This window comes from Taudactylus pleione, unplaced genomic scaffold (genome assembly GCF_031769625.1).
Source record: "Taudactylus pleione unplaced genomic scaffold, aTauple2 ptg001041l, whole genome shotgun sequence".
Lineage (NCBI taxonomy): Eukaryota > Metazoa > Chordata > Amphibia > Anura > Myobatrachidae > Taudactylus > Taudactylus pleione.
Window position 1 is genome coordinate 696,016 of NW_028285442.1, and position 136,179 is coordinate 832,194.

Consider the following 136,179-nt stretch of genomic DNA (forward strand, 5'->3'; position numbering starts at 1 on the left):
TTCAGAGAAAGCTGTGGAACAATATATGCACAGTTGCAGCTGACTAGTATATGTTGGCGTGCTTGGTCACAGCCATTTATTTACTGAGCATCTAATGTACACCTCCCTCCACCACACAATTACCAGAACTGTGGGTTTCCCATCACCTTGAACCCCGCTGTTCCGAACATCCCCCAGCAGCTGTGTGCATCTGTAGAATTAACCATTCCATTGCCGCTGACACTTGGTCTTCTGCCTCGGGCATATTAAGAGTGGAGGTGACCGTGTGCAGTCTCTCCATCAGGGCCCCCTCCTCTCTATCCGGCACTGAACGGCAACGCATTTGTGAGCACTAGTAGACTCTACTGCGCATGTGCAGGTCTTCTGGGAAATGTTGCAGCATTAATTTTTTGGGCATTATTTTAATGCACATGCTCAAAACACCGGCAAAATAGCCGCGGCTCCATTTTTCCAATGATTTGCGCATTGCTGGCGCTGTCGACATTGGACTCCGGAGAGGTAAGTATTGAAGAAATGGTGCAGGGTATACGGTGTGGGCCCCCCTGAACCCAGGGACCCGTGTGCACCGCACACCCTGCACCCATTATAGATACACTGCTGCAAAGATAGCGATTAGGAAAACGTTCAAGAGCATAGTCTCCAGTTACCTTCATTTACAAAGCACTTTTATGTATAGAATACAACTTTTTATTTTTGGTTTGGTGGAATTAGTGTTTTTATACAAAAAAAAAACTTCTTTCTCATTAGGGTTGCCACCCTTCTAGACATACATTGCCCTAATTTCTGTATTATCCATTTCATGGTGCTAATAACTTGGCAATTGGCTGGTTGAAAATGTTCTGGATCTATAGCCTCATGTCAGGAATCATAGCTCTGTACAGTATTACTGGATGGCTTGGGTACAAAAAAATTAGACTCCTTCTGCTCTGCTTACTGGGGGATAGAGTGGAGAAAAGGTAGGTTTGTGATGGGTATCCTAATGTGTATTTCTATTATAATTAAGACAGTTGTAGTGTCAAATTGTCTTCTCTCTATTTTAGGTGAAGGGTCCAGGAATAGGTCTTCTTGGCCATTCTAAAGGAGGAGACTTGGTGCTTTCTATGGCCTCTTTCCTTAAAGGCATAACCGCCACAGCTGTCATAAATGGCTCTGTTGCCAATATATTCACAGCCCTTCACTATAAGGACATTACACTTCATCCTCTTGGCAGGGATGTGAACAATCTGAAATTCATAATGCCAGGGGTGGCCAATATCAGAGAGACATTAAAGAATCCATTGGAGGAAGCTAACCGTAAAAGCCTCATTCCCGTTGGGAGAGCAGATTGCAAGTTCCTATTTGTTGTGGGAGAAGATGACAGGAACTGGAGGAGTGACTTCCATGCTGAGACTGCTTGCAGGCTTTTGGAAGAACAAGGGAAAGAAAAGCCAGAGCTTGTGTATTACGCCAAGGCTGGTCATTACATTGAGCCACCGTATTTCCCACTGTGTACAGCCTCAATGCACAAGCTTGCCGGTATGCCAGTGGTGTGGGGAGGAGAACCAAAATTCCATGCTAGGGCACAAGTGGATTCCTGGCAGAAGATACAGGATTTCTTTCACAAGCACTTAAACCATCAAAGTATCCTAGCTAATAAACTGTAGTACTGCCGTATGTAATTATCTATTTATTCCCTGTGTTGTGGGGAGACAAATCTTTATAAAGTATGCAGGAAATTCCTGTACACCTGACATTCATTTTTAAATGACTATAATTAGATGTTTGTGTTCTACGATCCAATGTCTGATTTTAGCTCTTTAAAGTGCTTAGAGAAGATTTACAATGACTTCTGATTGTATATTGATATAAATATATGTGCGTTTGTCATTAATCTCCATGTTGTAGTGATTATATCTAATATTCAACCTGTAATCAGAGACTATCAGGCGATGTTATGTAACAGCCATGAAGGCATCACAGATTTGGTGCAAAGTAATAAAGTAGCTAGCTGATTACAATACATGCAATTAGTCCCTGATACTGGAACAAGAGCAAAACCACCAACGTTTGTGGTATGTATTATCCCTGATGGAGTGTGTGTCACAAGTTTCTTATGTGTCCTATAACATGGGAGCCCATGGAGAGTTGAACGTAATCCCTCCCACATTGCAGGCACGAAGAAAAATTTGGTGATTCACCCGTTATGTACGTGTCTATATGACTGCCCTGCCCCTAGCCATACTCTTGGTTTTATATTATCAGTATACACTTGCACCAAGATACTGATCCTATGTACAAGTGATCCGTGCACACATCTCTGCATAGCCTGCTATTTTATCAACATAGCCCCTTCAGCTGCAAATTTGGATGCGACTGAGTTTGGTATAACTCTGAATCACTCCTAGTTGCGTATTCTCAGCTCAGAAGCACGTACAGTGCAAAAAATGTGAGATCTATCTGCAAAACTGACTTGCATTTATTTCTGCTTCAGCCCCAGACAGTGTGCATAATACAGCACAGCCTTTAAAAGTTTGCTGAGATAATTAAATACACTTGGGGTAATTTCTGAAACAATGTTGTATGGGAAATAGGTGCTGTAACCTATAGCAACCAACCAGACAATTACTTTCATTACACTACTACAGGGACGGGGAACCTCAGGTCCGAAGGGTCTGGCCCTTGGAGCTTTTTTCTGCTAGCCTCATCTGGAAAGGCACCCTGCAACCAGAATTTATGCAGCAGTGCCTCCTGGTGCGTCCTTAGGACGCTTGAGACAGTCACACCGCTGCCCTTACAGCTCCCCAGAGCATCCTCAGGATGCTCCGGGCATTGCTTTAATCACCGACGATTATGGCCCCACCCCGTGTGACGTCACACACAGGGGGTGTGGCTTGCACCGGGCCCGCAAATAATGTTATATTAAAATGGCCCTCGGGAAAAAAAAGGTTCTCCACCACCTTTTCGAATAATTCCACCTCTATGGTAGAATTTTTTTTATAATCTCTGAGTATTGGCTCTACATTGTGTCCTGTTTGTCATAAGGTGAAGTAAAGCCAACTAGAGCTAAAATATTCAAAGGCAATAACCTGCTCATCCATTCCAAGTGTACTCTATAAACAGACACATGGCTTCGGAAACCAGGCGCTAATTGTTTTTCTTCACTGGTCCATCTAAATTTATATTGCAGATGCTTGAAAAGAACAACAAACTGACACAGTGGCTTAACTACCATAGGTGCAGGGGGTGTGGCTGCTATGAGGCCCGGACCGACCCTGGGCCCGCCCGCCCTCCCTAAGGTGCCAGGCCTCGGTCTGCGCCCCCCCTCCCCTCCCACCCTGCTCTCTCCTCATTCCCCTCTTCTCGATCCTCAACTTACCTGCTCTGTGGTCGCGTTCCCCCCCTCCCCGTGGTCACGTCCTCACGGTCGGCTCCGGCTCACCTCATTATTTGATACTGTCAGCATCAATCAGCGAGGAGAGATGGAGCCAACAGGGAGAGTAGGTGTGCCGGGACATATTGAATATGCCGGTGGACAGGATACAAAATCCCGACGCCGGCATAATGCCAACGACGATATCTGGAAGAGGATCGGGATACCGACGTCGGCATCCCGACCCCCACCGTCCCTAAGGTAAGAAGACGGGTAAGTATGATACTTAGCCCGGGGATGGGGAGGGTTAGGTTTAGGCACCCCTTGGGGGAGATTAGGGTTAGGCACCCCCCCCTTCCCCCGGGAGGGTCAGGCTACGGGGAGAGGGGTTAGGCACCATCGGGGCTAGATTAGGGTTAGACATCCCCCCGGGGAGGGTTAGGTTTAGGGTGCGGAAAGGGGGGGTTAGGGTCAGGCACCTCCTGGGGCGGTTAGGGTTAGGCACCACCAAGGGAGGGTTAGGGTACTTACCACCCCTGTTAGGATTTCACTCGATCGGGCTTCCGGAATCGAGATTTGAACCGGCGGCTTTTCAGCCGTCGGCATATCATGCCCAACCCGGTGTGCCTGCCCTGCGCAGCACGACCACGGAACAGGTAAGTCAAGAAGAGGAGAGTGAGGAGGGTGCAACCATAATAAACATCTAATTTGCATATTCCAAACTAGTAGCAAAAAATAAAACTCTAGAATACTGTGCAGCACATTAGCATGTTGAAAAGAACACCAAGGGGTTTATTCAACTAGCCGCATTAACCAGCAATTCAACTTGACTCAGCAGGCCGCAATTTTATTCCTATTCAATTAGCCCCGCAAATTTGACCGCGGTAATTTTCAATAAAATTTACCACAGCTTTATTTTCGCAGCCCCTGAGTAGGTGAAACGTTTCTGAAAATCCAATCTTTTTAAGAATAAATATTTTTATTTTGCCCACTAATAGACATCTGTACTATTATCCAATATTTTGTTGCACTTTTTTTTCCCCCACACACTTAACGCAGCTGTTAACAGACAAATTTAACGAAAGTGCTTTTTCCAATTGAATTGGTTGAGACGGGAGCACACATAAATGCGAAAATCAGAATTATAGCGTAATAGGTGCGTTAATTCCATGGTAAAACATATTTTAACGCAGATAATTGAATATGCCTCTATGCCTTGAGATTTAATTGAAGATACCGTATGACCTGTACTGTACCTAAAAATAATAAATATTTTTGTATGTGCCATTATCATGTGGCCTAATATTGGGCAATTATATGCCCCAGATTTTATGTTATTATTTTTAGGGATGAGTTTGTGGCGCAGTGCTCCCTGGGTTGGAATGGCTGGACTGCTTTGGGGTGGTACACTAGAACACTCTATTTAGCACTTTATTAACACCTCTACTAATACTACTTTATTTAGCATTTTAATTACACTCTTCACCTGTGTATCACCCTTTAACACATAGCTTTTGATTTATTAATATTATTATTAACACTTACTAACACCTTAGTCTTTCACTGGTGTGCTGCCCTGGGGTGGCTGGCCTTCGCTGGCTTTTTGGGGTTCCACGCCCCGGACTTTGACTTAGAAGTAGGAACCTCCAGTATCAGAGATGCCATGACGTGGCCTGGAGGCTTAAACATATTTTTGCAAACATATGCAACTGAGATCTCTGAATTATCTACCACCATGTAGTTTTTCAAGTCTTATTGCTGATATCATTCCGAGTGCTGGGGATAACCTTTGCTATTTGTTGTATAGACTAACCCCTCCCTTTCATGCACATGAGTGAAATTACTATGGTGATTGAGCAGCTACCAATATGCATTGATATGTCGTTTACCGTCTGATTGAACGATATATCGCATAGTGTGTACCCAGCATAATGGACAATATGTAATCCTTACTAATTTGAGTTGTGTAACATGGTGCAGAAATAAGGACTCAAGACAGGCAGGTACTCGGTAAAGCAGTGTCTTTAATAGCAGCAGACACTGCATTTTAGCATGCATAGGCTTAGGCCTGGGAACACAAGTACATACAGAAAAATAAGTAAACAAACAAAAGTAAATGTCCCAGCACTTCCAGTGGTTAGTGGTCAGTTTGCTGCAATGGCCTGCAGCCACAATCTGCCATGCTCCCCCAGCATAGCCAACCATCAGTCCCTGGCACTATAGAACTTTGGTCTACTAAACTGTCCCCTTGCCTGCATCAGTGCACAGAGCATCAGGCGGATGAGCGTTTTAAACTCTTCCAGTTCTCCAGTGATGATTCCAGCTGGGTTTGCGCAACTATGAAAACCTGGAGTTCAAAATCTCCCTTGCTGCTGCAAACTGGACAGGCTTCACTATAGCCTCCCTTGGAGGAAGCTGATCCCACAGAAATGTGGGCAATTCAGGTAAGAGACAACACCTCTCACCACAGTTGTATAATTAAAACAAACAAATAAGCGGCTATAATAAAGGATAATCTGAAATAAACAAAGGAGGAAAGAAATGTAAAATTGATGCTTCAACAAATGTATTTATATTTTGGATTACTATAACAACATGCTATTACTCTTCTGGTCATGTATAAAAATGGTTGGCAGGTCCCCTACATGACTTATAAGACGTAATTTCGGGGAGTTTGGGAGGCGTGAGTGTTGGACATGTTTGTCAAGGGTTACAGTGTTCAGCTTCCAGTCATGGCCGTTAGGACATCAAGGCTAAACAACACAGATAAGGCTTTCTAATTCAGATGACGGACTATATCAGTATAAGGCATGACAGGCAGGTGCAATTTGACAAGAACTTCACATAAATGATTACTATGATTAGTTTAAAATGCCGAAATCCATTATTATACCTAAAAAGAAAAATGTGACTATTTCAATTAAAGGTTAAAATCAGGCAATGGTCAAATAAACGGGTTGGATACAGGATGCCGACGGTCAGAATCCCAATGTCGGCATCACAACAGGGTTAGGATACTGACACCTGTCAGTCGGTATCCTAACCCTCCCGCTTTCACTACCCCTAACCCTCCCTGTCTGGTGCCTAAACCTGACCTCCCCCCTAGATCCTAAACCTAACCTCCCCCTCCTCGCACCCTAAACCTAACCTCCCCTACAGCTTCCATCCTAACTCTGCTACTTACCTTCGGGATGCTGGCACTGGGATTCTGACAAGTGTCAGGATTCCGGTGCAAACATTTTTGCGCGCCGGAATCCTCACGGTCGGTATTATGACTGACTCGCTAATAAACATTGTACAAATGTGGAAAATACCGTAAGAAATCTACAGACTTCAATACAAGTTTCTCATGGTGCAAAAATCTCATGGGTCTATAATGACAGCAAAGCAAATGTTCTGAGTGGTCACTTCTATACCATGGTAAACATAATAAACACGTTATCCTAGTAGGGTCAGACAGGACACATTTGCACCCCTTCACAGAAGCTGGTTCACTTCACCTCATTTACATTATGGATAAATGTAATCGGTTCCGAAATGCAGCCAACAGTGAGATCCCAGCGAGTCTAGTCAATGTTTTAAAGAGGTAATCATTTAAAAGGCCAAACCAACCTGGTTTGGCCTTTAAATTATTGCCCTTTTAAAACATCGGCAAGACTCACCAATGCCTGCATCATGCAGGCTGTTACATTTACCCCTATATGGTCCACACTTCTGCTCTGCCCTCCCAGTGCCTGTCAACAGACATCACCAAAAGGTGGGGCCAAAGCCTGAAGGAGATGCCTAGTGCTTATGCAACCAATTGTTTAGGTAGCTCTGAGGGTGTATACTGGATTTGGGCTGATAGAGGGTGTTCCTTGCTAAGCGTTGACTAGCAGGGCTGCCATGAGAAATGTAGGGCAAGGCCATGACAAAAGGGTGGTCAGGTCACAGTGTGAATTTTGGACTCCTCCACTTTGGCATCACCCCTTCATAGGGCCTCCGAGGACAACACAAATAAATGTACTTACTTTCTCATACACATTGCAAGAACATGATCTGTCTTCCAGGTTGAGAAAGCATTTTTGTTTCTCAGGATACTACGCTTTCAGTTAGGATGATCGTATACGGGAATATATAAGCATCTTATTTCATTTTTCAAAGTGCAAATAAACATATAGATAGGATCTGAGCTGTATAAAAAAAACACAGTGGGGTCCACAATGAGAGAACAAATGTTCCAAAGTTACACCAGATAATATAAATGTTACATTTACTAAAACACAATTACACGACCAAAATATAACAAATGCATACACAATATGTTGTTAGAGGACTGCAGAATTTTTTAAGGTGAGAGGATTACAAGGAAGGGATCTTCCATATAGTGTTCAAATATACTTAATAGTGTAAACAGAGTTATATACTAATTAGAGAGTCCCACCAAGGATTTAAGTAGATTGCAGTTTACCAATACTACTTGTAATCTAGGATTTACGAGTCCCTTGTTTAAAGGCCCCCATACACGATGCGATATAGCAGCCGATCCGATGGATTGGTACGATATCGCTGCTATATCGTACCGTGTGTGAGCATGATATCGACCAGTGTGTGCTCCCGTGGGATCGTACATCGCACCTCCAGAACCTCGCACTTCTATGGGGGTATGAGGGAAAACTTGCTATGACAGCAGGTGCAATGTGCTATTCCCAAACAGCAATTCAATTCCTCCCTATATCTTTTAATTTCTGGATCTCACCATAATTTACTTGTTCTCATGCTCCTATGGTCTCCCCACATACCCAAATTATGCCATCAGACTAATCCACATGCCCCTTATATGCCATCTGATTCCTCCAGGCTCCAGGTGCCCCTTATTTGTAATCAAACCCCTCCAGATGCCCCTTATATATACCTTCAGACCCTTCCAGATGTCCCTTATATGCCATCTGATCCCTCCAGGCGACCCTTATATACCTTCAGACCCTTCCAGCTGTCCCTTATATGACAACAAACCCCTCCAGATGCCCCTTATATGCCATCAGCCTCATCCAGATGCAAGCAGAAACCTGCGTTAAGTGTTCCCTCTGGGCTAATCATGGGCTGATTGCGGGCTCCTTCCTGGGAGCAGATGTCACGCGGTACAGCCAGCAGCTAATTGAATCTGTCCCCAATGCTACAATAAGAAGACAGTAAGTCTATTTGCTCAGGTTCTAAAATGAAATATTATCACTCCTGTCATCTAGTATTTTTATACATCATACATAAATTGTAAGCCTGCGAGTAGGGCCCTCTTACCTCTTGTCTGTCTGTTATTACCCACTCATGTTTTATTACTCTTTTATTCCCAATTGTAAAGCAGAACATGCTGACGCTTTTAAGTAAGTGTTAATAAACAATAAAAAAAATTTACTGTTTCTAAAAATGCCTTTTAATATCAGATTAACTTGGATTTTATTATAACATTTTAAGCAGTTTAGATATAAAAACTGCAATAGGTCAGTCACTGTGGTGGAACTTAAATATTGCAAATGCTCAATTACTGTTATTCATATTTTTGAATTAATCCGTAGTTCTGCCAATGCTGGAGGAGGGGGCTGGCTTTTTTGGTAGAGCGCAGAGCGGAGGTCCTGAACATGTGATCCAAAGGACTTTGAGATCCCATTTTACATTTCTATGGTCTCCTTTAATTTTCTCTTTTTTTTGTATGTAAAGTTTTATGTACAAGAACACTTTCATTCCACTTCTGCAAGTAACTCTTACTATGCGTCAGAGCCGTAGCTAGAATTTTTGGTGCCTTGTGCCAGAGAGAGCATTGCCCCCCCCCCGCCCCCGCCATTTTTTTTATATAGGGACATAAGGTAATGCACCTGTAAAAGGGCCAGGGAAGCTATAGGGGAGGCCAGGAGATACTGGGGATAGAAGAGGAAGCTACAAGTGAGAATGATAATATATAGGAAAATTGACAGGCCCAAACAGCGCCCCCTGCCCTGCGGTGCCCTGTGCCATGGCCCTGCTATGCATTTATAGAGCAGTCACTGGCAGCGTAATGACCTTCTGTGTCCTTAATTCACATCCCACTAGTGCTAACAGTGACAGGTCCGCGTACTGTGATTATTACATAGCACTGGCTGAGTGTGCTCCGAGTCCTGGAGAAGCAGCAGCAGCCGCCTGATCAGCACCATGCTGCAGCTACACTCTCTGCTCTCCGGGAACACGTACTCCTGTGTATGGCGGTGCAGCCGCCCCATGTCCGCCATCTCCTTGCAGCTCTCCCCGGACCGCTGCCTCTTCGATGCCCCCCTGAGGCTCCGGGCGTCTGGTCTGATCCCAGGGCAGGACGTCACCCTCCAGACCGCTCTGACCGATGAAGGAGGGGAGATCTTCTCTTCCCTCGCCCGCTACAGAGCTGGGAGCAGCGGGGAGCTGGATCTTACCCGCAGCCCCGCTCTGGAGGGCGGGAGCTTCACCGGCATAGAGCCCGAGGGGCCCCTGTGGTCTCTGGAGCCCCGGACTCCCCTTAGGAGGCTAATAAAGAAGAACGTGCAGACGCCTTTCCAGCTGCGCTTCTCCCTGCACCAGGCCCACGGGGCGCCCGGGCCTCTCCTAGCGACAGCCGCCCAGGAGAGGAGCTTCATGGGGGAAGGGGTTACCCGGGTCCCTGTGCGGGAGGGCAGAGTGCGGGGCAGCCTGTTCCTCCCACCCGGTGAGTATGAGATGGGCCTGTCACTGTCTATCACATATTTACAAGTTGTAGTCACACAACTGACAGCTTGGGAGTATTTCCATGTTGATATTATAGTCTGCAGCTATAAATGTTACTTACTATAAATACATGGCATTATATGTAACCGCAGCCTGTAGGATTGAAGTAATTCATATATCATAAATACGTCAAGACCTAAGATGCTACACTCATATTAATAAAGGGGGATTATAGTAATAATCATTTTATTTATATAGTGCTCTTTCTCCAGTAGGACTCGTTGGGGTAGATGTATGATAGCGGCACGTAACATGCTGCTATACCGCTGCCTGCTTCGCCTCTTTACCGAGGCGAAGCAGGAAGCACTATCGATGAGATGTAAGAACATCTCATCGGCCGGAGAGGGGGAGCGTTAACTCCCCCCTCCGGCACTGCCCGCTAGAGACAGCAGCGCATCAGCCTAGTGCTGATGCACTGTGTCTCTGTCCCGGCCGGCTTCACTGAGCATGCGCGGGATCTCGCAAGTATCGCTAAGACACCCGGCTTACCTTCGTTCGGAATGCCGGGTGCCGGGATTTTGTAGTGGAGCTAATGATATGCGTCAGGATTTTGACTCCTATCTTTAGTCCCATGTCGGGATGTCCGTGTCGGAATATCATCTGGCGGCATAACGCCCACCGGTATCCTGACTGCATCCCCCCAAAAAGTTGTTGTTCCTGCTTCTCCAAATGTATGAGTAGGCAGGCCATGCATTCTGCTTCTCTCAATAACGCCGCCGCCATAGCTAAAGCGTTATCGGCAGTTACTAAGTGATGAAAAGATGAGCTTTAATCGCTTGCACCAATAACACATCGCCCATCCTCAGATGGTGCTATGGTGACTTAACAGCCCCGCCAATGGACCGGCCTCGCGCATGCACCGCTGGCTCTAAATGAGATCTTACGGTTTTTGATCTCATGCAGCTTAGCTGCCGGGGGTCATTCTGTATCGCGTCAGCACTAGGCTGATGTGATACAACTGGACAGAGATGGCTGGAGAAGCAAGATACCGTAACCACTCACTGGCGACTAATATATTTCAGCGCTAAGACATCCTGCATTGCTACATTAAGCAGTGATGCAGGATGGCTGTTCTCACTGAGAAAAGGGGCATGGTAGTACATTCACCCCAAATATCACCCCTATGTCACTATAAATTCATCTTTTTATCTTACAGCACAGCCCTTTCTCTTGTCTAATATCCCCTCAGTCTTCTAATCCCTGCTCCCTCTTTGCCACCCTCAACTTGCCTTTCTGCCCACCCGCACCTCCTCCCCCTTCCGCCCTCACAGCCCATGATTTTGCCACCTACATCAGATAAAATCAACACTATTCAACAAAGTATTTCCTCTTGCCAAATCCCGCACACGGCAGCCACTTCCTCCAGTCCATTCTTGGGAGCATATTTACTAAAGTGAGAGTTTTTAGAAGTAGAGATGTTGCCCATAGGAACCAATCAGATTCTAGCTACTATCTTCTAGAAGGTGCTTGTTAACTGTTAAGTAGAATCTGGTTGGTTGCTATGGGCAACATCTCCACTTCTAAAAACTCTCACTTTAGTATATATACCCCCTAGTGTATTCTCTCCAGTACCCAAATATGAAGTCTCTGCACTCATCTCAACATTTCACACTGCAATACATCCTGTCCCCTTGACCCTATTACCTACAAACGTCTTCACTCTTGCACTGCATGCTCACCTTTCAACTTGTCTCTCTCTACTGGCACATTTCGAACCAATCCTAGTGCTCGAGTCTCTCCTGGCCAATGGTAATAGGTGATGAAATGAACTTGTGGCACACTGTCTTAAGCTGGGTACACGGCATTGCGACCAGCGACTTCCCCTCCGACATATTGGGCGGTACACACTAGACGATCCGGTGCCTGACTGCCAGATATGTAGGCCCCTGCCGCATCCTGCGGCATGGGGTCGTCGGCCGCATTGTCAAGTTGAGCTGCATGTACAGCCGGCCTGAAGATGCGGCTGACGACCCCATGGGAGCATGCATCACACGACACAGTGCGTGCAAACTAGACGATTTTGAGGATTTGTCACTCCGATCCGTCAGAATCGGAGTCAGCAAATCGCTCAAAAAATTGTCTAGAGTGTACCCAGGTTACACAGAATGGGCCTCATGCGATGGAAACCTACCTGCACATGCCATGTGATTGTTTCAAGATAGAAAAGTACACATCTGTTCTGTTCTCCCACAGACGCTTGGCAAAAGTGAATGACACACAGAATCTCTCATTTTTCCATTCCCTTCCCTTACTGACAGTGACAGTAACTACTAATGTAGTCCATTCGGGAGACATGCATCTAATGTTATAGATTACTATGATGAGAGAATGATTTAGATTAATAAAGCTGATGTGTATATGATGTATGGAATATAGGGGACAGTGTGATGTGATTACTTGGAGCAATGGGCACTAAATCATACAAGATCATAGATGTTGTATACCACACATAAGATATGCCATTCTTGTTTTAATACGTAGGTCACTTGTTATTTGTTACTGGATTTAAATCCTTGTTCCCCCATACCAGTGTATAATTCATAGAACAGGTATAAACATGGGATGTTTATTGTCATGATATCAGACAGCCTTCCTCAATGACAACATTTCCAAAGGCTCATCAGAACTAGTTTGTGAGACAGGTGCGTTTTGTATTATACAGTGTAACACCCCTGGGCAATGTGTTGTATTATACAGTGTAACACCCCTGGGCAATGTGTTGTATTATACAGTGTAATACTCCTGGGCAATGTGTTGTATTATACAATGTAATACTCCTGGGCAATGTGTTGTATTGTACAGTGTAACACCCCTGGGCAATGCGTCGGTGGTTTCATTTGTAACAAGTGTGATTTATACCCTTCAGGGACTGGACCATTTCCTGGAGTTATTGAAATCCAAGGGACTGGCGGGGGCCTCCTTGAATACAAATCTAGCTTGCTGGCTAGTAAAGGATTTGCCACCCTGGCATTGGCTTACTATAACTATGAAGATCTCCCAAAAGAAATGAAAGATTTTCACTTGGAGTACTTTGAAGAAGCAGTGAACTACATGTTGCAGCATCCCCAGGTGAGCCACGTGGCAGGTCCTGTACATATTCCTATCCACTAGGCGACCTGAAAGACTGAACGTCTAGCGTTCAGACCTTCAGGTCGCCGAGGTGCGGTGCCCGCACTGAACGTCATTCAGTGAGGAGCCCAACCTCCTAGCTGAGCATGCCGAACCTGACAAGCGTCATCAGGTTGACGGGCATGTTCAGTAGATAGTCGGGGTCGGCAAGGACCCAGCGTGCACGCGCATCGTTGGTCCCTGCCAGCTATCCATTAACTGACTTTGTGAACAATGCGACCAAAACCTCCTTGGTTTGGTCTGATTGTTCACAAAGTTGGGTAATGGATAGGCCCCTTAACACTGTTATATGTCTCCATTATGCATTCTTCATAGGACTGTCATCCTAGTAGTATGCACTATAGAAATGCTCATAGCAAGTACTCGTCACTTACTATGAAGAGGAAGATCAGGTGCTCGGATACTTAGCAGCTACCCAGGAGCACATACTGTTCTAACACAACACAGAATTCCAGCATATTCAACATGCGGCCTCAGCTGCTGTGGAACTATACATTACAGGATGCAATAATTGCAAAACTGTGCAGAGCATGCTGGGATGTGTGCAGTAGTTTCCATAGCAGCTAGGGCACCTCTGCTCTAAAGGCATTTGTTGGTCTTCTACCTGGGAGTAACATCCATGGGGAAGACCGTTACTGACATCCATTAGCATAAATAGCCTGGTATAGCAACTCAGAAGAGCCTGTCAAATTAATTCCCAAGTATTCCAAACTTAACTGCATTTACTAGAAATCAAAGTTATGTTTTAGAAGCTTTACCATGTGCTCTGGCTGGGTCATGTTTGAGATTTTGTACTAATCACCAATCCATTTGTATTTCTGGGCCTGATTCAGCAAGAATCGCAATTGTAAAGCTGCACGCAGGCTATAGATATGATGTATGCACACAGGCAGCTTTGCAGTGTGATCCTTGCAATAATGCAAATGCAGCAGGAGGTGTATGAGCACCTGCTGCATTTGCAATCCCAGCACTGCAACGGAGATCGCAGGCTGGGATCACCATCGTGACCATCGGTGGTCGATGGTCATGATGGTGGATGGCCAGCCAACTGCGCAAGCTACAGCTTACTCAGGCTGGCCGGCTTGCGAGCCCAGCAGACTGCGTACGTCCCGATAATCTGCGGAATTAGCCCCTCTGATATAAGTAAACCAGTTGGAGTCTCAGATTGTTTTCTCTCTATTTTAGGTGAAGGGTCCAGGAATAGGTCTTCTTGGCCATTCTAAAGGTGGAGACTTGGTGCTCTCTATGACCTCTTTCCTTAAAGGCATAACCGCCACAGCTGTCGTAAATGGCTCTGTTGCCAATATAGGCACAGCCCTTCACTATAAGGACATTACACTTCATCCCGTTGGCGTGGATGTGAAAAAGATAAAATACCCAAAGCCAGGGGTGGCCGATATCAGAGATATATTACACAATCCATTGGAGGAAGCTAACCGTAAAAGCCTCATTCCCGTTGGGAGAGCAGATTGCAAGTTCCTATTTGTTGTGGGAGAAGATGACAGGAACTGGAGGAGTGACTTCCATGCTGAGACTGCTTGCAGGCTTTTGGAAGAACACGGGAAAGAAAAGCCAGAGCTTGTGTATTATGCCAAGGCTGGTCATTACATTGAGCCACCGTATTTCCCACTGTGTACAGCCTCAATGCACAGGCTTGTTGGTATGCCAGTGGTGTGGGGAGGAGAACCAAAATTCCATGCTAGGGCACAAGTGGATTCCTGGCAGAAGATACAGGATTTCTTTCACAAGCACTTAAACCATCAAAGTATCCCAGCTAATAAACTGTAGTACTGCCGTATGTAGATATCTATTTATTCCCTGTGTTGTGGGGAGGCAAATCTTTATAAAGTATGCAGGAAATTCCTGTACACCTAATATTCATTTTTAAATTACTATAATTAGATGTTTATGTTCTACGATCCATCATCTTATTTTTAGCTCTTTAAGGTACTTGCAGCAGATTTACAATGACTTCTGATTGTATATTAATATAAATATATGTACATTTGTCATTTGATCCAAGTTGCAGTGATTATTTATTTTAGTCATCCTGGATTCGGAGACATTCCGTCTATGTTATGTAACAGCCATGAAGGCTTGGGGCCTGATTCTGCATGGATTGCAATTGCAACCGCGTACGCAGATCGATCGACGGTGCGTACTGCGTATACACCGGAATGCACGAGCGCAGGTTAGGACAGCGATCACGCACACACACAGCCATCGCAGAGTGAGTGACGGGACGTCAGCGTTTGGGTGTGGTGACGGGGGGTGGTCGGGGAAACGCAGGCGTGCTTGTCCATTTGAACGCTGTTGCATGGGTGTGCATAAATTAGCCACTGCGACGGCATATGCAGCTTGTGTACTCTCTGCGTGCGGCGAGACTTGCAGTTTCTGAGACAGGTCAGAGCTGCTGTAATTGTGCATAAGGGTCCGATGTTACTTGGATACCGATGTGTACGCAGGACTGCGAGGTATTACGGATGTGAGAAAGCGGTAGTGGGCGTCTCTATGCTGGCAGAGCGGTTGCAGACATTAGCATATTTTCGCAGCAGAACTGCATGCTATTACGCAGCCGCGATCGCACACAATAGCGATCCTTGGTGCGTAGATCTGGTGCAAAGTAAGCAGCTAGCTTGCTGATTACAATATATATTAGTTCCTGATATTGGAACAGGATCAAATCTGCCAACGTTTGTGGTCCGTATTAGCCCTACTTAATTGTGTCACAGGTTTCTTATGTATCTGCTGTGATCCTATACGCTGCGGCTCTGCGAAAATATACACATTTTCCAGCCTCTGGGATTTGTATTGAGACTCCCACTAGCAGCGTCTCAATGACGCAGCCATCGGACCCACAGCGGTCAATCATCAGACTTCTGAGTAAATCCTATGGCCGTGCAGAATGGCCGACGGAACTAGGAGGCTGGAGCCTTAGCTGCTTACGGATCGCAGAACAGTCGCAACGCGCCTGTGTTTGAGTCCCCGCCCTCCCCCACTGTTAACACCTACAATCGGCCTCTGACTGTATAATCCTTTTGTGTATAAATCCTATCTGCTACCGCCATCTAAACTGCGCAGTGCGACATTGACCTATGTGCAGTAGAAAAACGTCAGCCATTTGCAAAGGCATAACGTCTGTCTCTGAATCAGCCCTTAATCCCAGAAAGCGATCAAACGTTTGAAATCTATAACCTGATCATCCATCCTCTGTTACCAGAACATATAGCTTTAGGAACCAGGGGCTGATTGTTTTTCTTTATTGACTAAGTAAAAGCCATATTGTAGGAGCTTAAAAATAACTACAGACTGAACCACATAAAGATTGGACTCTTTGTTTTATCGCTCTATGATGTTTAATGTTGTTTTCTACATTAATACTTCTGACTTGATGATTCGTATGACCAGCATTGGTTCTTTAGGTATAGAGGTATAGAGTCCTCTCCTGTGTGATGATGGTTGCTCAGATGCCCTCCGGATCCAATAGTATAGGTAACCAGTACAAACAAACGGCGGCACTCCCAGACTTTTCAGGTGCAATAACTTTGTATTGAAAGAAATCACATTTGTGACACCAATGTTTCGGGACACCCACGTCCCTTTGTCAAGGTATATGACAAAGGGACTTGCGTGTCCCGAAACAAGCGGAAAGAGAGACACACACACACCATATACTGAGTCGGTTGTACAGGGTCACACACCGCAGGCTGATGAATTGGCTTATAATAGTGTTGTCACACACATCTTGTGCACAACTACACTGACAACAGAGACATGATATTCATACAATGTTTGCCAAATGGTTACTATTATGCTAATAGCCACATAGACAATTTTATTTATTTAAGTTAAAAAAAATTTAAATATAAATGAGCTCCTAAAACACAGGAAAAACAGAAGTAAATGAGTGATCAATAATATGCTTCAAAACAAGTGTTTTGTTGTAATAATATAACATACCCTGACTCTTCAGGTCCTGTATAAAAATGGTTGTCAGGCCCTAGTTGGCAATATTGTGGCTAGAGGAGGTAATCAGGGAGGTGAGAGGTGTGCGTCTTTGACATGTGTGTCAGGGATTACAGCTATAAACCGTGTGCAGCTTACTGATGTCTCACAAGATTTGTCAGATATGGCCGTTGAATGGACATCAATTAGAGCAGTGATTCCCAACCTCGGTCCTCAAGGCACACTAACAGTCCTGGTTTTAGTGATATCCATGTTTCAGCACAGGTGGTTAAATCAAAATAACTGAGGTACTAATTGAGTCACCTGTGCTCAAGTATGGTTATACTTAAAACATGGACTGTTAGTGTGCCTTGAGGACCGTGGTTGGGAACTCCTGAACTAGAGGAACCTGGAAGCAGAGCAAGGCTAGACGGCACAGGTAAGTAATTCATAATCAGGTGACAAATATCAATATAAAGAAATGATTTGCCCGATTCCGACTGATCGGAACAGCAAATCGTTGAAATTGTACAGTGTGTACCCACTATGCCGGGCGGTGCACGCTCCCGTGGGGTCGTAAACCGCATCGTCATGTCTGCCCTACATACAGCTCAACCTAATGTTGCAGCTTACAACTCCATGCAGCCAGGTGCGGCAGGAGCTAAAGTGTCGGGCACCTGATCGTCTAATGGGAACTGACCGACCGCAGGGCTGGCGCTATGTTTCTCAGCACCCAGCGCCATCATGTGCTGCACATCAGATGAGAAGATGTGCTGTACAGTATTGTGTAAGAGTAGCAGTGTGTACACACAACCACACAATATGTTGGACAATTATTCCTTTGAAGCCGTCATGTGAAATGATTAATTGCTTATGGTCCTGGGGCACTGTAATCATGTGATTAGAATGATTATTGTGTGAGCTTGAAATCGTGTGTTCTGGGATCATATCAGTGTTAGTGAAATTGGAAGGACTGTCGCATTGTTTGTAAAATCGCTCAGGTGTGTACCCAGCCTTGGGCTAAAAACACATGGTCAGCATTATGAGTGTCGACATGGTAAATGTCATCATTATGAACATGTTGATGTGTTCAATGTCGACATTGTGATTGTTGACAAAATATACCTCACCGCATTTAAGAACTGACCCAAATCTCATTTGTTTTCCAGATAAGGTGATAAATTTGGGTATTCTGCTTCTTTAAGGGGCCATTAAAATATATCCATAAAAATAAACTATCTATTATGCACAATAGGTACGGTGCCATCTCTTTTATATAACTCGAAATGTTGTCCTCCTGAGCAGGGGAAGCCAGAGCGTATGCATACACTGGGTCTCATTCAGACCCGCTCGCGAGCGCAGGACGTTCGCAAGCGGGTCGATGGTACCCGACTGTGCACGACGGAGGCTGCTCCGTCGTGCGCTAGCGCGAGACCCGGTGAGCGACGGGGTAGCCGTCTCGCACCAAAGGGGGCGTGCTGTCGATGGTGAGTGACAGCACGCCCCCTTTGGTGGGCGTGCCGGGGCGTGGCTGCCCAGACGGAGGCGTTCCCATGGGAACGCCTACCGTCTGGGTCCGGCCCCACTTACATCACTAGTGATGTCAGTGGGAGTGATTTTGGCTCTGATAGAGATAAAATCACTCAAGGGCTTGCGGCAGCGAGACCCTACCGCAGGGTCTCGTCGCAAGCCCAATGGTCGCGATGGTCTTGACCATCGGTTTGCACCCACCATCAGTCACATCGTGAATCACATGGTTTCTCTGCACTGATGGTGGGTGCAAACCGATGGTTTTCAATGCTTGAACTGCAGTGCAGAGCTACTAGGCTGTCAACCAGTAGCCCTGTGCCATGGCTGGCTCTAATCCAGTAGCTCAAAGTAATTAACGTCAGAGCTGCCATCAGAAATTGTGGGGCCCAGTACTGACAAAATAGGCATCCCCCGGGGTATGGGGCAGAGGTGGGCAGTTGATCTAGGGGGGCAAAGGGCAGGGTAGGCCGATTGGACTGGGGGAGGGGAGGAAGGGCAGCTAAGGCTGGCTGGCTGGACTAGGGAGGCTGGACTGGAGGTGGCAGGGCAGGGAAGACAGGCTGGATTGGGAGGGGGGGCGGCTTGAAGGCTGGCTGGACCGGGGGTGGCAGGGCAGAGAAGACAGACTGGCTGTCTGGATTGGGGAGGGGGGGGGGCGCAGGGAAGGCTGGCTGGACTGGGGGTGGCAGGACCGTGAAGGCAGGCTGGCTGGCTGGACTTGGGGAGGGACAGTGCAGGGAAGGCTGGCTGGACTAGAGGGGGGGCTGGGGCACAAGGCAGAGTCTACATATCTGGTTTCTTCTGCCGGCAGCATTTCCGAAGAGAGGGAGGCCCAGGTGGCATAGGTGCGGAATGCCCCAGGCGGCAACCAGGGAGATGAAAGAGCATCAGCAGCAATTGAAATATGGCGCCGACTGTGAGCCAACCACAGATCGCGGAACGGCAGCCAATCAGGAGCGGCCGCTCCTGATTGGCTGCTGTTCTGCAAGCTGTGAATGGCTCGTGACCGGCTCCATAATTCAAATGCCGCTGATGCTCTTTATTCTCCCTGGTTGCTGCCTGGTGCATTCCGCACTGCTGTCAACCTGCCACCTGGGCCCGGTACTGAAGTCCCGCCAGTCCCCCCCGAAGGTGGCCCTGATTACAGCACTACTATACTAAGTGACAGGCTGAATACAGCAGTCAGTGTGTGCGTGGTGTACTGAGATGGGTGGGGCGGGGCCATGGGCTGCTGGCCTACCTCACTGATTTCACATGTCAGACACTAGCTGAACTCAGCTGTCAGTCAGCTCTCTCACCTCGCCCACTCTCTCTAGTCTATCAGGGGTATTCAATTTGGACCGATGATGTCATTTTCACCGATTTCAATTATCCCCGTATTAAATTTCAAAGACTTTTCTTTGAAAAAAACGGGGATAACTGTTCACCATGTTTTAGATGACGAAAAAAAGTGCAGAATTGGGGTTTAGGGTTGCAGGCTTAAAAAAAATAGCCTGCACCCCTGGGAATGACATTTAAAATAGACTGTGTCAAAAAAAGTAAAAAAAAAAAATAGGGACACCCCAAAAAAATTATTTAAAAATTTGGGATGAAAAGGACAAAAAGTGTTTAAAAATAGGGAAATAGGTTCAGGGCTATTCTGCAGATATGCGGCAGGTGTATTCTAGAATAGATTATTAGCGGCAGGTGCATTTTTGCAGAATTTTTAAAAAAGTACCCATTTTCATGTACCCCAAATTTAATGGGACCACTTAAAAAAACGAAAAAAATAACCTAAGTGCTCTTCTGCATCACTTCTTCAATATTGGGAAAAAAACACCTGCCATAGCTATTTAAAACCCCAACTTACTTTTGCAGGCTAAAATGGGGGTACCCATAGTGATCCCCCATATCTGGACAGCTTTAGGGGGGTCCTACAATTTATTCCAGATAAATCCCGTTTTTTTGCGCCAATCCTGTTTCGCTGGCTCCCGTTTTCGTAACATTTTAATTGAATACGAGGATAAAGCGGGAGCGCACCCGATACATTATCCCCAGAAAGCTCCGAGGTGGAGCGAAAAGTCCAGTACGGACTTTTCGCTACAAATTGAATACGGCTGTATATGTTTCTGTGGGAGTGTGGGCATCTTCGGAGGAGGAGTCGCTGAGTCAGACTTTCCCTCGAGCAGTCCTGTGTGTCAGCTCTGCTAGTTGTCTGTCATCATGTCACGTCAATGGGAGGCTGCATTATAGTAACAAAAAAAAAAAGCTCAGTATATTGTATTAAAGGCTCAAGGATAATGTGTGTGCATGCAATTGTAACAAGCAGCACTGCCACTGCAGCAGCTACAGCCACTTAGCCCAGCCCCCAGCCAGTACCGTACTAGTGCTAGCCGGCAGTATTAGGTCTAGAACGAGGTGCTGTAAAGGACCTGTGACATCACAACCACGTGACCTGTGGCAAAAGGGGGATGGGCAAGGTTCAGAACAGGGGCCAAGAAGTGCCCCCTCTCGGGCTCGCTTCGCTCTCGCTATGCTTTGAGCTTGTTTATATTCCCCCTCTATGCCCACGTGGATAGTAACAGTGGTAGCGGTCGGCCCTGCTTCAGTGGTTACGTGGTTGTGACTTCAGAGGTCCTTTCTCCAACTTGGATCTAGCAACAACCGAGCCGCCAACAGCTTAGCAGTCAGAGCATGCCATTGATGATTCATTTCAAACCACCTATGGTATGTTACCAGATATTGCCATACCTCTGATGATAGCCTTGCTTTTCCTCAACGATGGCAACCATCGATGGAGGCTGTACCGATGGCCATCCCTACCGGTGACTATACAGAAAGTGCTGCACAGGAGTGGGGGAAAAAGTAGCTACAGACAGATGGGAGGGGGAAAAGAACCCGTGCCCTGATGAATGATGAATCCAAAATAACAGTTTATTATTTTATAATAATAAAAGTGGAAACGCTACAACCTGATGCAAAGAACTTTGACCTCTTAAGACCATGCACGTGCATTGAAAACTACTTACAATAAATAAATAAAATAAAAATTTCAAACAGAACAATGTAACTATACAAAACTGAAAATCATGTAATGCATAAAATAATATATTGTTCTACTTATGCTGCATTGTGTGGGAGACACAAATGATTATACACATTCCTACCCAAAGCATTACAAGCAGCAAAGTGTAGTTGTCATACCAATAGGGGAAACCTTCAACCACATCAGTCTCTCAGGAGTCAGGACAGTTGTATGCGCTCTGTGATCGGCTAAATTGGGCTCTTTGCTGGTCACATGACTGCACTCCTCAGCTGATCAGATGATTACCAGTCACAGTGTAGAGACAGGAGAATGCTCTGCCTTGTAACCCGATGGGCTGCAGGGCTCTGGAAAGCGCCCTATAGTTATACAGTCAGCCGGCCAGTGTCGGTGTCTGTGTGCCCCCAGGCTAGCCTTGCAGATGAGAAGCTGCAGATCACAGTACAGGGGCTCAGACCCAGGGAGGCAGTGACAGTGAGGGCTGTAGTGGTGGAGGAGCAGAACTGCTGCCTGTATGACTCCTGTGCACACTATGAGGCTGATAACTCGGGCACAGTGCATCTGCACAGGGAGGCTTCACTTGGGGGTGACTATACAGGGGTGCTGCCCATGGGCCTACTCTGGAGCCTGGCGCCCTCTGTCATGGAGAAGCCCTACCAGAGACTAGAAAAGAGAAGTGTGCACAAGTCCCCCATGGTAATTGAGGTGTTGGCTCACAAGGGGCACATGAGTCCTAGAGCTATACCAAGGGAGGTAGCAGCTAAAACTAAAATTGAGAGATGGTTCTGTGCCCCTGGTGTGCGAAGGATCAGACTGAGAGAAGGAGCAGTCAGAGGCAGCCTGTTTCTACCTCCAGGTAATGTTATGTCCTCCTGCAATGCATTTCTTTGTATACATAGATATAGCAGAGACAGGCAGCGGCACTCAGCAGGCTTCAATAAAATACTTTAAACACGTTCCATCATATCAACGTTTTGGGTTTATTGCAACCCATCATCAGGATACATCACTCTACTTGACGTAACATATATATATATATATATATATATATATAAATATGTGCAGCAAATAGTGACTAGTTTACATTGTAGTTAAAAGCAGCAAATAGTCCTAGTTTTTTTGTTTTGTTTTTAAGAGACATAGCTCGAAGCATGTGGCTGGGAAGGCATGAGGCTGGAGAGACACTGGGGATGAATGAGGTGAAGTTGTAGAGACAGCGGTAGGCATGAGGCTAGAGCAGGGATGGGGAACCTCAGGCCCGGGGGCCGTATAAGGCCCCTGGAATCATTTAGTCTGACCCTCTGAGCTTTATTCTGCTAGCCTCATCTGGATAGCAGGGTTCCTAGAATGGCACCCTACGGCCAGAATGTATGCAGCAGTGCTAACTGGAGTTTCTTTAGGATGCTTCAGACGGTTACAGCTCCCTGGAACATCCTCAGGATGCTCCAGGCATTGCTGTAATCACTGCACTGGCATTTGTGGCCCCGTCCCCGTGTGACATCACATAGAGGGTGTGTGGCCTGCACCGGGCCCGCAAATAATGTTGCATATATCAAAATGGCCCTCGGCAGAAAAAAGGTTCTCCACCCCTGGGCTAAAGAGACACAGAGGTAGGCATGAGGCTGGAGAGACAGCATGTGGCTGGGAAGGCGTGAGGCTAGAGAGACACTGGGGACGTGGAGGCATGAGGCTGGGAAGGCATGATGCTAGAGAGACACAGTCGGAGGTATGCTGTATAGAACATTAAGGGATAGGGGGCTGTATGGCGGCCACAATTTTCAGAGACCCGTCTAATGAGTGGTCAAAAATACTATATATATGGACTTGAGGAAATGTAAAGCAGAGTGACTATTTTACATTGTAGTTAAAGGTAACAAAGTGATATATTCTTTTTCATTGCTGCTGAAATAGGATTTTTTCATGTATAGCAGTTATGTGATTCATAAAAACAAATCTTGTGTCAACTTTTTTCCATTATATCACTAATACTTATAATTATTTTGTCTAATAATTAAATTGTTTCTACTTTTTTTTGCTTACCTTCACAAAAACATAAATTCTTAGCAATTGCTAAAAAGGGTTCACCTTCATAATTAAAGCGTAGAACACTATTGGCTCCCAGGAAGCATCCCGCTGTTGACACTCCATTGCTTTCAATACATTTAAGTGTAAAAAGTAAAATTTTCATACACAATCTGCTGTGTCTTATTTATTATGATTGATCTTCATTTGGCAGTATGTTTTTATGTCCTCCAGGTAGCGCTGTTGTTGTTTATTAAAGTTTATTATCAAAACATGGCAATAAAAATCATGAATTACAAGTTTAAAATAAATATTTGTACAGACACCATGCTTTTTACAGAAGTAAAAAATGTCTGACATAACTGGTAATTGAAAAAAAGGGAAGGAGATGAGTTTTATATCAGAAAAATAGTCAGTCTTGGTCATAAAAAAATAAAATAAAAGTATGTATGGGCTGCTATTGTTTGACTTATAGCCCAAAAGACATATATTGCACAAATGTATTTTATCTTCTTTAACTAGAAACTGAGGCTGCTTATGTTGGGACATTGTACAGTAAATAGAGAAGTGGCAGGTTGTGCATCCTAGTTGGGAGAAGACTCCAGAGATGGAATTTGATAGGGGCATAGTCAATTAGGTACAAGTTTACAAAAAAATCTTGCACCTTGTCACCTCTTGCTCTGGAATCCTTATGGACCCCCCCCATAATGACTGACTAAGCAATTGGGAGTTTCAATTAGCTTAATTACTCACTTTCTGCTTAGCTTTACTTCTCCGGTGTCATAGACAGTTTCCATGAACCGGCCTACCACACTACACCACCACTATCCCTGCACTCACTCCCCGCACACACTACCTACACTACACTGTCCCTTACCATGCACACACTATCTCCACTACACCACCACTAACCCTGCACCCACTCCCCGCACACACTACCTACACTATCCCTAACCATGCACACACTACCCCCACTACACTATCTAGCATTCCCGCTAGGCTGTTTCCACGGGGTGCAACACCCTGCCCTCCAGCGCAGCGCCCCGCTGAAACAGCCTGCGAGTTCTGACCTCTGACACTGCGGCCCGCGGGTGGGGACACCGGCAAAGCAGTGGTCAGCACCGGTGAATGGACGCCGGGCGCATGCGTCCGGCATCCATTCACAATGACCGCGGCGCTTGGGGGCTACCCGGCATGTCCATAAGTGCCGGGCACGCCCCCAAGAGTGACGAAAAGGGGACGTGTCATAAAGACACGCCCCCCTTTTGGGGGCAGATGTGCTCTAGGTCTGGCGCCTTGCCTGCCGCCGGACCTAGAGTGAACACTAACTATCCCTAACCATGCACATACTACCAACACTACCCCTAACCTTCCGCCTGCTTCCTGCACACACTACCGCTGCTAACCCTGTACCCGCTCCCCCACACAGAATCGCTAGCCGTTCGCAGGCCAAGTTAAAAAAAATTCCCCTCCCATGGGATTTTGGTCGGAACAAGTCCAGGAACCATTTTTTTTTTTTTTATTGGATACCATGGGTAACGGGAGCACGCATACTCGCAGTAATCCAAAATTGGTTTGGAGGTAATTTTTTGCATACAAAACCTTGCGCTCAGTTGGATATGCCCCTTAATGTGGAGTTTGTTCAGTCTAGGAGAAAAGGAGTCTATTGCTCTGTATTATAATATGCCCTGGTAAGCTTACAAACAGTGCTGCATCAGCAATCCTAATACTGAAGTAAACGGCAGAAACCAAAGGTTAGGTGCAATTTTAGGCAGTATAGAGTAGTTGATATTATAAGTGAGGGAAGGAAAAGCACATGAGGGAAGAGGGCCCTGCTTGTTAGATCTTACATTCTAAAAGGGAGGTTCAGACAGATAAGGGTGACAAAGATGGGAGCAGTCAGGAAGGAAGGAGCATGGGGCAATAGGTTTGGATTAAAGCTGGAAGGCTCTGATGAAGAATTGGGTTTTGAGAGTCCATTTGAAGTTTAGTAGAGAGGTGGAGAGTCTGATAGGGAGAGCGTTCCAGAGGTAGGGAGCAGTCCTGGCAAAGTCTTAAAGGTGGGAGTGGCAGGAAGTAATCATTTTGCAGGAGAGGCGGCACTCATTTGTGGAGCAAAGTGTGTGGGCCGCAGTATGAAGGGAGATAAAGTCAGAGATGTAAATTGGAGAGGATTGGGTGAGGGCTTTTTAAACAAGTGTAAGAATCTTGAATTGGGTTCTGAAGGGGAAGTCGAGGAAGAAGTAGATCGTTCGAGAGGAAGATAAGCCATAGCATTGAGGACAAATTGGAGTGGAGTGAGGTGGGAGTCGGGAGGCCAGGTAGGAGGTTATATTAGTCCAATCTGGAGATGACCAGTGAGTGGATGAAGTCGTCGTTGTCTCCAGGGTGAGAAAGGGTCTGATCCTGGATATTTCTGAGATGGAAATGGCAGGTCTGTGAGAGGTACTGAATGTGTGGTTTGAAGAAGAGGGAGGATTCAAGGATAACTCCAAGACAGAACATTTGTAGGCTAGAGGAGATGGTGGTTCTGTCAATTGATAAAGAAATTGTGGGATTTGAGGTTATTCAGGAGGGTGGAAAGATGATCAGCTCAGTCTTAGACATATTAAGTTTTAGAAAGCGCTGGGACATCCAGGAAGAAATAGCAGAGAGACAGATGGAGATATGAGTGCGGAGCAAGGTCAGAGGAGGAAAGGTTCTGAGTGTCATCAGCATAGAGATGATATTGGAGGCCAAAAGAGCAGATGAGCTCACCTAAAGAGGACGTACAGAGGGAGAATAGGAGGGCTCCAAGAACAGAACCGTGGGCAATACCTACCATTAGTGGAAGTGCAGGGGAATTGGGAGTCATAAAAGGAGAGAAGTAGAAGGGCAGCCAGGAGAGGACAGTACCACACAGACCAAAGGAGTGATGGATCTGCAGGAGGTAGTTACAATAATATGGGAACCTTATTGATAATAGGTCTATAGTAGTATTTTTGGAGTCATTTGCAAAGTTTGTATTTCGTACAATAACTGGCTGAGGGGGGGGGGGCAAACCTTGACTGAATGTGTTCTTTTTGTCATGGAGCTGGTATGGTATCTTTTCCATGTGTGCAATGATATAGGTGAATGCTTGAGAGCACACTAACTTGCCTCCAGGACCTAGCTATTAGACGTTTAGCTGTGGTAAAAGATATGGCTGGCTTACCTGTATCCTGGATTTGGTAGCACAGTAGACCGAAAATGTCCAGTAAGCACTAGTTATAAATTATCTAAATTACATTAAAAGAGTATATAAACACAATCAGCTGCTGCACAATTGATAAGACCGTGTAGTCTGATGACAAACAATTAAACGATATTAAAAAAAAAAAACTTTCTCAAGCAGCGCTCACTATGACATAAAAAATACTACACTCTCCAGATCTTTATCAACACAGTTTAATTATTTTACATCCAAAAATACCCTGATGATGAAGTCCAAAATTTTTGATGGGTTACATTCAGGGCCGGATTATAGGCGGGGCGGACGGGGCGGTCGTCCAGGGGGCCCCCACATTGCCACAAACATTAACTGCCACTTATACCGTCTCTGGCCACCTCCCGACAGCAGTGAGACAGCACACTCTGAGCAGTCACTGATGGGCAGGTCCGTGGCTGATGATGAAGCCCCGCCCACTCACTGACATAAAGCCGCGATTCGCCGGTGTATCAGGGGGCGGAGCCTAATGCCGTGAATTGCCCGCCCCCTTCAGAAGCCGAATCATGCGGCAGCAGGTAGTGTGTGTGGCAGTGCACGCTCTCTGTCCCTAGCTCCATCTCTCTCCCTCCCTCTACCTCTCTGTCCGTTTCTCTCTTCCCTCCCTCTCTCTCTTTCTGTATATCTCCCTCATGACTTCTATCTCTCTATCTCCCTCCCTTTCTCTCTCTAAGATGGAGACTATCATTTTCTTTTTTTATTGAAATTTACAGAAAATGTCATTTAGTAGTTACAGAAAAATCAATACAAAGCTTTATAATAAAAACTTCAACATAACAAAGGTAATTAACTGGGCATGTTTTCCCTTACTCAAAATAAAATAGTAGTATAGGAAAGTAGAGAAGAGGAAAACCACTGGTAGAAGTGAGAAAAGATAAAAGAAAGAAATGAGAAGTAGAGAGGAGGGAAAAGGAGGGGCATCATATCCCTGCCCTGAGGAAATGATATGTATAAAGCCCAATGCAGAGAAAATGTTATGTTCTGGGGGACTGTGAGCTAGTGATGGGCACTGAGCACACCTGACGGTGCACAGTTCTATAATTATATTCTGCTATAACACCTCTGCAACGTGGGACACTGATATTTACTTCCATTGCCTGAACTATATCCACACTCCTCCTGTCTACTAATACCTCTTTTCCACCAAAAACCCAGGTCCGACCTGGGTTTTTGGACATGGTTCCAACCCTGGTCAGACCCATTTACACTGCACCTTTGATCTGGGTTACTCCCAGGTCAGCCCTGTTCACACTGAACTCAGGTCTGCCCTGCTAAACCTGTGAGGTCATAAAAAGTGGGAGGTGAATGCTCCACAACCACCAATCCGCTCATTTTAGGCATGATCCAGGTCAGGTAACCCGGGTTGCACCGTTTACACTACACCATTTCCTGGGTCCAACCCTGGTAGCTACCTGGGTTGGATTGCAGGGTCACTTGACCCAGGTTATTTTTCAGGGACCCTTTTACACTGAGCTGCGACCCGGGTAGACCCAGCAAAAACCCAGGTTTTTGCTCTGGTGTAAAAGGGGTATAAGTAACTTTATGCTTTATCTCTCTCCCCTTCCCTCTCTTTCTCTCACTCTCTCTCCATTTCTCACCGCTCCCTCCATCCCTGCCTCTCTCCCCCTGTCCCCTCATTCTCTGTTTCTCTTTCTCTCTATTTTTCTCTCCCTCACTCCCACCCTCTCCCTTTTTCCTCTCTCTCTCTCCCTACCCCCTTTTCTCTCTCTCTCTAATGCCCCACTCAAAATTCTGCATTTGCCCCGGCAGTGTACTAGATCATGTCCGCTATGCTGCCAGGAGTCGGTTCCCAGCAGTGTCACGGAAATGATGTAGTATGCTACCACCTTGCCGGTCAGTGGAGAGTCCGGAGACAAGGTAAGGGGCATAGTAGTTGCTGCATTGGGCCATGGTAATTTTATTGATAGGACCCCACAACTTAGTTGCCCCGGGGCCCCCACAAGCCTTAATCCGGCCCTGGTTACATTTAAAACCCTGGCACCTGCTGCCTGTACTTATCACATGTCTGCACATGGGAGCATAACTTTTAAGTTAATTGCCATAGCTTGTATTTGTCTTTAATATACGGGGAGATATTCTTTCTATGTGGTGGATATTTTAAACTGTTTCATTTGTTTTCTTTTTCTTTCCTCATTGTCAGCAAATGATGATCTTTGGAAAGTCTGAACGTACGTTATTTTGACCTTACTAGTTTTGATCACTATTTTGTCTATATGGTTATGTATTCATCATTGCATTGTTAGGTGAGGGCCCCTTTCCTGGAGTGATTGACATGTTTGGGGATGATGGTGGCTTGGTGGAACATCGGTCCAGTCTGCTAGCCAGTCGTGGTTTCGCATCTCTCGCACTACCATATGTCGCCTTTGAAGACCTTCCACCTGCAATGACTGAATTTCATCTGGAGTATTTTGAGGAAGCTGCTAACTTTTTGACTCGGCACCCTAAAGTAAGAATGTGTAGGACTAATATGTTATCTTCTCCTATTAAATTAGTCACCATTTATTTTATTATGCTACTTTAATAAATGTTGCTGTTAAAACTGTTGTTTTAGTATAATTTACAGTAATGCTACTTGGATGTCAGATAATTTTGGTAATTAGTTGAGGCAGCTCACCTCAGCACACTGTTCTTTATCTACTAATAATGTTTTCATCACCATTTACATTGAATACCAGCATTCTTCATTAAGGAAGAGAATGGAAAGGAGAGAATGAGACTCTGTTGGGGGGATGTAATAGCTTTCCATTGAAATGAATAGGAATGTCCTGATTGGTCAGAGCACGGTAGCTCCCATGCTCTCAATGAGAGCTCACCTATTAATTTCAAAGACAGTGTCCATGACTCCCAAAGGGAGAAGAAATATGTCATTAAACATTTGTTTTGCCAAGTTCATGGTATGCCCACATGGACAGAAGAGGACCCTTCCCAATGGAGTAATGATTAGTGGGTAAACAAGGGGTTTAGGTTTTTTTTTTTTTGTTTGTGTGCGTTTCTACTTCAGGGTCCTTACGTTCCACAGGGCATTTACCTTAGGGTATAGGCAGGCTGGGCAACCAGACCGGGCACCACACAGTTAACTTCTTGAGCCTCCCAGGATGCAGCAGGCTCCCCTCCTATACCCCGCCCCCCGGACAAGGCACCGTCAGTTTTGTCGGTGCCCGGCCGGAGTCGGGTGGTCCACACAAAGGGGAGGCAATCGGGAAGCCGACTGCCTAAATACCGGCAGCCGGCTTCCCGACTGTCTTATCCCGGCAAGGGTGAAATGCCGGGCGTCTAGATGTAGACGCCCGCATTTCCCCGACGCCGGGAGACCGGCGCCCGGCATCACGATCGCAGTGATGCCGGGCGCGGCGAGCGGACAGCCGCGGGGGGGGGGGGAGGGTTAGGTTTAGGGCTCCTGGGGGGGACTTAGGGTTAGGCTAGGGGAAGGGAGGCTTAGGCACCCCCGGGGGGGACTTAGGGTTAGGCACCCCCGGGGGGGACTTAGGGTTAGGCACCCCCCCGGGTTACTTAGGTTTAGGCAGCGGGGAAGGGGGTGGTTAGGGTTAGGCACTTGGGGGGGAAGTTAGGGTTTGGCACCCCTAAGGAGGGTTAGGGTTAGGGGGGTTAGGTTAGTGGATACTTACCTATCCACGATCAGGATTTCCAGCGCTGTCGGGCTTCCGCTGCGTCGCACTCTGCTCCTGTCGGCCTGCCGGTGACGGGAATCGAACCGCCGACCATGCGGCTGCCGGTATTTGATACCAATTCCCACACAAAGGGGGGCTGAAGATTTTATGAGCAGTGATGCGGACTGTCCGATGGACGTCCGCATCACCGCCCCACTGGCGCCGAGATCACAGTACTGGGGATCTTGGCGGGCCTCCGGGGATTTCTTTACAACTAGCAGGGACCCTGGAGGATCCCTGACTGTGGCCAGATGTACGGGGGAATGGTAAGTAAACGGCGGATATCCGCGGTGGGTGTCCGCCTTTCACAGTATACATCACCCAGGGATGGGGCTTCCGGGGGTGCTGGCCTGCAGGTGGAGCCAGGCACTGAGTCCTGCTCTCGCCCTGACCTCCAGGGACAGCGGACCGGAGCAGCAGCACTACCGCTTCCGCATCCCTGGGGTTAATTGCAGGCCGGGGGAGAAGCTTTCCCTGTTGAAAGCGCGCTCTATGCTTGGCCCCACCCCCTGTCTCCGCTCCAACGGCCATTTTAGCACACAGGCTTCAAATCAGCGGTGGAGCCGGGTCCCCCTCCTGCATTCCTCTCCCTCTGAGTGAGAGGTGCAGGTAATAGCGCAGTCCCACCAGGTCCTGTGCCTGGGTAGTTGACGGATAGCGCTCATAGACACTGTCTTTGTGAATTTATACTAGTACTGCTGCCATATGTTGGGGTTCACACAGCAGCCGATGGTACCGGGTCCTTCTCAGGGGGGCCCAGGTCAGATGGTAGTGGAATAGAGTCAGCCGTTACCTGCGCCTCAGGTGTCCCCTGCCCTAGTTGGGGGGACATTTTCCCTAAGGCTGTTAATTTCCTCACGGATCCTCAGGAATCCATGTTTAGGTCCGCGAAGAAGCCATTATTGTCATCCCAGTGTCAGTACGACGATGATGACGTTACCTCAGATGATGGGGAAATCCTAGATGTGTCTGACGCTGAGGCTCCCGCCAAGGAGACGGAGACTAAGTCATCTATATATATATATCCCGGGCCTAACATGGGCGGTCCGGGAGATCATGGTGATTGAGGACAAGACTTCTGCCAATACCGAGCTTACGCATGCTTATTTCCAGAGTGTTAAAAACACTAATGCGGTGCTTCCTTTATCTGGTCAGTTAGTTCATCACCTAGAGGAAGCGTGGAAGGCTCCTGTTAAAAGGTTTCAGCTGCAAAAGCGTTTGGCTTATGCATACCCTTTTGCGGACAATTATTTTTCTAAATGGGAGTCTCCTCCTCAGGTGGATTCTCATGTGACACGGTTAGTGAAGAGTGCGACCCTGCCTATGCTGTCCATGTCTTCTCTTAAGGATCCTACGGACCGCAAGGTGGAGATATGTCTTAAATCCATTTATTCTCTCGCTGGAGGGGTCGCCAGACCTGCAATGGCATTGTGCGTCTGTGGCTAGGGCCATGGAAAAATGGGCTGATGCCTTGGAAGCTTTGCTATCTTCTGGGGCTACCAGCGAGCAGATCATACTGATAGGCAACCTCAGGGATTCGGCTACTTAAGTAAATGAGGCAGCGTTGGATGTCAGTTTGCTTACTTCCTGTATTTCTACGGCAGCGGTGTCTGTGCGTCGTTCCTTTTGGCTTCAGTCTTGGAGAGCAGATGCGGATTCCAAGAAGGGCCTGGAATGTCTTCCGTACAATGGACAAGTACTGTTTGGGCCGGCTCTAGATAAGATTGTGGACATGCTGGCAGCGGCAAAATCTGCGTGTTTGCCTTCAGCTCCGTCCGCCTCTGGGTCAGGGACGTCGTCCTTTCAGTCCTATCGGCCTCAGGGTAAGTCAAAAGCCCAATTCTTTCCGAGGTCATCAGGAAACAAGAAGTCCTCTAAGCCTAGGAAGCAGGCTTGGAGCACCAGACGTCCGACTACCAAGCCTGACGACAAGCCTACAGCCTGACGGGACAGGCCTCTTCTTGAGGGATTCTTCAGTTCGCCCATTGTTGGCGTTAGACCACCTTGGACACTTGGGTAAGGGTAGTGGTCTCTCATGGGTATGCCCTCTCCTTTCGGAGAAGGCCTCCCCATCAATTTTTTTCCACGGACCTTCATTCAAATCCAGAGAAGGCTCTGGAAATTCACAAGATTGTACGATCCAGGCTCCAGGAGGGGGTTATTGTACCGGTCCCGCTACCCCAGAGGGGGACGGGTTATTACACCAATCTCTTCCTGGTGCAAAAACCGAATGGATCGTACAGGCCTATCCTCCACCTGAAGTCCCTAAAAAAAAAATATCTGAGAGTGCCTCAGGATGGAGGATGGAGACCCTGCGTTCCATTATCTTGGCTATGGAACCTGGGGACTTTATGGTGTCTCTGAACATCCAAGATGCCTACCTGCATGTCCCAATAGCGGTCTCTCATCAGCGCTTTCTCAGATTTGCAGTAGCAAGTCGGCAGCATCAGTTTCAGGCTTTACCGTTTGGCCTTTCTACAGCCCCAAGGGTGTTTACCAAGGTCATGGTGGCACACCTGTGCCTGCAGGGGGTCCGCCTCCATCCTTACCTGGACGATCTGCTACTTCTGGCAGGGTCTCCAGAGGTACTTCACCAGCACCTGCAACTAACTATAGCGGTGTTGCAGAATCACGGATGGCTGTTGGAAGAAGTCGTCTCTAATGCCGTCTCAGAGGATGCTTCATCTCTGAGCTCTGCTGGACACTCAGCAACAGCGGATCTTTCTGACGGGGAAAAGATCTGTGTTGCAGGCAAGGATTCGCACTTGTCTGCGGGATCGCAGAATCTCTATCCATTCTGCAATTAGGTTACTGGGGTCCATGGTGTCGACGTTCGACATGGTGGAATATGCTCAGTTTCACTGAAGACCTCTACAGAGACTGATCCTATCCAACTGGGATGGGATACCTCTTCGGCTGAAGGTCCAGACGTTGGTGCTGTCTCCAGAGGTAGGTCTATCATTGACCTGGTGGTTTCAGAAGTCTCATCTCCTCATGGGACGCCCCTTCTGGATATCGGATTTGATTCTCCTGACGACGTATGCCTGTCTCAGGGGGTGGGGCGCTATGTCGGGTCCACACATGTTTCAGGGCAGGTGGACCTCAGTGGAGTCTGCTCTTCCAATCAAACTCTTAGAACTTTGGGCAGTTTTTCGTTCCTTACAACAAGCGAGACTGTTTCTACAGGGTCATCCGTACAGACTCAGTCAGACAATGCCATGACAGTGGCTTACATAAATCATCAAGGAGGAACTTGAAGTCAGGCAGCTCTAAGAGAGGTGTCTCGCATTCTGACTTGGGTGGAAGGCAATCTACCGGCCATCTCGGCAGTGTTTATTCCAGGAGTGTTCAACTGGGAAGTGGACATCCTCAGCCATCACAACGTGCATCCAGAGGAATGGTCTCTTCACCGGGAAGTATTTCAGCTCCTAGTGGACAGGTGCGGCCTTCCGGAAATAGACCTCATGGCATCCAGACACAACCGCAAGCTGCGGGTGTACGGTTCCCGAACAAGAAAAGCAGAAGCTCTCCTTGTAGATGCTCTGTCAGTACTATGGACCTTGAAGTTTGCGTACCTGTTTCCTCTGTTCTCCCTGCTTCCTCGCGTGTTGCGAAAGTTCAAGCAGGATGGGGCATGATTCTACTGGTGGCTCCGGCTTGGCCCAGACGTCACTGATACTCAGATCTACGGAGTCTTTCCATAGACACTCCGTGGCTACTCCCTCAGCGTCCGGACCTGTTGTCTCAGGCTCCATGTCTTTACCCGCATCTGCGTCGGTTGTCCTTGACGGCGTGGCTCTTGAGACATCCTTCTTGAGGTCGAAGGGTTTTTCAAGCTCGGTGGTTAATACCATGCCCAGGGCTAGGAAGCCGGCTTTGGCCAGGATTTACCACAGGGTCTGGCACGCCTATTTTGTGTGGTGCCGACCTAAGAATATGATCCTATGGTGTTTCATGTTTCTAGAGTCCTCGCCTTTCTTCAGGCGGGCTTGGATAAGGGTCTGCGCCTTGCTTCTTTGAAGGTGCATCTGTCTGCCTTGTCGGTGTGGTTTCAGTGTCGCATTGCTTGGATAAGGGTTTACGCCTTGCTTCTTTGAAGGTGCAGGTGTCTGCCTTGTCGGTGTGGTTTCAGCGTCGCATTGCTCCTCTGGCTGATGTCTGCACCTTTATGCAAGGGGTTCTTCGCATTCAGCCTCCCTTTGTCCCTCCGGTGGCACCTTAGGATACTGTGGTGGTGCTGAAGGCTCTTCAGGGTCCCCCATTTGAACCACTGGGCTCAGTGGACCTCAAATGGCTTACAGCTAAGGTCGTTTTTCTTTTGGCTATTGCATCTGCCAGAAGAGTATAAGATTTGGGGGCTCTTTCTTGTCGTCCCCCTTATTTGATTTTTCATCAGGATAGGGCGGTTCTTCGGACTCGCCCTGGTTTTCTCCCTAAGGTGGTATCCAGTTTCCACATTAATGAGGAGATCATTGTTCTGGCCTTTCACTCTCCTGGTTTGTCGGTGGGTGAGTCCACTTTGGATGTGGTTCGCACTCTTCGCATTTATGTGGAGCGCACCTGATCTTTCCGGAAATCAGATTGTTTGTTTGTATTTGTACGGTTTTCGCAAAAAAGGTTGGCCGGCCAATACGATTCCTGAGGCCTATGTACATGAGGGCATTCCTGTTCTGCCCTCTGTCACTGCTCATTCTACGAGGTCCGTCGGTCCCTCGTGGGGAGCTCGGAGTGGCGCCTCGGCTGTTCAGCTGTGTAAGGCGGCCACCTGGTCTACGGTTCAGACCTTTGTGAGGTATTATGCTTTCAATACCTTCGCCTCTCAGGATGCTTCCTTCGGGTTGCGGATTCTTCTTTCTGCACAGGAGCGTCCCCGCCCTTGAAGGGTACTGCTTTGGTACATCCCAAAGGTAAATGCCCTGCGGACCCTATGGACCCTGAAGTAGAACACAAGAGATATGGTAAGAACTTACCTTTGTTATCTCTGTTTCTACGAGGTCCTTAGTGTCCACAGGGTGCCCGCCCTGTGCTTCGGAAGGGTCTTGATCTGGTCGCCAGTTTTCTGTCTCTTTTCTGTGAGTGTGGAATCTTGTGTGTACCGGACTTTCTCCTTTCTATTTTCTCCTCCTCCGGCCTCTGGCAGGTAACGTAACTAACGGTGACTTTGCCGTGGGGCGGGGTATAGGCAGGGAAGGGAGCCTGCTGCATCCTGGGAGGCTCAAGAAGTTAACTGTGTGGTGCCCGGTCTGGTTGCCCAGCCTGCCTATACCCCAAGGTAAATGCCCTGTGGACCCTAAGGACCTAGTAGAAACAGATAACAAAGGTAAGTTCTTACCACATCTCTTGTTTTTTGGTAATATTGTCTTAACAGGTGCTAGCAGTCCGTGTCTGCCAGTGTATGTTGGCACTTGGAGAATGACAGCCCTTAAAATTAAGCATGATAGGGCTAGCTGGGACCTGTAGTGTTCCAGTAAAGATAATTATTAAAACTATTTATTTAACCACATATTGTCAACCTCGCACCCTTCACCCAGGAGATGTGGGGAATTACCTTCGTGTTATGAGCACAGGGCTGGTTGTCCCTAAGGGGAGGCTGCATTGTTTTTTTAGTATTCTAGTCATGGTCCCTAAAACACGCAGAAATGTCAGTGATGTGTGGCTCCAAAACCCCACTGCAGGTTAGCAAGTCACATCGCGGGGTATTATATCCCATGACTTGTAAGCCAAAGTCTCCTTTTGGGCACAATCATGTTTAAGGTCGTTTGTATTGTACAATACAAGCTACCATAAACATGATTGTGCCTAAAAGATCTTTGATCTAAATAGGGGCCACAACCAATTCAAAGCTAAATCTTGAGTTTTTCCCATAAGTGCTAATAGCAGTAGCAGTGAGAGCAGCCTTAGTGGACCCCTGTGACTTGCTGGTTCTTTATTGGACTTCATTTCTCTCCTTGGAAGTATTTGCAGCACTTAAGGAAACCTGTGCACTTTATTCCAGCCCATCTATTTGCAACATTGGATGTTAAAGGGACTACAGTGGATCCACGTTATCCTCGTATGGGTAACACCTTGCTGCTCATTTTACTCTTTATGTTGGTTGATTACGAGCTAGCATGGGAGTGATTTTGTCAATATATTACAATTGCATATTGTGATTCTTAAGTGATTTTTATTGCCCATGAGCATGTATACATATAAGCACCTAATAAATGTGCCGTGTTTTCATCTCAATATATATATTTTTTACAATATTGTTTTCATAGCGCTGGTATTTTATTTGTGTATTTCGTTAATAGATGTGCTTTACTTCTGCAGAGGCTTTATCCTATAATAGATATTTCTGCTTTGCGCAAGTAATATTTCTACACTGGTCTGCTGCAAAACTCATCCCTGTTCTATTGTGCTATTATTTACATTTAGGAATATTTGACAGTAATGACAACGTTCTGCCTCTAGAGCAAGCTGTCACGTTATTTTCCTTGCAGAATTATGCCTCTGTGAAAGGCTGTTTTGCTTTTTAGAATGGAGACCTCATAGGTCAGATCAGTTCTCATGAGATCTTAAATATTGAAACCCGTCACCTTTCTAAATCCATATTTGTTTGTTTCCATTCTCTGCATAGGTGCGTGGACCTGGAGTTGGTGTAATCGGGACTGGGAAAGGGGCAGATCTGGCTCTTTCCATGATTACTATTTTGCCCCAGGTGGTTGCTGCCGTTAGTATCTCCGGCTGCTGCGCCAACACCGCTGCCAATTTGAACTACAAAGATTTCACCATCCCAGGTCTGAGATACAACATGAGCCGTGTCCGAGTTTCGGAAAAGGGAGTGTTCGATGTCTCTGATGCTCTTGATGATCCCCTGGATCCAGCTAACAGCCAGTGCCTCATCCCAATAGAGAGAGCCCAAGGTTCATTCCTGTTTATTGTAGGAGAAAATGACCTAAACTGGAAGAGTTCTGTCTACGCAAAAGCAGCCATACATCGCTTGCAGGAACACGGAAAGACGCAATTTAGTCTGCTGTCCTACCCTGGAGCTGGGCATAGGATAGACCCACCATGCACTCCTTTCTGTCCGGCTGCGGTTGATAGGGTTCTGGGAGTGCCTATTTTAGGAGGTGGAGAAATGAAAGCTCACTGTCAGGCTCAGGAAGATTCCTGGCAGAAAATACAAGATTTCTTTTACTTGCACTTAACATAAGATGCACAATGAACGGAGATGCCTATTGCTGTCAGTAGGGAGAAGTACCTCTATGAGGTAGCACTGTTTCTTAGTTCCAAGCTTTGGAGTTTGATGTGATATTATTATGGGTGCTATGTGCACTGTGCCATACATTCTCACACTGTGGCCTAAAAGTTCTATTAAGTAAAATGAATACATTTTACATAATTAAGTTTCGAATTAGTGAATGACCACTTATGCAGTATTTGGTTACAATGCAAGTGTGTTGAGTTTTTAACAGTTTGTACGGGTTCAGTATTTTGTCGACATGATCATAATGTTGACATGCTTAGCATGTTAACATTTATATCATGTCGAAACTGTCACGGTGGTGGAGCAATCACTTACCTAAGCCTCCACCCTAGCGCCTAATGCTTCCCTTCAGCAGCCAAATCCTAACCTCCTAGTGCCTAATCCTTCCCTTTCAGCATTCAAACCCTAACCTCCCCTAGTGCCTAATCCTATCCTCCAGCAGCCAAATCCTAACCTCCTCCTAGTGCCTAATCCTTCCCTCCACCAGCCAAACCCTTACCCTCCACCCTAGCGCCTAACCTTCCCTTTCAGCATTCAAACCCTAACCTCCCGTTAGTGCCTAACCCTCTCCTCCAGCAGCCAAACCCTAACCCTCCCCCTAGTTTCAAACCCTAACCCTTCACTCCCACAGGTTAGTACTAATGTTGGCATTTAACATATCTGATGCTCACAATTTGATCATATCGACATATCAACAATGTTGACATCACCACAACATTGTGGTGTCTACATGACACCTGTCGACATCGTGACTGCCGACATCGTGACTGCATCCTGTTTATATGGTGGGATTGCTGAGTATATATAACAGCACCATGAACAGCTTGGGTCTGTGAGAGTACTGCATGTGGCACACGTCCATGTTTTCTGGTCCATAAAAACTAAAATATACTGTATAGATTTTTCTTTTTTCCCCAAGTGTCAGTAAAAATATCTGAAGCAAGGAATAAATGTATAATAAATATGTATCCCAGCACTTTAACACACTTGATCTAATTTCTGTAATTAGCAACACATTTAATATTCACAGAATGTTAGAAAATCTACATTGATGCAATCCTAGAAGCCTTCAAAACGTGTCAGTAATGTAGTTTCCCTAATCATTCCCAATTGGCCTACAAACCTCTACAGGCATATTGGTTATTCCTTCTAACCGCTATGATGGAGCCAAAGCGGCATATTTTAATTTATGTCAAAACCAGGATGATTTAGCGTTTAAAAATAAATTTGCTGCTTTAAATCTTACAGCAAAAAAAGGCTATTTGATATTTTGCCATTTTAACTCCATGGCTTGTGATGCTCATCGTCTTATTGCCGACCGGACTGCAAGAATCTCTGATTGCTCTCACAAGGCCACATCAATCATGTTGTAGGACATTTACCTATGAAGATCAAACATCCTCAGCCTTATACAAGACACTGATGAAGTTATTGTAATTACAGTATGGTGTGACTTTTTTTGGATGGTTTATTATATTCTGTATTTAATGCATTATTGTATTTGCACCACTTCAAGCAAAGTGATAAAAAAAAAAGTATCTTGGCTAAATAAAATCATGATGCCGGGTATCTCAATTTACTGGGTTATCTCCAAAGGTGACGATTAGTTAACTGTGATATGGCTGTTGCCAGTGGTGGAACTAAGGGCCTGATTCATAGCTGTATGCTAATGCCACCACTGCTGCCAATGTGTACGTTGCTGCCAATGTGTAAAATATACAAATGTTGCAGCCACTGGGCGATGTATTGAGACGCCAACCTGCAGCTTTGCAAATCCAAGCGTCTGTGTAACATGTCGCACCATCGGCATAGAAAGACGGAGCTTCGGTCGCAGATCATTCAGTTGTTGCAGTCCTAAGTAAGTCTATGGTCCTGCAGAATCATGGGAACTGAGATGTCTGAGCCACATTTCTTGAATATGGGATCTCAGTAGCAGGATGCGACACGACCCTGAAACTATGGCAACACGCCTGCGTTCTTTGCCGCCACTCCCAGGTACACCCCCAAATACTACTTCACTCTCAATCACACTGCGAGGAAATTGTCGCTGCAAGCGTCTACGCTAATGAACCTTGTCCAGTGTATGAGCGAATTGACGATTGTTGTTCAACTGCAAAAGCATCAGCATAGCGTACAACACTGAAGCAGGCCCTAAGGCCACTGCAAGGGGAGCAGCCGCTACAGGGCCTGTCTGTAAGAGGAGCCTGACAATTACAGGTCACCCTTCTGAGGCCCCTGCTCTATTCTCAGTCCAGGCTTTGAAGCATCATCAGACTGGGCCATGCTCAGGAGAGGCTCCTGTTCTCTCAGGCAAGCACAGCGTGAAGAAAAGAGCTTCAAGAAAAGAGGGATGCTAGCGAGGTGGTACCAACCAATCAGCTCCTAACTGCCACTTTACAGGCTGTGTTTGAAAAATGACAGGAACTGATTGATTGGTATTTTATCTCCACCCACTTTATCTCTCTCCAAGCTTTGATAAATTTCCCCCTATTGGTCTGCATAACCACTTTTCCCTCATTCACAATCCAACTCAGATGGGGCTGTGAGTGGGCATATGGAGCTGAATCTTCACCCACCAGCATCATCATTACCCCAAAGAGAGGCCTAGGTACTTTGTACCTGTACCTCACCTTCTCAGCTCGCCTTGACAAGTACTGCATGCGGCATGCCACCTCTGATTGGCTGTTATTTACTCCAATGAGGAACAGCAGTGCTCAAGCTCCTCCTACTCCTGACTGGACTGTGATATTAGATACACCCCAACATGGAATGGGATAGAGGTACCGTACATGAATTAGTAGTTTGAACTGAATGAACTAAACAAGTCAACAAAATGTGCATTGTACAAACCTGGACCCATCTTATTCAGAGACACTGAGCTAAATTAGATGAGCTTTCAATCCTTGTAAAATACTTAGAATATCATGACCGCCCTGCTATTACTTTAATGAAAAATCAATTCAAATGGATATATTACTAGTGGATATATTACTTGTGCTCAAAACTAACAACTGGAATGACAACAGAGCTAACATTCTTTCCTGGGCTGAGACTCCACATACTGCCTTTTTCTCTCTATAATCTGGTCAAAGTACCAGTCTTAAACAATAAGCAGGTTCACCTAGCCTTACCCCGTTAGTCTGTCTCATTCCCTCCTCACTCTCTGAAAGCAGAGTTTAATCTGTACAGTACATGATTGGCTAAAAATAGTGCCCGTGTATTGCTCTGGCATGGTGTGGAGGGCACTGCTCATATAATGCAATGGTGGTATATTATGCAACCAATATAGTTTACCCCTGGTGCAAACCTATGCAGGGTCATTTAAAAAACCAGAATAATAAACCCTTTTCACCGTGAGTGGCTCTAATCAGAGCCAATTTTAATTAAAAGCCCTGAAAATACTGTTTATCGCTGCAATTCGTGTCAATATGCAGGGCCACTCTTCCTTACAAAAAAAAAAATAGTATTTGCAGCGTTCTCCACAGTGGGGCGCCGTGTTCCCCTCAGCCAGGGACAAATCCAGGATTAGAGGGGTGGTGCACAAAATACACCATGATAAGGTTAATTTAACCGATTTGCTGCTGAGGATTTTCTCACTCTTATGCTGAGGCCATTTTCTGACATTGGTGCTCGTCACATTCCAACATCAATATTACTATTTTTTATGTGGTACACAAATTGCACCTTTTTATTTTACCATTAGTCTTTTTACTCATTTTAACACGTTACATTTTTTTTTTAACCCAAATGGGGAACCAATAGCAAACATGATTTTTTTCCATCTTATAAGCACCACAAAGAAATACTTTGGGGTATATTTACTAAAGTGAGTTTTCAAAAATGGAGATGTTGCCCATAGCAACCAATCAGATTCTACTTAGCATTTAACTAGCACCTTCTAGAAGATAATAGCTAGAATTTGATTTGTTGCTATGGACATTTCCACGTCTAAAAACTTTCGTAAATATACCACAAATAATAGCTAGAATCTGGTTGCTATGGCCTACATTTCCACATCTAAAAACTTTTGTAAATATACCCCTCTGTGGTTCTTGTTTCACCTGTCCAGAATAGCAAAATGCAGGATTCTACAGTATGGGGCATATTCAATAGCGTGCAAGAATAGCAAAAAACCCGCACCTGCAAGGTTTTTCCTGCAGGTGTGGGTTTTTTGCTAATTTATTAGGTGCATGTTTTTTTTTAAAACACGCGCCGGGAGGTTTTTTTTCTCGCACCTCCTAAGCAAGCGCGATTTTTACTAAAATCGATGATTTTAGGAGAAAACACCGGCACTTGCTCTGACACCCCCACAGCATCCCCCCTAAAGACTAATTAAGCAACTGGAAGTATCCAAATAGCTTAATTAGTCCTTAATTACTTAACTCCTGCTGCACTGTCTTCTTCATCCTGCATCGGGAGACGGCTCTTCTGCAGCAGCGGTGAGTACATCAATGTGTGTGGTGTATGTAAGTGTGTATGAGTGTGTGTGTGTGTCCCTCTGTCAGTGCAGTGTGCCCCCCTGTAATGGGCGCTGGGGGAACTACATCTCCCAGCAGCCCTTGCCCCTCCCACCAGCCCCTGGGACTCCCAGCAGCCCCCTTTCCAGTAAGAAGAGAGAGGGGAGGCCACTGATAGCCGATGAGAGGTCTGGAGAGCCCCTGTCAGGTAAGTGATGTTTGCTTGTTTTTTTTAAATACGCAGTGCGAGGTTTTCACAGCTGAAAAATTTTTGGATTTGAATACCGCGGGTATCGGGAGCACACATACCCGCGGTATTTCTAAATTGGGCGCGAGGTTTTAACCTTGCTAAACCTCGCGCCCAATTGAATATGCCCCTATGTGTAGGTTTTGAAAAAAAAACTGCACTTGAATTGAAAATTATTTTCTTTCAATTTTCACTATCGCTGTTTGAGTGCTTCCTATGTGTAGGAAGAATATAGTAGCCCAGCAAAGCCAACCATTTTAAATACTAGACAACCTACTGCATTAAATGAGGTACTTATTTTTTATTTGGCACAAGATGGGAATATAAGGGCTTTAGATTCCCCACTCTATGGAAATTTTTTTTTTTTTTAATGTACTGTTTCCGATCACCGGATAATAATTACTAAGGGGACACATCATTTGAAAGAAGAGACTCCACTCTTTCAAGAAAGGATGTCCCCATGTGTGTGTGGGCCAGTATGGGGGATATGGGGCACAATGTGCTCTTCCCCCATCTATGGAAAACTTTTTTCCCCATAACACTAGGTGATATTGCCTGGTAACCAGACAATAGCTGCTGAGGGGGCCACATCATTTGAAATAGGGGCTCTCCTTTTTCATATGTGAGTGACCCCACATATAAAGGAGAAATTATGGGTATGATAGGGCATGTAGCACCCTCCCACCCATATATGGAAATCTTTTATTTTCTATAGCGCAGGGTAATATTGTCTGGTTGCTCACAGGTGATCACCAGACAATAGCTACTAGGGGCACATCATTTGAAAGAGCGGACTACCCTCTTTCAAATATGTGTGCCCACAAAGTTGCCAGTGTCATTATGGGGGTGCCCTCCCCCGCATATACAGAGATCGCACGTTTTCCATATCACAGTGGAGAGCCCTGGAGGCAGCCCAGCATCTCCATGGATGCTGATCTCGCCCCCGGAGTGATGAAAGGGGGTGTGTTGCAAGGCCACGCCCCTTCATTGTGAGACCACGTCCCCTTTTTGGGTGCATGGCAGTCTCGATCCTGAACCTTCCAAAGTTGGGAGGTATGTAATGTGCAGTGTATCAACTTAAAGACTGCACATTACACCTCCTCCATGCAGTGCAGGGGCTGTGCAGCCTATTACTATAAAGCTGCACAGCCCTAACAGTCTGCGGCCGCCACTCCTTTGAACTGTTTGGGAGAGGCGAGCCACCCCCTTGCCCCCCGTTCCGACGACCATATATGGGTGAATGGCCACTATGTAACCTATAAAGGCACACACCTGTGGGGACAACCACATTTGAAAAAGAGAGGAGTGCCCTAATGCTGTGCCCCATAGCAGATATTGGGCCTGATTCCGAATTGGAACCAAAGCAAAAAAAGCAAGTACATGCGTTTCTGGAACAAACCATGCTGCAATACAAGGGGTGACAATACATTTATTATGTTTTGCATGCACAGTAAATACCAGCTGGACAGCTTCATGTTTACATTGCAATTTAGATTTGAGTTAGATCATACACTGCTTTCGTCGAATGAAATCAGCCACAATATGGAGTTCCCATCCCCAAACAAATGGACGGTTTCACGCCAACTACGACAGGGCCGATTTGAAACGAAGAAAGGCCTTTCTCTGGATACCAACGATGGATGGGGACTACCTCAGGGAAGCCAGAGGATATGCACATAACTAAGGGAACAGGAGGCTCAACGCTGCCGCCCAAACCGTAAGTCAAGACTTGTCACGCGCAATGACACACCAGCATTTCAGTATTTAAAGGGCGTAAACCTGACTGCACAGATAACCTTGAGGAAGAGCTAAACTTCTCGAAACGCGTCGGAGTTCTGTGTGCAGCCCAACCCGGGTAGCTTGCAGGGTTTATTACGGGAACAACCTGTGTAAACAGGTAACCGGGGACATCTGACCCAGGTTCTGTTTACAGCATGGGGGCTTCCTGGCACTTGGAGATGATGGCAGGCCAGTTCCACTAAACCCCTGAATAACCAGGTCTGCCCTGGTTTGTAACCTTATTCCGAATACTGGGTCAGACCCGGGACATTAGTGTAAAATGGGTATAAGTGTAATTACATATAAAGTATTATAAGAGTTAAATTATAACAGAAGGAAACCAGTAGGGTTACAGTCAACCTGAAATCTCTACTACTGTAAAACTATTTTGAAGAAACTGCACTTTGGCCTCTCTCCAAATTAAAACACCTGTATTCTCCATATCCTGGACACTAAAACTGCTTACATTTGATGGCAGAGTTCCATTCTGGCTGAGACCCCATACAGACGGCCCGGGTCGAAGGTCGCCATCGGTATCATGTGATGAGCCGACACTTGGAGATGATCTCATTTCAAAGCGCTGGCTCTTCCTATGCAGAGAACCCTTCTCATGACCAGGATTGAAATGCCGGGCCGCTCGACCCGGCCCATTCACACTGCACAGTAGCCCAAGTTGCTGCACGTTCACATGCAAAAACACGGGTTATTGGAGCTAGTGTAAAAGGGGTATTACTAAACACCCTATGCCTCCTGGACACTCCTCCCCAACAGGACCTCTGTGACCTGGTCATGAGTATGTCTACCTACCTACCCTAACCCCGACCCTAATGCCCTAACCGAATACTATAAAACTGTCCCCTAATACTAATACCTAAACAACCCTAACCCCCTAATAACCTTAACTGCCTCTAATCCAATCCACAAACACCATAACAAAACTAATGCAGAAACAAACCTAATAATCTAACCCAAAAGGGGCAAACTAGATTGGCCAAATGGTTCTTATCTGCCATCAAATTCTATGTTTCTTGTTCCCATCCAGCACAAATATGCTGATCTCTGAGTGTGCAGCGATCAACCGCAAAACGGGGGACTCATGATCAATCCCCTCTGCCCTGCTCCACTGACATGAACATTGTATAATAAGACAAGTAACCACGAGTTATAGTAAATGCCCAAGAAGGACCTGTCATGTTCCTCTCACACTGAGGAGTCTGAGCAAGGCAAACTTAACAAGATTCAAATGTCAAGATGACACCAGCTAAATTATAAGGTGCAAATTAGGATCTGAAAGCCTGAGGTGCAGAAATTTCTACAGATGGTCCAACATGTTGGATTTCTCAGATTTACCAATCCCGACCAAAACACGATTGGATCAGCAAATCGGGGATTTTTAATATGAAGAATTTCAGATTCCCTGACAGCAATTCCAGTCCAATTGGGGAAATGGCTGGGAGAATAATGGGAGCCTTAAGATGTAGGGCTAAATTTACTCTGCAAGTCACTGCATTTTTAGTGGTCACGGCTGTTGGGTTTTTAGAGGCAATAATATCAAATACAACACATCTAGTTTCATATTATTTATTGTCCCTTTAAATCTAGCGGTCGAAACTGGGAGTATTCAATCAACAGGAAAACTAGTTATTTTGACATCGGATTGCCTTAGAATGGAAGGCACTCAAACACTATGTTAGAGAGAGCAGATGTCGAACATTTTGCAAACCTTTTCAGAGAGCAGACCCTTTGGGCTTTGTCTAGACATGAAGAGCATGGAAGATGAAAGCCATATCTATTCCTCTTAAGATCATTTGACCAGGCAGTTTAGTTTTTCTTAGTGGACAACAAAAATAGGACAAAATTCTATTGGGGTTCTTCAGTGCACTCCAAATATGTTACAGAACTGCCTCACTGCAGGTGAATGGCAATGATTTTGGATTGCCAACATATTTGGAGTTTGCAATGCCCACAAAGTTTAATCAATGCTTGAGACCCTGTACTAGCTACATATACGGGGCTATAATCAGAATTTGAGGGATATGGATCAAGCCTCCTAATGAGTGAAGTTGCCCTTAGCAACCAATAATCTACATATTTTGTACTTGATAAAGGTTATCCGGGCACATTGGTTGCTATGGGCAACTGCCACTTTTAAGGAGGTTTGATACATCTCCACTTTTGTGGTCTCAGACAAGCTTTATTCACAAATAGTGTGATACAGATAGATATTAGAGCATGAGCTCTTCGCTTTAAAACCTATCCCCTGTCAGTGGCATTTCAATAAACTTTGTATTGTAAACTAGCAATAGTTGGCAGTAGTTTCCCTAGAAATTTGCTGGTTGCAGATTCCAGAAAATTTGCATTTTGTTTCAGGCATCCTCAGAAGTAACAGCGAAAATGGCCAGAGTAACAGGAAAGTCAAATTCTGCAAGTTCTACAGATTACTCCATGGAGACTTCGTATAACACAACCAAAAAAAAAATGATTCAAACGTGAGAAAACATATGAACATACCGGTAAGTTTATTGACAATACATATTTACAAAGAAAAAAAGATAAATGATAAAGCACTGTAACAGCAACAACTAACGTTTGGGTCCATTCACTTAGCCTGCCGCATGAGATCATGCGGCATTGAGTTGCTAGTGTTTCTGTACCGCTGCAACCCTCTCAACTAATTGAATTTGCCCCATTGTCTGCAAATATCAGCTTTTTTGCCTTTTTGAACAATGTGTGGAAATAGTGCAGCTAGTCAGCCAGCACATAGCTTTTCTAATGTATATACCCAATATAATAAATCTATTACTGAATAATGCTGACAAGTCTTATATTTATATCAGCCAAGCATCCTTGGCCTACTGAAGTAAAGGTATTGCGGCCTGTGCTCCCCAGTTATTCATATTACATTTACAGCTGAGCAATAATTAACAGTAAAAAGGTGCGTACACACACAACGATTTTTTGAACGATTTAACTATAACGACGTCATTATCGTTCAAAAAATCGTTCAGTGTAAAACGATAAACGATTATCGTTCATGCGCGTTCACGTTTGTCGATTGTAGTTTGTAGTTCAGTCAGACTGGCCAACTGAACGATTTTCAATAGAAGTTGCAACATTTTTACTTCAACACACAGAAAATCGTTTAACAAAGTAGTTGGTTTTACTTTACATATTAAACGATTTTCGTTCACTTTTTCAAGGGAAAAACCAAACGAAAATCGCTCAACGAAAATCGTTCATTACTTACTTGTGTGTACGCACCTTTACACATTGCTGGTGCATTTACATTAGAAGCATGAATCTGACTTTTTAATTAAACAAACACTTTAAATGCAAACTAATCACATATGTACTTCTATAGTTGTATTTTTGTCTGTTCTTCTTTAGACAAATATTATTGCTCTGTGAAAACTAATGGTTCAGTTACTTCTTTATCCAAGTTAACCTCATAAGAACATTGTGACAATAAAATGCTCTACACAAACTTATTCTACCATCTCATGTTGGCAGGTGTAAATTATGTAGAGGACTAAAAGCACTACCATAGACCACTGTAATCATCCACAAACTGAAATAGGTAATGTTTTAAAAGGACATAACCATGCCATTTAGAAGATAATTTACTAATACTGGCAGTTTATTTTGCACGAAAATATAGAAAACATTGATTGCCAAATCACACATCAGTTCTAATCACAAATCAAGCCATTTCTGAGTTTCTTGGAGAGATGATCGAAACTGCTGCAGGTCACTGTGAAAGGCCCGCTGCTCCTCCAGGAACAGATTCCTGTGCTCCTCAGCCTCCTTCCACTTCTCTCTGACAGACTGACAAAAGAATTGCATCATTTCAGTCACAGTCGCAGATTGTGAAATAGTTTAGCAAAATTACCTACCAGCATTTTTTCTAATCTGCAAGCAGAGGCTCAGTGTCATGATGCTAACAACTGCTTGGGAAAGCGATCATACATATCCTTATACAGATGTGGTCTCCTGAGGTGCCAGCAACATTTGTTAAAAAGCTTGTTGTGTAGACATAAAAAAGCCTGGATAGAGAATATTCAAATTATGTGCCTTAATAGGCCAGCAATATCATTTATATTATTATTCAACCAGACAAAAGAGCGCTTGACATAAAAAATATTAACAATTTATGTAACAATAGAAAAAAGCAATGGAATTGAATTAACTAAAAGTAAATGACACACATACATAAAATACAAGCTGGTACTGGATATTAATGATAGCTCATATCTGTACATAGGAGATCAACCCCTGCAGAAGGTGTCTCCTGTATCGATATGTAATGTGTAACCATCGGTTATATGAATTCCAAATAATAGTCTCTGTCCTCCGGATAGGAAATGATGGTATCGCCGATATTTGCACGGCTTAAAGTGTACACACCTCAAATGTTTCTTATGTAGTGTTTGTTACTAAGTATCCACACATCAGATTCTAATCAGTCAAGCTGTAACAGGTTATCAATTAGCCTGCTTGAAATGTTCCATGACACTGGTTCAGTGATAATCACTTTCACCCCGGTGGTTAGTGACACCGTCCAGGCACAGAGATTTGAGACTGGCTCTCATGAGATAGTCAATAATTGACTATCACCCGATGAAGGCACGCTGAAAAACCAGCCTGCAGAAAAAGAAGAAGCCTTGACACCCTGACACCCCAGCGTTCACACCAAGAGACATAAACCTTCAAATATGATAGTGTTTTGAAGTGACTTCCTTTCGAGCCTGAAGCATAGTAGGAATCACAAGCAAAGGAATTCCTTTTCATCTTACAATAGCCCTTTTTAACATCCACGCCGTTAAACGAAGCTGTCTTAAGTCCTGATAGATAAGCGGACCCAGTAGAATATCCTCTTGCAGAGGAAGAGGCCATGGGTCGTCTATCAGTAGAAGATGTAGGTTGGAATACCACACCGGTCTGGGCTAATCTGGAGCCACCAATAGCACCCTGGCCTTTTCTCTTTTGATCCTCTGAAGAAGACGAGGAAGAAGTATGATCGGAGGAAACAGGTAAACAAACTGAAAACTGCCAAGGAGTTGTTAGAGTATCCACTGCCAACGCCTGTGGTCCTCTCATTCGCGAGCAGTAAAGCGGCAGTTGATGGATTAACCTTGACGCCATGAGGTCTACCCAAGGAAGACCCCACCGCTGAAGCAGTTGCTGAAACACTTGAGGGTTGAGCGGATGAAAGTCCTGTCGGCTGAGGTAGTCTGTCTCGCAGTTTTATACTCCTGGAATGAAAATAGCTGTCCAGAGAATAATGCGGCGTACTTCCCTAATGGCAGCTTGACTTCTGGTGCCGCCCTGTCTGTTTATGTACACCACAAATGTGGCATTGCTAACAGGTGAGAGGAATTCATCCACCAAAGGAGAGATGTTTGAGTCCTGGGTGACAATTGTACTCACTGATGAAGAACAAGATGAAGGAAAAAATTAGACCCCGACCACTGTGTTGTAGGAGAAGACTGAGTAATCCATATGTCTAGTAACAATTTAGTTACTGAAGGAGCTTTGAGAAGATCTTGCAAATAAGGGATGATAGAAATACCCCGAGTCCGTAGCAAGGCCCTCATTACGGCCCTGACCTTCGTAACAACTCTAGGTGTTGAGGAAAGACCGAAAGGTAAGGCCTGAAATTGAAAATGAGTCTCGTACCTCAAACCGAAGGAATGCCTGATAAGGAGGCCAAATGGGAAAGTGGAGGTATGCATCCCTTATCTGTAAAGACTCGAGAAATTCGTCCTTCTCGAGCCCTTACAAAAACAGATTGAAGGGACTCCATCTTGAACCCGAAGGCCTGCAGATCTGGATTGAGATTCTTCAGGTTCAAATAGGTCTCACCGTCCCGTCCGGCTCGGGAACTACAAACAAGCTGGAGTAAAAACCTTGCCCCCGCTGGTGGATTGGAACATGTACCACCACTTGAGAGAACAGAAGCCTGCCTATAGCTTCCTGCATCACAACCCGTTTGTCTGCTCACCTTGGTAAACCAGTTGTGAAAATCGAGGCGGAGGTTACAGTTGGAAATCTAGCTTCAACCCCTTAATAACAATGTCCCGGGTCCAGGCGTCCTGACAAGATTGGATCCAAACTTCTTTGAATTCCTGAAGGCGAGCTCCCACCCTGGGATCCACCAGGTGAGAGGAGAGAGCGGCATGCAGCTGAAGACTTATCCTGTTGAGACGAGGATGCAGTGGCTCTACCTCTGCCTCTGGAACCACGGGAGATAACAGGTGCTCCTCTGGAGCGACCTCTGAATCACCCTGGAACACGTAAGGACCGAAAGGATGGTCCTGCAAAAGGTTTCCTAGAATGGGGGAGCCGTAGATGGGAGATAAGTGGACTTACCGTCTGTGACCTGATATCCACTTATCTAGTTCAGATCTGAACTAGAACTTCTCCTGTGAAATGGAAGAGCCTCCACAGCTCTTTGTTTACTCCGCATCAGCCTGCCATTGTCGTATCTAAAGTGCTCTACGGGCTGAGATAACCAAAGCCAAGGATTTTGAAGAAAGATTACATATGTCCTTTGAAGCGTCCCCTAGGAAGCTGCTGACTGTGCAATTTGTTCCACTAAAGGAATCAGATCCTCCGCCGAGACCCCAGACCTAAGGCACTCAGAAAGTTGTATAGCCCAGGCTTCAACAGCCTTGTTGACCTAGCATCTTATTAGTGCGGGACGAAGGGACACTGTAAATAGACTTTATTGTATTTTCTAACTTCCTATTGTAAGATTCCTTGAAGGAAACTGCTCCTTGAACCGGGAGCACCGTCTTCTTAGACAGACGGGACATCGATGGTTCCACTGAAGGTTGAGTCTCACATAATTCCCTACTATCTGAAGGAAAGGGATATAGGTTAAAAGTTTGAGACACTTTGAACATCTTATCTGGGTGTTTCCACGCAGAGGTAAGGATTTCTTCCAATACCTCAGACTCTGGAAAGGTGACAGCCTGTCTTTGTGTTTTATTAAAGATAGAGGGCGTAGTAGAATCCTTAACATGTAGCACCTGGCGGATTGCAACAATCAACGCCTTTACACCCTGAGAAAAAGGTTCCGTCTCCTCAGGTTTGAACCTCACCTTCTTTTTGTCCTCTTCCGACTCCCACCTAAGGGGATTCGTAATCAGTCTTTTAGCGAGAACTAGAGAGGACGAGGCCGTGGAGGGGGCCTGGTCTGACATAACATTAGTGACCCCTTCTACAGATCTGGCTAAAGAACGTGCCCAATCTTTTCAGAGATGGCCGACGTCTGAAATCTGGCAACCTCTCTCTCTCTCTGCGAGTAGCTTCCAGCTCTGCAGACAGATGAGACATAACTGAAGTAAATTGATCAGCTCAAATAGGTTATCTTAGCATTGCTCAACAGATACTGTCTTTTAAGTAGCGGGCACTGTACCGATTACACCACTGGAGCACATTGTTGGTGAAGCAGCAATCTGAGGCTCTGAAGCACATTTTTCACACAGCAGGGAAGTAGATGACTGCCCCTGTGTAAATATCTCTGCACAATTTTTGCAGGAAAGTTTTTAGAGCAGCTTTAGACTCTTTTTATAAGTTATGTACTGACACACACACCCACAGAGTGAAGGGACAGTGAGAAAACACAGAGAATGTATACAAGGAGAGGAAACCATAATATAAGGGCATCTAGGGAGTATTTCTTTCACCCAGCCCAAGCAGCACTGATAGTGATCAGCGCAGTGTAACACAATATAATGTGTTAATCGCTGTGTAAACAGTGTAATTCCTCAATTGCCTGACTGCACTATTCACAATCTGGCAGTCAGGACAGTCTCTCCTCTGTTCTCAGCGTGACAAGCAGCAGCATGTAATATTAAAATGGCCGTCAGCCTCCTTTGGGAATGCTGGTGTCGCTGGAAGGTAAGAGTAGAACAGAGTGTTAGGCTCCACCACCCCCCGCTATGGCGCCCATTTACAGCGCTGAGCAGGCTGCTTTGTAAACTCCCCGCCTGTAAGTATTCCTGGCAACCCTGCTACTCAGGGTGCCAGGATGCTCTAACCTTATTGGCTGCCAAGCGCTGCCGGCGGCGGGAAGGCTGGCTGGGGACCGCGACATGCGCCGCATGCAGCACATCTAGACAGTGGTCTCTGCAGCTAAAGACTCCAGTGCACATCGGCAGCTCCATCGTAGCAGACAGGCAGGGAGCTGCCTGTCTGTGTCCTCATATTGCTGATCGAGGATCTTTTGTCTTATTAGCGAGCCCTTAAGGAGTGAACCAGCTCCCTGGGCAGAAAATTAAGACTGACCTGTAGGGGTGTATAGAGGGGGAGGAGCTATCTACCTTTCTAAATTCTTAAAGTGCCAGCTGCCGGTTAACCCACATCTATACCCACTGTACTTAGACTCCAGTGTCCCCTAGTGGATGAAGGAGAAAAGAAATTCCAGAAGAGATGAGAGAGAAAGTTATTGAAATATATTAGTCTGGAAAAGCTTGCTAAGCCATTTCTAAAGCTCTGGGACTCCAGCGAACTCAAATGAGACCAAATGCTGGCCAACATCGCTGGGAGTCAGCGCTGTCAACTGCAAGCCCATTGGGGACTACCCAGGTGCACCACAGTGACAGCAGCAGCGGATCATTCCGCCCCCAAGTCTACGGTGCCAAACAGTTCCCAGTGGCTAACTATCTGTCACAGGAGACTGGGGGGGGGGGGGGGGGGCAGGCAGATCGTAAGCTAGCCAATGGGACACTACTGTGTGACGTAATGTGAAAAAGACACTACTGTGTGACGTAACGTGAAAAATTAGGTGGCTACGCCCCTTCCTAGCAAGACCACACCTAATTTTTTTTGCGCGTGCCTTCAGCACGCTCTCTCCCTGCTTCACCCAAGGATTGCGGCACACATGCTCTTTTGTCAAAATGTGTAGTTACGGCTCTGCTTTGGTGTGCACAGATGTGTCATCTGCGTTGAGCACCCCTGTCCTAAAAAAGTCCTACAGTGAACACTATCTAATCTACAATTGCTAAACAATGGCTTGGGAAAATGCCTTCCCCTTTCTTTGTGTATGACCTACACCAGTGAAGTGCCAGCTTTACCTATAGATATCTTTCCAATCTGACTGGTGGGAAGGAAAATCTGGTCCATTTTCCAGCATCTAGGAGCAAATTTCTATTGTTATTTGTCCCATACATTCCCAGATTTTCTGTCCCACCACACGAATTGGACAGATATATCTATAGGTGTGTACACAGCTTAACAGAACCGACACCATACCAAATGTTTGACTCCACTGCAGGATGTGCTCTGTTGTATGTATTTTAATAGATAATGATGTGTACTTGTCTGTTCTAATATTAATTATATATGTAAGAGCTAGCGTTGCCGCTAGGCTGTTTCAGCGGGGCGCCGCGCCCTGCCCTATTTCTGAAGGGCAGAAAGCACCCTGCCCTCCAGCGCGGTACCCCGCTGAGACAGCCTGTGGGTTCTCTCTCCACCTGCGGGTCGCCGTCTCCCGTGGGTGGTCAAAACGGTTGCGCAGCGGTCACTGCCAGTGAATGGATGCCGGGCGCATGCGCCCGGCATCCATTCACAGTAACCGCAGCGCTTGGGGGCTGCCTGGCATGTCCGTAAGTGCCGGGCACGCCCCCAGGAGTGATGAACAGGGGACGCATCATAAAAACATGCCCCCTTTTCTTTGGTCATGCCCCCTTTTCGGGCGTGCACGCCTTCGGCGTGCGCAAAAGTGCCCTATGTCTAGGTCCGGCGCCCTGCCTGCTGCCGGACATAGAGTGAACATTAAGAGCATAGACTAAGGAGTGGGAGGGGTCAGGAATAGTAAGGGGAGGAGTCTGTGCCAGAAGCTGACACAAGGTGGGCCTGTGTGCTCTTCAAATGCCAGGGCCTATTTTTAGTCCCAGTCCAGCCCTGTCCACAGGATCATTCGGATCCAGGATAGCAGCGGATCATTCTGCCCCCAAGTCTACGGTGCCAAACAGTTCCCACTGGCTAACCATCTGTCATAGGAGACTGGGGGGGGGGGGGGGGCAGTCAGATCGTAAGCTAACCAATGGGACACTACTGTGTGACGTAACGTGAAAAATTAGGTGGCTACGCCCCTTCCTAGCAAGACCACACCTGAATTTTTTTGCACGTGCCTTCAGCACGCTCTCTCCCTGCTTCACCTATGGATTGCGGCACACATGCTCTTTTGTCAAAATGTGTAGTTATGGCTCTGCTTTGGTGTGAACAGATGTCATCTGCGTTGAGCACCCCTGTCCTAAAAAAGTCCTACAGTGAACACTATCTAATCTACAACTGCTAAACTATGGCTTGGGAAAATGCCTTCCATTTGGTCTTACATTTTAAGAGTTCTACAGGTGGAGCTAATCATTTTAATTGTGATACTAAGGAGATCTGTAAAAACACGCACTGTTAGGGTTCACCGAGGATGAGAGTTGGGAAATATTGACATGGATGTAAACCCCTAGGGTAGTGTATACAGCACAGCTAACATGCAAGGTCTATTTTTTTGAAGAATTTTGAAAATGTAAATGGTAGATTTCAGGATCATTCTGATTAGACCGATCCCTTCTTTTGGATATATTAAGTGTGATAGACCCAAGCTTGCTGCACAGCAAATGCCTTTCCTATACACAGGCGAGGTCAGGGGGTTTTGTTTCCTAATTATCTTATTTTTAAAGGCGCCACAATTTCAGCAGAAAAATATACCAAGTAACTGTAACACATGACATATCAATGATAGTCACTGTAAGTGGACATCCCTTAGTAATAATACATAGCAATAAAGTGACAAAAAGTAGGAAGCAGACAAGGGGCAAGTATTGGGTAACTGATGGGCGAGCAGAATTGGATAGGAGATTTAAATGCTTACTACTCTGCATAGCCTTGACTTTATCGATGCTTGACTCCAGAGCATGTGCAGTGCAAAAAACACATCTACACAGCATGAGAGCAAAAACTCGCAAGATACTCTGCAGACAGACATATCTAGAACTCTCAGACCCAAAGTGTGTACAGAAAAGTTTCTTCATATATTGCAATGATGGACGAATAACTCTTATCGGAGAAACCTAGTCAGACCATGTCCTACATTATAGAGGCTGAACATGTGGCTTATGGGTGTGTATAGATAGGAGGTACATAATGATACGAATTCTAATTTTGGGTTCAGTGGGGTTTATGTATCAAGCAGTGAAAAGTGTGGAGAAGTGGACCAATTGAGAAGTTGCCTATAGCAACCAATCAGCTCTCCTATTATTTTTTAGGCTGTACTTGATAAATGCTGCTTCAAAGCTGATTGGTTGCTATGGGCAACTTCTCCACTGATCTACTTATTTACGCTTTTCAGGACTTGATACACAAACTCCATTGTTCTTGGTTACAACATTTTTCTTTATAAAACGTGTGTAATACATACCTGCACAAGATTTTTGTGTTCCATGGTAACAAGGCTGCAATGTTTCAGTTCTTTTAATAGATTTTCTGTGAAAACCTTGAACGAAAAGGCATTGACATGTTATATACAATTACAACTTGCATGCGGCTTTTGTTTATATGAAAGTCTTGTGCACATAGAAATTAATAACTGCTCCTGGGGTCAGAAAAACAGGCGTCTTACCGATTAAATGCCGTTACATGGGCGTGCATAAATTAGTCAGTGCGATCTACACAGTATGAGAGCGCTCTGCGTGTCAGGAGAGCTGCAGTATTTGTGGCTGGTCAGACCTGCCACGTGAGCAAGATGGCTTCTCAATGTTACCAATATTCACGCAGGTAAGTGACGTATGCAAATGAGAAAGCAGCAGTGGGCGTCCCTATGCTCGGGTGATATTTGGAACGATTAGCATATTATCGCAGTTGTATAGCGTCCATCTCTGAATGAGACCCTTGGAGGAGTAGCAATGTAATACTCTTTTTAAACAGCTAAAACCAAATCAGTTATTCGTTTAAGAAAAGATGACTATTGGGGCACTTACAGATTCATTGAAAATATACAATTTTTAAAAGATACTATAAACATTATAGAACCATATCTCATAATGAGGCAGAAATAATTCATTTCTAATAAAAGGTATTGTATTGGCACAGACAGCGCTGATAGGAAAGCAGCTCCCCTGTCCTGATATCAGAGACATTGCAGTGTGAATTGCAGCTACTAATGAGAAGAAAGTGATAACTGGTATAATGTAAAAGTGGTGCGAGCTTCAGTGCCAGTCCCTGTGTGCCATCTGCGCTAACAGCACACAGAAGCAGAGAGAGGGCACATGTATCGCCTGAGAGTGGAGGGGGTGGGGATTGGTCCAAAAATTATAATGTAAATAGCGAATTGGAAGTAACATTTGATTGTAGTGATATTATAAAGCAGAGCACATATGGGGGGGGGGGTGGGGGGGTAAGCCACCAGCTTTATAGATGCTCTAAAATGCTTCTCTCGACTGGCTCAGGTAGTTTAACAACAGAAACTGGTTTTAGGTTACACAATCCAGTATTAAGAACTCCTTTAGTTACTCAATGTAGCTAAAGTACATAGGTTTTCTTATCTATATTTTTTTTTCTATACTAATATTTGTAGGTGTCGGATACGGCTGCCATCCAGCAATGGTTGGAAAGGAGAAATATAATATAAGGAAAAGTAGTAAGTGGATAGATTACATCCCTAATGTAGTCCCCATTGTCCTAGTACAGAAAGGTCGGGCATCCATGTATATGCAACACATCACCTTTAAAAGGGTCCATTTCATTTTTATCCAATCTGAAGATCAAAGCCCAAATGCCTCATACAGTAGGAGTTTCCTTACCTTGGTCTCTTCCCTCACTTTGCTGGTCTCTTCTGCAGCAGCAATGATATTGTCACCTGTCACTGAAAGGGAAGACCGTACATAATCATACACACTATCTTCTGGACCAATTTACTGGCAAAGGAAATTACTTCTACGAAAAGCAAATTATTGCATTATGTAATAAGACTTTCTACAGAATTCAAATCTCTATATTACTAGTTAGCAAATTATTAAACATTTCCTTGGTTTGTTGAATCAACAAATGAAGTTATTGCCTTGTAAAAAGATCAAGTATTAATTTCCAATTAACTTCATAATTGAGCAAATCCTATAAGTTATTGAAGTACTTGGCTCGCATTTCTCTACTGTACACATGAGCCATACACACAGCAAACTAGGCTGAAACAGACAAAACATGTACCTTGTAGCTCCTGATAGAGAATGGGCTATACAGGCACCAGGGGGATCAATGATCCCACTACCTGCGTCATTACCAGGGGAGTGCGCTTGTGACTTGCTGGTAGGCAGAGTAAGCAAACTCTTACAAAACGGTCATCTGAAGCAGCCTATGATAGTTAGGATGTCATTTCACAGCAGCCTGAATGACTTTCTATTTACCCAGCATGAAAAACTCCAAATAAACTTTAAAAATGTACATATGCATAGAAATAAAATTCTGTGTAGACCTTATAAATGGTAGTGAGTAATGAGAAAAAAAACACTATTTTAATAGGCCAATTCCGCCATTCACACTGCATTTTTAGCAGACTAAACTGTTCTCAAAAGAAGATTGTCTAATTCATGCATTTAGTATTTCCAAATTACAGGATTAGGAGAGCGAGCGAGAGTCCGTGACTGCGGCAGGGGAGAGTTCAAGACAAAATTAGTGACTATTTTTAACATACTGATAATATACTGTTTATCTAATATACTAATAATGCGGTTTTTAGTATATAGACGCTAGTTATCTAAATTAAAAAGTGCTCAGAATTGAAACATTAAGATGTAACCAAAATAGAATTTAGATGAGAACTACACTATTCCCATGCTGTGTACTTTCCTTAGTTGCGATAAATTTCCCTCTTCGTTCCGATATAGGGCCTGATTCCGAATAGGGAATAGAGTAAGAGCAAGTACCTGCATCTAGGTAAAACCATGCTGCAGTGCAGGTGGGGCAGATTTAAAATGTGCAGATTTAGATTTGGGAAAGGTGTCCAAACTGAAATGTAAATTGCAGTGTAAAAATAAAGCTGTCCAGTATTTTGTGGGCTACATACAAAAGCAGCCAGTATTTACACTACATGCAAAACGTACAGTCAGGTGCATAAATATTGGGACATTGACAGAATTTTCATATTTTGGCCTCTATTCACCACCACAATGGCTTTGAAATGAAACAAACAAGATGTGCTTTAACTGCAGACTTTCAGATTTAATTTGAGGGTAATTACATCCAAATCAGGTGAACGGTGTAGGAATTACAACGGTTTCTATATGTGCCTCCCACTTTTTAAGGGGCCAAAAGTAATGGGACAAACTAAACAATCCTAAATCTAACTTTCACTTTTTAATACTTTGTTGCAAATCCTTTGCAGGCAATTACAGCCTGAAGTCTGGAACGCATAGACATCACCAGACGCTGGGTTTCATCCCTGGTGATGCTCTGCCAGGCCTCTACTGCAAATGTCTTCAGTTCCTGTTTGTTCTTGGGGCATTTTCCCTTCAGTTTTGTCTTCATCAAGTGAAATGCATGCTCAATTGGATTCAGGTCAGGGGATTGACTTGGCCATTGCATAACATTCCACTTTTTAGCCTTAAAAAACTTTGGTTGCTTTTGCAGTATGCTTCAGGTCATTGTCCATCTGCACTGTGAAGCGCCGTCCAATGAGTTCTGAAGCATTTGACTGAATATGAGCATATAATATTGCCCGAAACACTTCAGAATTCATTCTGCTGCTTTTGTCAGCAGTCACGTCATCAATAAATACAAGGGAACCAGTTCCATTTGGCAGCCATACATGCCCACGCCATGACACTACCACCACCATGCTTCACTGATGAGGTGGTATGTTTTGAATCATGAGCAGTTCCTTTCCTTCTCCATACTCTTCTCTTCCCATCACTCTGGTACAAGTTGATCTTTGTCTCATCTGTCCATAGGATGTTGTTCCAGAACAGTAATGGCTTTTTTAGATGTTGTTTGGCAAACTCTAATCTGGTCTTCCTGTTTTTGTGGCTCACCAATGGTTTACATCTTGTGGTGAACCCTCTATATTTACTCTTGTGAAGTCTTCTCTTGACTGTTGACTTTGACACATATACACCTACCTCCTGGAGAGTGTTCTTGATTTGGCCAACTGTTGTGAAGGGGGTTTTCTTCACCAGGGAAATAATTCTTCTGTCATCCACCACAGTTGTTTTCCGTGGTGTTCTGGGTCTTTTGGTGTTGCTGAGCTCTCTGATGCGTTCTTTCTTTTTAAGAATGTTCCAAACAGTTGATTTGGCCACACCTAATATTTTTGCTATCTCTCTGATGGGTTTGTTTTGAATTTTCAGCCTAATGATGGCTTGCTTCACTGATAGTGACAGCTCTTTGGATCTCATATTGAGAGTCGACAGCAACTGATTCCAAATGCAAATGTCACACCTAGAATCAACTCCAGACCTTTTACCTGCTTAATTGATAATGAAATAATGAGGGTATAGCCCACACCTGTCCATGAAATAGCTTTTGAGCTGATAGTCCCATTACTTTTGGCCCCTTAAAAAGTGGGAGGCACATATAGAAACCGTTGTAATTCCTACACCGTTCACCTGATTTGGATGTAATTACCCTCAAATTAAATCTGAAAGTCTGCAGTTAAAGCACATCTTGTTTGTTTCATTTCAAAGCCATTGTGGTGGTGAATAGAGGCCAAAATATGAAAATTCTGTCAATGTCCCAATATTTATGCACCTGACTGTATTTGTACCCCTTGCATTGCAACATGGATTGTCCAGGTGCAAAGTTACTTGCTATATCTTACTTAGGCCCAAAGTGTACTGGGTACTTAGGATTAGGTTTTATTTTGTTGCAAAGAAACTAGTGTAAAGTCATAGATTAAGCCTAACGATGCATGGTGCTGGTCACTACTATCTGACCTCATTTCCTATTCAACTTAGATTGTGGACTTTCCTCAACGCTAATTTGTCTTCAATTTTGAATCCTAGTACAGTAATGGTGTACTTGGTATTTAGGATCAGTGTTTTTTTGTGCTACAAATTCCAAGGCGTGATACATGGGGTTATTTGGCCTGATTTTAGGATAGGTGTATATGTGGGCAGATCTGCAGGCCCACCCTTCTTACAATTACAAAGGCAAGCAATATGTTGGGATTGCGGAGCAGGTCACATATTACAGTTTGCTTTTAGTGAAGAAAATATTTTAGAGAATAATATCCACAACATGTATCATTTCACATACAAAACACTAGGGCAATTATTTGCTCAGTCAGTACACTGGATTCATAGAACTCAAGAAGATAAAAAAGGTCCCATGGAGAGGAGGCAATATTGAAGATATCCTAACTAAGGAAGAAACAAAAATCATCTTCAATTTAGGGACACTTCACTAAAAAGGTTTCAATATAGACCTGGAACTTGCTCCATTTTTTAAATAAATATTTAAATAGATTTGCCCAATTTCTCTTATAAATCAATTCCTCTTAAACATAACCCTCAAAGGAAAAGCTCCACAGGCTGATCAATTCAGAATATCCCTTAGCCCTTCTTAAACAAATTACTACTTTATACATATTCAAGTAGTTTTTATGTACCAATTACATTAAATAATCTTTTTTACAAAATCTTTTTTTAGATCATCATAGGGAATCGATTTTAGCATTGTACCATGCATACACTTATTTTTATATATATATATATATATATATATATATATATATATATATATAATGATTTAGGTGAATTGTGATTATTTACCTTCAACACTATACTAATATCACTTCTTTAGAAGCTTGATTTCCGATAGTAGGAGGATTATCACAGGAATGTACATCATACTTCAAACTAAGTCCTGGCATGAAGAGCTAGCATTGTTTATTTATATAGGATCTATTTAAGCCAAACCTTTTTTTTTAGAACTAGTATGCCCTTGTTTCATGGTGTATGTCTGTATTTGATCCTAATATTTGATATAATATATATATATATATATATACACACACACACACAGTGTATGTGTGTTTGTGTGTATATATTATATACACACACACACACACACACACACACGCATACATACATATACACACACATACATACAGTGCCAGTCAAAAGTTTGGACACACCTTCTCATTCAATTGTTTTTGTTTATTTAAATTATTTTCAACATAGTAGATTAATATTGAAGACACCAAAACTATGAAAGAACACATATGGAGTTGTGTTGTAAACAAAAAAGTGTAAAACAAATCAAAATATGTTTTAGATTTTAGATTCCTCAAAGTAGCCCCCTTTTGCTTGGATGACAGATTTGCACACTCTTAGCATTCTCTCAATCAGCTTCATGAGGTAGTTTGCTGGAATGGTTTTGAATTAACTGGTGTGCCTTGTCAAGAGTCAATCTGTGGAATTACTTGCCTTCTTAATGTGTCTGAGACCATCAGTTGTGTTGTGTAGAGGTAGGGTTAGTACACAGTGGACACCACTATTTGATTACTGTTGTAATCCATATTATGGCACCAACCACTCAACTCAGTAAAGAGAAACGACAGTCCATCATTACTTTAAGACATGAAGGTCAGTCGATACGGAAAATTTGAAGAACTTTGAATGTATCCTCAAGTGCAGTTGCAAAAACCATCAAACGCTATTATGAAACTGGCTCTCATGAGGACCGCCACAGGAAAGGAAGACCAAGAGTTACATCTGCTGCAGAGGACAAGTTCATTAGAGTTACCAGCCTCAGAAACTGCTATTTAACAGCACCTCAGATTAGAGACCACATAAAGTCTTCACAGAGTTCAAGTAGCAGACAAATCTCACCATCAACTATTCAGAGGAGACTGTGAATCAGGGCTTTATGGTCGTAATGCTGCGAAGAAGCCACTACTGAGGATGAACAACAAGAGGAAGATAATTGTTTGGGCCAAGAAACACAAGGAATGGACATTAGACCAGTGGAAATCTGTACTTTGGTCTGATGAGTCCAAATTTGAGATTTTTGGTTCCAACCGCTGTGACTTTGTGAGACGCAGAGGTGAGCGGATGGTTTCTGCATGTGTTGTTCCCACTGTGAAGCATGGAGAAGGAGGTGTGATGGTGTGGGGGTGCTTTGCTGGTGACACTATTAGTGATTTATTCAAAATTCAAGGCACACTTAACCAGCATGGCAACCACAGCATTCAGCAGCGCCATGTCATCCCATCTGGTTTGCGCTTACTGTGACCATCATTTGTTTTTCAACAAGACAATGACCCCAAACACACCTCCAGGCTATGTAAGGTCTACTTGACCAAGAAGGAAAGTGAATGAGTGCTGCGTCAGATGACCTGGCCTCCACAATCACCCGACCTAAACCCAATTGAGCTGGTTTGGGATGAGTTGGACCGCAGAGTGAAGGAAAAGCAGCCAACAAGTGCTCAGCACCTCTGGGAACTCCTTCAGGACTGTTGGAAAACCATTCCAGGAGATACCTCATGGTGCTGACTGAGAGAACGCCAAGAGTGTGCAAAGCTGTCATCCAAGCAAAAGGGGGCGACTTTGAGGAATCTAAAATATAAAAAACATATTGATTTGTTTTACACTTTTGTTTACAACATAATTCCATGTGTTCTTTCATAGTTTTGATGTCTTCAGTATTAATCTACTATGTTGAAAATAATTTAAATAAACAACAACAATTGAATGAGAATAATATATATATATATATATATATATATATATATATATATATATTTGCGCACACATACTCCGGAGGCTGAACTGAGGGCGAAGTGAATGTACTAGCATCATAAGGGCAGTAAGGATACTCCACAGCACTATTAGAAGGGAACTAGGCTGATTAATCGATCATCTGTTTATCCAAAAGAAGCCACGCTAGGATAAACGCGTAGATCAGATTTATTGATTGGATCCCGCACAGAACGTGAATTACACAGCCGGATGGGAGAGTCTGCCGAAAGACACTGAAGCCACCTGGGACCCGAGCTGAGGAGTGAATGCAACATACCCCATCAGCGGTGACCGCCAAGGACTGACAGCAGTAAGGTAAGAAATTATACTGCTGAACGGGTAGCGTACCCTCCTATACTGCACGCTGTTTCCCACGTATACCAGGAGGGTCAACTGAAAAAAACTGAGCATAAGCTATATTGACTGTATGAAGCACCTTATCAATATTGAACACTGCACCTTATTTACATCAGTTACATAAGCTAGTTCTCAGGGAGAGAGTCACTGTTACTAACAAGTTGACTTACAAGACTATATGCTGCACCTTATCCATACTGCATGTGGCACTTTAGGTTTACCATTCAGAGATGCTTATGCAAGAAGCCTAAGGGGGAAGTAAAACGCTAGGGCGTATTCTCTATACTCTCCAAAACCTGAACTGAAATAACACTTTATATTTTATAATTTATGTTGTATTGTGTGTGTATACCGGTATTAGTTTGCACAACTCAACAGATCACACATAGGAAGTATTTGTTTGTTTATATATTGATAGTTGTGTACACCCTTATTTTAAATAAATTCTACAATATTTAATAAACAAATTTGTAATATATATATATATATAAACAAATCGCTCCTGCAGCATTCCTCTCAGAGCCAGTAAAGATAAAAAAGCCAGTGCCTTCCTCACATGAGCCTCCTCAGGGGATCACGATGCATAGAACAACAATCAGGTGGCACTCATGACAATGATATGGCAGGAGACCAGGTAACGCCAACGTTACAATATAAACATTTTCCTCAGGGCAACTCACTTGAGGAAAATGTTTATATTAAACATTGAAACGTTGGCGTTAACTGGTCTCCTGCCATATCATTGACATGAGTGTCACCTGATATATATATATATCTCAACATATATATATATATATATATATACACACACATATACACACACACACACATTCATATATATATTTATTATAGAGAAGGTGTGCGCTGATATGTCTCTTTTTTATAAAGTCATATACCACCGACGGGTTGGGATGCCTCTGGTTAGAATACTGACAGTGGCATCCTGACAGTCGGAATCCAGACACCCATAAGGGCAGAAGGAAAGTCTAACCCTTAGCCCTCCCCGGTGCCTAAACCTAACCTCCCCCTAACGCCCGATACTTACCTTCGGGATGTTGGTGATCGGTATTCTGGTGCCGGGATCCCGACACCTTTGATTTGGGCCGTCGGAATCCCGCACGCCGGGATTCTGACTACATCCCGCCACAGACAGTACATAAAGAGAATGGAGTTTTAGAATATACATCTTTTTCCTTTTTGAGAGTGATCAATCGCTTATGTGCTCTGTCTATTAATCTTAAATTTTACTTGCCTGGGTCAATGTTTCTACTTTCTAAAATCATCATATGTTTATCCGCACGCCGCTTTAGTTCTTTAATCTCTTCTTTTGCGGCATCCCATTGTTGACCAATCTCGTTTACTTGACTCTGTTAAATGAAAGCAATGATAGTATTATATGAAAAAAACTTGTACTTTGTAATCTAATATACATACAGCACAAGCTAGATTTTAGGAGTGAATGGAGGAAAAATAACCCAAAAACAACACATTACATTCACACATACACACGTAGTCAGTCTTGCCTAAAATACACGTGGCCACATCTCCTGGGGGGGCACCGTGTGCGATTGTTTCCCCGACACAACCAGAGGAGAAAGCTGTGGTATAATCAGCGGCAGCAGCCTCCCTGGTCCCATTGCAGAACAGCACAAAGCAGTGTATGCTGGACTGAGGAGACAGGCTGCAGCTGCCAATGACCGGTAAGGAGGTGCAGGGGGGTGGACTCTGGTCCCCGCTGGGCCCCTCCATCAGGCCCGGGCAATTAATAGTAAAGTTCATTAGGGGGAGGGGAGGAGTTCTAAGAATTTTATTACGTAACAATTAAATGTATTTTAATTTTCCTTAACTAGATATAACATTTAGGAAAATATGAATGTATGGGTGACATGACCAGAAGAAGTGCACTTCTCTCAGTTGGACACCATCTTCTACACATCTTAATATGACAATTCAGCACATCAGACAATTGGGCTGTCATGACCGGATCCCTGATTGTGTATGCCCAGTGCTCTTCCTCAATGGGACACTATCTTGAACATTTGTACATTATGACTGGTCACCATTTTACCTATGTCGACAATATATGCTTACATTCTGTGCCAACATAGATAAAATGTCATGAAATAAGTTGACCTAATAACCATGTCTGCTTCATATCAGTGTCGACCTTTTGGGTGTCTACATTTGGCCATGGTGACATAATGACATTTTGGTGTCAACGTTATTATGTTCTATATTTTCATTGTTGACAATAGGACATCATACCCTGTAGATGTGTTGGCTCAGTGACCGATACCATTATTCCAGCTCACCTGTTATATGGTGGTTTACACTTCAGTGAGAATAGGGAGGGGGTTTCAATGACTGGCTACCATGCTCTCTTTCCTGCCAAACACTTACTTTCCTCCATACACCACTTCAACATTCCTATTGATAACCCACACCTTTCACCACCTCCAGGTGACCTTTCCCAGTGGAATAAATCGCCCACACATGAAAATGGTCACTCTGACCTCATATTTAGTTCACACTACTCTCTAGCTTACTCTCACTTTAAGATCACCACTTGCTATAAAAGCCTGGTACCACTGTCTTCTCAGCTTTAAAATATAACATCTATGCATAAATGTCAGTATACTTGTCCTTAGTGACTTCTGACACTGTGAAACTCTTGCTTTCCATTATATCTTCAACTATTTGCCTCTTTGTTATATACCAAGAACATTCTCACATCCACTGTACAGGAATCAGTGTATACATTAATTCTCATTAGTCACAATCTATACAATCTTTCCCAGGGATGGTAGCAAGCATAGGGGCAACACTAGGGTACTCCTAGATATAAGCCCAATTTAACCAGGGCTAAAGCCATGACATCTGTTAATATGTTTTTTAGGCACATACTTAAGCACTTTACTCTTCACATAGACAAAGACCAATGACCACCAGTCCTAACCTTATTGTTAAGCATCTTGAGGGATGGACATTTTCACAGAAATGGCAACATGCCATAGAAGCCAATATCTATAAATGATTGTCGGGAGAATATGCTTAAAGCAGCTAATATTAAAATAAAATAAGAGTTATGGTAAGAACTTACCTTTGTTAACTCTCTTTCTTCGAAGTCCACAGGGAGACCTTGGGGTGTAGGTGATGGGAACCAATCCGGGCACCACGCAGTTAAAGCTTTCAGCTTCCAGGATACATTGAAACCATTCTCCCTATACCCCGCCCCCGAGCCAGTTTTTTACCTCAGTTGGTCAAAAGCCAAAGGCCGGAGGAGGATAAGAGAAGGAAAACTGGAACACTCAAGAAACACTCACAGAGAAGGAGACAGGAAACCGGTGACCAGTACAATAGCCCATATGAAGCCATGTGAGTCAGGACGGGTGGACCCTATGGACTTCAAAGAAACAGTTAACAAAGGTAAGTTCTTACCATAACTCTTATTTTCTTCTTCAGGGTCCATAGGCTCCCCAGGGAGACCTTGGGGATGTCCCAAAGCAGTCCTTTTAAGGGTGGGGACTCTCCTGCGCTGAGAGGAGAATCCGGTGACCAAAGGAAGCATTCTGAGAGGCGAAGGTATCAAATGCATAGAACCTTAGAAAGGTCTGGAGAAAAGACCATGTGGCCGCCTTACAAAGCTGAGCAGCCGAGGTGCCACAGCGAGCTGCCCAAGAAGGACCCATAGACAGAGTAGAATGAGCCTTAGCAGAAGTCAGAACAGGCAGGCCTACCTGCGCGTAAGCTTCTGTGATAGTCATACGAAGCCATCTAGCCAATGTTTGTTTATTGGCTGGCCATCCCTGCTTGTGAAATCCATAGAGCACAAACAAGGAGTCTGATTTTTGAAGAAAACTGGTACAGTCCACATAAATCCTGAGGGCGTGGACCACATCCAATGAGGCCTCACCTGCCGAGAGGTCTGGTGATAGAAAAGCCGGTACTATAAAATTTACTGATTAATATGTAAACTAGAAACAACCTTAGGAAGGACGAAGCACCACCCTGTCCTGGTGAAATATCAGAAAGGGAGGATGACAGGAGAGCGCTCCTGGCAGATGCAATAGCCAGAAGAAAAAGAGTCTTAGCTGTCAACCACTTAAATTCCACTGAATCTAGTAGTTCTAATGGAGGACCCTGGAGGGCCCGAAGAACTACTGCCAAATCCCAAGGAGCCACTGGGGAGACAAAGGGAGGTTGAATCCAGAGGACACCCTGGAGGAAGGCGTGTATATCCGGAGCAATTTTTACGTTGGATCCACACTGACAGTGCAGTGACATGCACTTTCAGCGAGGTCAGACGTAGGCCGAAGTCCAATCCAGCTTGAAGGAATGCCAGGATTCTGGAAATTCCAAACACCTGAGGGTCGTAACCTCTTGTATGACACCACTGGAAATATGTATGCCACACTCTATGATAGATCCTGGCAGAGGCAGGCTTACGCGCTCTAAGCATTGTGTTGATGACTGAGCTAGAGAATGCTTTGGACCTTAGGAGGGATGTCTCAAGAGCCACATCGTCAAAGACAGACGATCCAGGTCTGGGTAAAGGCAAGGACCCTGAGACAACAGGTCCGGACGTTGAGGCAGCAGGAAAGGAGTGTCGATTGAGAGACTCCGAAGATCTGAGTACCAATGATGTCTGGGCCAAGCTGGAGCCACCAGCAGGACAGTGCCTCAGTCTTGCTTGAACTTCCGAAGAACTCGAGGAAGCAGGGAGACAGGAGGAAATAGGTATGCGAACCGGAAGGTCCATTTAACTGACAGAGCATCCACCAGGCTTGCTTCCACATCTCTTGTTCTGGACCTGTACATTGGTAACTTGTGATTGTGTCGGGAGGCCATGAGGTCCACCTCTGGGAGACCCCATTTGTCCACTAGGAGTTGAAACACCTCTTGGTGAAGACACCATTCCCCTTTATGCACGTCGTGACGGCTGAGGAAGTCCGATTCCCAATTGAGAACTCCCGGAATGAACACTGCCGAAATGGCCGGGAGATGAGATTCTGCCCATGTCAGAATGCATGACACTTCTGACACTGCTGCCCGATTTAGAGTGCCTCCCTGATGGTTGCTGTAAGCCACTGTGGTGGCGTTGTCGGACTGAACCTGCATGGGCTTTCCATGAAGAATGTGCTTTGCCAGTTCCAATATGTTGATGGGCAAGGATGCCTCTACCGCTGTCCTCCGGCCCTGAAAGGAGTGTGGACTGGTCACTGTGCCCCATCCCCGGAGACTGGTGTCCGTTGTTAGGAGTATACAGTCCGGGATCCAAAAGGGGCGACCCCTGGTTAGATGAGACGTCAATAGCTACCAAAACAGAGATAGCACACCTCCGGAGAGTACCATTGTCTGAGCCCTGATCCGGTGGGGTAACCCATTCCACCTGGAGAGGATCAGCCCCTGCAGGGGCCTGGAATGGAACTCAGCATATTCCACCATGTCGAATGTGGACACCATGGATCCCAGAACCTGCATTTCCGGTTGGACTGACACCCGGCGACTGAGGAGACATCTACGTACTCGCAGCTGCAGCGTGGAGATCTTTTCTGGAGTCAGAAAAATTTTTTGCTGGTGAGAATCGAGAAGGGCTCCCAAATGAACCATCCTCTGTGAGGGAATTAGGGAGGACTTTTTCCAATTGATTAACCACCTGTGCGCCTGTAGACAAGCAACTGTCAGTTGCAGGTAGTGGGAAAGCACTTCTGGAGAAATCATCAGGAGGAGGTCGTCCATATATGGTAGGAGCCAGATACCCTGATTACGCAGATGGGCTGCCATGACAGCCATAATTTTGGGAAATACCCTTGGAGCCATGGATTTTCCAAAGGGCAGCGCGCAAAACTGGAAGCGTCGTTGCAGTATAGCAAACCGCAGATAACACTGGTGAGAAGGCGTTATGGGAACATGTAGGTATGAATCCTGAATGTCCAGCGATACAATATAATCATCAGGTTCCATAGCCAGTATGATGGATCGTAAGGTTTACATCCTGAACCTGGGCACCCTGAGGAACTTATTCAGAGATTTGAGGTTGAGGATAGGCCAATGAGACCCATTCGGTTTCTGGACCAAAAAGAGAGTAGCATGACAACCAGTCCCTCGTTGAGATAGTGGAACTGGTACAATTACCCCTGCTTGCAGCAAGGACTGTATGGCTTTCTGGATCTGCAAGGCCTTGGTCTTGTCTGAAAAATGGCCTGTGTAGAAAAACTGATGGGGAGGCCTTCGAAGGAATGAGAGGGCGTACCCTTGAGAGACCACTTCTCTTACCCAAACATCCTTGGTGGTTTGACACCAGCACTGGGTGAACTGAAGAAGTCGGCCTCCCACTGTGGGGTCCCCCAGAGGGAGGCCCGCCCAGTCAGGCTGCGGGTTTATCCTCCTGTTTGGAGGCCGGGCATCTTGTGCTCCAGGCCTGTTTTGTAGGCTTGGCAGTTTTCTTGGCAGCGGACTGCCTAGTAAAGGACTGCCCTTTGCTTTTTCCTTGAGGATGAAAGGACCTAAAAGGAGGAGCTTCGAGACTTTGCAGGAGCAGATGCTGAGGGCAGAAATGCAGATTTTGATTTGGCTAACGTGTCAACAATCTTGTCCAGGTCTGGACAAAACAAAATCTCCCCATTATAGGGTAAGGCCTCCAGGCCTTTCTTAGAATCGACATCTGCGCTCCAATAGCGTAACCAGAGGGAATGGTGAGCTGCCGCGGCCGAGACCCTGGACGTCAGTAAACTAGCATCCAGAGCGGCCTCACTGATATATGCAGCTGCATCCCTAATATGGCTGACAAGTGACTCCTGATCCTCTGGAACTTCCAAGGAGTCCTCAAGTGCATCTGTCCAACTCTCTATAGCCTTAGCTACCCAGGAGATAGCCATGGACGGGCGGGCAACAGTTCCTCAAAACAAGAGATATGGTAAGAACTTACCTTTGTTATCTCTGTTTCTACGAAGTCCATAGGGTCCACAGGGTTGACCTTGGGGTATAGCTGGATCTGGATCCACGGGCACCACGCAGTTAAAACTTTCACTGCTCCCAGGATGCACTTGGGTCCGTCCTCCTCTATACCCCGCCCCCAAGCCACAGGCACCTCAGTTGGTAAGCAGCCAAGGCCGGAGGAGGAGACTAAACAGAGAGAAGGAATATTGGAACACACAAGAAACCATACTCTCAGAAATGGGAGACAGAAAAACCGGTAACCAGCCACACAGCCCATTTGAATCCAGGTGCGTCAGGGCGGGCGCCCTGTGGACCCTATGGACTTCGTAGAAACAGAGATAACAAAGGTAAGTTCTTACCATATCTCTTGTTTTCTACTTCAGGGTCCACAGGGTTGACCTTGGGGATGTCCCAAAGCAGTTCAACTAAGGGCGGGGACGCTCCTGAGCAGAAAGGAGAATCCTGCGCCCGAAGGATGCATCCTGAGAGGCAAAGGTGTCAAACGCATAAAACCTCAAAAATGTCTGAATTGAAGACCAAGTGGCTGCCTTGCACAGCTGAACAGCGGAGGCACCACGTCTAGCAGCCCAAGAAGGACCCACGGACCGAGTGGAATGAGCCTTAACAGAGGCTGGAACAGGTAAACGTTCCTGTATATAAGCCTCCCTAATAACAGAACAAAGCCAACGTGCTAACGTTTGTTTGTTGGCAGGCCAACCCCTCTTATGAAAACCAAAGAGGACAAACAAGGAATTGGACTTTCTTACGGAAGCCGTCCGATCAACATAAACTCAGAGCACGGACAACATCCAACGAAGCCTCACCAGCTGTAAGATCAGGAGATTGAAAAGCTGGTACCACAAGTTCCTGATTGATGTGGAACTTAGAGACTACTTTAGGCAAAAACTCAGGACGAGTACGAAGCACTGCCCTATCCTGGTGAAAAATTAGGAAGGGGGGACTACAGGAAAGTGCCCCCAACTCGGATACCCTCCTGGCCGAAGAAATTGCCAGGAGAAACACAGTTTTCAGTGTTAACCACTTGAGGTCAACGGACTCAAGAGGCTCAAAGGGAGGTCCCTGCAGGACCCGAAGAACCACCGCCAAGTCCCATGGAGCCACTGGAGGCACAAAGGGAGGTTGAATTCTAAGAACACCTTGGAAAAAGGTATGAACATCAGGCAGTGTAGCGATCAGACGTTGGAACCATACAGACAGAGCAGATACATGAACCTTCAGGGAAGCAAGACGTAAGCCCAGTTCAAGACCTGACTGCAGAAATGCCAAAATCCTAGAAACCCTGAACACCTGAGGATCAAAGTTTCTGGACTCACACCACTGAAAGTAAGTGTGCCACACTCTGTGGTAAATCCGTGCAGAGGCAGGCTTACGCGCCCTCAGCATGGTACTGATGACAGAGTTAGAAAAACCCCGGGACCTTAAGACTGCTGTCTCAAGAGCCACGCCGTCAAAGACAGCCGACCCAGATCCGGGTAAAGGCAGGGCCCCTGAGACAGCAGGTCCCGACGCTGAGGTAGAAGGTACGGCACGTCGATGAACAAGCTCCTGAGATCGGAGTACCAAGGACGTCTGGGCAACGCTGGAGCCACCAGCAGAAACGTGCCTCCGTCCTGCTTGATCTTTCTTAGTACCCGAGGCAGCAGGGAGATCGGAGGAAACAGGTACGCTAGGTGAAACGTCCACTTCGCCGACAGCGCATCCACCAGACTTGCGCCTGCGTCCCTTGCCCTTGAGCCGTACACGGGCAACTTGTAGTTGTGACGGGAGGCCATCAGGTCCAACTCCGGCAGTCCCCATCTGTCCAGGAGAAGTTGAAACACCTCTGGGTGGAGCGACCATTCCCCGGGATGCACGTCGTGACGGCTGAGGAAGTCTGTCTCCCAATTGAGGACTCCCGGGATGAAGACTGCCGAAATTGCCGGAAGATGGCACTCCGCCCAAGCCAGGATCTGAGACACCTCCAACATCGCCGCTCGACTGCGAGTTCCTCCCTGGTGATTGATGTACGCCACCGTGGTGGCATTGTCGGATTGCACCTGAACCGCCCTTCCGTGAAGAGTGGTGCCTGAGGACAGAAGAGTTTTGTACACGGCCCGCAGCTCCAGAACGTTTATGGTAAGGACTGCTTCCTCCGCCGACCAACGGCCCTGAAGAGACAACGAGCCGGTCACTGCCCCGCAACCCCGGAGACTGGCATCTGTCGTAAGCAGAGCCCAGTCCGGGATCCAAAAGGGGCGACCCTCGATGAGATGAGCTGGCCGAAGCCACCACGCCAGAGACCGGCGCACTTCCGGGGACAAAACCAGCATCTGGGATCGGATCTGGTGAGGTAACCCGTTCCACTCCGATAGAATCTGCCCCTGCAGGGGCCTGGAATGGAACTGGGCGAATTCCACCATGTCGAATGCCGACACCCTGTGACTGCTCAGACAACTGTGTATCCTCAGTTGTAGGGAGGACACCTTTTCCGGAGTCAAGAAAATCCTTTGTTGACAAGAATCCAGAAGGGCTCCCAGATGGACCATCCGTTGTGATGGGATCAGGGATGACTTTGTCCAATTTATTAACCACCCGTGTGCTTGAAGACAAGCAGTGGTCAGGTACAGATGCCGAAGAAGTACCTCCGGGGAGCTTGCCAGCAGCAGAAGATCGTCCAGGTACGGTAACAGCCGTATACCCTGGTCCCGAAGGTGGGCAGCCATAACTGCCATCACCTTGGTGAATACCCACGGAGCCGTGGAAAGGCCGAAAGGCAACGCCCGAAACTGGTAATGACTTTGCAGGATAGCAAATCTCAGATATCGCTGATGTGCCGATGCTATGGGCACACGGATAGGCGTCCTGGATGTCCAGGGAACCCATGTAATCTCCTGGCTCCATCACCAGAATGATGGAACGTAACGTTTCCATCCTGAATTTGGGAACCCTGAGGAATTTGTTCAGAGACTTCAAATTCAGGATAGGGCGATGAGAACCATTTGGCTTCTGTACCAGAAACAGAGTAGAATAGTACCCCTTCCCGCGTTGAGACTGCGGAACGGGAACAATGACCCCTGCTTGTAGCAAGGAGTCTATAGCCACCTGAATCTGAGAAGCTTTGGTCTTGTCCAGAGAAGGACTTGTGCAAAAAACTGCTGGGGCGGCCTGAGCCGAAAAGACAGGGCGTACCCCTGAGAGACTACTTCTCAAACCCAGGCATCCGTGGTGGTAGTGTGCCAGCACTGGGCGAACTGGAGAAGTCGGCCTCCCACTCTGAGGTCCCCCAGAGGCAGGCCCGTCCCATCAGGCAGCAGGTTTATCCTCCTGCTTGGAAGAAGGGTGCCGAGCACTCCATGCCTGCTTCTTGGGCTTGGGTGCAGATTTGGTTGTCGAATGTCTCGGGAAGGACTGACCATTGGCCTTGCCCTGAACCCGAAAGGACCGAAAGGCACAGCTCCTAACCTTAGCCGGCGTGGAACCCGAAGGAAGGCCGACTTGGATTTAGCCAAGGTATCCACTATTTTGTCCAAGTCCAGACCAAATAGTAACTCACCATTAAAAGGCAATGCCTGCAGACCCTTTTTAGAGTCCGCATCTGCTCGCCAAGACCTCAGCCACAAGGACCGATGAGCAGACACAGCTGCAGCCGAAACCCTAGAGGTCTGCAGACTAGCATCCAACGAAGCTTCCCCGACATAGGAAGCGGCATCCCTCATTTGTCCAATTAACGCTCTCTGGATCTCCGGAGCATCCTCTGGAAAAGTATCCTCCAAAGCATTAGCCCAGCTCTCAATGGCCTTAGCCACCCATGAGATGGCCATGGACGGGCGCGCCACCGCCCCTGAAAGGGAGTAAATGGATTTCAATCAGATCTCGACCTTCCGTTCTGTGGGATCCTTCAAAGAGGAAATAGACGGCAATGGGAGCGTAGCGCTCTTCATCAAGCAGGTGACGTGGGAATCCACTGCCGGTGGAGTTTCCCACTTCCTGCAATGCGCTTCAGGAAAAGGATAATTAGATGCCAACCTCTTTTGTGGCTAAAATCTCTTACTGGGCAACTGCCATATGATCCGTCAACTGGTCAGACAAGGGAAAGACACTTGACGTAACCTTAGCCTTTTTAAAGTTAGGGTACTTAGACTTCGGGCCGGTGCATCATCCTCTATATAAAGGATAGCGCGCACCGCCCTAACCAATGCCGGCACATTAATGGAGGACTTAGTCTCCATCTCCTGGGCCATGGCGTCTGAGTCAGTGTCCTCATGAACTTCTCCATCATCCGAAGACACATCCGAGTCCGACAGCTGCGCTGTTAAAGAACTCACAACGTGACGCTTGGGCGCCTTAGGGGGCAAATCACTCTGCAACATAGACTGAAAAACAGAGGATGAGGCTGCCAGACTCTGCACAGAGCTGGAGAGTACATTCACCCAAGGTGGAGGAGCTGCTTGAGGATAACCCTGAAAAGGCACCACCGACTGCTGAGTCACAGGGGGGGACTGGACATACAAAGGCAACCCCGCATAAGGACCCACAGTCTGAGACCCGGGGGAAGACGGCAATAAATGCGGAATACCCAGGGAATGGGGGATGTTAGGCTGGGGCAACGTCCTAACAGGCACTGCAGCCGGCACCGCTAAACGGTCCGCGATAGACGCCAGCACCTGGGAAAACATCGCCCAAGGAGGATCCTGCGATATAGGGGGTATAGAGGGGCCAGGCACCAGCTGGCACCGCCTGCACAGACCATCCTGAGATAGATCCCCCCTATCAACTCCAGCAGAACAGCGTCTGCAGGAAAACAACACAGGAGCCCCGGAGTGCTCAGTCTCCTCATCAGACATCATACAGTAAATACGCAATGAATACGTATCACCAGAGGAATTACAGTGAAAAACACCTCCGCACTCACAGCATGCAACACAAACAGCCCACAATATGGAACTGTGCAGCACACAACTGTATGTGACCGACCTCGCAAATACTTGATTTATACAAGCGAGGTCCACAGAAAAAAGCCCTTCCCCCACACACCTGTCGGGCCGTATGGAAAAGGAAAGGGATAGGTACAAGCTGACAGTAAGTTAGAAATAAGTCACAGACAGCAGCACTAGCAAAAGTCACATACAATGCAGTAAGGATTTGACTCACCGCACCTTCCGCTACAATCAACCTCCCAGATTCAGTGTCTGGGAGGGCTATAGCGCTGCATACACTGTCCCTATGCAGAGGAGACGTACACGGGGGGACCGGTCCATGCACCGCCTGGAAGTCTGCGTAACAGCCTAGAAGATGGCCGCCGGAGAGCTCTGAGGAGGAGTGGCCGCATGAGGAACAGCTCAGCGACGCCAGCACACGAGAGCTTCTCTCTCGTGTGCTGGCGTCGCTGAGCTGAGGGGAGGAGCCGCTAAACCAGGGAAGGCTGCCTCCCCTGGCTAGTGATTAACCCCAGGGACGCTGGTTCCCCTCCAGCTATTATTCCCTGGTGGTCCAGCGGACGCACGGGGTATGCCTGAAGAGGGGGAGCCCGCCGCCGCTACTAGCGCCGCCGGTCTGTCCCCAGAGACCGGCGGCTAGAGACTGCATTAATCCCCGCGAGCAGCGCCGATAGCGCTGCACGCGGCTTACTTTACTCCCCGTGAGCCCGGCAGCAGTCAGTGGGAGGTCCCGGAGCCACGCTAGTACTGACTCCGGGGTCCCGCTGCGATCCCCAGATCAGTACTGGCGTTGCAGCGCCAGTGGGGTTGTTGGAGCGGCAGCGTGGACGTCCAGCTGGACAGTCTGATGCTGCCGCTCTGAAGAGTAAAAGATAAAATAATAAAATCTTCTATCTTCAAAAAAGAAAGCTTAGGGGCTGCTAAAAACAGCCCCACTGCGACAGGGTGACCCGACTCCGGCTGGGCACCAACTAAAACGGAAGTGCCTGTGGCTCGGGGGCGGGGTATAGAGGAGGACGGACCCAAATGCATCGTGGGAGCAGTGAAATCTTTAACTGCGTGGTGCCCGTGGATCCAGATCCAGCTATACCCCAAGGGCAACCCTGTGGACCCCCTATGGACCCTGAAGTAGAATCCCAAACCACATCCTTCTCACTGAAAACTGTTGTACATAATCGACAAGATTGCGGCATGGGTACAGGAATGTGTTCATTACCCTTGTCAGACATGTCTGCAGGGTAAAGTGACGCACAATATGGTACTGGGTACAAAGCAACCACAAGTATGTATAAATACTAACAGGGAGAAAAATACTGGTCCTGTCTTATGCTTAATTAAGCTGCAGGAACCTGTTGCCTAAATATAGCACAGTGCAGTACACAACAGTATGTGACAGACCTCACAAATATAATATTGTAATATATATATTATTATTATATAGCGCACGCATATTCCGCAGCGCTTTACAGAGCATATTTTGGCCACTCACATCAGTCCCTGCCCCAGTGGAGCTTACAATCTATATTCCCTACCACATATACATGCACACACATACAAACTAGGGTTAATTTTTTGGTAGGAGCCAATTAACCTACTACTATATTTTTGGAGTGTGGGAGGAATCCCACTCAAGCACAGGGAGAATATACAAACTCCGCACAGTTTGGGCCGTGGTGGGAATCGAACCCATGACCTCAGTGCTGTGAGGCAGTGATGCTAACCAATACACCGTCTGTGCTAACATATTATATATATATATATATATATATATATATATATATACACACACACACACACATATATATATATATATATATATATCAGGTATGAATCACCCGAACACCTGTATTTGCATTCCAAATGCACCAGATGCCTACAAAAGTGTTCAAGAATTGCAGAGCGTCAGTGAAGAAAGTCACGTTCTAAGGCTGACTTCCTCCATTTTAAATGTATTCTCTCTTCCTACTGTGCTGCCCTGTCTCTCTCCAAACAAACATATTTCAAAAACCTCATCTCCTCCCAGTCCTCAAACCCCCGGCGTCTATTTGCCACTTTCAACTCCCTACTCTGCCGTTCCCCTTCTCGCCCTCTTCCCTTGACTTTGCCACCTACTTTACATCTAAAATTGACTCCATACGTGAGGACATCATATCCCATCAGACCCTCAGCACTCCTCCCCCTCCTTGCCCTTACCACCCCTCCCCTTCTGTCTCACCAACTCTGACATCCTTCTCCCCTGCTTCTGGAGAGGAAGTCATGGCCCTCATCAGGTCCTCCCCTCCTTCCACCTTCCCTCTTGACCCTATCCCTTCCCATCTCCTCTCCCACCTGTCTCCTCCTGCCTGTTCCCATCTGTCTCACCTCCTTAATCTCTCCCTATCATCTGGCACTCCAACTGTCTCTCTGCTGTCTCTTCGTGGATGTCCCAGCGCTTTCCTACACTTAACATGTCTAAGACTGAACTGATCATCTTCCCACCCTCTTCCACTACATCACTTCCCACAATTTAATTATCTATTGATGGTACAACTATCTCCTCTAGCACCAAAGTGCGCTATCTTGGAGTTATCCTAGACTCCTCCCTCTCCTTTAAACCGCACATTCAGCATCTCTCACAGTCCTGCCGTTTTCAGCTAAAAAATATCTCCAGGATTAGACCCTTCCTCATCCAGGATGCCACTAAAACCCTCATCCACTCACTGCTCATATCCAGATTGGACTACTGTAACCTTCTCCTAGCTGGCCTCCCAGTCTCTCACCTCTCTCCACTACAATCAGTTCTCAATGCTGCTCTTCGGCTCATCTTCCTCTACATCTGCTTCCCCTCTCCTTCAAGCCCTACACTGGCTCCCCTTCCCCTTCAGATGCCAATTCAAGGTTCTTACATTCGCCTACAAAGCCCTCACCAAATCCTCTCCCGCATACATTTCTGACCTTCTCTCCCTTCACACTCCCGCCCGTCTACTTCGCTCAACTAATGCATGCCGCCTCTCTTGCCAACTGATTACTTCCTCCCACTCCCGCATCGGAGATTTTGCCCGTGCTGCTCCCTACCTTTGGAATGCTCTCCCTCTCCCTATCAGACTCTCCACAAAACTTCAAACGGGCTCTCAAGACCCACTACTTCATCAAGGCCTTTCAGCACTCATCCTAACCCACCTCATGCTCTTTCTTTCCTATCTTCCCCTTCTGTGTCACACCTGTCTGCCTGCCCCTCCCCTTAGAATGTAAGCTCTCATGAGCAGGGACCTCTTCCCTCATGTGCTTCTCTTTACATTTTCTTTTACTCTCTACTCCCCATTAGGGCACCTAACACGGGACTGCCAACTCCCGGCAGCTCATTGTGAGCACTTTAATCACTATTTCAGCAATGTATATAAATCGTGTCTTTGTCCTGCACTGTAATGTACTGTAAGTTACTTGTTTCTTGTTCACCTATTAGTTCTATGTACTATGTAAGGCGCTGCGGAACACTTGTGGCGCCACATAAATAAAGGATAATAATAATAATAAAGGGTATAGCCATAAGCTGACAGATAGAAAAAGAAGATCCAGATAGATAGCGCTAGCCGCATACAATGCAGGAAAGACGCTGCAAAGCGGCACTATACTCAACTACACAAACGCAGTGTCTGGTAGGAAATAGCGCTACATACGCTGACCCTTAGAGGGGGCGTATCCAGAGGAGAAAAGCAGCTCAGGGAAGCCAGACCGCAGTAGAAGGCGCGCTGAGCTGAAGGGAGGAGCCCTTAAACAGGGAATCTGTCTCCCCTGACCTATTAACCCCTGGGACGCTGGTTTCCCACACCAATTTGTCCCTGGTGGTCCAGTGGAGCACGATGGCCGGAGCCTGCGTCCACACTCAGCACCTCCGGTCTATCCCATGAGACAGGAGGTATTGACTGCCATAACGCGTGGGTAACTGCGAGTTGCGACCCGCCTTACCTGTCCCCTGATGTCCGGGTGCAGTCTGGGTCCTCTCCGGGGGCCCTGGCTAGCGCTGACTCCCAGGACACGGCCGAGATCCCCAGATCAGTACTGGTGTTGCGGCACCGGAGGGGTGACAGAGCAGCAGCGAAGACGTCCCACGGACAGTCTGCTGTTGCGTGTTCTCTTTTCTTGTAAAAGTAAAATAAAATAAGCTTATGGGGCTGTAGAACAGCCCACTTGCAAAATGGTGACCCGACTCCAGACGGGCATCAACAAAACTGAGGTGCCTCTGGGGCGGGGTATAGGGATTGTGGACAAAATGCATCATGGGAGCTGAAACTTTAACTGCGTGGTGCCCAGACTGGTTCCCATCACCTACACCCCCCTGTGGAGCCTATGGACCCTGAAGAAGAGAGCCAGAGTTCTCTCTGTACAAAATATTAGAAATACTTTTGAACTTGGCTGTTCTTCATTGACTAGACAGCTCTGTAGATCAGGCTTTTGTGAAGAGTGAAAGAAACAGACTCACCTTTGTGCTGACCAAATTGCTATGCAAACTGCTATTTTCTGCCTTCAATAATTGGTTCCTGTCCCTCAGCTCACTTTCTATTCTATACCGGTTAACTGGGCTGCATAAGAAAAATACACATGAATGTAAACACAATGATCATGTCAGTAATTACATTTATAGGAGACAACCTAACCTAAAATGCAAGTTCTATATCCTCCATCGCACACACATTGGGCCTGATTCAGAGCTGCTCGCTGTTTGCGAGCGCTCGCTCTGAATCAGGGCGGGGATGTATTTTTTTTCCGGCCTCCAGGCCGCTCGCTAAGCTGTGGGTGACCACCCACAGCTTTGCGAGTGGCCTGGCGATGGTCGCGATTATCGCGACCATCGGGCTTGCGAGGAGACCCTGTGGTAGGGTCTCAGCTCTTGCAAGCCCAAGTGGACTTCCTGCTCTAATAGAGCAGGAAATCCACTACTGACATCACTAGTGATGTCAGTAGGGCCGCCCACAAACGGCAGGCGTTCCTAAGGGAACACCTGCGTTTGTGCAGCCACCCCCCATACCCGCCTACAAAACGGGGCGAGCTGTCAATCAATATCGACAGCCGCCCCGTCTTGTAGAGAGACCCGTTGCAATGGAGCTGCCGTCGCAGTACGGGTCTCGCGCATGCGTACGCCGGAGGCGGCGCATGCGCAGTTGGGGACCATCGACCCGCTTGTGAGCGCTGTGCGCTCGCGAGTGGGTCTGAATCAGGCCCATTGTGTTACAGTGATACATTTTAATTATAATCACCCACAAAGTCCATTGGGACCAAATCCATCTGTCTACTAAACATTTTATTTTATTTAATGAGAACCAAATCCACTTATCTACTATCCATTGCTTTTTTCCCCCTGACATCCATTATTCAATCTGCCATTTTCAATGAACTAAGGATTGCCTAGGCTAGATGCCAATTTATTTAACCTTTCTTGCTCACTTGTCATTCACTACCTTAGGAAGCGGTCGAGTCAGAATAAGTGACACTCAATCCATTTATTATTTTAGGTTTTATTTCAATTAGCATTTTTAAGTGTTTGTATTTATCTGACTTTTTAGTGCTGCCTAGTTACCTTTATTTTATATTTTGTTCTATCAAATGAGTCATTGTCTGTTATAAGACCTGTGTTCCAATACATATTTATAGAGATGAGTGGGCCCGGTTCTCAGGGAAACACAGCTCGCATCTCCCCGCCCTCCCCAGATCCCTAATCGAGGCAAAACTTTGAGATCCCGCTGTTGGATCTCAGAGTTTTGCCTCGAGCGGCCATTTTCAAAGTCCCATTGAAGTCTATGGGCAAGTGCTTATTATCCATAGACTTCAATGGGCACAGGAAGAGGAAAAAAATATGCCGCCCATCCCCCCGCACTGAGGACACTGCTGGCACCCCTGCTCTCCAGCAGACATCGCTGGCAACCTGCACTGGGGACCCTGCTGCCCCTCGCACTGAGGACACAGTCCACACTGAGGGCACCACCTGCACCCCCGCACTGTCCCCCACATACTGAGGACACGGTCACCAGCCCACACTGCCAGCAGCCACTCACCGAGGACACTGCTGGCATCCCTGCTCTGCTGACACTCCCACCTTCCTGTACTGAGGACACTTCCGGCATCCCCGCACTGCCGACACCGCTGTCACAGTAAGTGCACTATTGGTATATCCAACCCACACTCTATCCGACCTGCACTGTATCCAACCTGCACTATAAACTGCACTGTATCAGACATACACTGTAGCCGAACCACAATGTACCCCCCACTGTATCCGACCCGCAGGTATGGAATGCTGTTTTTATGGTTGGGGAGATTTTGGGGAACTGCTCAATAAAGGCTGATTGAACGGGGCTTTACATGGGCACAGAGTGCCAGTCATCAGTGGCCCAGCACCCCCAGGAGGGAAATACAGATTGGGCGCTGAGTAGGTTTGTGATGAATGTGATGAAGTCTTGAAAGGACGAAACGCGTTGGTGCCTGTTTTATGTCTTCCACATGAACTATTAAGTCTCTACCTCAGATAAGCTGCTTTTCCTATAATTCCTTTATTTTGGTTTTAAAATACCTTTCCAATGTTATATGTATGTATTATATTGCTTTTATTAGGCAAGTGATGTATTTATTTATTTTTAAACTGCTGTATTACATTTTGTCTATATTTTATTTTAAAGTATATTTATTGCACGGAACATTTGCTGAATTTACACGCCTTCACTCTTTGATAAAATAAGTTAAGTATTTCTTTGTATGTATACACTCTAGTAGTGATTGCACTTTATTCATGTACATACACACATGAACTGATATTGCACAATTCTGCATTTAATTTAGCACATTTAGCACTTGCACTTTAGTTGTAAATACTCTATATCTATACACATACACATGTGTATAGTGATTGTTTTTTAAAGAAGACATTATTTATAATCAACTAGCTAGTCGCTCCAAAGTCAACATCTATGTACAACTATTGTAGTAGACAATTCTGCTATTCCTGTGTGCACAGCTCACAAAGTGAGGAAAGGAGGAGGTTGTTCATTGGGCAGGCAGAAGTCCTGATCAAAGTCCAGGTTTATATGATATAAATCCCTATATCTAGACCAGTCACAGGATACAGGCAGTAGGTCTGTAGTGTGCAAAAATATGAGATATGGTAAGAACTTACCCTTGTTATCTCTATTTCTACGAAGTCCATAGGGTTCCACAGGATACCTTGGGGGTATAGGTGTGACGTCAGTCGCAGGGCACCAAAGAGTTAAGCTTTCAGCCTCCCAGGATGCACTAGGTCCCCCTCCTATACCCCGCCCCCGGGCCAAGGCACCTCAGTTAGTTACCAAGCCATAGGCCGGAGGAGGAGAAGGAAGAGAGAGAACAAAGATCTGGACACATACAAGAATCACATTCTCACCAGAGGGAGACGGAAAACCGGTGACCAGAGCAAAGCCCATCTGCAGCACAGGTGCGACAGGGCGGGAGTCCTGTGGAACCCTATGGACTTCGTAGAAATAGAGATAACAAGGGTAAGTTCTTACCATATCTCATATTTTCTACTTCAGGGTCCATAGGGTATCCACAGGATACCTTGGGGATGTCCCAAAGCAGTATCCTTTAAGGGTGGGGACGCTCCTGTGCAGAAAGGAGAATCCGCCGCCCGAAGGAAGCATCCTGAGAGGCGAAGGTGTCAAACCTGTAATACCTCACGAAGGTATGGACAGAAGACCACGTAGCAGCCCTGCAGATCTGAACTGCCGAGGCACCACGTCGAGCTGCCCACGAAGGACCCACAGACCTAGTGGAATGAGCCTTCAGAGAAGGAGGGACCGGTAGGCCTTCATGAAGATAAGCTTCAGAAATAGCCATACGGATCCAGGCTGCCAAAGTTTGCTTTGAAGCAGGCCAACCCTTTTTACAGAAGCCATAGAGGACAACAAAGCGTCCGACTTCCTAAACAAAGAAGTGCGGTCAACATAAGTCCTTAAGGCCCGCACAACATCCAAAGAGGCCTCACCCACGGAAAGACCCAGTGAGTTAAAGGCCGGAACAACTATTTCCTCGTTAACATGAAACTGGGAAACAACTTTGGGAACAAACTCGGGCCGAGTGCGGAGCACTGCCCTGTTCCCATGAAAAACCAAGAAAGGGGGTCTACAAGAAAGAGCCCCTAACTCAGAAACACGTCTGGCTGAAGCAACGGCCAGAAGGAAAACAGTCTTAGCTGTTAGCCATTTAATATCCACTGAGCCCAGTGGTTCAAACGGCGGTCCTTGGAGAGCCCTCAGTACCACAGCCAAATCCCAAGGCGCCACAGGTGGAACAAAGGGCGGCTGAATACGGAGAACACCTTGCATAAAGGTGCGCACATCCGGGATTGTAGCAATCCTACGGTGAAACCAGACAGATAGGGCCGAAACCTGTACCTTCAAAGAAGCAAGGCGAAGCCCATGATCTAGTCCCGCTTGTAGGAAGGCGAGAATCCGAGACAGACGAAACTCCCGCGGTGCATAACCTCTCGGTCGACACCACTGGAAGAACGTATGCCACACGCGATGGTATATCCTCGCGGAAGACGGTTTCCAAGCTCGTAACATGGTACGCACCACAGAGCTGGAAAACCCCCAGGACCTCAGCATGGCCGTCTCAACAGCCACGCCGCCAAAGACAGCCGAGTCAGGTCCGGGTGAAGACAAGGACCCTGAGACAGAAGGTCCAGTCGTAGCGGCAACCGCAGAGGACTGTCCACGGACAGACCCTGAAGGTCTGAGAACCAGTGCCGTCTGGGCCACGCGGGAGCTATCAACAGGAGCGTCCCTCCTTCCTGTTTGAATTCCCGGATTACCCGTGGAAGAAGGGAGACCGGAGGGAACAGGTATGCGAACCTGAACGTCCACCGGACAGACAGAGCATCCACCAGAGACGCCCCTTCGTCTCTTGTGCGAGACCCGTACACCGGCAACTTGTTGTTGTGCCGGGACGCCATGAGGTCGATTTCTGGAAGACCCCACCTGTCCACCAGTAGTTGAAAAACGTCCGGGTGCAGGGACCATTCCCCTGGATGAACGTCCTGGCGACTTAGAAAGTCCGCCTCCCAATTTAGCACTCCCGGGATGAAGACCGCTGATATGGCCGGAAGATTGCGCTCCGCCCAAACCAGGATCCGAGAGACCTCTACGAGAGCCGCCCGACTGCGAGTTCCTCCTTGCCTGTTTATGTAGGCCACGGTGGTAGCATTGTCCGACTGGACCTGCACCGGGTGACCCTGGAGAAACCGCTGTGCCTGCAGGAGAGCATTGAAGACCGCACGGAGTTCCAAGATATTTATTGGAAGCTCCGCTTCTGTCGGCGTCCACCTGCCCTGGAACAAGTGTGGACCCGAAACTGCTCCCCAGCCCCGAAGACTGGCGTCCATTGTCAACAGGACCCAATTTGGAACCCAGAACGGACGTCCCTTGTTGAGGTGGGTCGTCTTTAACCACCACGCAAGGGACAGGCGAACCTCCGGGGTGAGCACAATCGTCTGGAACTTCAGAGACTGAGGCAGCCCGTTCCACTTGGACAGGATCAGGTGCTGCAGAGGTCTGGAGTGAAACTGGGCGTATTCCACCATGTCGAACACCGACACCATGGAGCCCAGTAACCTCATCGCCGAGTGTAAGGACACCCGGCGGCTGTGCAGACAACTGCGCACCCTTGACTGTAAAGCAGAGATCTTGTCCTCCGTCACGAAGATCCTTTGCTGTCCCGAGTCCAATAAGGCTCCAAGATGCAGAATCCTCCGAGACGGGATTAGAGTGGACTTCTGCCAGTTGATTAGCCAGCCGTGCCGTTGCAGCAGTGCAATGGTCAGGTCCAAGTGGTGTAACAGGAGCTCTGGAGATCCTGCCACCAATAACAGGTCGTCCAAGTACGGCAACATGCGGACTCCTTGCAGCCGCAGAGAAGCCGCCATGACCGCCATAGCGTCCTGTATGTCCAATGACACCATGTAGTCCCCAGGTTCCAGCGCCAGAATGATGGACCGTAGGGTCTCCATCCGAAACTTCGGGACCCGCAAAGACTTGTTGAGTGCTTTGAGGTTGAGAATCGGACGATATGACCCATTGGGTTTCTGTACCAAAAATAGATTTGAATAGAAACCCTGGCCCCTCTGGGAGAATGGAACAGGCACTATAACTCCAGCCTGGAGCATAGTGTGCAATACCTTCCGCAGCTCCGTAGCCTTGTTCCGGTCTGATGGTAGACCCGTGGTGAAGAATCGAGCCGGGGGTCTGTGCCGGAAGGAGAGGGCGTACCCGTGAGAGACCACCTCCAGAACCCAAGTGTCTGTCGTAGTGAACGACCAACACCGGGAGAACTGCAGCAGGCGGCCTCCCACCCTGGGATCCCCCAAGGGGAGACCCGGACCGTCAGGCCGCAGGCTTGTCATCTGGCTTGGGGGCCGGACGTCTGGTACTCCATGCCTGTTTCCGGGGCTTGACCGATTTCTTAGGGCCAGCCTGTCGAGGAAACGACTGTGGTTTGGGCCTGCCCTGGGCCCTAGATGACCGAAAGGACGATGGTCCAGAACCAGAAGGAGCAGCGGCCGACGGGAGACAAGCAGATTTGGCTGCCGCCAGCGTGGCCACAATCTTATCCAGATCCGGACCGAAGAGAACTTCTCCGGTAAACGGCAACGCTTCCAGACCTTTCTTGGATCTGCGTCCGCCTTCCAGGATCGCAGCCACAAGGTGCGACGAGCAGCTACCGCTGCTGAAGAAATTCTAGACACCAGAGTACTAATGTCTAGAGCCGCCTCGTTGATGTAGGTGGCCGAATCACGGAGATTGCCAATCAACTCCGCCTGTTCGGCCGGACAGTCGGATTCAAAAGAAGCCTCTAATGAATCCGCCCAGCGCTCCATCGCTCTGGCAACCCAGCAAATGGCCATAGCCGGCCGTGCTGCCCCCCCTGCAAGGGAATAAGCGGACTTCAGGCAGATTTCTACCTTGCGGTCCGTAGCATCCTTAAGGGAGGACATGGATGGCATCGGCAATGTGGCACTACGGACAAGACGGGTCACGTGAGAATCCACCTGTGGAGGGGATTCCCACTTAGCAAAATAATTATCCGCGAACGGATAAGCCACCGCCAGGCGTCTCTGCGGCTGGTATCTTTTGCCAGGTTGTTTCCACGCCTCCTCTAAATGGTCCACCAACTGACCCGAAAGAGGAAAGACTGTGGCATCGCCCTTCACATCTTTGAAAAAGGCATACTTAGATTTAGCCGCTGGGGGAACTTCGTCCTCAATCACCAAGGCTGTGCGGACCGCCCGAATAAGTCCAGGAATATATACTTTGGACTTAGCATCAGCGTCCTTAGTATGGAGAGGTTCCTGATCGTAAGGATCCAGAATCTCCCCATCATCAGACGTCCCTTCGTCATCCTCATAAGGAGCGGACAGAGACGCCACCGGCCTTTTATGAGGCCGCATCACAGACTCCCCTTGCAACACATCCGACAAGTGCTGTACAGAACTCGTCAGGGAGTTAACCCACGCTGGCTCCTGAGAACCCGGGAGCGGGGAAATAGGGAGACTGTGGGGTACCACCAATTGTCGTGGGAACCCCTGCATGGGTGACGACACCACAGACTGCTGGGACAAACCCATCGGAGTAAACGCGGGCTGCGGAGCTAACTGGCCCACTAAAGCTGTTAACGCCTGAGCGAAACAAGCCCAGGGCGGCTCCTGTACCGGTGCTGTAACCGTAATAGGCCGCACCATGGACAAACACTGCCGGCAAAGGCCCTCCGCGCTACCCTCCCCCTCCGCTAACGGTACTTTGCACGTGGTACACTGTAGCCGGAGGGGAAAATCACTTTCAGACATGATGGCACCATGTATGTGACCTCTCTCACCAATTAAGTATTAAATAGGCGAGAGACCACCCTGCAGCACCGCACCGCAAGGGCTTTAGCAGAAAGAACAGGGACAGTAATAAAGCTGACAGTTTAGAGAAGAAAAGTTACAGGCAGCGCTAGCACAGTCACATACAATGCAGAGAAATAACAATTCCTGCACTAACAGCGCTGATCACTCAACTACACAGACACAGGGCCTGGTAGGACACAGCGCTGCATACACAGACCTGAGCCACAGCGGAGGAGAGGTATGCGGGGGGACCCAGACCACGATGCTTCCTTCCAGACTTCCAGCAGCGTTCACCATGCGTTGCAGAGAAGATGGCCGCCGAGGAGCAGAGAGAAGCTGGCCTGGGGGAGGAGCGCTGACACAGGACCAGTCAGCACAGTGCAGAGAGGGCTGTGTGCAGCGGGGGAGGCGCCAGCTGTGAGACAGGGAAGGCGCGCTCCCCTGGCATGCATTTAACCCCTGGGACGCCGCAGCGCTACCGCTCTGCTACGGTCCGCTGTCCCAGGGGGTAGTGGAAGCGCAGGTTGGTCGCCTGGCTCCACGCTGCAGCCAGTCCCCAGGGAGCCCCCTGCCTGGGGACTTAGGACCATGTGATCAGCGGGGACCCACCGCGGGACCCCGCTGCTTACCTCTGTCCCCCTTGAATCCGGCCATGGTCCGGAGCATCTGGGGTCACCGCTAGCTGTGACCCCAGACGCCCAGCAGCATCCCCGGATCAGTACCGGCGTTCTGGTACCGGCGGGGTGTAGGGAAGACAGCATGGACGTCAGGACTGACTGTCCATGCTGTTCATCCAGATGTGCAGCCACCGCTGCATGAAGAAAAAGCTTCAGGGGCTCTTCTAGCCCCCACTCCAACAGGTGCACCCGACTCCGGCTGGGCACCAAACTAAACTGAGGTGCCTTGGCCCGGGGGCGGGGTATAGGAGGGGGACCTAGTGCATCCTGGGAGGCTGAAAGCTTAACTCTTTGGTGCCCTGCGACTGACGTCACACCTATACCCCCAAGGTATCCTGTGGATACCCTATGGACCCTGAAGTAGAAAATCTAGTGCAATACTGTCTAAACGTTGACCTCCTCTCAGGAGACCAAGTTGTAAAGTAGGATTTGGTATAGTTCTAGTGATCCACAAAACGGACTTAGAAAATACTCAATATAAAAAAAAATACATCTGTTAGTTCAGTACAACTGGTAACCAGACAAATGACTGGCAACGTCAAAGTGCCACCCAGCTCTCTGGAACAGTGCAGCCATTTTATCTGAGCAACTGAGGCAACGTAGACCTTTATAAAAGCACTTTTAACAGCAGGAAGAACATTAAAGGTGTAGAGGTAGCTACAAGTTACATAAAATCACATATTCTCTTGCATAAATGCACAGATATGTGTTTACCGCATGTAGAATTTTACACGCATATATACACGTGTTACAACTCAGACTCACCTAAGTGTGCAAGGGTTACTGAAAACCAAACAACCTGGCAAACTGATTAAAATCCTCCCTTTAATATCCCCCCCCCCCCCACACACACCTATAAATACCTTTTTCTGCCAACCCTACGATGAGTTTTCCCAAAACCTAAACATTAGCGGGATGGTCTTCAGTTTTCCCATATTTATCTTAATCAGCTTGGTTATTCTTGTAGTGTTACCAAATTAACCAAGCAATCCCTAGCACATGAATACATATAAGACCAAAAGTATTAAATAGTGTTTAATATGACAAAATAGTCAATGAGGGCGATTGAATTTCTCACGATGCTTAATAGAAATTCCCAGAGCTATTCAGTGGACCACGCTGTTAAGTCAGACTAGAAGCACAGGAGGGTGCGAGCAGAAATCCTGTAGTCCAGTGGTTCCCAAACTCTGCGCCGTGGCACCTTGGGACACTTACAGGGGTGCCTCAGGTTGGTGGCCCAGCACCAAATCAAATTTTTTATGGTCAATGTAATGTAAATATGTGAACAAACAGAAGAACAAACCTGTCCACCACCACATAACTGACCCTAAGGATAACAGGGAAGCAAAATTTACTTTACTTTTCTACTTTACCTCAATTTTTTCTGAATCTCTTAATAACAATCTTAAACTTAGGGGTGCCATGAAAACAATGTTAATACTCTAGGGGGCAATGATTCAAAAAAGTTTGGGAACCATTGCTGTAGTCGGACTTAACAGCACGGTCATTGAATCGCCCCCAATGCACCAGATAAAGAAAAAAACACATAAAACAGTAATGATTTATATTTCTGGTACATAGCCTGCACCTAGGAATATTGTAGAAGGGTGATGGACATATTCCGAGATTTTGACCAAAACTTAATAGCTGGGGTTTAAAAAACAATTTTTTACCCCACAACAACCTCCTCCTGCAGACATCACTGGAGAGTTGAAAGTGAATTACCCCCATTCTAGTCTTCAACTTTCAAAGCTACGGAACTTTTGAGGTGAACCAATCTGGAATTATGTTTTTCTAACTTCAAATAACTGCCCTGCATTTACTGCATACACATTAAACATCACTAAAATGGCAGTAGGTGTGACAAACTCATGTAAATAAAAGGGTTATGCGGTTTGAGTTCTGTAAAACAGGAAATATATGGTGCCAGAAACAGTTAGCTGTAAGTTGCCGCTAGAACAGCTTCCGGCAGCTTCACGGGATTGGCCTATTAGCTGATTTCTGCTCGCAGCTTATAGAGGTGCAAACAGAAATCAGCTCCTATAAAGAGCCAATAGGCTCCAAGTGCATATTCCACACTGGATCTTCAGTAAGTAATACAGAAATAAACTAGTTTTAGTTTGACCGGTCATTCGCTGGGTCCCCCCTGTCATCTGCTTTCCCAGTCCCGATTGCGAAAGGTATCATCTCTATGCTGTCCCACCCACTTTTTGCGCTCCGACTCACTGCACATGACGGGGACAGGACAGACGGGATGTAGTTTTGAGACCAGCGGCCGCACTGTAATCCCGGCAAGGGATTTAACATAGGCGTCGAAATACCGACGCTAATGTTAATCCCAATGCCGGAATGCAGAGAGGACGCCGGACCGATCGTCCTCTGTCGGGGGCGAGAATACACTTAGCCGGGGATGGGGGGGTTAGTTACCCGCCCCCCTGGAAGGTTAGGTTAGGGGAAGGGGGGTTAGGTTCAGACACTAGGGAGGAGGTTAGGGCTCGGCACACCCCTGGGAGGGTTAGGTTTAGGGTGCGGGGAGAGGGGGTTTAGGTACTAAACGGGGGAGGTTAGGGCTAGGCACCCCTAAGGAAGGGTTAGGGGTGGGGGGGAAGAGGGGTAGGGCTAGTATACTTACCTGCGCTGTCAGGATTTTCACGCATCGGGCTGCCGGCGTCGGGATTTGAATCGCTGCCGGCGTCGGGATTTGAATTGGCTCACATAGTGATTCCAGGACAGACCATAGAGGATTATTATATAGAAAAACTAACAAAACAGTCTCAAAAGGAGAAAGAATAGTGGGGGTTGGTGGTGCTCCCTAGAGTCAGTCACAATCATTTTAATATTTGATATTGGTTAATTCAGGAGGATAAATATAAATATATATATATATATATATATATATATATATATATGTGTGTGTGTCTGCATTACATGGATTAGTACTTTTTAAATGATACACAAATTGGTTATATTTTATGTATTTTCTTTTACACATCTACAAATAAGTATTTCTCCTCCTCCTCTATTGATTTGATATGAAAGATTGCCAAGATATAATGTGAATGTATTCGGGCCCCTTGATGTTCGAACCTCTATGAAGAGCCAGGTAACCATTGCTTCCCAGTAGCGAGTTTTGTGTCTTGTGTTAATCAACTAAGAATATGTCTAATTACTGTATCCAATGAAAACCTGATACTTTTACTTATATTTAAACAAAACTATTACAGCATACTGCATGGTGTATTGTTACACTCACACCTTCGAATCAGAAATAATGTGAGGGAAAGTGATGTGCAGCAGGCATGAGTGTGGGATGTTGGATAGGAAGGTACAGTATGGTTACTCACCCACGCACAGGAGGAATGGTTCTCTTAGACATGAGAGCTTTTATTCTGTACATATAAAAAAAATAATAATTTTTAATTATACAAACAAAATAACTTAGCCATTTCTTCTTAGAGCATATAAAGAACAAGTATACACCAGTATACTGATGAGACATCTGTCACATGGTTGGTGTAAACATGCAGCAATAAGCTTTAGCATTAATGTATCAGGACCGAGGATTCTTAAAAAAAAATAACAATACTGATAGATTTTATCAAGGCTATATATTTGCAGCTGTACCCATCACAACACAAAATGCCTATTATCAATAAAGATGTCACATTAAGAGGCCTATTCATCCATGCCAACGCGTCTGTAATACATATGGATATCTTCTGCATACAGAACAGTCCCGAAGTGCTATACTTCCCCAACATTATTATGAAGTAGTCTACTCCACCAAGCTCTGAAAACAGTTTCCAGAGCTTGTATGACATCTTCAGATTGCAAAGAGGGGACCATTCTGGTCCCACCAGCCCTCAGTACAGTCCGGCATTGTTAACTTTTGACACTACTAATTAGTAGTAAGGAACGAGAGATGGCCGCTTTTCAGTGCAGCTGTCCCTGGATCCAGAGAAACACTGGATCTTTCCAGTAGATTTGGATCTGCCACCACAAATCACAAGACTAACCCATAATTTACACTTGGCCAACATGTTAATTAATAGGCTCATAAATTGTTTATTTTCAGCACACACTTAAACCAGATATGTAAATATTGCCAACATGCCACAAAACAACCTGACCGGGTGGTAGTGGTTTATGCTCTCAATGGGAAATTCAATTTGTGATGAGTCACTGAAATATGATGGCAGCTCATCGCAACAGTTCTTTATCTCACGCTCTCATAGGGGTGCGCAGTTAAATTGATGGATGTTGGGCTAACCTAAGTATACGCAGCGCCTGGCCACACATCACGTCTTACCACCACATTTAACAGAATATGCCCTATAAATGTAATTTGACATAAGCAGAGCAATACTATTCAGTAACTTACCCAGTACCTCCAGCCTTAAACACACCACAATCAGGGGCACTAGATGAGAAAGCAATGTTAGGATCCTTGCTATAGAGTGGAAGAACAGGCTTCTGAGGACAAGGTTTCTTGGCACAAGGTAACACAACATCTATAAAGAAAGGAAGATATTAGCAGACAGATTTTAATTTTACAAAATGATGCAACATTTTACCTCACTAGTGACACGTACAGCAGTTATGGAAAGCTGCAAGAGAAGTACAATAGTTTATTACCCCTTCCAAATTCTGACCTGTGTTGCATACACATGTAGCAATTTTGAAGAGTGATTTGAACGATTGAAATTACTCATTTAAAAGTTCCCTACCAACTTACCAGCGATGCACGGCCACGTATGGACGATATCATTATAATGATAATATAATATAATGATTATAATTATAATGATATCGTCCATTGCCCATGCATACCGGTCAACTTACTGGATATCTAGCAAGTTACTATAGGGACCCGCGATCGACGACCGCGGGTTGCTATAGTCGGAAAGTTGGTGGTGTGCTGGATGATCGATAGTGATCACCCAGCAGACCAGGGAGGGTGCATAATGATCTGTCAGTGATATCGTATCGCTGACAGATCGCTGCGTGCGTACCCACCACCACACTACAGTTGGTCCTGTAATCAGAGTTTTGAATTTGTTGGGTCAGCAAATTTCCCCCTCAAACTGTTTTACTCAGAGGTGTAATATTTACTTGTGAAGTGATTTATATAGCTCTATGTCATAACCACTTGCTTTTGTCCTAGGTTTCCAACTAATGATACTAATGAACGAGTCACTAAAGATAAAAAAAAGCAGTGAAATAGACCAGAAATAAATCCAAGATGACTTATCTGCCATTTGGGAAATCAGGAGACTTTAAATATTTGAAGGAAGATATGGATCAACCAACCAGAGAAGTATCGGAGAGCAGAAAATCCCTAGAGATCAGGACTCTGCATCCTTATAATCTTATGGAGGCAGGAGATTTTGCTAGCAATCCTTTAGCTGGCAAGTGCATATATGACTGCAGTACAAACTCGGCCTGAAGGTGACTAAAAAATATGTACCATTCATTTTGGAAGAGAATTTCGTCTCTCCAGCATGTTGGTCAATTATCGCTTATCTCTGTCAGATATTAGAAATATCTGTCAGTTTATAAGTGGTAAACGACGAACGATAGTTTTAATGAAAATTAATAGAAACATAAAAAAAAATCCACTCCCTGAATGATGTCATGCAAAATATCGTTCGTCGTTTGCAAAACTCTGTCATGTACATGACAGCTATCTGTCACTGCAGCCCCAGGAATTTTCAAGGGATAAATCTTTTGTCTTTCATAGTAGAGAAAGATCTGCTAATGGATAGGCCCCTTAACTGCAAAGAAAACTAATTAGTAGAAATGAGACTGACATTCATTTACATTTTTTGGATGTGTGGTCACTACCAACCTTTCCCCCAGTACTTTGACTCTAGATGTAACATTGGGAGAACCATGGAACCTGAAGTTTGCTCAAGCTACAAAATTCACCTAATGCATCTAATCTCAAATAAGGTGAAACAGTTACAGGGACTTTTTCCAATTTATCCTGCTCAGGTTTGCCAGTAAACGAAGGCCCACACGCCAAATGAGGGTCACAACCTGCTACAAACCAGCCCAGGATTCCTCCGGAGCTCCGAACACCTCTGTCCGAAGTTCAGAGGTAAAAAAAATGCTTGGCGCAGTCTGGTGACGTCACTCCTGGGCCGGACCTATCTATAGCTTCGTCCCCAGTCTACATAGACTCCACCGCTGGCTCATGAGGGTATGTGGGTGACTGCCGCTGGCTCATGAGGGCGTGTATAGGTGCCTACACACCCCAGCAGCTCCCCGGCAGTCGCGGACACGATTTGGTGTTGAAAACTGTCCAATGTATCAAACGATATATCGTGGACTTCGTAGAAACAGAGATAACAAAAGGTAAGTTCTTACCATATCTCTTGTTTTCTACTTCAGGGTCCACAGGGTTGACCTTGGGGATGTCCCAAAGCAGTTCAACTAAGGGCGGGGACGCTCCTGTGCTGAAAGGAGCACCCGGCGCCCAAAGGATGCATCCTGAGAGGCGAAGGTGTCAAACGCATAGAACCTCAAAAACGTTTGAATTGAAGACCAAGTGGCCGCCCTACACAGCTGAACAGCAGAAGCGCCACGTCTAGCAGCCCAAGGAGGACCCACAGAACGAGTGGAATGAGCCTTAACAGAGGCTGGCACAGGTAAACCCTCCTGTGCATAAGCCTCACAAATAACGGAACGAAGCCAATGGGCTAACGTTTGTTTGTTGGCAGGCCAACCCCTCTTGTGAAAACCAAAGAGGATAAACAAGGAATCAGACTTCCTAACCGAAGCCGTCCGGTCCACATAGATTCTAAGCGCCCGGACCACATCTAAGGAAGTCTCACCAGCTGAAAGATCAGGGGACTGAAAAGCTGGCACAACAAGTTCCTGATTAATGTGGAACTTCGAGACCACTTTGGGCAAAAACTCAGGACGAGTGCGGAGCACCGCTCTGCCCTTTTGAAAAATCAGGAAAGGAGGGAGACAGGAAAGCGCCCCCAATTCAGACACCCTCCTGGCAGAAGCAATTGCCTGGAGAAAAACAGTCTTAAATGTCAGCCACTTGAGCTCCATCGACTCAAGAGGCTCAAACGGAGGACCCTGCAGGACCCGCAGAACCACCGCCAAGTCCCAAGGAGCCACAGAAGGCACAAAGGGAGGCTGGATCCTGAGAACACCTTGGAAAAAGGTGTGAACATCCGGCAGTATTGCAATCCGCCGTTGAAACCACACGGACAAGGCGGACACATGAACCTTCAGAGATGCAAGGCGTAAGCCGAGGTCCAATCCTGATTGAAGAAATTCCAAGATCCTAGAAACACGGAACACCTGAGGATCATAATGTCTGGACTCACACCACTGAAAGTAAGTGTGCCACACCCTGTGATAAATCCGTGCTGAAGCAGGCTTGCGTGCCCTGAGCATGGTACCAATAACCGCACTGGAGAAGCCCCGAGACCTCAAAACGGCTGTCTCAAGAGCCACGCCGTCAAAGTCAGCCGACCCAGATCCAGGTAAAGGCAGGGCCCTTGAGACAACAGGTCCCGACGCTGAGGAAGAAGGTACGGCGCGTCGATGGAGAGGCTCCTGAGATCGGAGTACCAAGGCCGTCTGGGCCACACCGGAGCTACGAGCACGAGCGTGCCGCCGTCCTGCTTGAATTTCCGCAGAACCCGAGGAAGTAGGGATATTGGAGGAAACAGATACACCAGGTGAAACGTCCATTTCACCGACAGCGCGTCCACCAGACTTGTGCCTGCGTCTCTTGTCCTTGACCCATAAACGGGCAACTTGTGATTGTGACGGGAGGCCATCAAGTCCAGCTGCGGCAGTCCCCACCTGTCCACGAGTAGCTGAAACACCTCTGGGTGAAGCGACCATTCCCCGGGATGCACGTCGTGACGGCTGAGGAAGTTCGCTTCCCAATTGAGGACTCCGGGGATGAAGACCGACGAGATCGCTGGAATGTGACACTCCGCCCAAGTCAGGATGCGAGACACCTCCGACATCGCTGCCCGACTGCGAGTTCCTCCTTGGTGATTGATATACGCCACCGTGGTGTCGTTGTCGCACTGCACCTGTACCACCCTTCCGTGAAGAACGGGACCGGACGACTGCAGGGCCCTGTATACTGCCTGCAGTTCCAGGATGTTGATGGGGAGAAGTGCTTCCTCCGCAGACCAACGACCCTGGAGAGAAAATGAGCCGGTCACTGCCCCCCAACCCCGGAGACTGGCATCCGTCGTGAGCAGGACCCAGTCCGGGATCCAAAAGGGGCGCCCCTCGACCAGATGAGCTGTCTGAAGCCACCAAGCCAAAGAGTGCCGAACCTCCGGAGACAACACCAGCACCTGAGAGCGGATACGGTGAGGGAACCCGTTCCATTCCGATAGAATCAGCCCCTGCAGGAGCCGGGAATGGAACTGGGCAAATTCCACCATGTCGAATATCGACACCATGGACCCCAGAACTCTCATAGCCGAATGGACCGACAGGCGGCGACTGCTCAGGCAACTGCGTATTCGCAGCTGTAGGGAGGCGACCTTCTCCGGAGTCGGGAAAATCCTTTGCTAACGCGAATCCAGCAGGGCTCCCAAATGAACCATCCGCTGTGATGGAATCAGGGAGGACTTTTTCCAATTTATCAACCACCCGTGTGCTTGCAGGCAAGCGATCGTCAGGTGGAGATGTTGAAGCAGTACCTCCGGGGAGCTTGCCAGCAACAGGAGGTCGTCCAGATACGGCAGCAGCCGTACATTCTGGTTTCGAAGATGTGCGGCCATGACTGCCATAATCTTCGTGAACACCCTCGGTGCAGTGGAGAGACCAAAGGGTAGCGCTCGGAACTGATAGTGGTGTTGAAGGATAGCGAACCTCAGATACCGCTGGTGCAAAGGTGCTATCGGTACATGGAGGTAGGCGTCCTGGATATCCAGGGACACCATGTAATCCCCCGGTTCCATCGCCAGGATGATGGAACTTAACGTTTCCATCCTGAACTTGGGAACTCTGAGGAATTTGTTCAGAGACTTCAAGTTGAGAATAGGGCGATGAGAACCATTGGGTTTCTGCACCAGAAACAGAGGCGAATAATACCCCGTCCCTCGTTGTGATTGAGGAACCGGAACAATGACCCCTGCTTTCAGCAAGGACTCTATAGCCTCCTGAATCTGTAACGCCTTGGTCTTGTCCTGAGGACTGGTGCAGAAAAACTGGTGGGGTGGTCCCGAAAAGACAGGGCGTACCCCTGGGAAACCACTTCTCGAACCCAGGCATCCGTGGTGGTATTGTGCCAGCACTGGGCAAATAGAAGAAGTCAGCCTCCCACTCTGAGGTCCCCCAGAGGGAGGCCCGTCCCATCAGGCCGCAGGTTTATCTTCCTGCTTGGAAGAAGGGCGCCGAGCACTCCAGGCTTGCTTCTTGGGTTTAGAGGCAGTCTTACTCGCAGACTGTCTCGGGAAGGACTGACCTTTTGCCTTACCCTGAACCCGAAAGGAACGAAAAGCCGAACTCCGAACCTTAGCAGGCAGTGCCGCCGATGGGAGGAAAGCCGACTTGGATTTAGCAAGGGTATCCACTATTTTGTCCAAGTCCGGACCAAATAGTAATTCTCCATTGAAAGGTAAGGCCTCCAGGCCTTTCTTTGAAATCAGAGTCCGCTCTCCAGGACCGCAACCATAAGGATCGGCGTGCAGACACCGCTGCAGCCGATACCCACGAAGTCAGCAAACTAGCATCTAAAGAAGCTTCCCCAATGTAAGAAGCAGCGTCCCTCATCTGTCCCAACAACGCCCTCTGGACATCCGGAGCGTCGTCCGGGAAGGTATCTTCCAATGCATTGGCCCACCCCTCAATGGCCTTGGCCACCCAGGAGATGGTCATGGACGGTCGGGCCACCGCCCCGGAGAGGGAGTAAATAGACTTTAAGCAAGTCTCAACTTTCCTGTCCGTGGGATATCGACGGTAATGGTAAGGTAGCGCCCCGAGTTAAACGGGTGACATGGGAATCCACCGCCGGTGGAGTTTCCCATTTTTTACAATGTGCCTCAGGGAAGGGATAATTAGCAGCCAACCGCTTCTGAGGAAGGAATCTCTTACTGGGCGCCTGCCAAGCTACCGTCATATGATCCGTCAACTGATCCGACAGGGGAAACACCGCAGAAGCCACCTTAGTTTTTTTGAAACTAGGAAACTTCGACTTAGGAACCGGTGCCTCATCCTCTATAAGAAGAATGTCTCGCCCTAACCAGTGCTCGCACATTAATGGACAACTTGGTATCCATTTCCTGGACCGAGGTGTCCGAGTCAGTGTCATCAGGGACCTCCCCATCATCTGAGGAACCCTCTGAGTCCGATACCTGAGCCGCCCGCACCATGAGTGGGCGTTTTGAAACCCTAGAAGGCATGTCAGTCTGCAACATTGACTGTAAAGCCGAGGATGCGGCCGCCAAATTTTGCACGGAGTTGGAGAGCACATCCACCCAGGGTGGAGGAGTCGCCATAGGGGCCTGAAAAGGCTGCTGCGGCACAGGGGAAGCCTGTATATACATAGGCAACCCCGCATATGGACCCACAGACTGAGACCCAGGAGGACTCCGCAATAACTGCGGGACACCCGGGGAATGGGGGATGGTCGGCTGGGGTAATGCCCTAGTAGGGAGAGCAGTCGGGACCGACAGATGGTCCGCAATATACACCAGCACTTGAGAAAACATCGCCCACGGTGGTTCCTGCGTCAGAGAAGGTCTGGATGGGCCAGGAGCCACCTGGCACCAACTACACAGGCCATCCTGTGACAAATCCTGCCTATCCACTACTGCAGAACAGCATCCACAGGAGGCCAACACCGGAAGCACTGAGCGCTCAAGCTCCTCGTCTGACATGACAGAATATATTATATATCTGGCAACAGAGCAGAAGTAAACGCACTCACCAGTGTGTTGAACAACAGCTCACAATATGGCACTGTGTCGCACACAACTGTATGTGACGAACCTCACAAAAACGTGATTTATATAGGTGAGGTCTGTAGAAACGCCCCTCCCCCACACACCTGTAGGGCTTGTAGGAGAAGTAAAGGGATAGGTATAAGCTGACAGTAAGCGGAAAATAAGCACAGACAGGCAGCACTAGCAAAAGTCACATACCATGCAGAGAAGATATACTCACTGTACCTTTCCACTACAATCAAACTGCCCAGATTCAGTGTCTGGGAGGGCTATAGTGCTGTGTACACTGTCCTTAAATCAGGGGAGAGGTACACAGGGGGACCGGTCCGCGTGCTCCGAGATCTGCGTTGCCACAAAGAAAATGGCCCCCAGAGACCTCAGAGGAGTGGCCGAAGAGTCTGCCGCTCAGCGACGCCAGACTACGTGCTGAAAGGCGCGCTGAGCTGAGGAGAGGAGCCGCTGAACAGGGAAGGCTTCCTCCCCCGGCTGGCCATAACCCCAGTCGGCGCCAGTCGGGGATCAGAGCGGCAGCGTGGGCGTCTGTATAGACAGCCCTTCGCTGCCGTCTGTAGTAAAAAGAGAGACTAAAACAAATAAAAATCTACTCTAAAATAAACAGCTTCTGGGGGATGCTCCTGCCGGGCACCAACTTACACTGAGGTGCCTGTGGCTCGGGGGCGGGGTATAGAGGAGGACCCAAGTGCATCCTGGGAGCTAAAAGCTTAACTGTGTGGTGCCCATGGATCCTGATCCAGCTATATCCTCAAGGTCAACCCTGTGGACCCCCTATGGACCCTGAAGTAGAAATCAGTGTTATCACCAGGAAACATTAGTTGCTGGGTGGCATTAAGAAGTAGGGGGAAAGGAGACAATGAATATTATCAAGACTCTTATTGATATTGGTTACTTGCTGGCTGGATACAGATCTAATTGTGTACAGCAGTTGAGACACACAGTGTACATCTGCACCCTCCACCTGCCCTCTCTGTAATGTAACTGCTGTCCAAACAGCACCCTGCCTTTTAAAGAGGGGGAAGAGATCTCATGGGAAGGCTCCGTCACAGTCATGTAAGCGCAGTGAGACCTATTTTGTCTGGCAGACCCCTAGAGCAGCATTAAGCTATTAGGCTTGAAAATAAAATAAAAAAAAAAAAAAAGCCAAGCAGAGCACATGTGAAATTATGCCTGGGGAGAACATTGCAATTCATGCTCTCTTCCTCTTGCTAATGTACACAGCCATCCATGGCACTTCAGAAGAGCTCCCTGAATGAACTTACATAGAATGGCTATGGACAGACAAAGTGTTCTAGAGAACAGCACCTCTTTCTAAAATGTGAAGAACTTCTACATGAGGATTCTCTAAAGGAGAGCTATCCTGTGTCTAGGACAAATTAAGGCAGCTACAAGGCTGTAAATTACAGTCAGTATTCCCTCCCATTGTAGCCATCTAGTTCTCCCTCCCTGTGCAGTCCCTCAGAAGCAGCAGCTAGTGTGATTGACAGGCTGCTCAGATCCTGTGTGGAGACTATGGAGAGCACACTTTCATAGGCTCCTCCCCTTTCTCTGCAGCATGATAGTGACTGACTATACCGGACAGCGCTGCTGATTGGTCAGAGCACGTCATAAGGAATCCAGACCCCAGTATCGCTCCAGAAATAAGTGTACGCAAGTACAGGCGATGCGATCATACGCCGTTCGGATGCATCTTCAATTGCTCCAGAAGGGGAATAAGCTAAGCGTTCTCATAGGACAGAGGTTCCCAAACTCGGCCATTACAGTCCACTTTTTAAGGTTCTCTCCATGCTTGAGCACAGGTGACTTAATTAGTAACTAAGTCAATTTGATTTAACCACCTGGACTCAAGCATTGATATCCTTAAACCGAGAAATGCAATAGTGGAGTTTGTGAACCTCCGAAATAAGCAATAAGTGAATGTGTTGCGACTGCATTTCAGGCAATGCAGAATGGGACAGAAGCATAGATATATATTTTCAAATATATCTTTTGCACCAAGGATAGAGCTGGTATAAGTGCAAATTGATGATTAGGACAGGCATTCAACATAGCATACATATAGGAGGGGTTGGGTATGAAAAAACGGCGGTTGAACGACTATTGAAAATCCCGACGCCGGCTGGTAAGTACCCTATCCCTCTCGGGGGAGTTCCTAACCCTAACCTACACCGGTGGTTCCTAACACCCCCCATACCCCCTTCCCGCACCCTAAACCTAACCCTCCCAGGGGGGTGCCTAACCCCCTCTCCCCTCTGCCTAACCATCTTGGGGCGTGCCTAACCATAATTTTCCCCCAGGGGCCCTAAAGCTAACCCCCCAATCCCCAAGACGCAGTGGATACTTACCCAGATCCTTCGTTTGGGATATCGGCATGGGCATTTTGCCGGGCGGCGGCATTCCGGCGTCTGTATTTTGACAACCAGCATCCCGTCCGCTGGCATATGCACTACATCCCAAATAGGAGAGGTTCTCTCACAAAGATACATACAACTCAGCGTGAGAGACTATACACATTTAGTTACTTGCACAAAGTAAAGGAGCCATTATGGCAGACTTCTATTCAGCTTCATCTCAGGCCCCATGTGCCTAAATAGGCATAATCCAACTATAGAAATCAGAAGTTATACTTATTCTGTTTAAACTGTAGGATTACTTTACAGAACCCATAGTAAATAGTGTCGAAGTTGAATAATTTAGTGAGACAAGTTCAGTTTAAAATTTAATCGCAGCGACGCCATCTTGCGAATGGCCGCAAGACTCCATTTTGGAAATGAGATCGCAAGGCACCATTTTGTGTGGTCAGCATTAATACAAGTTATAACCCAGCAGCTAAGAACAGATGGCAATGTTTTTGTTTACCTACCAAGGGCAACGGGAAAAACCAGCTGTCTGAGTAGAAGTAAATAAGAAGAGACAATGGGTATTTTTACATACAAATTGGGAATCCCTGGATGCAGATAAAGTATAGTTGTGGCAATTGTAATATAATATCTACACAATTGGATTTGCCTGAATCCTAGACAAGATGGCTCCAAATCCCACAGTTTGAGGTGATAATACATTTGCACTTCACACAAGAGTCTGTGAGAACAAAAGAGGTTTTGTTTTCCTTTGAACACAGCAGGTGGGGGCCTGCTGACAGAGGGCATGTAGAATTACAACCCTCAGCCATCCACACTGCTGGATGTTCACTTCGTGTATGAGAGATTATGCACTTAAATCTCACCCATTAATAACTAGCGTCCTTATATCAAACCCCGAATACACACACACTACATATTCGCACAGGTTCCATAAGCATCAAAATGTATGATTCAAGGTGGTTAAGTTAGTTTAAATGCTAAGAAATAGAGGTTTTTGATATCTAAGGTATTATACATGATAAGCAAGGTATGTTTGGTCTCGTTCTGATGCGTACGCTTTTTACAGAATCCTGGTGTTATCGGTGGAGAGATCGCATCATGCAAACTCAAGTTACAGATCGCAGAACTTATAAGCAACAAAATGTTTTAGTTGATGGAATGTTACAGGAGGCATTACCAGAAAGACCCCGGCTGTTAGAGGCAGGGAAAGTCTATTTGAAACAACCTGTTAAATGTGTTGTTACATATGCTCCTCCTCTGGGAACCAATGAGATCAGCAGGAAGTTTCCCCTTTGTCCTGTTTCAGTCTGGGGGGGAATAAATACATGTGTCCAAACACTGGTTTGCCAGTTCATGCTGAATTTTGGGTGAACTGAGGATATCTAGTCAGAAGTCTATCTCTGGGTCCAGAGGCGCAGCGTATGTATAACCGTACTTGATCTGTATTATTTCCTTTTACGCCTAAATTATGTATGTATAGATTGCGTGTAACTGACTGTACTTTTACCTGAATAATACTTGTGTGTTGGAACCACAGATTCCACTCATGTCTTTATTTGCGGTCATACTGCATACGCAATTAGCGTTGTGTTTAGAGGTTTATAGGCAGGTTTTGTCTTAGAGGTTCTAGGCAGGTGAATCTTAGAGGTTTATAGGCAGGAATGTATTAAAAGGTTTATTTACAAATTCAACAATAGGTTATGTATTTTAGATTTAGAAACAAACATGGAAATACTGATTTACCTGTTGCGTTTGCGGCATGCGATCTAACAGGTAACTTAGATTTTTCCATGGTCGCTGCACCTTTCATAAATGCAATGCTGTAGGAATAAATAAAAAGTGGTTTATTGCAATACATAAGCAATAGAACAGGTGTGCTAAATAGTACATTGACAGATGACCACGTGGCTGCCAATCACCGCTGAAGCGCCACGTCGAGCTGCCCACGAAGGAACCACAGACCTAGTGGAAGAGCTTTAAAAGAGGATGGAACAGGAAGAACTGTGAATCCATCCTGCCAAAGCTAGCACAGTGGCAGGCCAACCCATTTTATGGAAACCAGAAAGGACAAAACCGAGAGTCTGATTTCTTAAATGGACTGGTACGGTCAACTTAAATTCTTAGAGCCCGTACCACATCCAAAGAGGCCTCACCAGCAGAAAGGACTGGGGAAGTAAAGGCAGGTACTATAATTTCCTCATTGATGTGGAAACTAGACACCACCGTAGGTACAAAACCAGGGCAAGTGTTCCTAGGAAAGATGAGAAAGAGGGAGGTCTACATGACAGAGCCCCCCATTCTGAGATCCTACCGGCCAAATCAATGGCCAGAAGGAATACATTCCTAGCCATAAGCCATTTGAAGTCCACTGAGCCCAGTGGATCAAATGTCGAGAGCCCTAAAGACCACAGCCAAATCCCAAGGAGCCACAGGAGGAACAAAGGGATGCTGAATATAATGTATACCCTGCACAAAGGTGCGGACATCAGAGTAGCAATCCTATGATGAAACCAACAGGGCAGAAACCTGCACCGTCAGGTAAGCAAGGCGAAGACCGTTATCTAAGCCCACCTGTAGGAAAGCCAACACTCTGGATATCCGGAATACCCGAGGAGCAGAGCCTGTAGGGCGACACAACTGAAAGAAAGTATGCCATACCTGATGGTAAATTCTTGCAGATAAAATCTTCCGAGCTCTTAGCATGGACATAGGCCCTGTTAACTATAGAGCTGGGAAAACTCCTAGACCTTAAGAGGGCAGTCTCCACCGCCACCCGGCAAGGACAGACAACCCAGGTCTGGGTATCAGCCAGGATCCTGAGACAACAGGTCTGGTCGTAGAGGTAACAGCTTCGGAGTGTTAACTGAAACACTCCAAAGATCTGAGTAATAGTGCCGTCTGGCCCACGCGCGAGCTATCAGCAGGAGCGCGCCTCCTTCTTGCTATTACTGGAAGAAGGGATAACGGAGGGATGAGGTACACAACTTAGTAGGTCCACTGGACCAACATACGTCTACCATAAGAGTCTCATCTCTGAAAGGCTCCACTTGTTCACCAGAAGATTGAACACCTCCTGATGAAGAGGACATTTCCCTGAATGCACATCCTGACGGCTGGGAAAGCCTGCTTTCCATCTGAGGATTTCTGAATGAACACTGCCGATGACGGCAGGGATATAGCCTTCCACCCAAGCCAGAATTTGGGACACCACTGTTAGTGTCGCCCGACTTCGGGAACCACCTAGGTGGTTTACATAAGCCATCATGATGGCGTTGTCAGACCGTACCTGCACGGTATTTCCGTGGAGGACCTGTCCTGCATGCTGGAGAACCGTGAATACTGCTCAGAGTTCTCAGATGTTTATGGGAAGCGCAAAAACTACTGGTGTCCACCTGCCCTGGAACAAGTGTGGACCCGTCACTGCTTCCCAGCCACGGATACTGGCGTCCGTTGTCAGAAGGACCCGGTGCGCAATCCCAAAGGGGGTGCCCCTTGTTTAGGTAAGCTTTCCGCAGCCACCAGGCCAGAGAAAGACAAACCTTTGGGGAAAGCACTATTGACTTTATCCTATGGGGCAACCCATCCCATCCGGAGAGGATCAATTTTTCTAGAGTGACACTGGGTACTCTCCACCATATCGAACAGCGACACCTTATGGAGCATCCTCTGTGAAGAATCAGAGAGGACCATTTCCAGTGTATCAGTCAGCCCTAACTTAGCAACACAGATATTGTCCGTTGCAGATGGCACTGAAGTATCTCTGGAGACTCTGGTAACACCAGGTGGTCACCCGGATTGGGTAACAAGCGGACCCCCTGCATCTGCAGGTGGGCTGCCATAACTGCCATGACCCTGGTAAAACTGGAAATGCTTATCGACCACTGCAAACCTGAGGAAAAACACTGGTGTTCGAAGAAAATAGGGACATTCAGGTAGTCACCCTGAATATATCCAACGACACCACAAAATTCCCAGGCTCCATCGAGTGATGGAATGCAGGGTCCCCCTCCTGAACCAAGGAACCCTTAAGAATTTGTTGAAGGATTCGAGGTTGAGGATGTCCAGGTAAGACCCATTGGGTTTCCGTACCAGAAAGAGGATGGAGTAATACCTCGTTCCCCTTTGGGGCAACGGAATAGGTACTATAACTCCTACCTGGAGCATAGAGTGTAACACCCTCAAAAATTACAGGGCCTTGTCTTGAATTGACAGAAGACCTGTAATGAAAAACAGTCTGGGAGGCTTTTACCGGGAGGAGAGGACATACATTCAAGAAAATACTTCTCTTACCCCAGGGTCCTTGGAGGACAGACACCAGCACTGGGCGAACTGGAGAAGCCGGCCTCCAACTCTGGGGTCCCCCGAGAGGAGGCCCGTCCCCTGAGGCTGAAGGCTTATAGTCCAACTTGGGAGTAGGACGTCTTGTAATCCAAGCCTGTTCTTATGGCTGAGCAGATTTCCTGGCTACTGACTGTCTTGGAAATCTATATTTTAGACTTACCATGGCCTCACAGGGCCGAAAAGACAAAACCCCAGACCCCGATGGGACTGTAGCCGATGGCAGACAGGCAGACGTAGTTGCTGCCTGCGGGGCCACAATTGTGTCCAGATGAGGGCCAAACAGGACCTGTCCCGTAAAAGGCAAAACATTCCAAATGGAATCTGCGTCCGCTTTCCAAGAGCGCAACCACAGGGAGCGGCGAGCCGCTACAGCCGCCAAGCTGCTGCCGAGGAGATTCTGGAAAGGAGTAGGCTATATGTAAAGACTGTCTCATTATGAACGTGGCGAAGTCTCTGAGAATTTGCCACTATCCACCTGCTCTGCTGGAGAGTCAGTGTGCAGAGATCCAGTTACCTACCCAGCGCTCCATGGCTCTGGCCCCCCAGCACACGGCCATAGCCGGCCTGGAAGCCCCTCCAGCAAGGGAATAATTGGATTTTAGATATATTTGCACCTTGCAATGTGTAACCTCCTTCAAGGAGGACCTGGAGGGCATGGGCCACGTAACACTAGGCGTGTAACATGAGAATCTACCCGTAACGGTAACTCCCATTCGGAAAAATAATTATCCGCAAAGGGGTATGCAAAAGGTCAACCGTTTTTGAGGCTGGAACCGCTTACCCGGATTTTCCACGCCTCCTCTAAATGATCCACCTGACCAGATAGAGGAATTACAGTGGCAACACCCTTATCCTTCAAGAAGGCATAGTTGGATTTAGCCACGGGGATATGTAATAACCAAAGCCGCACGGACTGCCCGTATAAGGCCAGGTATATAGACTTTAGACCCAGACTACGCCTCCTTTGCACTAAGGGGCTCGTGTCTGAAAAAGTCAATAATGTCACCGTCATCAGACGTCATGTCCTTACCCGTCTGAGGCCCGAAAGGCCGTTTAGAAGGCCGAAATGGTGACTCCCCCTGTAAAACATCCATCAGGTGCTATACCATTTGGACAATAAATTCACCCACACAGGCTCCTGCGAGACCTGGGGGGGCGAAAAACAGGATACACTGGGGTACCATCAACTGCCCAGGGACCCCTGCATGTGATGAGACCACCACTCGCTGCGATAACCCCTATGGGGAAACGCAGGGAGCGTTGCCCACAAGGGCTGTAAGCATCTTAGCCAGCCGAGGGCGGTCCCTTTTTGTGCAGGCACAGTGACAGAAATGGGGCGTGATATACAATACAACATGCCCTCCATAAACCCTCACGTCTACATATCCCTCCGCTAACTGCACATGATATCAGTACATTATAGCTGGAAGAGGATATCCTCGTTCACTTTCAGACATGAGGATTGTGAACGGAGCGTATGTGACCTCCCACACAGAAAAACCACGTTTACTGTGAGGTAATAAACACCCTGCAACACCGCACCGCAAGGGCTGTAGCAGAAGAACAGGGATAGGAAAAAGGCTGATAGTCAGAAATGAAAGTACAGGCAAACAGCGCTAGCATTTAAGTCACATACAATGCACAGATAACATCCTGCATTACAAGCACTGTGATCAACTACACAGACCAGAGCCTGGTAGGAAACAGTGCTGCATACACTGACCTTAATTGAAGGAGAGGTATGCGGGGGACCCGAACCGCAATGGCACCTGTAACAGCTTCCAGCAGCGTTTGTCATTACCAGCACATGTAGTGAGAAAATGGCCACCGAGGAGCAGAGAGGAGGCGGGCCCGGGGGAGGAGCACTGACACAGCCCGCTCAGACCGCTGTGGAATGGCACTGTGCAGCGGGGGAGACGCCGGCTGTGAGACAGGGAAGGTGTTCTCCCCTGGCCTGCTATTAACCCCTTGGACGCCGCGCTGTATCGCACATGCTGCGGGCCGCTGTCCCTGGTGGTCTAGTGGAAGGCGCAGGATCAGTACCTGGCCCCACGCGCAGCCGGTCCCCAGGGAGCCCCCTGCCTGGGGACCAAAAAGGACTGTGTTACCGGCGGGTGCCCACCGCAGGACCCCGCCGCTTACCTTGTCCCCCGTGCATCCGGCCACAGTCCAGGTAGCCGGGGATCACCGCTAGCTGTGACCCCAGCTACCAACCAGCATCCCCGGATCAGTACCGGCGTTCTGGTACCGGCGGGGTGTAGGAGTGACAGCATGGACGTCAATACTGACTGTCCTATGCTGGAGCACTCTAGTTGTGCAGCCACAGCTGCAAAGAAATCTTCAGGGGCCTTGAAAAGACCCCCCTCTGTACGGTGCGACTGGTCCGGCCAGGCACCAACGAAAACTGAGTGGCCTGAGGCTCGGGGGCGGGGTATAGGAGAGGGACCCCAGTGCATCCTGGGAGGCTGAGAATTTAACTCTGTGGTGCCTGGATGTCTGCCGCCATCGCCTATACCCCAAGGTATCCTGTGGATACCCTATGGACCCTGAAGTAGAAAAAGAATTAAAGTATCTGCGCTGGTAATTTTATATATATATATATATATATATATATATGACACCTTGTTAATAAAACAAATATGTAATTTATTCAATAGTGAACTGCAGTTCAATATAACATACACACAACAAATATTAATAAAAATTATTGCCATGAATGATGCTAACAACTAAATGAATAGGGTGGTTGTTGCAAATGGATAGTGTCCAATTGTTCCCAAGGGCTAATATGTAGCCAGTAAATAAAATCCAGCAAATGACAATATTGTTAATATAAAAGAGGGGCCCAAGATAGGGAATATATTCAAGCTAATTGATGTCACAAATCGCTCACATCCCTATGTATAAAGTCCAGTGACTACAACTCCTAACCCAAGGGCTCACAGGAGAATAATTGAGCGGCAGTAAAGTGAGGCTGAGTCACACCGTTCGGGCGACTCCTGCCCGCACTGGGATGGATAGCGAGAGACCGTGGATGAAGGGTGCAACGTACCGGGTGCTGATGTATAGCTGAATGGCACCACGGAATCGGCTCCCACACACACCGCCGGCAGAAGGACAACAGCCCGTAGTAGAGGGGGCACCACGGCTGAGAAACCCCAGAGGACGATGGATACCAGCGGCAACAGGTGCGTGTCCGTCCTGACCGGCACAGAGGCCCGGCGGCTGAGCGGGATGGAGTCAGATGGCTGCTGGAACAAGTGAATTGCCGTTAACTTCACACACTCTTGGCTCCAAGTACTGAAGTGACTGCCAATTGTGCTTTCTGGTCGAGCTATCTGGGTCTCTGTGTGCTCAGCTCCCGGCAGCCGCCCACACCTACTTAGCGGCCATCTGACTCCATCCTGCTCAGCCGCCGGGCCTCTGTGCCGGTCAGGACGGACACGCACCTGTTGCCGCTGGTCTCCATCGTCCTCTGGGGTTTCTCAGCCGTGGTGCCCCCTCTACTACGGGCTGTTGTCCTTCTGCCGGCGGTGTGTGTGGGAGCCGATCCCGTGGTGCCATTCAGCTATACATCAGCACCCGGTACGTTGCACCCTTCATCCACAGTCTCTCGCTATCCATCCCAGTGCGGGCAGGAGTCGCCCGAACGGTGTGACTCAGCCTCACTTTACTGCCGCTCAATTATTCTCCTGTGAGCCCTTGGGTTAGGAGTTGTAGTCACTGGACTTTATACAAAGGGATGTGAGCGATTTGTGACATCAATTAGCTTGAATATATTCCCTATCTTGGGCCCCTCTTTTATATTAACAATATTGTCATTTGCTGGATTTTATTTACTGGCTACATATTAGCCCTTGGGAACAATTGGACACTATACATTTGCAACAACCACCCTATTCATTTAGTTGTTAGCATCATTCATGGCAATAATTTTTATTAATATTTGTTATATGTGTGTATGTTATATTGAACTGGAGTTCACTATTGAATAAGTTACATATTTGTTTTATTAACAAGGTGTCATATATATATATATATATATATATATATATATATAATTACCAGCGCAGATACCTTAATTCTTTTTTAATACCAGATAGGACCATGATAAAACATAAGTTGTAATACCTGGTATGGACGGAGAAAGTTCCTAAATGACTGCAGTCATAATTTCACACTATTCTCTTTTGTATTGTACTGCACAATACGTTCTTACCATTTTATTTAAAAGCTAGTGGAACACATCTGCAGGCTGCCAGATAAAATGTCTGTCGGCCTGACAGGCATTGTATCTGTCAGTGTATGCCCATCTTATGCCGGGCATACACTATACAATTATCTGTCAGATATCTGGCTGGTTGGAATGAAAATCTGGTAATGTATCGGAGCAAATGACAATCGACCATTTGCTCACAAGCACTGGAAAACAGACTAAAATGGTCGTTCAGACAAATTGGGTAAAACACATGAATTTAAACAAATTTGAACAATTGTTTTTTGTCCGTTTTCCAATGTTTAAGACCATAATATCGACTGTCATTTGCTCCCATACATTACCAGGTTTTCATTTTAACCAGCCATATTGGACAGATATCTAGCGTTCCCGCTAGGCTGTTTTAGCGGGGCGCGGCGCCCTGCCCTCCTCCTGGAGGGCAAAAAGCACCCTGCCCTCCAGGAGGTGGGCAAAAAGCACCCTGCCCTCACAGCCTGCGGGTGCTGTTCTCACCCGCGGGACGCAGTGTCTCGTGGGTGGAGAAACATGCGGTGACCCGGTCACCGCCGGAGAATAGACGGCGGGCGCATGCGTCCGGCATCTATTCTCCCTTTCTGCAACGCTTGGAGGCTGCCCGGCATGTCCGTAAGCGCCGGGCACGCCCCCAAGTATGACGAAAAGGGGACGCGTCTTATAGACACGCCCCCTTTTCATGAACACGCCCTTTTCGGGCGCACGCGCAAGGTTGCCCTCTCTAGCTCCGGCGCCCTGCCTGCCGCCGGAGCTAGAATGAACACTAGATATCTAACAGATAATTGTATAGTGTATGCCCAGCAGTAAGAAAGATGTTTCACCACAGGTGATGGCAATCATACATTAAGAGGGAAGTGCAGGAGCAAAGCCTATTGACCCTCCTGGAAGGGGTCATGTTGGGAGGTATGCAATATAGACTGTGGCGGAACTCCCGAAGACAATGGAGTCACTGGCCGCCGGCTGTCAGGGGGGCACCAGGCAGCAGAGGCACACAAATAAATCTATCTATAATTATAGATCCATCTGCAACCGTTGGCAGAGGTTATAGATGGATTTAGGGGCGGATTGGCAACCAGGAAAGTTCCAGTTCTGGTCCGGTCCTATAGCCCCCCTCAACCGGACTGCCTCACACTGCTGTCAAGCCATAGTTCCGGTACTTGCGTTCCATTAGGAACGCAAACTGGAAGTTATCATATGCTTTGGGCCGGCTAGCGGGGAGGGCTGTTGCTAAATAGCTGGGAGCAGCGGCCCTTACACCGCAGCTTCCAGTTGTGCCCCCCGCGCCAGGTGCTCTGTTTTGCTCACCCCCCGCTGTCGATGAAGCTGTTCAACTTCAGCCGATAGGAGAGTGGGCGGGGGTGGGGTACCTGGAGATGGTTTACCAGTTCGTCAGCGTCCTCTCCCTGGCCCTGAACAACTCTGTGCAGGTAAGCCGCCTCTCTCTACCTACTGTGTGCTCGCCACCCCCGGCTTCCTGTCTGTATGTCACACTCCTTGTGTGTGATCCCTCCCTGCTGTCATGTGTGCTGTGTGTAATGCATGTGCTCCCCGCTGCCATGTATGTACTGTGCTGTGTGTAGTGTGTGCTCCCTGCTACCATCTGTGTGCTGTGTGTAGTGTGTGCGCTCCCCGCTGCCATGTGTGTGCTGTGTGTAGTGTGTGTGCTCCCTGCTGCCATCTGTGTGCTGTGTGTAGTGTGTGCGCTCCCAGCTGCCATGTGTGTGCTGTGTGTAGTGTGTGTGCTCCCTGCTGCCATGTGTGTACTGTGCTGCGTGTAGTGTGTGTGTGCACTCTGCTGCAATGTGTGTACTGTGCTGCGTGTAGTGTGTGCTTCCTGCTACCATGTGTGTACTGTGCTGCGTGTAGTGTGTGTGCTCCGTGCTGCATGTAGTGTGTGCTTCCTGCTGCCATATGTGTACTGTGCTGTTTGCTTAATCCCGGCAAGGGTTAAATGACAGGCGTCAAAATGTCGACGCCTGTCATTTTGCATACGCCGGGAGACCGTCGCCCGGGATCCCGATCGAAGGGAAGCCGGGAGTGGACAGCCACGGGAGGGGGTGGGGGGGTTAGGTTTAGGGCTCCCGGGGAGGACTTAGGGTTAGGCACTCCCCCGGGGGACTTAGGTTTAGGCGGCGGGAAAGGGGGGGTTAGGTTTAGGCACTTAGAGGCGGGATTAGGGTTAGGCACTTGGGTGGGAGGTTAGCAGGGGCAGATTGGGTCAGAAAACCAGCCCGTGAACTTTATGGAAGCAGCCCTAGTGGGGGAGGGGTCTGTCAAAGGTGGAGGGCCTGATTCTAAATTGGACGCAGTTGTAGTTTTTCTTGCCTTTTTTGCTGAATCTGTGTCTGCGACCTTATGCTAACGCAACTACGCAGTCCTTCCCTGGTGTACATCTGAGTATGCAAGGACTGAGGGCCTGATTCAGAGCCGGATGCTCTTTGAAAGTGCTCGCTCTGAATCAGGGCGTCCCTTTTTTTTTTTTTTAAAGACGGCCTCCTGGCCGCTCGCATAGCTGTGGGTGACCACCCACAGCTTATGCGAGCGGCAAGGTGATGGTCGCTATGGTCAAGACCATCGGGCTTGCGACAAGACCCTTGTTGTAGGGCAGTGATTTTCAACCTTTTTGAACTCGCGGCACACCGAACAAGATTTTAAAATTGCCAAGGCACACCATCTGTCCCCCATGGAGAAAAACATTCAAATTGGTCCCCATGGGGGGAAAAACACATTCATAAGCCTCCCCAGAAAACAAAATTAAGCACATTGGCCTCCATATAAAACAAAAATAAAACACATTTGCCCCCATTTAAAAAAAAAAACAATCACACTGGCCCCCACAGAAGGCAAAATAATACACTGGTCCCCCAGACAGCAAAATAAAACACACTGGCCCACAAATGATAAAAAAAAAAAAATCACACTATCCCCCTCAGAAAGCAAAATAATATACATTGCTCCCACATAAAAAAAGCACAATTACATTGGCCCCCACAGACAGCAAAATAATATACATTGCCCCCACATGAAAAACACAATTACATTGGCCCCCACAGACATCAAAGTAATATACATTACCCCCCTACCTGGAGCTCCCTTTCCCTCGATAGCGCTAGATGCTCTTTTTCTGGGCAGATCTGACACCTTCAGTCCATCTGGTGCAAGCTTGCAGCAGCCTGTCACATTTACTGCTCATCAGCAGTGAGCAGTACTGTGCAGGCGGGGGCAGCGATGCGGCGTGCGTGACCTATGATGTCACGCGGCCGCGTCTCAATTGGTACGACTGAGCCACCTGGAAGAGCTCAGCGCTGCCCGAGCACAAAGTTAAAAGTTAAGCTGCGGGGGGCATCTCCGGGCGGCGATTCTCTCGCGGCACACTTAGGGACTGCTCGCGGCACACTAGTGTGCAGCGGCACGCCGGTTGAAAATCACTGTTGTAGGGTCTCGTGGCTGCAAACCCCAGTGGACTTCCTGTTCTAATAGGAAGTCCACCTACTGACATCACGAGTGATGTCAGTAGGGACGCCCACAAACGCAGGTGCTCCTTCGGGAATGCCTTTGTTTGTGTAGCCACCCCCCCGCCCACGAAACGGGGCAAGCTGTCGATCAACATTGACAGCCGCCCCTTTTGTAGTGAGTCCTGGAGCGAGAGAATTTCTCTCTCGCTCCGGGGCTCAAGCATGCGCAGTGTGGGACCATCGACCCGCTCGCGAGCAGGTCTGAATCAGGCCCTACTGTAGTGTGTACAGATGCTGCAACGCAAGCGCTGACAAAAAAAACATTGCACAAGAATAAAACACATTGTCACTCCAGCAAAAAAAAAAAACACACACACATTGGTCCCCACAGAAAAAAAACAATCATACATATTGGCTACAATAGGTAAATATAAAACACAATGGCCCACAGGTAAAGAATAAAATACGTCACCCCCCACAGGAAAAAAAATAAAACCTGGGACAGGGGTAGGGTGGGCATGGTATGTCCCTGGGAGTGGGGGTGTTTAGGTCTATGGGGCTTATAGATATAGCGGAATGTGAAAGATAAAGCAGAGGAGGATAGTGTGTAACAGAGGGTGGTGTATGTAGTAGAGGATGATAGTGTATATTAGTGGGTGATATACTGTATGTAGCAGAGGAGGATAGTGTGTAGCAAAGGGTGATGTAGCAGAGAGGATAGTGTGTAGCAGAGAGTGATGTAGCAGAGAGGATAGTGTGTAGCAGAGAGTGATGTAGCAGAGAGGATAGTGTGTAGCAGAGGGTGATGTAGCAGAGAGGATAGTGTGTAGCAGAGGGTGATGTAGCAGAGAGGATAGTGTGTAGCAGAGGGTGATATAGCAGTGGGGTACATTGTGTAGTAGACGACGATAGTGTATATTAGTGGGTGATATATGTAGCAGTGGAGGATAGTGTGTAGTAGAGGGTGATGTAGCAGAGAAGGATAGTGTGTAGCAGAGGATGATAGTGTTTAGCAGAGGATTATGTAGCAGGAGGATAGTGTGTAGTAGAGGGTGATAGGTGTATAAGAGCAGGACAGAGCTGAGTTAAGTGTATTATAATCACATTTACTACAGTGGTCCAGGGCAGAAGACTTACATATAAAGGGCTGTGCAGATCAGATTGTCTCGTGTGTGTAGTGAGATCGGCAGCTCTCCTCAGTAATCCCTGATACTTCATGTTAAAATATGTTCCAGTTCTAGCAAGCTGTCAGGTCCCGGAGCATGCTGGGAATTGGAGTTTCCCAAGCCACAGACTAGCACTCCGTGAATTGGAAAGAACACTACAACTCCCATGAGGCCACTGTTCATATGCAGAGCCAGGCATGCAGCAGCGTGCTGTACATACACACGAATCGGTAGAGCTAATAATGGATAAGGGTAATGGTGAGGACATCCCTGCAACACTACCTCGCTGCTCTGCTCCTGGAGCTAGCCTGAGTAGATGACTGTTGACAGCTTCCGGTTTGTGCAGAACGCAATTCAGGAAGCTTTGCAGCTGGCTCGGCCGATCTATGAGTATGAATGAGTGCAGGGTGAGCCGGTCCTGAAGAGAGGAGAATGGGACCGGCCCAGCGGGAACTCTCCCACTTTACCGGCGGCCCAATCCGCCCCTGGAGTTTAGGGTTAGGCATCCCTAAGGGAGGGTTAGGGGGTAGAATAGGTTAGTTTATACTTACCTTAAGGACGATTGTCGGCCTGCCGCTGCCGGGATTTGAACCAATCATACCGATTCCGTGTGTAGTGTGTGCTCCCTGCTGCCATGTGTGTACTGTGCTGTGTATGCTCCCTGCTGCCATGTGTGTGTAGTGTGTGCTCCCTGCTGCCATGTGTGTACTGTGCTGTGTGTAGTGTGTGTGCTCCCTGCTGCCATGTTTGCTGTGTGTAGTGTGTGCTCCCTGCTGCCATGTGTGTGTAGTGTGTACTCCCTGCTGCCATGTGTGTACTGTGCGGTGTGTATTGTGTGTGCTGTACTGTATGTAGTATGTGTGCTCCCTGCTGCCATGTGTGCACTGTACAAATGAGGGGGAGACTACACTAATAGAGATGTGGAATTATTGGGAGTAAGGGATTCTCCTACCCCTCAGTACTTATAGTAATGTAACATGCCCAGCATATCACCAACGCTCTGCTATCTTACGTTAGTTAATAACCACAGTTCAGATGGAATTTTAATCAATCAGAAGTTATCTTTATTATAAAGTGCTTTATCGTTTTCTGTAGTGGCCAATGTTTTTGTTTTTTTTACCTGTGTGGGCTGAAATGTATTTTTTTTCTTGTGGGATTTTATTCGTCTGCTCATGCGTCTGAGTTGAGCTGGCTGGAGAGACACTAGGGGCTGGCTGAAGAGACAGAGAAAGGGGGCCTGGCCGGTGAGACAGTGGGGGTTGGCTGGGGAGACAGAGGGGCTGGCTGGAGATACACTGGGGGATGGCTGGAGCTAGATACACATGGGCAGGGGGCTGGAGCCTACAGGGGGAGGGGGGGTATCACCACCTATTTTGCCTCCGGGCACCTGGTATGACCTTATGTCACTGAATATGGACAATACAGAAGCAATTTTGCTGAGCCATATACTGCAGGTACACGCCTACTGCACATTCAGTAGTGACACCATTGATATGTATAGTAACATAAGACAACAGCCATTAGCTACAGCAACAACGAACCCTCTGCATTAATTCCTTTGGACCATAAGTGGGAATGTGATCTATCCAGAAATCCCGGGAGGGGCGTATGGCTGCTGGGCCCAGTCACGGGTCACTCACTGCTTACAGCACAGAATCAGGTCTCAGAGAGTGCTGTCCCTCTGTCTCCGCGCCATGAGGAATTTTCAAACAAATCAGACGTCACTTCCGGACATGTGCAGAAAGGGGGTGAAAAAGATTTTTAAGAAACCTGGAATACCGGACCACCAGCTCCCTGCAGCGACCCCTGCCGTTGTGGAGCTGTCTGAGCGCGTGCCCGGCCGCGGGTCTGTGACTGTGTGACAGCTGTCACCGGGGAGGGACTGGGAGAGAGATACAGCCGGCTCCCCGTATGAGAGGAGACACACTCAGCCCTGCAGGGAGCCCGGTGCTGCTTTCTGTGCGGCTTGCTGCTGTCACACGGGCAGCCGTGCAGGTAGACAGAGGAGATGACTGCTGCTACTACTAATCTGTAACACTTGCTGCATACGTAGAAGGCAATATCACAGTATTACATATGATTATTAATAAATGACCCACTTGCCCACTGGTAAGTCAGTTTATTGATTAATAAAAAAATAAAAACACTTCACCATGTATTGTGCAGAATCTTCCAAAATTTAACTTTTGATTAGTTTACTTAGCAATCTTTCAGCCAGAATGGCGCTCTAACTACCTTAGCCAGCCCAAATGGGGAGCAGACAACCATAGCCAGCCCAAATGGGGTGCAGACAACCTTAGCCAACCCAAATGGGGTGCAGACAACCTTAGCCAGCCGTTTCGGCCCACCAAGGAGTGTCTGTGGTGCAGACACAGGTGCATGCTTTACTCATGCTTCCAGGAGGGAGCAGCCAGATCGGCATCACAGGGGGTGTGGACAGCAAAAGGAGGCGGGGACGGCCAGGCGATGTGTATTTGTGGGCAGGGCCACACGATCACGTAATTTTGGCTCCACCCCTGCTACACAATGCCGGTATTACAGGCATTGTGAAGCAGGGGGTGGGGCCAAAATGACGCGACTCAGCGTGAATCGTATCACCGCCCCCCCACCAGTTTAATGCCAAAAAATGCAAGATCATGTACTTGGGTCTGAAATATCCAAAGGCTAAATATAGTATTAATGGCACTATACTGGAAACTACTGAAGAGGAAAGGGATCTAAGGCCCTGATTCAGACCCACTCGCGAGCGGCTGTCCGCTCGCAAGTGGGTCGATGGTCTGCACTGCGAATGCGCACGACGGAGGGAGCTCCGTCGTGCACATGCGTGAGACGCGACGAGCGAAGGACTTTCCTTCGCTCGTAGTGTCTGATCAAAGGGGGCGTGCTGTCGATGTTGATTGACAGCACGCCCCCTTTGGTGGGCGTGCCGGGGGGCGTGCCTGTCAGATGGAGGCGTTCCCAAGGGAACGCCTTCCGTCAGAAGCCGGCCCCACTGACATCACTAGTGATGTCAGTGGGAGTGATTTTGGCTCTGATAGAGACAAAATCACTCCTGGCCTTGCGGTTGAGAAACTCAACCGCAGGCTTCTGCTCGCAGTCGCGATGGTCAAGACCATCGCGACCATCATCCTGCACGCTCGTGTATGCTGTGGGTGGTGACCCACAGCTATACGAGCGTCCAGGAGGACGCTCCATATTTATGGAGGTGGGCCCTGATTCAGAGCGAGCGCTCTGGTCAGAGCGTCCAGCTCTGAATCAGGGCCTAAGTCACTATTTCAGGTGATTAAAGGCAAGCAAACATTGTAACAAAGCAATGAGGAAGGCAAGTCAGATGCTTGGTTGCATAGGGAGAGGAATCAGTAGCATAAAGAAAGAAGTGATAATACTGCTGTATAGGTCATTGGTACATCCTCATCAAGAATACTGTGTTCAGTTTTGGAAGCCATATCTCCAGAAGGATATTAATACATTAGAGACTGTACAAAGAAGGGAAACTAAAATGGTGCAATGTCTACACCACAAAACGTACCAGGAAAGACTAAAAGATCTTAATATGTATAGTCTGGAGCAGAGAAAGGAAAGGGGGGACATGATAGAAACGTTCAAATATATAAAGGGTTTTAACAAGGTAAAGGAAGGAGATATTCTTCAAAGAAAGAGAAGTATTAGAACAAGAGGACATGTTCTAAAACTGGGGGGTGGTAGGTTCAGGGGAAATTTGAGGAAAAATTACTTCACAGAAAGGGTAGTGGACATGTGGAATAGCCTCACATCAGAGGTGGTAGAGGCTAATACAGTAGAGCAATTTAAACATACATGGGATAGACGTAAGGATATCCTTAAGAAGGAGTAAGGATTGATAAGGGTTGAGGTAACAATATGTTTAAAAATGGGGTAGATTAGATGGGCCAAATGGTTCTTATCTGCCCTCAAATTCTAAGTTTCTATGGCCTTCATTCAGAGGTGCTCGCAAGAAGCAAGTGCTCGTTCTGAATGAGGTCGGCCGCTTCATTTTTGAAGTGCGGCCTTCTGGTCATTTGGTAAGCTGTGGGTTACCATCCACAGCTTAACGACCGACCAGGTTGATGGTCGCGATGGTGAACACCATCGCGACCATCGGGGCTTGCGACGAGTCCCTAAGGTTGGGTCTCGGCAGCCGCAAGTCCCAGGGAGCTTCCTGCTCTGTTAGAGCAGGAAACTCCCCACTGACATCACTGATGATGTCAGTGCGGCCGCCCACAAAACGGTAGGCGTTCCTTAAGGAACACCTCCGTTTTGGAAACCACCCCCCCGGCCCGCCTACAAAACGGGGCGAGCTGTCGATCAACATCGACAGCCTCCCCTTTTGTAGAGAGCTCCGGAGCAAGAGAGTTTCTCTCTCGCTCCAGGGCTTGCGCACGCGCAGTGCGGCCGCTGCGCGTGCGCAGGGCTAACTATCGACCCGGTGGCGAGCACATCAGTGCTTGCAACCAGGACTGAATGAGACCCTATGTTACTAACTGTGAAGCTGGGTACACACTAGACGACTGTGTACCCAGCGATACTACCCTATGACGACCGACATATCGGGCGGTCCGTACACACTGGGTGATCTGGTGCCCGACTGCCCCATATGCCAGCCCCATTGCCTGATCTTCCTGCATGTACAAAAAATCAGGCGATGCGGCTGCCGACCCCACCGGAGTGCACACTACATGATGTAGTGCATACACTGCTCGATATTGACGATTTGTTGTTCTGATGCATCGGAATCGGCCAAATTGTTAGCAATATTGTGTAGGTGCCTTGATAGGCTGTGGTGCAGACACAGGTACAGGCTTTAGATGCATATATTAGGGGAAGCATTAGCCATGATTTTACCAAGCACATTGCAGACTGATATGCTGCAATGTGTGGAGTTTGTATGTTCTCTCCATATCTGAGCATATATCGCTGGATAATATGTGTGTACTATATATACTGTATATATAATTATTCTTTTGATAAAGCTTCACAGAACGGAAGCAAAATGCGTCAGTGGATTGCTACAAACGATTACAATTTGTGACAACTTGCCGGATACTATCTGAATATTGACTCCCTGATTATACAAGAGCCATCAGTGCTACGGTAAATTGGCTCTGGCCGGCCACGCTGAACTTGGACCATTACGGGGAAAGGTGAAGGTGGTCACAAGTGATTCATTGTTATAATACCTGGAGGTCTTTACACCAGCAGCCCTTTCCGAATTCTACGGAGTCCATCAAGCGCTTTATTGTTATAAGACCTGGAGGTCGGAGACCGGGTATAAAAAGCCATTAATATGTGTATAATGGTCTGGTGAGAATGATATGTTTGGGACAGACTGTTATAATGATAAATATATCTGTGATTCCTCTCAGGGACTTTGCTATATGCAGTCATTTAATAGAAAACAAGGAGTTTCTTGTGCATACAAATTAGACTATTCTATATAGACTTCTGTAGATAGAAGTAGTTTTTAGTATATGTTTTATTGTAACATTGTTGTACTTGAAATATACTTTATAAATAATGATTTATTATTATATATATTTGGTGTCTTGAGTAAATTTTCTACCATGTCCAGTAACTGCTAATGTCTAGGACATAAATATTACCACAACACCAACACCAGTCTTTGTTTGTGACTACTATAGGTAATCTACTTTTTTGGGTTCAGAGACCCATAGGTGTATGCGGCTGTTTCTTTTATACAAATATTATTTTTAACTCTTATTAGCGCCAAGCTGATAATTTTTTTCCTTATATATAATTATAAATAAAATTACTAGCAGGAGTGTATACAGTACAGCAGGCCTGACCAACCTGTGGCTCCCCAGCTGTTGTGAGGGGACTCGGGCATAGCTAGAACTTTGTTGTCCCTATAGCAAAGTATTGAAGGGGCCCCCCATAGCTTCTACAGACAACTCTCTCAACAGCGCTCCACCGGAGTGGGCGTACGTAGTGCTGCTCAGGGGGTGTGCTTTCTGCCACATACCACCCGATGGTTTGCATACATTTCTCATGGCGTGAGCTCTGGGCATGAGCAGGACACGTTCTGCGCATCTGCAGAATGGGTTCTGCAAGATCACTCACAGTGCCCCCTAAGCCGCAGCCTGATAGACGATGGAGTGGCGCTGCTTTCCCGAAACAACGTAGGGGGGGGGGTCGTATTTTCCATTTCTTGGGAGTGCTGAGGCCAGTGTCTTAGTCTTCAGACGCAGATTTACTGGCCTCGGCAGTGCAGATGAGGAGGCCATTCTATGTAAACTTAGGCTTACTCAGATGATTGATGCTGCAAACATTACGACCAATGAATGCGATCTTGATTCGATCCTGCATCTTCGGACGCAAGCATCAGATCTGAAATGCTGGATGCATCTTTTTCCTTCAGACGTCACCTCCTGCAGCATTAGCATATATGCACACATCAGCTGCGTACAAAGATTGTGCAAAGCGTACAACTCTAAATCAGGCCCAGTGTTCTGTATTTAGCGAACAGGTTAGTTTAGCTTACCACTGTATGTATAAATGGCGTAGCGATACGGTCACCATTGGTGGTAATGGGGGTCTAGCAATAGCCTTTCCAGCTTTAGCAAAACCTTCCAAATGTTGCCGTGTGCCCACTGCGTGATAGCGCATGTGCATTACACAGTGTAGGACGCAGCCAAGGAAGGGAACGTCCCAGGACCTCCCTGGACAGGTAATCTTGTTAAACGCCAGCAGCGTATTTGTTTATATCACTGATTCTAAATGAAATCTACTGCCGGCAATATGTACAGGTCATAAGTGGTGCCCTTAGTAGATGGTAAATAAGACTAAAGTAAAGTAAAAGGTGTGACATTTATTAATAATATCTATTATACTACTGACCAAAATCAAGTTTAGTTTTTTTTCTTGTAGCACAAAGCATGGCAAATGCTTCAGTAATGTAATGTGATTAGCAATGTACTACACCACGGATAGGGGAGGCTTTAATTTTACTGTCCAAGTGTCAATGGTACAATGTAGGGGAGGGAGGACAGCAAAAAAATATGTGCAGTGGGGGTGGGCTAATGGACAATTATTAATTATGATTTTCATGCAAGCACTGGCAACAGTATCATTAGACAGTGACTGAAAGTACAGCTCACTTGTCTGTCTTTTCATTCTTGACTCAGGACCTGATACAGCAAGGAACACGGATGCTGACGCACACAACCATCTGCTGCGAGGATATGGTAATAAATGCTTATGCATGCAGAACAAGCTTACTCCCAGCACTACACAATACCTCCCACTACCCTTAACGTGCGTTCTGTTATACCACGCAAGACAGCGAAAACATCGGTAACATCGAGAACCATCGGACACATTAGCAGTCTATTCAAGCCCTCAAGGCTATGGGTCTCATTCAGACCCGGTCGCAAGCGCCGATGCGCTCGTAACCGGGTCAATGGTCCCCACAGAGCATGCGCACGACGGAGTCGGCTCCGTCGAGCGCATGCGTGAGACCCGGCTAGTGACGGGCGCTCCATCGCTAGGGGTCTCGTAGCAGACAGGGCGAGCTGTCCATGTTGAGTGACAGCTCGCCCCATTTGCTGGGCGGGCCGGGGGCGTGCCCGGCCAAACGGAGGCATTCAAGTGGGAACGCTTGCCATTTGGAACTTCTTGCTCAAACAGAGCAGGAAGTTCCCTGGGGCCTTAGGGTCTGGTCGTAAGCCCCGATGGTCGCGATGGTTATGACCATCGCGACCATCACCCTGATCGCAAGCTAAGCTGTGGGTGGTAACCCACAGCTTAGCTTGCGACCTGGAGGCAGCACTTCAAAACAAGAAGTGCCCGCCCTCATTCAGAGTGAGCGATCGCTTCTTGCGATCGACTGAATGAGGGCCTATGTGTGCAGAGTAGATAAGATACTGTTGCACCTATCATGTAGAATCCACTGGCATCTATCCTCATTAGGAAGCCTACTATAAACAGTTATCCCCACCAATTCCGTTTATCACTGACATAAAACAGGCTGATTAATTACAGGCATCAAAGGGAAAGAGTAGTGACCTAGGAGTTGCAAGACATTAACTCCCTCAGGCACGGTAGCTCTGTAGTCCAGAATCTAAAAGAGAAAGAAAACAAACTCCTGTCAAGGTTTTAGACTTACCCACATAGAGTCAGGACAAGAAGATGCGCAAATAGTGAGTCTAACAATGAGTGACAGTATTAATTATAAGGGAGCAAGATGCCCTAATACGGAGTCTTTTCACTAAAATTAAACTCCTGCATTACAGTATTGAGTGATTTGAGAACAGTTACAATAACCCCAGTGCAGGATACATTGATGCGAGCAACAAGACCTACAATCAGCTAGCTACAAATGAAACATTTGGATGGTTGCCAGTTAGATACAGTACTTCATAGAGAACAGTCTCCAGATTTTCTAGTGCAGTTGAATACAAAATATCCCAGCAGACTGGCAGCATATCTCAGAAAAGTATCTCGGAGAGGATTACAGTGAGAATTCATAGTGTAAGTAATATTAAACTGGAACAGTTTAAACAAAAGGATCCTGAGATTCTGAATTAACAGTGTACACGATAATTAACCTTGCAAACTCTCACCTGGGCGACAAAATAGTGCACTCCAACGCAGAAAACTACAGCGCTGAACTATAAATCGCTAAGACTGTTTTATGTTTGAACTAATAGTACAGTACAAAGGGAAAATATAGAGAGGTTAGGATTTATAGACCTGTTATAAATACATAGTATATAAAGAATGGATAGGTGAGAAAAGTGTTGCAGTTTATGGGCCTGATTCAGAGCCGCTCGTAAGCGGCCGCTCGTTCGCTCCGAGCGATGTTTGCTCATCTGCGCATGCGTAATGCGCATGCGCCAACCAGTCATTGCGGTCGGAAATTGTGCGCTCGCAAAATAGCGAGTGCCTGCTAATTTGAGTGACAGGATGAGGCGTTTGTGGGTGGTAACAGGGGAAGGTGCTTGAAAACGGGGAGTGGAGATCCGAACGCAGGTGTGCCAAACGGTCAAAACGGGCGTTTTAAGGGTGTGCACAATTAACAAAGCAGCGTCATCGGCCATGTCACTTGGTTGTCTCTTAGCCTGAACTGTTCACATGATTGCGGTAGGAAAATCCAACCACAAGCACTGCGAGCAGTTCAGACGCCTTTCGATGTACTCGATTAATCTAATAAATAGCGGAGATGACGTATGATGCGAACGGTCAGGGGGAGTGTTTATAAAATAGCAAGTGCATGTTTCGTTCGCTCGCTCAGACATAGAGGCATCAACAGACCGCAAAGAGCGAGCGCTCAATTTAAATAGCCGGCCCCTTTTTCTGAACGACCGTTCGCAAATAGCGTCCGGCTCTGAATCAGGCCCTATGTTTGATGAAAACTAGATTTGCCTAGGTATACCTAAATTATCTGTGATATAAGAAGTACTCACCTTGTCAAAGTTTGCAGGTTCCTAGTTCCCGGTCCAGAGTTGATCGACGAGATTCTGTAAAATAGAAATCACCGTGTGGCATTGTGTGTTGTACATCTCTTTATAATGTATTGTTTATAATCTGTAAACTGTAATGTATTGTTTATAACTTATAAATACCAACAGTTTTAGGGCTGTGTACCGTTTCACATTAAAACTTTAAAAAAGAAGACCTAGAAAGTATTATTTGGTATCAATCAACTCTATACCAAAATTATATTAAGTATTAAGTTAGGACTATTACACCTGCATTTGCCCGTAAACCCCCACAATACGGCACTTCCTGTCAATCACTTTTCTCTGGGTCTGCGTTGCCTCTGCACATGCAAAACTCAACCCAATAGCTAGCTCGCACATGCACACTGCCATGTATACACATGCACAGACAGGGCCGCCATCAGGGAGGGACTGCCGGGACTGGAGTCCCAGGCCCGGACACTCGGTGGGCCCGCCCGTCCGCTCCTACCCCCTGCTCCTCCTAACCCCTGCGCCACCCAAACCCAAGTAAATCCCCTCGCTCTGCCCGCTAACACAGCCGCGGCCGCCGGCTGGACATCATAGTACCACCGCATCTGTCATCCATTATTAACTGTGTCACAGCAGGAACTTCTACTGCGCCAACGAGCTCTATGGTCTTGCTTGGCAGCACAGCGGCAGATCCTGCTATGACACAGTTCCTCCTACCTGCAGGATAGCGCAACACTGACCTCGTGACATCACGTTGCGCTCCCTACCGAAGAGAGGAGCCGTCGGTCACGCTGGAGACCCAGACCAGCACAGAGGATCATACAACGGTAAGAGAGGGAGACACAGGATTTAAAGACAAGTGGGTGGAAAGGGGGCAGCAGGCTGGAAAGACAAGGGGGTGGAAAGGGGGCAGAAGGCTGGAAAGACAAAGGGGTGGAAAGGGGGCAGAAGGCTGGAAAGACAAGGGGGTGGAAAGGGGCAGAAGGCTGGAAAGACAAAGGGGTGGAAAGGGGGCAGAAGGCTGGAAAGACAAAGGGGTGGAAAGGGGGCAGAAGGCTTGAAAGACAAGGGGGTGGAAAGGGGGCAGAAGGCTTGAAAGACATGGGGTCAGGTGGCTTGAAAGACGGGGACAGGAGGCTGGAAAGACACGGGGGCAGGTGGCTTGAAAGATGGGGGCAGGAGGCTTGAAAGACAGGGGCGGAAGGCTAGAAAGACAAGGAGGCAGGTGGCTTGAAAGACGGGGACAGGAGGCTGGAAAGACAAGAGGGAGGAAAGGGGACAAGTGGCTTGAAAGACAAAGGGTGGAAAGGGCAGGTGGCTTGAAAGACGGGGGGCAGGAGGCTTGAAAGATGGGGACAGTAGACTGGAAAGACAAGGGGGCAGGTTGCTTGAAAGACATGGCAGAAAGTGGGCAGGAAGCTGGAATGGCACAGGGATCTGGAGATGACACAGGCCAGAGAGGCTGGAATGACGCAAGGATCTGGAGGGGAGATGGGACAGAAAGCTGGAATGTTGCAGGGATCTGGAGGTGACACAGGGAGCAGGAGGCTGGAGATGACATGGGGTATGTAGCTGGAAAGACATGGGCATAGATGGGACATGGAGCAGGAGGCCGGAGGGGACACAGGTGTCGAGTCTGGTTGAACCTTTGTTGTATGATAATGACATTAGTTATATTCCTACACAAACAGGCATCTTCCGGACAATGGGATTTCCTACATGAATAGTGAATATCGACTAAAGACACCGTATGCCTAGGGAGGATCAATTTCTTCAGAGGTTCCCCATCGCAGAGAAACCACCATATAGGTAAGATCAGCTGTATTTTTTATTTCATATTCACATGCTGTGCCTGTGCCAAATATATTAGAATTGCACATAATACATGATATGCTGGGATTTTGGAATTGCAGAGAGCGAGTCCAATGATCTGCAAAACAAAAGATGTGGAAAAGCATTCAACACATGTTTTGTGCTGCAGCTCATTGCTCTGTTCTCTCTCTGCAATTCCAAAACCCCAGCACATGTACCATGTGCAATTATATTTGGCACAGGTACTATGCAATCAGTCCAGTCACAGTGATCCCCCTTCTCATCCTGTCCAGTGCCCCCCCATGCAGCCCAGTGTCCCCCACCATCTCACTGACTCCCCCATCCCAGTGTCTACCCCCTTCCCTCCCCAACCAGCCTACTGCCTCCATCTAACTGCCCCTCAGCAAGAACCCCAGCCAGTCCAGTCACAGTGTCCCTCCATCATTCAGTCCAGTGTACCCCTTCTCCAGCCTAGTGTTCCCCTCTTCCACCATCTCACTGCCCTCATTCCATCCAGCCCAGTGCCCCCCTATAGATCACCCACTGCCTCTCTCCATTATCCTCTACCTGGCATCACCCACTGCCTCTTCTTTTCTCCCTCTATCGGCATCACCCACTGCCTCTCCCTGTCACCCACTGCCTGTCACACTATCCCTGGCATCACCCATTGCCTCTCCCTGTCATCTTCTCCCTGGCATCACCCACTGCCTCTCCCCATCACCCCTCTGCCTCTCCCCTGCTTCACTATCTCCCCGTCACCCTCTCTCTCCCAACACCCTCTGCTTTCTACAAGGCATCACCCTCTCCACATAACTCTCTGCTTCTCCCTATCACCCACTGACGCTTCCTGTCACCCTCTCCCTGTCACTTACTGCTTCTCCCTGTCATCCACTGCCTCTCCCTCTCATTCTCTACAATACCCACTGCCTCTCCCTCTCATCCTCTACAATACCCACTGCCTCTCCCTCTCATCCTCTACAATACCCACTGCCACCCCTTGGCTTCACCCTCTGACTCCCCCTGTCACCCATTCCCTGGTGTCACCCACTCCCCCTCTCTGGCGTCGCACATTGCCTCTCCAACAAGTGTGTGGCTTGTGGATACAGCATTCCCTTTGAGGCAATGCCCCTTGTTGTGAGGCCACACCTACGTTCCCAGGGGCACGCTCAAAAAAACCCACTCCCCTTCGGTCATGGTGCCCCCTCTGTCATTTTGTTCTTGATCGGCCCTTGCTTGTGGGTCACATCTCACCCAGCCGCCCAGGGCTGCCCTCCTGCTCCGCCTCCTACCTATGCCACGTCCTGTACAATAAAGTGTTAGCTGGTGCAATGAGACGTCATAACATCACGCCGCTCCACTGGATAAGAGAGGAGTAGCAGCATGTGAGGACTGGGGAGCAGCTAGAATGGAATAAGAAGAGTGTGGTAACTAAGGTAAGTGTCTGGGGTTGGGGGGGGCCTGCCTATTTTGGTAGTCCCGGGCCCCATAATTTCTGATGGCAGCCCTGTGCACAGAGCTAAACCATCGTTCGAGTGCGTGCATTCTCTCCTGTGTGTTCCTTGCTGAATCAGGCCCTCAGTCCACCTACACCTGAGCCTCCATTCACAATGCACTGCCACTACTGTGCAAAGAATGCTGGGAGGCACATTATCGCCCCTACCAGTAGGCAGATGTAGTGTGCGGGCAGTGCTGTATACAGGGGTAGACAGAGCAGAGATGCTGGGAGGAGGCGTAACGGTATTGCCCCTCTCAGCAGGCTGCCATAATACTCAGTAGTGGGGGCAGTGGCGATGAATGCAGGGGAAGACACCCAGGTGCAGGGATGCTGGGAGGCGGCGTGATGTCATCACCCCTTCCAGCAGGCTGCCATAACACCCAGTAGTGGGGGCAGGGGACGGGCCAAGTGCTGGGATGCCGGGAGGCAGCGTTACATCATTGCGCCTCAAAGCAGTCTGGTAGAACACAGTAGGGGGCCTGGCAGCTTTGATGCAGACCAGAGATGGCCGAGTGCAGGGCTGCTGGGAGGTGTGACGTGACAGTCCCTCACAGCAGCCAGGATAATCACACTTCTCTGTAATGTGAGGTGAGACTTGATGCAGGGAAGGCTAATTTGTTGCCAGGCCTAAATGGGGGTGACATTCCGTTTTCAGTCACTGATGTATGTAGTGGATGTTATAATGGTATGGGGAGCCTGTAAAGTGGCATAATCTGAACTGGGCACTGTAATGTCTTATAATATGAACTGGAGGGCACTGTAATGTCACTATAATATGAACTGGGGATCTATGGTATGGCATAATCTGAACTGGGCACTGTGATGTGGCATAATATGAACAGGGAACACTGTAATGTGTTATAATATGAACAGGGAACACTAATGTGGCATAATATGAACTGGGGCACTTAGGTGTGGCATATTATAAATTGGGGCACTAAAATGTTGCACTGTATGAAGTGTGGGCACTACAGTGTGGCATAATATGAAATGGAAGCAGACCAATGTGGCATAATATGAACTGGAAGCAATACACTTTGGCATTATGAACTGAGGACACTTCAATGTGACATAATAGCTCCAGTGGCTAACCATCATTCACACACACTAACATATGACTGTTAGCTTAACAATAAACAGTATGCTTTTGGCAAAAGCACATGTCTGTGTTTATCAAGGCAGTACAAGATCAGAAGAGGCACCCGCTCTGCCCTTCTGAGAGCACAGTGGGTGTCCTGGGAGGCAGGAGAAGCATTGCCAGTCCCCTACCCATACTATGGTGCTTGGTAATGCCTGATCCACTCACAGCATTCAGACATGTGACATTGGGACAAAATAAGCCCTCCCCAATCTGCAAAGCTCCCCCCATTTTGGATCATGGGTGTGTGAATTGGGGCAGGGTGTGTGAATTGGTGCAGGTGGGAGGTATGCTATTCTACCTAAGGATGGCCATCGGTGGGTAACCATCGATTGTTCCATCGGTGGTAATCATTGATAGTATAAAGCCATTCAAAAGGAAACCACTGATGGTTTCAACTACCGATGGTCACCTGTGCTGTTTGACATACCGGGCTGCCAACCAATCAGAGGGGCAAGGTTTCATGGGTGTTTTCAAGGGGCGCAGGGCCAGATTAAGCTTTGGGGTGCTGGGGCACAAGAGAGTGGGTCCTTCCCCTCTTGTCAGCATGATCCACTAGGCTGTGCATGTTGTGGATGCCTCTTCCCGCTGCACTCCCATGAGGCAGCAGTTCAGATCCTATCAGCACTCCTACAGGGCCATTGAGAGCTAATAAGAGCCTGGGAACTGGAGGTAATGTGGGTCACCGTCCCCGCTAAGCTGCAGCATGATTGACATGCAGTCGCTTGGGGATGGGGAAGGGGTGGTTATGGCCAGCGTTCTTGAAATGTTTTCAAGGCATGCCAAGGCCAGTGGCTGTGTTTTCCAATGTAGATTCACTGGCACCAGCATTGTGAAAACACCAGCCATACCGAGTAACCTGCGGGTCACTCAGATGGGCACAGCGGATCACGGGAAGCCGGCAAAGGAGCTCTCTTTATACAAGACACCTCCTGTGGCATTAGTATATTTACCCACACTGAATCAGGCCCTATGCCCACGCTTGAGACAAGATTAGGTGCCAGGCATGGCTAAACACTGGCAGTCAGCTATGAAGCTACTCTATACCTTACCCTATTGTATAGAATTCCCACTCCTCGGGGCCCTGAGCTAAGTTCTACGTAGCATGCAAAGAAAGCAGACCCTGGTGTTCCTACTATGCATGTCAAATTAAGCCCACAGGACCCGTGAACTGCTGCACACAGGAACATTTATTTTCCTGTCTTTAGGAGCATAGCAATCAGCCGCTGAAGTACCGCCCACTAGAACCCCCGCTGGACCGTAACCACAAACATCCCCTGGCCACCCGTCCAGGCTGGGTATCATACAAATGGCGGCATAGTGGAAGGTTTTACAAGCCCTCCCTACGCCTCATACTGTTTCAACATCTCCCATGCGCTCTATGCCTCGATGACAGTTAGGAATGGTGCACAGGTAGGTGCTTAGCTGCATCTGGGTCATGGCGATCATTTAAAATGAAGGGTGATGATTATCAATCCTCATCACCCTTCATCAGCGCCACAGGCTGGGAACCGCGAACCGCCATTCTCTGTTTGTCTCTCCTTTGTAGCGCTGCCACAGGCAGTCAGTTAGTGTTTCTGTGTTGATGCAGGAGTGACCATAGCACACTCACTCCTTCATTGTGTCATACAGTATTATGAAGGCATTAAAGGAGCCAGGAGGAGGTAGGCAGGAGGTGGTTATGTGCCTTTTAATCAGGCATTCTTCTGATGAAGAGGACTGGAACCAGAACTCTCTAAATACCAATGCTTTCAAGAATAAAAGTGTTTATAGTTTAGTTTTAGCAATTAACAATATGCAATGTGAATGAACAGAAGTGAAATCTAAATCAAATCAATATTTGGTGTGACCACCCTTTGCCTTCAAAACAGCATCATTTCTTCTAGGTACACTTGCACACAGTTTTTGAAGGAACTCGGCAGGGAGGTTGTTCCATATATCTGTAGATGTAGGCTTGCTTAAATCCTTCTGTCTCTTCATGTAATCCCAGACAGACTTGATGATATTGAGATCAGGGCCCTGTGGGGGCAATATCATCACTTCCAGGACTCCTTGTTCTTCTTTACGCTTAAGATAGTTATTAATGACATTGGCTGTTTGTTTGAGGTCATTGTCTTGCTGCAGAATAAATTTGGACAAATCAGACGCCTCCCTGATGGTATTGCATGATGGATAAGTACATGCCTGTTTTTCTCAGAATTGAGGACACCATTAATCCTGACCAAATCCCCAACTCCATTTCCTGAAATACAGCCCCAAACTTGCAAGGAATCTCCACCATGATTCGCTGTTAGAGGATGATCTACTGTGAAACTAAAGAAGCTTAAACTTCTGGGGTCCTGAAGCAAATTTTTTTAGTGAGTGAATTTTTCAACAAAATCAATTGGGTTTTTTAAGTGTGTGTTATTAAAATAAGGTTATTTTAGTGATAGAATCATAAACCAAAAGGTTGAAGTACTTAATATTGACCTTAGAATATGCTCTATAGTAGTGCATGTAGGGGGGTTTCTCAGTACCCATAACCCCCCTCCCGATCAGTACTGGCCGGCATACACTCTATCTACAGCTCCGGTCAGAGGATGGCTCTTATGAGCCGGCCGGGCGCAGAATAGAGAGCTGCTGTCAGTGTCACTACTGAGTGCAGTACTGCCAGGTGCCACTAGCTGCTCCAATCTCCATTTTTGCGGTCCCATCTGCCAGAAGTAGGCCCTGCAGTGCTGACCACAAACTAAAAGCTGAGCTAACTGAGGGATGGCATGCAATTCAGAGGCGGGAGCACGGAGCGTGGAGGAGAGACCTGACTCAGGGGGATTCCAGAGATCCCACTCAAGATTATCAATAGCTGGGATCCTACAGAGGAAGTGAGTACATTTTAGTTTTGTCTGTGATCTATCTATATCTAACTATCTGCAGTCTCTCTCTGAGGGGGTTTATACATCAGTCTACAGTCTCTCACTCTCTAAGGGGGCTTCTACATCTATCTACAGTCTCTCACTCTCTGGGTGGTTTCTACATCTATCTCTCTACAGTCTCTCACTCTCTGGGGGGGTTTCTACATCTATCTACAGTCTTACTCTGACGGGTTTCTACATCTATCTGACTATCTACAGTCTTTCCCTGTGGGGGTTTCTACATCTATCTATCTTTCTACAGTCTCTCACTCTCTTGGGAGTTTCTACATCTAGCTATCTATTTATCTAGTCTGTCACTCTCTGGGGGGTTTCTACATATATCTATCTACAGTCTCACTCTCTGTTTTTTTTTTTACATCTATCTATCTATCTATCTATCTATCTATCTATCTATCTATCTATCGTCTCTCACTCTCTGGGGGCTTGTTGCTATGTTGAATATTATATTTATTAGAGGATTTGGGGTTGTGATTTGGGTTAGTGTTTCACTGTTAAGTGCAGTTATATGTTATGTGTAAAACAGAGTGAAAGGTTTCTACATCTATTTATCTATCTACAGTCTCTCACTCTCTGGGGGGTTTCTATATTTATCTATCTATATATCTATCTATCTGTCTGTCTGTCTCTATAGTGTCTCTCTGGAGCATTTCTACATCTATCTATCTACAGTCTCTCACTCTCTGCGGGATTCATACATCTATTTATCTACAGTCTCTCACTCTGGGGGGTTTCTACATCTATCTACAGTCTCACTGTTCTGGGTGGTTTCTACATCTATCTATCTATCTGTCTATTTATCTACAGTCTCTCCCTCTGGGGGTTTCTTCATCTATCTACAGTCTTTCACACTCTTGGGGGTTTCTACATCTATCTATTTATCTACTGTCTCTGGGGGGTTCGTACATATTATTTATTATTTATTTATTACCAGTTATTTATATAGCGCACACATATTCCGCAGCGCTTTACAGAGAATATCTTACCATTCACATCTGTCCCTGCCCTAGTGGAGCTTACAATCTATATTTCCTATCACATGCTCACACACACACACACACACACACACACACACACACACACACACACACACACACACACACACACACACACACACACGGGGGTTAATTTTGTTGGGAGCCAATTAACCTACCAGTATATTTTTGGAGTGTGGGAGGAAACCGGAGCACCCGGAGGAAACCCACGCAAGCACAGGGAGAATATACAAACTCCACACAGTTAGGGCCGTATATCTATCTCAAGTCTCACTCTCTGGGGGATATTTACATCTATCTATCTATCTATCTATCTATCTACAGTCTCACTCTCTGGAGGGTTTCTACATCTATATATCTACAGTCTCTCACTCTCTGGGGTGTTTCTACGTCTATTTATCTACAGTCTCTCACTCTCTGGGGGCTTGCTGCTATGTTGAATATTATTTTTATTAGAGGATTTTTGGGTTAGTGTTTCCATGTTAAGTGCAGTTAAATGTTATGTGTAAAACAAGGGGAAATGTTTATTGTATGCATAAAAGTAAATTATCACAAGTATTTCTGTATGTACCATTAAACTAGGTTACCATGCATTTTTTTAAATGTTCAAAGGAACAAGAGGGATAATTAGCACATAGTAAGATAGCAGCATGCATAACATACAGGCACAAAAACAGACAAATCTCAGGTGCACAACTCCAAATTATTGATAATATATAAATGCAATAAAATTTTGCAATCAATAGAGGTTTTGCAAAATTTTATTGCATTTATATATTATCAATAATTTGGAGTTGTGCACCTGAGATTTGTCTGTTTCTGTGCCTGCAATTAGTCTCATCAGGTAGCACCTCCCATTATATATATATTACAGAGTGTGCAGTCCAGAAATCTTTCCCATATACTCCATTTAATGTGCTTTATTGCACACCTGAGGGAAAGGAGACGCCCTCAGTCTGGATTAGCACCCCTACCTTATTGGTTTAAAAGCATGGAGTCTGGTATAGTATATGCACACTGGTATTAGGCACAATTCTAGGTAAGTCCTACAAGTTATATACTGTAGTGCAACTTCGGTTCATTTTTGGGGCGTGGGTCCCCCTGGATTGCCTTGGTTGATCTGTTTCAGGGCACCGCATTATAACACATTTTTCTTTTATAACACATTTTAACCCTTCACTGTTTGTTTATTATATATGTACTTCACTTTTTTATTTTCATTCTTTATATGCAGCTGTGGCTGCTCTTAGCTATCTCTTTTACACTGCACTTTTCTTACTATGGCGGTGCCCTGGGGCGGCTTAGCTGGGCCAGTTTGGGGGTGTCTTGCGCTCTGGATTTGAATCCTAGTAAGTTAGGGACCTACCCTAAAGAGGTTACCTGGATGTGGTGGGTAGGCCCATAACCTTGGCCAAGATTATGCTAAAAACCTCTATTGATTGCAAAATTTTATTGCATTTATATATTATCAATAATTTGGAGTTGTGCACCTGAGATTTGTCTGTTTTTGTGCCTGCAATTAGTCTCATCAGGTAGCACCTCCCATTATATATATATTACAGGGTGTGCAGTCCAGAAATCTTTCCCATATACTCCATTTAATGTGCTTTATTGCACACCTGAGGGAAAGGAGACGCCCTCAGTCTGTATTAGCACCCCTACCTTATTGGTTTAAAAGCATGGAGTCTGGTATAGTATATGCACACTGGTATTAGGCACAATTCTAGGTAAATCCTACAAGTTATATACTGTAGTGCAACTTCGGTTCATTTTTGGGGCGTGGGTCCCCCTGGATTGCCTTTGTTGATCTGTTTCAGGGCACCGCATTATAACACATTTTTCTTTTATAACACATTTTAACCCTTCACTGTTAAAATGTACTAAAACCCATATGCATGCGCAGTTGTGCGACCATCGCTCGGAGCGAATGAGCGGCCGCTTACAAGCGGCTCTGAATGAGACCCTCTGTGCACAGGGTAAGTGGCCATGCCCATCAGGGGGCATCTGCTGGCGGAGGAATGCACTAAAAGGGGCGTGGCTGCTCCATCTTGGGGCATGCTTACACCTCCAAAGAGACCCAGCTACTTTGTACCCACTTCCCTTCCTCGACACCACTGATACTGATTTTAACAGGAGTTTACATCCTCCAAAGGCAGGGTGGGTTTTTGGAAAGTGGGAATGGCTATACAATAACATTGGTGTGGTTGGGGCTTATTTTGTCCCAATTTTTTTTTTAATCAATTTTCAGAGGTATGTACTATGTTATGGCTCCTGTATTTGTAAAATAAAAAATGAATCATGTGACCTGAGCTTTGTACATGGCATAAAATCAACCCCGTTATTTATATATTTGTTAGTAATTTGGACAAGTCATAGTCTATCCCTCCAGACACTCATGGCTTAATTCTGAGATGTTACATGGGTTTAAGTGGATTATCCTTTAATACCAGATAGTTGCCAAGGCAGGGCTGTAGAGAGCCTAGCTGGGCCAGGGAAATGCCAAGGGGGCATGACCCAATCAGGGCCGCTGCAAGGTTTCCTGACACCTTAGGCAGGACTTTAGCCTACGCCCCCCCTTCATTACATTTACTGACACTCAATATTCATGTGTTGTATATATATATATATATATATACACAACAAGGTGACGTGTACAATGACGCTGCCATGCTAATTATGCACGCCCAAAGAACGCCGTTTTGATGCTCAGACATGCCTGCATTCGCACATGCACTCCCACATTCTCCCGGACCTTCCCTTGTTACCACCCACAAATGGCACTGTCTGTCACTCAATGGAGCGGCCCGTCTGTGGGCTTCGAGCAAGCACTTCCCCATCCAACAGACTGGTTCACGCATGCGGATTTTTCCGCATACGCATGCGCAGATGGGTGACAATCGGCCATAGCGAGCGAACACGGCTTAGCGTTCGGGTCTGAATTGGACTCCTAGCTCACTAATAAATACAGGAAGTTTTACCAGGCATAGTTCACATGGTTCACAGCAGCATGTCCTCTCTCATAGAGACACTATGGGCCGTATTCAATTAGGCAGAGAAAGGTCTGAATCGGCAAAAAATTATCGCCGATGACATCATTTTCGCCACTTTCACTTATCCCCATATTCAATTACAAAGACTTTTCGCCAGTGTGAAAAGTCTTTTGTAAAAAAACGGGGATAAGTTTTCACCATGTTTAACATGGCGAAAAAAAGTGCAGAATTGGGGTTTAGGGGTGCAGGCATACAAAAAATAGCCTGCACCCCTGGTAGTGTCATTTTAAAAAAAAAACAGCGTCAAAAAAAGTTTTCAAAAAAATTGGGACACACCAAAAAAATTAAGTTTAATTTTGGGGGTTAAAAAAGTAATTAGGGGAACTAGTGCCAAACTATCTAAATTAATTCAGGTCGGGTCCCCATGTATGCGGCAGGTGTTTTCTTCGTTGCGGGGACAAGCGGCAGGTGAATTTTTGCAGAATTTTAAAAAATAACTTTTGGGACTTAAAAATATGCTTACCCCCATTTTCATGTACCCCAAATTTGATAGGAATAGTAATTTTTTCCAAACAAAAAATCTAAGTGCTATTCTTCACCACTTCTTCATAGCCGCAAAAATGCACCTGCCGTGGCTATTACAAACCCCGACTTCCTTCTGCAGGCAAAAATGGGGGTACCCATTGTGATCCCCCATGTCTGGACATCTTTAGGGGGGTCCCATGACTAATTCCCAAAAATTCCTGTCTTTTGGCGATACTTACCTTTCTGCCGGCTCCCGTTTTCGTTGATTTCTAATTGAATACGGGGATAAAGTGGGCACGCGCCGGATACTTTATCCCCTGAAAAGCTCCTATGTGGAGCGAAAAGTCCAGCACGGACTTTTCGCTCCCATATTGAATATGGCCCTATAGCTCCTTTCCTCAGGTAG

General features: G+C 46.9%; 4 protein-coding genes across 4 annotated transcripts in view; 3 read left to right on the forward strand and 1 right to left on the reverse strand.

Moving 5' to 3' along the window:
* The window catches only part of LOC148454004 (acyl-coenzyme A thioesterase 1-like), a 5,392-nt gene extending 3,604 nt beyond the window's left edge, over window positions 1-1,788 (forward strand). Inside the window, exon 3 of the mRNA XM_088461357.1 lies at window positions 1,041-1,788. Coding sequence (XP_088317483.1) covers window positions 1,041-1,643 — 603 coding nt within the window. The 3' untranslated portion in view covers window positions 1,644-1,788. The remainder of the gene's footprint in view (window positions 1-1,040) is intronic.
* A 7,401-nt stretch (window positions 1,789-9,189) lies between these two features.
* Window positions 9,190-15,017, forward strand: LOC148454005 (acyl-coenzyme A thioesterase 1-like). The gene is made up of 3 exons (XM_088461388.1): window positions 9,190-10,034; window positions 12,960-13,162; window positions 14,408-15,017. The coding sequence occupies exons 1-3, from the start codon at window positions 9,512-9,514 to the stop codon at window positions 15,008-15,010; spliced, it is 1,329 nt and encodes a 442-aa protein (XP_088317514.1). The 5' UTR covers window positions 9,190-9,511; the 3' UTR covers window positions 15,011-15,017.
* Window positions 15,018-21,981: 6,964 nt separating this feature from the next.
* Window positions 21,982-39,579, forward strand: LOC148454006 (acyl-coenzyme A thioesterase 1-like). Its single transcript, XM_088461394.1, has 3 exons — window positions 21,982-22,575; window positions 29,250-29,452; window positions 37,294-39,579. Exons 1-3 carry the CDS (start codon window positions 22,032-22,034, stop codon window positions 37,867-37,869), a joined length of 1,323 nt encoding a protein of 440 aa, XP_088317520.1. The 5' UTR covers window positions 21,982-22,031; the 3' UTR covers window positions 37,870-39,579.
* Window positions 39,580-46,908: 7,329 nt separating this feature from the next.
* LOC148454007 (small kinetochore-associated protein-like) lies at window positions 46,909-116,178 on the reverse strand. The gene is made up of 9 exons (XM_088461359.1): window positions 116,005-116,178; window positions 102,996-103,072; window positions 92,316-92,445; window positions 91,279-91,323; window positions 79,833-79,932; window positions 64,750-64,864; window positions 57,210-57,271; window positions 55,829-55,903; window positions 46,909-48,231 (listed from the first exon to the last, which is right to left on the reverse strand). The coding sequence occupies exons 2-9, from the start codon at window positions 103,060-103,062 to the stop codon at window positions 48,100-48,102; spliced, it is 726 nt and encodes a 241-aa protein (XP_088317485.1). The 5' UTR covers window positions 103,063-103,072; window positions 116,005-116,178; the 3' UTR covers window positions 46,909-48,099.
* Window positions 116,179-136,179: the final 20,001 nt, after the last annotated feature.

What these genes read in the sequence shown, in the direction of transcription:
- LOC148454005 (XM_088461388.1), top strand. Translation starts at nt 9,512, where the DNA reads ATGCTGCAGCTACACTCTCTGCTCTCCGGGAACACGTACTCCTGTGTA. An exon ending in CAGCCTGTTCCTCCCACCCG is followed by an intron (nt 10,035 to 12,959) that starts GTGAGTATGAGA and finishes TATACCCTTCAG; the next exon opens with GGACTGGACCATTTCCTGGA. An exon ending in ACATGTTGCAGCATCCCCAG is followed by an intron (nt 13,163 to 14,407) that starts GTGAGCCACGTG and finishes TCTCTATTTTAG; the next exon opens with GTGAAGGGTCCAGGAATAGG.
- LOC148454007 (XM_088461359.1), bottom strand. Translation starts at nt 103,062, where the DNA reads ATGAAAGGTGCAGCGACCATGGAAAAATCTAAGTTACCTGTTAGATCG. An exon ending in AAGTGAGGGAAGAGACCAAG is followed by an intron (nt 55,904 to 57,209) that starts GTAAGGAAACTC and finishes TTTTCGTTCAAG; the next exon opens with GTTTTCACAGAAAATCTATT. An exon ending in AACACAAAAATCTTGTGCAG is followed by an intron (nt 48,232 to 55,828) that starts GTATGTATTACA and finishes TTCTTTTGTCAG; the next exon opens with TCTGTCAGAGAGAAGTGGAA.
- LOC148454006 (XM_088461394.1), top strand. Translation starts at nt 22,032, where the DNA reads ATGCTCTGCCTTGTAACCCGATGGGCTGCAGGGCTCTGGAAAGCGCCC. An exon ending in CAGCCTGTTTCTACCTCCAG is followed by an intron (nt 22,576 to 29,249) that starts GTAATGTTATGT and finishes TTGCATTGTTAG; the next exon opens with GTGAGGGCCCCTTTCCTGGA. An exon ending in TTTTGACTCGGCACCCTAAA is followed by an intron (nt 29,453 to 37,293) that starts GTAAGAATGTGT and finishes TTCTCTGCATAG; the next exon opens with GTGCGTGGACCTGGAGTTGG.